Consider the following 143,691-nt stretch of genomic DNA (forward strand, 5'->3'; position numbering starts at 1 on the left):
AGCCTGGCCACAGTGTCCTCCCCCTAGGTGTGTTAGAGCTGCCTTGTTGCTGAGAACAGGGCACTGTCAGGGCAGAACGTGACTTCCATCCCAGCAGATGTCTTGATCACAAAGTGTCTAAGCAGAGGGAAGATCTTCAAACAGCAAGGACAACCACTGCAGCCAAAAACCTGAAGGCCACTTGGTGAAGTTGTCCATGGCAGGCCCTCCAGCCCTCACGAAACGAGCTGCTCTTCTGCGGCTCCTCTTCAGGTGACGCAGCCTGTCTCCTGCTACCTTGTTTCCCAAATACCTGCAAAGTTTTAGGATCAACAGAGATGTCCACTTTAGGTTTTCCCCTGTTGCCTCGTGGAATAGCAAAGAGTTAACCACAAAAAACAAGCAGATGTTGTTTAATGCCAGGTGAGAAAGGCAGGCTGGGACCTCACCGTGAACCCTCCCCCCACCCCACTGTTTGGCTCAGAACAAACGGAGGCTTCAAAAGATGCTGCCACCCCCCACGATGGTGGCAAGCCGCAAAAGTGTGGCTGTCCTTTTCGGACTCTATGGGGACTCACCGAGTCGCCACAGGGAGGGGCCAGCTCGAATTCTAATTTAATCTTGCCACCTAGTGTCAGGATCCTTGTTTCTCTGCGTTGGTGTTTCCTCCAAAAGCTGACTTCTGAGAACTCTGCTTCCCTAAGGCTCAGGAGCTGTTCCCTGTGCTAGGAGGTGGGGGTGGGGGTGGGGGTGGGTAGGTGAGAGGGTTTCAGGGGCAGAAGAAATGTAAAAGAAGAAAAGACTGTGAGGTCACAATCCAGAATCCTCTGCCTGTAAGACTGAGCATAGATTTCAGTAAGAAATGGAATTATCAGGAACCTTTTAATTAGAAAGTGGAAGTGGAAAACAGGCTGATTTAAATGCCTGTTTAGAAAACTGGAAATAAAAAGTTCCACGCGCAAGGGCTTAAACCTTGGGGGGAAAAAGACTTGCCCCAAATCTTTAACAAACCCCCCTCAGCATCAAGTATTTGTTAAATTGACACGGCACAGATTTCTCGATTACAGCGGCAAAGCGGAACTGAAAGGCGTCGTAAAATCCATCAGAATCCTGCCCAAAGCGTTCATTCTTTTCCAACTTAATTTATGCCACGCGATTCTGTATTGGGGAAATCAAGCAGAAAGCCCTTTTCTTCTCCTCCCTCTCCTTCCTCCTCCTCCTGTTCTTCTCCTTTTTCTTTTTCCTCCTCCTCCTCTTTCTCCTTCTCCACCTCCTTCCTCCTCCTCCTCCTCCTCCTTCTCCTCCTTCTTCCTCTCCCCCTTTTCTCTCCCCCCACCCCCAAATTGGTTCCTCTCTCCCTCTCTCTTTCAAAAGCTGTGCTGACGGGGAGACTGTTTAACTTCAGCGTTTCTATAGGAGCCTGTTGTAGTTTAACTCCTGCGCACCAGTAGCTGGGATGAACAAAGGAGAGACTCGAGGTCCAACTATTCATCCTTTCTTTGCACTTTAATTTTCATTGATTGGGAAGACAAGGGGAGCCCTTAGGGATTCGAGCTGGAGGGGACGACACGCCTTTAGACGCCGTCAGCCCCCTAGCCAGCCATCTGCTCCGAACCAAATGGCGTTTTTTCACTCCCTAAGTGCATGTCTCTATACTCCCACAACTAAGCACTCTGAACCCCCCAAATGCAGGAGGGAGCTTAAGCCAGGGTGTGTTAAATAGGCTGGCCTCAGTGTTGGCCCTAGCTGCTGGATTCCCTCCTCCCCACACTATAAATCCTCACCTTGCTCATTAGGAAAAAAACAGGAAACTTTCTTTTAAATACTTTTTGATGTCTCAGCAAATTTACTGCACAAAGTGAGGCTCATTAGGGCTTAGAAGGCACCCGATACATCAGACACAGAAGTGGAAGGAGGAATTTGCTGCCCGGTGGTGGTGTTTCTGTTTCGTTTTGTTTTCTGGGCAGCACGACCCCATGGGCCGAGTAACTCCAGCGTCCCAGGCTGTGTAATAATCAGAGCCGCAGCCACAGCAACCGCATCTGGAGTTCTCTGTTTGCTGGAGACCCTGATTATCTCCCCACCATTTTATGAGACCACCTGGGAATAAAAGCTTATGGCCATCCTCTTATCAAATTCCAACGTGGCCGTCCTCAGCCGTGTGTGTGCGTGACCTAATACCATGGTCACCCAATCCTAGTCCAACCCCGCTTTCCAAAGAAAGGTTCCATTCTCCAGGTTCGTGTGTGGTGGTGACTGTGGTGGGGGCAGGAGGGCCTGGACAGATTGCACTAAACAATGACCAGAATAGGCTCAGACTCTAGGCCAGCCACAGGTTCGGTTTTCTGTGTAAACAAGTCTGGAGACTTGAGTGGGGTTTGTGTTTTCTCAGACCAACTGAATACTGTATACCCAACAGAGAGGTTCTCTTATTCCTAAGAAGAATTAGGGTCCTTGTTCAGAACAACAAGATAAAAAACTTCCAGGCAGCAAATCTGGTGTTGACCAAACATGCCAGCTTACTTGAAATAAAGAAGAAGAAGCAGGGGACGTAGACCATGCTTGTTAATTAGTATTGCTATCACATCTGCACCAACCACCCTCTGCCCGTTCTCCATTCGTCAGGTTTGGAATCTGAAAGCAGTTAAAGTAGCAGAGGAATGGGCCTGCTTGCTGCCGCACGGGGAGCCCTCAGAGCGTCCGCGGGCGAAGCCTCTGTGTCGCGGAGCTGTCGTGGATACTTCCTTGCTGCTTGCTTCTTAAGGCTGTCTTTGGACACAGCAACAGAGACCGTGCCCACACACACACGCACTGGGCCAAGTCCCCTGCCAGCCACGGCCACCCAAATGAGTGCATCGATGTGTTGACACTCAGTCGCCGCGCGCGTGGACTTACAAGCCCACGAAGCCATCATTCCTCACAGCCCGGAAAGGGGAGGGAGCGTCTATCTGGTTTATCTTTGGACTTTGAGGCTCCCCCAACGCTGGCGCGCGCAGGAAGGAAGTGAGCGCCGCCCGCGTGCACGCGAGGCGCGCGGCCCCCAGGCAGCGGCGCTTGCAAAGCGAGCAGCGGGCCCAGGCGCAGCTCTGCGCGGGGGCGGGCGAGGGCAGGGGCGCGAGCGCAGCAGCCCGGGGTCGAAGGAGTCAGCCCCACAGCGGCTCCTGAGCCTCCCCGCCGGCCGCAGGCTGCGCGCTGGAGACCGGGCGAGTGGGTCCGGCGCCCTGACTTCTCCGAGCGAGGGGGACCCGGCGCCACGCGCCCTTCTCCTTTCTCCTGGGGTCGGCGGCCGTGCCGGGAAAAGGAAGGCGCGCTCCAGCCCCACTGGGCTCGTTTCGTGGGGTGGTTTGGGGGTGCGGGGAGTCTGCACCTCTCGCGTGCGTGGAGCCGGGGCGGAGGCCGGGCCCGCGGCGCGCAGCGAAGGCATGTGCTGATTTGCATGAGAACGGGCGGGTCGCGTGGCTCAGCTGGCGGCCCCGGCTCAGACGACGGCTCGGCCCTCGGCCCCCGCCCCCTCCCTGCGTCAGGGCTCCGTCCCCGGGAACCCGCGGATCACCTGCCGGGGCTGCCCCGCGCCCCATCTCCATGACAAAGCGCGTGTTTACCTGCGGCCGAGCACCGGCGGGCACGCCTTTGTCCCGGGATCAGATTACCGCGGCAGCTGCTCCGGGCCCGCCCCGTGCGAGCCCCGGCGCTGCCCCTCCGAACTTTGTGCGGACTGAAGGCGCGGGGATCCGGGACTGGGAGGCCGCGGGGGGTGGGGTGGGGTGGGGAGGGCTTTAGGTCGAGGCCGTGTTGCCCGGGAAGGGGCTGTTTTCAGTTCGATGATTGCTGGACGCTGAGACCCGCGACGGGGAGTGGGCGCTCCGGAGGGCTTCCTGGAGGTGGCGGCGGCGCTGGGCAGCATTAGGAGGGGCACCAGTGCGGGGCCCGGCGCGCGAGGGCAGAGGCGGCGGGGGCGTGCGGAGGGTCACCCCCGGGCCACTGGGAGGGCAGAGGGCGGCGCCAGGGCCCTCCCAGTGGACCCCAGTCGGCGTCGTGACGGCCCCACGCGGCCTCACGCCCGGCCGCCGTCTCGTGCGGGACTCGTGCACGGCCCGGGGCTGTGCGAGGCGAGGGGAGGCGGGGGCGCAAACCGAGGAACCCTGGGGGACCGGGGTCGGCGGGCGGGACCCGGGCGTGTCCTTTGTGCGCTCTTGGCGGAAACCGCGCGTTCCCGCAGGAGCGCGGCCGCCTGAGACCCCGGACCCGGACGCCAGGAGGTGCTGCAGGAGCCGTCGCGGGGTGGGCGTCTGCCGCGGCCAGGCCCCTCCGTGCGGGCCCCCTGCGGCCGCCACCCTCCGCCTCCGCGCGGCGGCTCCTTTCTGGCTCCATCCTGGAGGTCCAGGCGTCACACCTGGAAACCGCAGCCTGTGACTTTGTAAAAAAGTGAATGGAGAAGAAAAGGCGCTGAGAGGGGCGAGGGGCGGACGGGCCGTGCCCACTCCAGGGAGGTCGCGGCACCTGTCGATGCTGGTTCCCAGGGCGGCCTGTCAATCACCCACGCTGGCTCTGCTCGCCGGGAGCGGGGGCACGCAGGGGCTTCGAGGCCCAGCGCTCAGAGGCTCGCAAACGATAACCTCAGAAACGTGTCGCGCACCCGCAGGGACTGACACGGCCTCTGGGGTGGCCCCTGGGCCTCTCCAGGTGCAGGGTTGGTTGGCCGCGGGCGCGTGCGGCTCAGCGTTTCCTCTCCGTCCTCCCACGCATGTCCCCGCGGGACCCCGCGTCCCCCCAGGCTGGTCCGGAGGAGCCCGAGGGAGCGCGGCCGTGGAAGCTTTCGAACGCGCCGTCCTTGCCCGCCGCCCCCCGCCTCCCTTTCTGTGAGCATCTGCCGGGGAGAACAGATGTGGGCACCTGCGGTGACCGGCTGCGTGCGTTCCATCCCATTCACAGGCATTCAGACGTGGCCACAATGAGCGGCCTTTGTGTGCTCAGAGTCACTAAATATATTAATCTGTACTCCCCAGAGCACCGGGCTGTTTAATTTTTCACTAGCAATAACATCTGATCTAATCCTTAAATCGGCTCCCAAAGCCTTTCCTCCCGCCCACCCCGCTGCCCTCCCCCCCAAAAAACGTGTGAAGTTATTCAACTTTCCACCTGTTGCCTGCTGCACTGGGCGTGGGTTATTGCAACCTCCAATGTTGGTTCAGGCAGGGTGGAGGTTGGGGGCCGTGCTGGGGAGCTGTTGGCCCACATGGGCACAGGGAGGGCATGTTTATCAGATGGAAAATAAACACGAAGTGCGGAGTGTGGCTCCCCAAATGTTGTGCAAACAAAGAACAATAATTATTAAACAGCTTCCAGAGCAACCCAGCACACCCACCCCTTCTGTGTAAGGCCTTTAAAAATGTACATAAAGTTCCCATTTATCTTTTTGTTTATTAAACTCCAGCGGTTGTTATAAATACCGGTCAATAGGCCACACAGCCAAAAGGTAACATAAATCTCAGATGTGCGACTTACATTTTTTAAGCAATTTTGTTGCTTGACTCTTTTATCTTAGCATCCTTATTTTATTTTGATTTGTTTTCGGCCACAATGAGTCCTTTAGTGCCATTGTGGACTCACAATGCACACGGACATCAGGCTGTGAATGAAGACAGAGGCAGTTTAAACAAACCAAGCTCTTTCTTTCCTTTCCGTCCATTGTAATATGAATGGGCCTTCTGCATTCGGCTGCTAGGAAACCGGCTTTGCAAAGCCCTGCTCCAGTAAATGGGCTGGAGAGAAAGGGACCCCAATAAACAGCCCAAGTATCCAAGTATCAGAGCGAAAAAAAAGAAAACAAAATTTAGGCAAATATTTTCTCACTTTCAGATCGACATATTTCCTCATCTCAGAATGTAAAACAGTTTTTATCATTGCATTCCTTTCTTCCAGCGGTTTCCTTTCCTCTTGTCCCTGTAATTCCTGTTCCTTCCCTCCACCACCACCAATGAGGAAACGGAACAGGGATAGTTCTGGGTCACCATCAAGATATGTTTTCAAGATGCAATATTTTCTTTTTCTTTTTTTTTTCCTTTTAGGAAACTGAGAACTGGGGTGGCATATTCGTCAGTCATAATCACTAATAACTCATGATCATACAATGCCTTCAAAATCTATTCATTGGGGGATCAGTAGCAGCCTGGTTGGTGAGTTTGAATTTTTTTAGAACGATCACAAACTGTGATTTGCTTTTCTGATACTTGAGATTGTTCCTGTTCCTATTAGTAAGCTGATTGAGGCAAAATGTGAGGCTGTTTGCAGGTTGCCAAGGTCTCAGGCACTGGGTGTATTAGACAGGAACACCACCTGCCAGCCGCCACTCATCTCTCAGTGGCTAGAGCTCAGGCATCTGGGCACCAAGGAGCCAACCACTCTCCAGGCAGAGGGGAACCCACGCTGACTTAGGGCGGGTGTGCTAGGGCCAGACATGCAGGAAGTAGAAGGCCACTTCATTTCCTCACTGGCTCGTTCACTCCTGACTCGTCACAGGGGCTGAGGACCCAAAGTGGAAGCGGACCTGTCTCTGCCACCAGGTGAATTATACTTTCCTGCTTTTCCATTTTCTGAAAGTTGTGTAGGATTACGATTTCTTCCTTAAAAGTTTGGTAGAATTCACCAGTGAGGCTGTCAGCACTTGGCCTTTTCTTTGTGGAAAAGCTTTTTTTGTTTTGTTAACTAAATTCAACTTCTTTAATAAATAGAGGCTTACTCATCGTTTCTACTTCTTTGGTCAGGTTTGGTGATTTGCACGGTTCAAGGAATTTCTTATCTAAAGTTGTTCAAATGTTCTTTTATTCCTTAACTGCAGGTTGTTTCTGTGGTGATACCGTCTTCATTGCTGGGATGCACAATCTGTGTCTTCTCTCTTCTTGAGACTATGATCAGAGTATTATAGGCTTATCTGTTGTATCAATCTTATCAAAGAAGCAGTCTTTTGTGTCATTGATTCTTCCCTCTCTAGGCAGAGATGGGGCAGCCAGTGGGCTCACCCCATTTATTTTCCTCCTTTCAAGATTCTCCATCCTTTACTTCCCATTGTCTGTTGTCTGAAAACAGTAATTTTGTATTTTTGTCCAGTTTTCTGTTTAAAGTGGGAGGACCAGTTCTGTAGGAATTATTCCTTCCTGGATGGAAGCTACAACAGGATACTTTTGGTGTAACATTTGGATGTTTGGATGTAGTCAGGACATGCTGATTCGCTATCTGACCATGTATAAAGAAGAAACTGTCTCTTATATCAGTAAAGAAAGTGGTTTGAGTGCTGGCTGACGTAGTGGCTCTGCCACATCAAGGCCCAAGTGCTCTCTGTGTTTCTGCTCTGCCATCCATGGGCTGTCGGTCACTCCATCTCCCAACTTCATGATGTCTGCAGCAGTACCAGACATCTTCAACGTTGTAATGATCATTAGAAGAAGACGAACATTTTATTTCTATGTGATACCTTTTATCAGCAATAAAACACTTCAGCACCATTTAATGTGCGTTGCCCATGTAGAAATCAGTAGATTTTCATGGTTTTGGGTTTTTGTCTTTCCTAATTGGATGGTCAGTTTTACCTATATTGGTCTGTTGGCATGCTGCTAATGAAGACATACTGGAGACTGTGTAATTTATAAAGGAAAGAGGTTTAATTGATGCACAGTTCAGCATGGCTTGGGGAGCCCTCAGGAAACTTACAATCATGACAGAAGGGGAAGCAAACACATCTTTCTTCATATGGCAGCAACAAAGAGAAGTGCAGAGCGAAGGAGGAGAAAAGCCCCTTATAAAACCATCAGGTCTCATGAGAACTCACTCGCTATCACCAGAACAGCATGAGGGTATTGGTCGCCATGATTCAATTACGTCCCAGAAACTCCGTCTCACAACATGTAGGGATTATGGGAACTACAGTTCAAGATAAGATTTGGATGGGGATACAGCCAAACCATATAATTCCACTCCCGGTCCCTCCAAAATCTCATGTCCTCACATTTCAAAACCCAATCACGCCTCCCAACAGTCCCCCAAAGTCTTAACTCATTCCAGCATTAACTTGAAAGTTCAAGTCCAAAGTCTCATTGGAAACAAAGCAAGTCCCTTCTACCTATAAACCTGCAAAATCGCAAGCAAGTTAGTTACTTCCCAGATACAATGGGGATACAGGCGTTAGGTAAATACACCCATTCCAAATAGGAGAAATTGGCCAAATTAAAGGGGTCACAGGCCTCATGCAAGTACAAAATCCCATAGGGCAGTCATTAAACCTTAAAGATTCAAGATGGTATCTTCTGACTCCATGTTTTACACCCAGGTCACGCTGATGCAAGAGTTGGGCTCCCACAGCCTTGGGCAGCTCCACCTCTGTGGCTTTGCAAGGTACAGTCCTGCTCCTGGCTGCCTTCATGGGCTGGCATAGAGTGTCTGCAGCTTTTTCAGGTGCACCGTGCAAGCTGTTGGTGGATCTAACGTCATGGGGTCTGGAGGACAGCAGCCCTTTTCTCACAGCTCCATTAGATGGTGCGCCAGTGGGGACTCGACGTCGGGGATCTGACCCCACGTTTCCTTTCCACACTGCCCTAGCAGAGATTCTCCATGAGGGCTCTGCCCCTGCAGTGACCTCTGCGTGGACATCCAGGCATTTCCATACATCCTCTGAAATCGAGATGGAGGTTCCAAAACCTCTATTCTTGTCTTCTGTGCACCTGCAGGACCAATACCACATGGAATCTGCCTAGGCTTGGCACTTGCACCCTCTGAAGCCACAGCCTGATATGTACATTGGCCCCTTTTAACCATGGCTAGAGCAGCTGGGACACAGGGCACCAAGTTCCTATGCCACACACAGAAAGTGGGGCCCTGGGCCCTGCCCAGGAAACCGTTTTTCCCCTCCTAGGCCTCTAGATGTGTAATGGGAGGGGCTGCCGTGAAGCTCTCGGACATACCCTGGAGACATTTTCCCCACTGTCTTAGTGATTAATATTTGGTTCCTTGTTATTATGCAAATTTATCTTGCCAACTTGAATTTCTCCCCAGAAAATGGGTTTTTCTTTTCCACTGCATTGCCAACCTGCAAATTTTTCAAACTTTTATGCTCTGCTTCCTCTTGAATGCTTTACTGCTTAGAAATTTCTTCCACCAGATACCCTAAATCATCTCTCTCAAGTGCAAAGGTCCACAGCTCTCTAGGGCAAGAACAAAATGCCGTTCTCTTTGCTAAAGCATAGCAGGAGTGACCTTTACTCCAGTTCCCAGCAAGTTTCTCATCTCCATCTGAGACCATCTCAGCCTGGACTTCATTGTCCACGTCACTATCAGCATTTTGATCAAAGCCATTCAAGAAGTCTCTAGGAAGTTCCAAACTTTCCCACATTTTCTTATCTTCTTCTGATCCCTCCAAACTGTTCCAACTTCTGCCTGTTACCCCCATTCCAAAGTCACTTCTACAGTTTTGGGTATCTTTACATCAGCACCTCATTACCTGGTATGAATTTGCTGTATTAGTCCATTCTCACACTGCTAATAAAGACATACCTGAGACTGGGTAATTTATGAACGAAAGAGGTTTAACTGACTCACAGTTCATCATGGTTAGGGAGGACTCAGGAAACTTACAATCATGTCAGAAGGGGAAGCAAACATGTCCTTCTTCACATGGCGGCAGCAAGGAGACATGCCGAGTGAAGCGGGGAGAAAGGCCATTATAAAACCATCAGGTCTCATGGGAACTCAGTCACTATCAAGAGAACAGCATGGAGGTAACCACTCCCATGATTCAATTACTCCCAGCAGGTACTTCCCACGACATGTGGGGCTTATAGGAACTACAGTTCACGATGAGATTTGGGTGGGGACACAGCCAACCATATGATTACCCAAATAAAATCTTGAGCTCATGTGGTTATTGTATTCAAAGAAATTTAGTTCAGCATCCAAATACAAGTAAAACTGCAAATACATCTTGCAGTCTATTTAAAGGGTCAACTTGTTACCCAGAGAAACCCGTCTCAGGTGCCCCCGCCATTCATTTCTGGGTTTCTCTCTGACAAAGCTGACGTGATGTCTCTCGCTTTTGCTTTTTCCTCTGCATCAACCCCCAAATTCATCCTACAGTTTTTTTTTTTTTGTATTTCCCTTTCTTTTTCTCTGTTTCTCTTTTATGTAAACCTCCATCTCATTTTCAGATTCTTTCCCACGCTGATAAACTGGCTGTGCACAGCAGAGCGCAGGAAAGTGCTTGCCTAAGCTATGAAGCAGGATGTGGATAATCCTATGTAATTCTTCTTGCTCCTGTTACACTGATTTCTGCAACTTTTCTTCTAGTTTCCCAGGAAAGAGACCTTGAAGTAATCTTTGACTTTTCCTGCCCTTCATTATAGTGTATTGTAGTCATAACAATTTTTTAAAGCTTGAGAATTTACACAGGTTGGAATTTGTGTGACAGTCGTGCCACGTAACTACCACTTGTACTAGTAAATAACTTTTTAAAACTTAAAAATTTTTCCTTATATAAAATATGTATGATTTTAAAATTCAAATGGTATTTCTAGATTTGTAACAAAATTAATAGTTGCCCACACCACACATTCCCACTCCCAATTCCTTCTTCTACATTTATCTCTTAAATTCTTTTGTATGTGAGAGAATTTACTTTTTTTTTTTTTTTTTTTTTTTTGAGACAGGGTCCTACTCTGTCACCCAGGCTAGAGTGCAGTGGCACAATCCCAGCTCACTGCAGCTTTAACCTCCAGGGCTCATGTGATCCTTCCACCTCAGCCTCCTAAGTAGCTGGGACTACAGGTGCATGCCACCATGCCTGGCGAATTTTTAAAAATTTTCTGTAGAGACGAGGTCTCACCATGTTGCCCAGGCTGGTCTCCAACTCCTGGGCTCACACAGTCCTCTCACCTTGGACTCCCAAAGTGCTGGGATTATGGGCGTGAGCTGCTAGGGCTGGTCTTACACTCATATCTTCTAAGAAAGACTATTTAATGTTCTGGCCTTACTTTTTGGTTGTGCGTATGGCCCATGGACTTCCTAACTCTAGAAGACAATGATTTAACTCTCCCACCCTCACTTCCTAGACTCACACACACTCATATAAACACACATAAGATCACCTCCCTTTTTTCAAAAAGTTATAACATCCCTTTGGATTAAACTACCATTCAGTAATTATCTTCTTATAATTACATAGTTATTCACAGCCAAGACACGTGCTATGATGTCCTTTTTCGTACTTGTTTTTACTAGATTCAATAACAGCCTCATTTATTTCCTTATTCACTTTTTTTTTTTTTTTTGAAATGGAGTCTCGCACTGTCCCCCAGGATAGAGTGCAATGGCATAATCTTGGCTCACTGCAATCTCTGCCTTCTGGGTTCAAGTGACTCTCCTGCCTCAGCCTCCAGAGTAGCTGAGATTACAGATGCCCACCACCATACCCGGCTAATTTTTTGTATGTTTATGAGAGATGGGGTTTCACTACATTGGCCAGGCTGGTCTCAAACTCCTGACCTCGTGATCCACCCGCCTCGGCCTCCCAAAGTGCTGGGATTACAGGCGTAAGCCACCGTACCCAGCCTCTTTCCTATCTAGCTATTATCATCATCATCGAACTCTGAATATCCCCTTTTAAGATATTCAACCACATCAGGCATTCCATGGGATTCACTTCCTTCTGGAGACATGTCTCCTAGAGGCCTCTATCCCCTATTGTAGAAGTCCTAGCTTCTGTCCTGGTACTTCCCATCTCCTCTCTCCTAAGCTGGGACTTCCTGTTTTCCAGGTCCTAAATATTATCCTCTTTCTTATTTCTTCATTTTGTATAAGAATATCCTCCAGTAGCTTTCGGAGATAAGGATATCTGAAAACATCTATGTCCTACCCACAAACAGCTGATATAGTGAGAGTAGAAGTCTATGGTAGAATTATTTTCTTCAGAATTTTGAAGTTAATGCCCCTCTGTATTCCAGCTTCCTGGGATTCTGTGGAGAATTTCCATGCCATTCTGATTTCCAGTCCTTTAAATGTGACCTTTTCATTTTTCCTTCAGGAAACTATCCTTGGTGTTCTGAATGTTGTGGCAATGTACCTTGGCGTTGGTCTTTCTGCGTTTGTGGTGCTGGGCACCTGCTGAGCCCTTTGTATACGAGAATATATCTTCTAGACCTGGGAAGTTTTTCCTTCTCTTCATTTTCTCTATTTTTCTCTTTTGTTCCTGTTTTTCAGATGTCACACTTGTGTTTTCTCTCTCTCTCTTTTTTTTTTGTTCCATCTTCTGAGCAATACCATTGAATCCGTCCGGGAGGCCAATGAGCACTGGTCACCTGGTGGGGCCCCCTGCTCTACCTGGCTTCCATGGCCTCCCCAGTCCAGTTCTGCTTCCAGCTCCCCTCAGCATGAGCCTCCTGCACGTGAGAGTTTGGTCTCCTGAATTTTCCCTCAGTCTCTTTCCTAGGTTTCCTCCTTCTGCTTGGAGTCCTTCCTCTTCAAACCCTTTCTCAGATCCTACTTCTCCTTCCAGGCTCAGTTCACACATGTGCTCCTTGAAGCCTTTTCATGCCTGTCTTACACTGTTCAGACTGCTACAGCAAAGCTCTGGAGGCAGAGGTCTCAGCTCAGGTACCAGCATGGTTAGGTTCTGGTGAGGCCTCTCTTCTGGGTTGCAGGCCATCTTCTCATTGTGTCCTCCCATGATGGAAAGAGGGCAAGAGAGCTCTCTGACCTCATTATGGCACTATTCCTATTCATGAGGCTCCACCCTCATGATTTATTCACCTCCCAAAGGACCCACCTCCAGAGACCATCAGGCTGGGATTAATTTCAACCTATGATTTTTTTGCAGGGACACAAACATGACAACCCTTACTCCTTACAATATATTTCACTTGTGGCCTGGTATTTAAAGTATGTTAATTTATGTCCCCAACCACAATAAGCACTCCTTAAACCCATCAGGAAACGTAAGCCTTGTATGCTGGAGAGAGTCCTTCCCAAACCCTTTAATGCATACGTGGTGCCACTTTAATTTGGTAATGTTTTCTGAGTACCTGATCAAATGCTTTGCCAGATTCTGAAGAAAATCAACAGAACGTTTTTCCTGGAACAACATTTGACCATTTTATTTCCCCGATGGAAGACTCATTAGCTCACCAGGGCTTAGCAGCCCTGCTGAGACATACTGTGTGTAAGGATAGGTTTGGAGGTACGTCTTAAAAATTTTGATATTATTAAAAGTGGACATTTGTCAATAACTTACTTTTCAGCAAAACAAATCAGATTTCAAGGTCGTCACTCACACATGGCTGCCACAATGTTTGCTCGGTTGTAGAGACAAGGGTGGAACTGACGCTAGAGGGGTGGCGTTGCGCATCACTCGAGGCCCACCTGCCTCCCAGCCCAAGCGAGCGTGTCCTGAAGGTGAGTTCAGGAGACTCTGCACTAAGAAGGCTGAGACTGTGGCCTGCGGAGTCCAAACTCCTTCACATTCCGACACAGACCCGCGCGATCAGGTGGCACCTGCGCCTCTGTCCCCGCCACGTGTCCACAGGAGCCACCGGAATTCCGCCAGGCCTCACTGCCAGCGCCGCTGCCCTTCCCCTCTCCCCCCCACTCACTCCGGACTGGCAAACCTGCCCGGGACCACCTTCAGCCGAAGAACAGTTCAGAGACAACGGTGGCCGTGTGACGCCAGCCAAGGAGTGCTCGGCGCGGACTGGGGCCAGGCCGTCCGGAAACGGAGGCGAGGGTCGCACGCCAGGACGTCCCCGCTCCCTCCCCAGCGTCGCGGCGGGTCCGGAGGGCGCGAGCCCCCCGCCGTCCCCGTTTCCGGCCTGACGGCCGCCCGCCCGGGCCGCGCTCGCACGACTGCAGCCCGAGGCCCCGGGAGCCAGCGGTCCTTCGTGCCTTCGGCGGGACAGACGCCGACATCCTGAACAAAGAGGTTCAAGGGCGGCGCCCGCCGGGGCAGCCACGGGACTGCGCGACACGAGGCCCACGAGCACCCGCGCGGTTACTGTGGCGACGGGCCGAGGCGTCTCGCTCCGCCGGCGCCTGCGCGCCCCTCCCGCTCCCCTCTCCCCTCCCCTGCCCTCCCTCTCCCCCCCTGCCCCTCCCCCTCCCCCTCCCCTCTCCCCTCCCCCTCCACCTCCCCCTCCCCCTCCCCTCCCCACGACGCCTGCGCGCCTCACTCTCGCTGCGGTTACGCAGGCCCCGCCCCTGAGAGCAGGTCCCGAGCGGAAGCGCCTGGAGCGGAAGCGGAAGTCAGCGAGGCGGCGGTGGCGGCGGCGGCGGCGGCAGTTGAGGCGGCTGGGCCTGGGGTGCGGCGTCTGCGGCTGGTGCTGGCGTCCCTCTAGGTAGGGCCGCGCCCGAGGGCACCCGCGCGCCGTCCGGGCCTCTCCCGGCTTGCGTGACCGTCTGTTCCCCGCGTTCGACCCTCCCTCTGCCCGCTCCCGGATGCCATCCTGGCCGCGCGTCTGTCCTTGTCACCGCGGCTGCGACGTCGTGGGATCTTCGCGTCTCCGCTCCGGGGCCCACCGTCATCCCGGGCCCTGAGCAGAGCCCTCCCGCCGGGCCTGGTCCCCGTCGTCGCCGTGCCTGCTCCATCCTGAGGGCATCTCTGACCCCGACCCCCACTCTGTGTCCTTTTCGGGTCAGATCTGCAGTTCGTAGCTGCACGACTTTTCCGGTCGTCTCTAGAAAGACGGTCTCTGATCTCTTAACACTCTTCTCTCCTCCGCGGGCCGTCCCTGAGTCAGGGCCCCAGCTCCCTGTGGAGGGACAGACGTCGTTCCTGCCGGCAAGGAGTTTGCGGACCGGCGGGATAACGCTGACCGTCAAGCGGATCCCACGGCGCAGGAGGAAGAGGTTGCCTTAGCGGGTGAGTTGGCCAGGACGTTCCGTAAAGGGGGATTTGAGCAGTTTTGAGTGAGTAGGAGTTGGGAGATGAACGAGGGCTGAGAGCCTGTTCCGGGAAGTAAGAACATGAATGTTTAAGATACGAAGGTTTCAGACAGTCTGACTTATTCGGGGAACTGAGAGTTGCGCATTTGTGAGACAAGAAACGTTGGTTAGGGATGGAGAATGGCGGGAAGGAAGCTAAAGAGAATGTGGGGCAAGGAATTGACGTGATCGGATCTTAGCATTAAAGAGATCAAGTCGCAGGTACAGGGATGCGGGTCAGGGTGGCTGCAGGCAGGCAGGAGGCTTTCGTAGTCGTTCAGGAACTGGAAACCCCACAATGGCAGTGGAGACAACCTGCGGGTGGAGAAATGAGAGGGTGGGCTTTCTGATGGCTTGAGCCCTTGAGTAGAGAAGTGCAGAGAGGGAAAAGCCCAGAATGGGGGCCATGTCTGGAGCAGCAGCGTCCTAACCACCATCTCCCAAATATGTGAGAGCATCTTATCCGCAGCTTTCCTCCCGAGTCCCGTGTCTAGCGTCGTGCATTTGTTTTTCAGCTGTCTCTGGCCTCCCCTCCACGCAGGCTCTTTGACCTGCCCATCTTTGGACTTTGCCGTTAGGAGCCACCCTCTGCCACTACAGCCTTCACACACACTCTGTGTTCTGATGTCTTCCTCATCCTATTTCGGCCATCTCCCAGCTCCATCAATAGTGGGGTTTTCCCCAGACTTTACCATTCCTTTTGTTTTGGAACTCTAATTGAGCCTTCTTACCCTTGTATTCTTGAAAAACACCAACACCGTAGCTGGGTCAGGGTTCTCACTGCTCATCTTCATCCACACGCACCCCCCACACACACCCCATTTTGTGACTACCGTGACCTTACCTCCCAGTTTTTTTGTTTAGTTTCTAACCACCTAATCTTCCAGACACATTGAAATCTGATCACCTGTGGCCCACTGAGAAGACTACAGTAGGTGACATCTGTGGTAACGTAGTTTTTAGCATTCTGAGATTCTACCCCATCCATGAACTTGAATCTGCATATCATTTTTGGGGCAGATTTACTATAAAGCTAATGAAATTCAGGTTTCTGGGTCTGTCATTTACATGGGCCCTACCTAAGCACTGTGACTTCAGAGATCTTGTGTTTATAATTTGTATTCTTTTTTGAAAAGAGGGTTCCCAAACGGTATGTTTCAAGTCTTTCACAACTTAGATCCCTGCAAAACTGGCTGATTGTCATATCCCGCCTTGATATTTGCATTTTTGTCCCTCAGACACCTTCCCTTCCCTTCCCCACCTCCTACTCCTTCCCCTTCTAGTGTGTGCTTTTTATTTAGGCAGGGAGAAGAATATGTGAATGAATGGAACTGATCAAGTTCCTGCCATAACCTGACTTTATTTAGCTCTAGTGTCAGGAGGGAGATGTCAGGGCTTAGGAACTCAGCATGTTGGGCAGGATCTTTGTAACTTCTTTGTTGCAAGCTTAAATGCCTGTATTGTTAGATTTATTTCACTGCTGAGTTGCCACCCCCTTTAAGAAAAGGTTGATGCCAAGAAGGATAGTCCGCTTAATTGAAATCATTAAGAGCAGCTCTTAACTCCATGGAAACTAGGGTTACACGCTATGTAAATTCACACAGGAATTTATTGCAAGTTTTGATTTGTTACTTTAAAAATGCCACCAGTTATTTTTACAGAGCTTTATAATGGGTTTAAATAACTTTAATTTGTGTTCTGTTGGAAAATCTTCAGATTTAAAACATGTTTAAAGTTTAAATTATTTATGCAAATATAAGGTATTTCTAGGGAGTTTTTAGTAGTAGTTTTAAATCTCCCTAATATGAGAAGTAAATAATGATCTTATTTTTACAAATAGGGAAATCAGTGATATGCAAAAAGTTAAATTATTCGTCTTCAGCTGTACAGTAAATCAGGGCCTCCGCTAGCCAAAAAAGCCAGCTGTTGAGTACTATTTTCCTTGTAAACAAATATTAATAAAGGGTAATCTATTTTAGTCAGCTCTTAGCAAATTATGTCCTGAATATTAATGAGTCACAAGTGGGTCTACCCTTGATACGATGCTGTTGGAGAAAAACTACCGATGCGCCTGTGCTGTGACTCAGCAGCTTGTCTGAGATACTAAGGAAATGATCAGGGGTCTCTCAGAGATTTATATACAAGGATGCGTTTCATGTTCTTAGTTACGGCATATGCAGTATCCGGAATGACCCAGGTGTTCTCCAGTGGAGCTGAGAACCCTCGTGCACATGGTGCGTCTGTTGTACATGACGCTGTGGGAGAACACTAACACCACGAGTTGGGAATATATTTATAACAAATTAGTCACAAAAACAGATTATAAAAGTATGATCTCAGTTTTAGAAGCAGTGAATAGTAGAAAAAGGCTAGAAATATGTAAAATGTTGAAAAATATTTTCCTTTTTCTGAATTTTCTGCAAAAACGTGGTTAATTTTTTGATCAGAATTTTTTTTTTACAAATTAATATATTTCCCAATATTAAAAAGTAATTTAGCTTATAAAAATTTTGAATACGATAAAACCTTACTGAAATTTGTCTTTGTTTTAAATTTTTTGATAATTTAAGAATTTTGACACGTTGGGCTGATTTTCCTAAATTTTAAGCAATTGATAAATATGTTTGATAAGCAAATTTATAGTATAATTATAAATAAAATAGTACCACAACAATGTGTGGGGTAGATCTTATGACCCTCGTTTGCAGGTAAGGAAAATGGAAGTAATATGCTTAACTTTTCAGTAGCACTGTTACTAAGTGGCAGATAGAATCTGGACTATTGCATTTTATTCTGGAACTTTTTCTTTTATCAACAAAACTCTGCCTGTCATTCTCCCACCTACCCTGTGACATCTGCTGGCCCCAGTGGTCATGGCCAGACTGTTCTGAGATACCCTCCAGGGCACCCTGAGTCTAGACATCTATTCCTAGAAATTCTAAAGTACGTGATAGCTATAGGCTTTCTTTGAGGTGCCAGTGTTAAAATTCTGACATTTGTTCAAACAGTAGGAAGATTTTACTCAGCGCTGTGGAGGGGAGAGATCTGGCTCAACTCCGAATCAGTGAAGACAGCTGAGGATTTGCAGCCAAGGAGCAGAGTGAGGGGTGAGGGGATGGGACACTTCTAAGGCAAGATAACAGGGATAGGGAGATGCTTGCTATAGGCAGGCCAGCATGGTCAGGTATCAAAGGTGGGTTCTCTTTAAATTGACTTAGCAGGATTCTTGCTAAAAGCCCCAGATTGAGGCCTGGTAGAGAAGAGGGCTCATGGGCCCTAACAAAAGTGTGCTCAAGGTGAGAGTCTTTATCCATGGTTGGGAATTCTTGTAAAGCTCAGCAGTTTAATGAGCCCTGTAAGGAGAGCTTCTGAAGCATGAAGACCAACTTAACTGGCACCCATCCTTAGTTTATTTATTTACCTGGTTGTTTGTGCATTCATAAATAATAAACCTTCAGCAGATACTATACTGTGTGCTGGCAAGGGGTAAATATTAATCTCTTGGGATTTTCGGCCCCTGTTCTCACCCAACTGGTGTTTAAGGGGTCCTTGTGAGTTTCACTTTTTAGGTGGGGGAGGAGAGGAAAGAAGAAACAACAGACCTCAGATACTCCACGTCAAGCAATGGGGGAACATCACTGGGAGAGCCTGGGCCCAGGCCCAGCCAGAAGTTACCCTTGAAAGAAAAATTACTTCAGACTAGCAAAGAAAACGAGAGAAAAGAAGACTTCATGTTTTGTGCTGTTGTGCTGGGCCATTGTTTCAGACTCACCCAAGATTATTTAATTTTCTAACAGATTTACCTCTGTTTGACTTTGCTGCTTACTCTCCGTTAGAGTGCAAACATGGTGGCATTATATGCTGGTTTGTAGATTCGAGACACAAATCATTTCTGTGCAAAGATGATGGCTTTATTGTCTCCATCTTACCACCCTTGTTGCAGTGAACCCTTGCTAATGGACTCTGTCAGCTTGAGCTCCTCCAGTGCTCTGATCCAGCTTCCCTGTCTCTCTCACACCCTCGCTCGTTACTGCTTGTGTGAGTTAACGTCTTGTAGCTTTCGACAGTTACGCTTTGACATGGTTTGGATGCTGGGGGTGTGTTAAGGGGATTAAAGCAGCCAGGTATCGGTTGTCCTGCAGAGGCTGCTGTCTGTGTGGCAAGTTCCCTTGGGCTGTCTGTTAAGTCCCACGTCCTTGTGTCCAGAGTGACCCTAGACAAGTCGTCCTTACTGTGTGTGCATTCGTTTATGCTGAGCAAATCGCTCTTAACTTCCAGTGTTTGTAAGTTGAAAGATTACACCAAAGGAGTTTCTGGATTTCTCTTTCCTCTTTCCACTTCCTGCTTTACTGGTAACCCAGTACCCAGGACTGGTCTGGCTGTCAGAGAAGAATGAGCTGTGCCTCTAGCTGTACCTTCCACCTGCCGTGGCTACTGCCATTGCTTTGTTTCCCAGACCCTTTGTAAGCTGCTTGAGGGCAGTGATTAAAATTCACACTGCTTCTTTGACCATAATTGAAGTCTGTAACTTACTGATTCCTGATTTCTCTTTATACATTGTCCTTGGATTAATTCATTATTCATTCAAATACTGGGCCTGTCCCATGCAGATGTTGCGCTAGGCGCTGGGATAAGACAGGATGGTGAGGCCCACCTTCATGGGTGTGATTCCCAAAGGGTCCCAGGCTCTGTTTGGGGCAGTTAGACTCCTCCCTAATGAGAAATAACTTCTGTTTTCTTTCTAAACAACAGTTACCTAGATAATGAAAATTTCTTACATAATTTGCAGGTGGAATGAGTTTTATATACACATATTATTTTCCCCAGTCATCCTATATAACCACCTTTAGAGAGTGGAAAGCCTCCATATATGTTTTTACCAATGCAAGGCTTAAAAAAGAAACAATTAAAGCAATATCCACAGAATGTCTATCTTTTCGGACATTTTATTCCCTACCTCGTTAATTGCATTGATGAGTGGATGTTGTGAATGTTTAGCGCTTTGAAGATACTGAAATACCAGAAGGCATCCCCTAGTATCACAAGTTCCCAAAACCTTTGCTACCCCAATATTTCTTTGTAAATCCGATAGAAGAACACATTATAATGTCCTACTCCTGAAGTGACTCATGATTCAAAATGTGAGAAATTGGCAATATGAAAGGAAGAACCAGTAACTGCTTAATTAAAAGTGAACTTTTTACTACTGGGATGAAAAGAAGGAAAAACATTTTAATACAATCAGTGTCAAGGACTGAGCCTGACTTACTGTGAAATAGAATGTTTGGAGCAATTCATTGTTGTTAGTTGCAGTTTTAGTAGAAAATGCTTGAAATAAAAATCCCTTTTTATTGGTAAGGGAAGGGGCAGCTGCCCCAAATGTGGCAGAAGCCACTGTGCAAATGGGGCTTCGTCTTTCTGGAAGTGGAGGAAGAAGATTTGTTTGGCTCCCTTGCCCAGCTTTCTCTCCATGTGTGCCTTGGCTTCCTGTGTGTCTTGAACAGTCTAACCAGCAACTCTGGCAGCTGCCTGGCCTGAGAGCCCACTGGCTGCTGGCTTCTGACTGTAGTGGGCGTACAGTGGACCTTAGGGCCTGGCTTGCAGTCAGGTTCAGTCCTCTGCTTTGACTGTATTCAAATGCTCTTCCTTATTTTTCCTTCTTGCTGTCCAGGGTCTCTCCTGGGCCCACAGCAGCCAGCACAGGGCTCGGTGAAAGGAGTGAGGCCTTCCCTTACATCGTAGAAACCAAGTCACACTCCAGATTTGTGAGGCTTATCTTTGGCCAGCTCATCATCAGCAAACCATGCAAGACCTATTTAATTTAAAGCCAGGCATAGAGCAGTAGTCTAGAACTGGTGAAATCTAAGCCTTCTTTTAAAATCCGTTTTGACCAACCTTTTATGTTTTCTTGTATTCCCTTTCCAACACCTGCCCCCTGCCTACTATGTTGAAATAACAAATGAAAAAAATACCCTTTTTCAGTAGTAAGAGTGTAAACTTCCTGGACGTAGGATCCATGCCCAGGGATTCAAAATGTAGAACCACCTTATAGTTGAGATAATCACATTATGAAGCCCAGTTTCCACTTTAAAAACTCAAATACCTTGGCTGTGTTTCCAAGATAAACTCTTTACAAGGAACAATACTGTAGTGATTTGGTGTATATGTATTAATGTATCCCATTATATTTAATGACTTCATGAGCGAGCCTTCTCTAAATTTCAGCATAAAATATGTGCTATTTATGTTCACCCAATGTTTGCAAATTTTCATTATGTAATGAAAATCCCATTATTGTGGCTATTAAACGAATACCCTCATATTCTACTGTTAGGAGCTAGAGTCCATTAAAAATCAGTAAATTCTGGCTGGGCACAGTGGCTCATGTCTGTAATCCTATCACTCTGGGAGGCTGCGGCGAGAGGATCACTTAAGCTGAAGAGTTTGAGACCAGCCTGGACAATACAGCATAGTGAGATCTTGTCTTTACTAAAAAAAAAAAAAAAAATTAGCCAGGTGTGATGGCAGCTGAGGCAAGAGGATTGCTTGAGCCTGGTAGATTGAGGCTGCGGTGAACTGTGATGATACCACTGCACTCCAGACTAGGCAACAGAGTGAGACCTGGTCTCCAAAACAAAAAATCAGTAAATTCTTAGAAGATAGTCCTGTGAGGGTGCCTTTTCTCAACCTAGTATTTATTGTTTCTTCATTTGCAAGACAGAGCTGATAATATTTATATGTCAGCATCATCCTAAAGATTAGAATGTATATGAGAAGTGCCCACATCTGTCTGACAGCTGGGAAATACCCTAAACATGAGAGATACTCATATACTTAGTCATCTCATGACAGCTGCCTTCAGCCTGTCTAGGAGAGGCATCATTTGTTTTGTGTTGCTGTTTTGCATATTAAGAATTTTTTGTTGTGTTTTATCAAAGGCCATAAAGCTTGCATGACTCTTGAAGAAGACTATAGTCAAAAAAGCATAGATCATAAATATGTCAGCATGGAGTTTTTCTAACCGTTGACGCACATCATTGCCTACTTGAAGAGCGCCTTTTATCACGTCATGTACAATATTGTGCTCATACCTTTTCCAGATTCCAAATTCTAACTTTAAACTACTTTGTATCTGTTTTTAAATTTTCAAATGGGAGTTACTATGCAAAGTCAGTCAGTCACTATTTCAGATATTACGACATTTGGCATGGTGAATTTTCTGTGGCTTTCTTAACACCTCTATTCAGGTGTATGTGACACATGTTTACAGTATACAGTTTGGTAAGTTTTAACATACGCATATACTTGTAAAACCATGACCACTAAGTAGTGAATGTATCTGTCACCCCCAGAGGTGTCCCCTTGGTAATCCTTCCCCCCACTGTCTGTCCTCATCCCAGACGACCACTGATCTGCTTTCTGCCACTACAGGTGAGCTTAACTCTTAATGAACTAGAATTTTATATAAGTTGAATCATGGTGTATACTCTTTTTCTTTGGCTTCTTTTACTCAGACAAATTATCTTGAGAATCATCCATGTAGTGTGTTTTAATTTATGTTTTATATTTTAACAGTAACTTCAGTTCCTAGAGAGAAATACTACTACTTTGAAAATTTAACCTCTTTTTGAATGTTATCAAGAAATATCTTGATAAAATGAAAACATTGTCTTAGTGAAAAGACTGCTACACTCCCTTGTCCTTGTGCAAGTCCAACTCAAGTAATTAACTTATACTTAGGTAAATCTCCTCATATGCTTGAATTGAGAACTCTTCAGGCTCCTAACCAGCATATCATGTTACCTCGGAGACAAGAATCTTTTTGGAAACAGTGTGTTTGCTTTGAAAAGTGCCGTATGTCTAATGATAATGCCATAATTACTGATTAATTTATTTTTCTTTCCAGATCCTTTCCCAGAGTTATGGGCGTGAGAGGCTTGCAAGGATTTGTGGGAAGTACTTGCCCACATATATGTACGGTAGTAAATTTCAAAGAACTGGCAGAGCACCACCGAAGCAAGTATCCTGGATGTACCCCTACCATTGTGGTTGATGCCATGTGTTGTCTCAGATACTGGTATACTCCAGAATCTTGGATCTGCGGTGGCCAGTGGCGAGAATACTTTTCTGCTTTGCGAGATTTCGTTAAAAGTTTTACGGCAGTTGGGATCAAGTTGGTATTCTTCTTTGATGGCATGGTGGAGCAGGATAAGAGAGATGAATGGGTGAAACGAAGGCTTAAGAACAACAGGGAGATATCCAGGATTTTTCATTACATCAAGTCACACAAGGAGCAGCCAGGCAGGAACATGTTCTTCATCCCCTCGGGGCTGGCTGTGTTTACACGATTTGCTCTAAAAACACTGGGCCAGGAAACTTTGTGTTCCTTACAGGAGGCAGATTATGAGGTAGCTTCGTATGGTCTCCAGCATAACTGTCTTGGGATTCTTGGAGAAGACACTGATTACCTAATTTATGACACTTGTCCCTACTTTTCAATTAGTGAGCTCTGCCTGGAGAGCCTGGACACCATCATGCTCTGCAGAGAGAAGCTCTGTGAGAGTCTGGGCCTCTGTGTGGCAGACCTTCCTCTTTTGGCCTGCCTCCTTGGCAACGACATAATCCCAGAGGGCATGTTTGAAAACTTTAGATACAAATGCTTATCATCCTACACCTCTGTAAAAGAGAACTTTGACAAAAAAGGTAACATTATATTAGCTGTGTCAGACCATATATCGAAAGTTCTTCACTTGTATCAAGGTGAAAAAAAATTAGAAGAACTATTACCTCTGGGACCAAACAAAGCTCTTTTTTATAAAGGAATGGCATCGTATCTTTTACCAGGACAGAAATCTCCATGGTTATTCCAAAAATCCAAAAGTGTAATAACTTTGGACAAGCAAGTTATGAGTTCAGACCCTGGATCCAGGCAAGAAGTTCCCATGTGTACAGACCCTGAATCCAAGCAAGAAGTTCCCATGTGTACAGACCCTGAATCCAAGCAAGAAGTTCCCATGTGTACAGACCCTGAATCCAAGCAAGAAGTTCCCATGTGTACAGACCCTGAATCCAGGCAAGAAGTTCCCATGTGTACAGACCCTGAATCCGGGCAAGAAGTTCCCATGTGTACAGGCCCTGAATCCAGGCAAGAAGTTTTAATGTGGACAGACTCTGAATGTAGGCAAGAAATTATCATGTATACAGGCCATGAATCCAAACAGGAAGTTCCTGTATGTACGGATCCTATATCCAAGCAAGAAGATTCCATGTGTACACACCCTGAAATCAATCAAAAATTACCTGTAGCAACAGATTCTGAATTTAAGCTTATGTGTACAAATCCTGGAATTAAACAAGAAGACCCTGCCAACGTGGGGCTTGAAATAAAGCAACAAGTAACCATGGTTTCAGACACTGAAATCTTAAAGGTATGTGAATATGCCCAGCCAATATGCCATGATTGAAAATATATCCACTGATGGGTTTGTCAGGGAAGATCCATTACTGCCTTAGTGTTTGGGCGCTGTGAGAGGATGCACAACAGAAGTCTGTAAGTCTCGTTAGGAAGTGTGACGTGTGTGAAAACTCATAACTGATGTTTAATACTGTCACATGAATATTACAGAAAAGTGCCATAAGAATATGAGAGAGAAAGAGAACATTGTGGGTTAAAGTACAGGGAGAAGGCTGGGTGCGGTGGCTCACGCCTGTAATCCCAGCACCTTGGGAGGCCGAGGCAGGTAATCGCCTGAGGTCAGAAGTTCAAGACCAGCCCGACCAACATGGTGAAACGCCATCTCTACTAAAAATACAAAAATTAGTCAGGTGTGGTGGCACACACCTGTAATCTCAGCTACTCGGGAGGCTGAGGCAGGAGATTCTCCTGAACCTGGGAGGCAGAGGTTGCAGTGAGCTGAGATCATGCCGCTTGTGCTCCAGCCTGGGCCACAAGAGCAAAACTCCATCTCAAAAAATAAAAAAGTACAGGGAGGAGTTCCCCAAAGAGGTCGAACTGGAGCCAGACCTTAATGGTAGCCAAAATATGCATCGAAAAGGCTAAGACACTAAAGGTGTAGTGTTTTGAATCTGCATCACTGGGGGCACAGGGTGAAAGGTCAGGCTGGAGTGGGGTTTGCGGGAAGAAGTAGGAAAAAACAATGGGAAAAGGTAGACAATCATAGCCATACTGGGAAGGTTATTAAATGCCACAGGAGGAATTTGGACTTAGTTCTGAAAGTATTATAGAGTGAAGATTTTTTTTTGGAGGGGGGCACAACATATGAGGTTCTGTGCTAGGTACATTACATAACTTTTCTCATTAGATCCTCTCAACAGCTCTGTGAGATAGACTTATCCTTGTTTTACAGAAGAGATATGTGTCCACATAAATGTCTCAAAGGAACCTCAACAAGTTCTAAACCAAACTCAACCATCTTAACCACACACCTTTCCTTGTTCCCAGCACTGTGAGCGCCACCATCTTTCATCTAGTTGCAACTACATCGGTCTGTAAGGAAGCTCCTGCTCCTAGTCTGATGGAAAACTCAGGCCTGGACAGCAGCTGAGCAGCTGCGTGGTGAGGCCTGGAAAGCAGTGGTGGGAACATGCCAGCCAACCAGCCAGGGGCTTTCCTGGAACCCCATTGTCACCTCCCACCTCCGGACCCTCTCTGTGTGCTTGTTTTGATCTGGCCCCCTTCCACTTCCTGGCTCTTGCTGCCGTCCCTTATTTGTATATGGCCTTGAACGTGTCCTCTGTGGACTCGGGGTCTGTCTGAAGGCTGGTCTTCACAAACGCTGGCTTGTATGCACCCTGCTGATAGGACCCTCCCTTGGCCTTTCCAATTGAGTTAATATGCTGGATGCCCCACCCATATTCCGCTAGATTAGGTCAGACCACAGATGGCATCAGGTATATTATGGAATAATGTAGGACTTGATTTTCATACTCATTGAGGAGGCATTCAGTTTTTTTAAGCAGATATATTGATGTGATCAGATTTTTGATTTTTGAAACATTACACTGCAGAGAGTGGATTTAAAGTGGCCATTGCAGAAACTCAGGTAAAATACAAAAGAGCTAGAATTAGGAAAATGGTAGTGGAAATAGGAAGACAGAAATTCAAGAAATGGTCTCAGCAGTGAAACTAATAAATAAGTCTTGCTGTGGAGATGAAGTTCCCTTGAGCACCGGGGATGGTAGATGCTGTTATCTAAGGAAGAAGGAGGAAAGGTTTTTACAGGGAGAATTAACTGGGTTATATTTGAGTTGAGTAGATGGCACCTCTAACACATGTTCTAGTGAAATATGGGCCTAAAGTTCTATTACTGGCAGGAGACAGACATCTGGAAGTCATCGTATTTTATGTGTGAAGTAAAAGATTATGTGGGATGGAGACTTATTAAGAGAGAGTGCGCTGAGAGATCAGGAGTGAGCAGAGGAGAACAGAGAATAAGGAGAGACTAATTCCCGCAGAAGTCCAAGGAGACAGGTTTCAAGAATGAGAAAAGAAGTGGTCAGGAGTGTCAAATGCTACAAAGGTAAAGAAGCAGAATAGCACTAGGCATAGGCAGTTGGGTCAGCAACCGGGAGGTCTTGGCGACCTCAGGGAGTTACTGTAGCACAGGATTGAGAGTGGAGGCGAAGACTGCAGGGAGTTTGGCTGTGGAAGCGTCTTTGTTGGGGAAGGTGGGGTCAAGGAGAGTCCCCACAGGAGTTCCCTGGCAAAGTGGTGGGTTGAGTGTTGTTCACATGTATTGAACTTAATTGTATCTTTGAAAACAATTTTGAAGTTTCTCACATTGCCCTTGCATTTTCCCTATAAAAATGTTTTGCAATGTCATCTTCCAACCCTATCTAATAGGCAACTAAAATTCAAACGTGTGTTTTAACCATATGCACTCACCCTGGGAAAATGCTGTGGGCACCGCAGTTGCATTGAGCACACACACAACCACAGCTCTATATCTGTGTCTTCTGTGTGTCAGCATTTTGGAAGATCAGTTGAGTTTTTGTTTGTTTGTTTCTTTCTTAGACAGGGTCTCACTGTCATCCAGGTTGGAGTGCAGTGGCATAGTAGCCTCTGCCTCCCAGGTTCAAGTGATTCTCCCACCTCAGCCTCCTGAATAGGGAGGCAGAGGTTATTACAGATGCACGCCACCACGTGCAGCTAAGTTTTGTATTTAGTAGAGATGGGGTTTCACCATGTTGCCCAGGCTGGCCTCGAACTCCTTACCTCAAGTGGTCCGCCCACCTCCAGCTCCCAAAGTGCTGGAATTACAGGCATGAACCATTGCGCCCGGCTAGATAGTCTTAGAATAATCTTATAAAACATTCATTGGCAGTGAGCTGTGCCAGACCTCAGGACAAGTGCTTGTCTTATATTGACTCATTTAATCCTCACAATAGTCCTGTGAGCCTGGCACTTTGTTTTTTTAATTATTAAACCCATTTTCTTTAGGAAGAAAGTAAGGAACAGAAAGATTCAGACTCAAGCCTACCAATCGTGAATCAGCATAACTATGACCATTTATGTAAATGAGGCACACGCTCTTAGGAGTCAGAGGTTCTGGTGTTCCAGGTTATGCTAGCATCACATTTTAATGCCTTTAGTAGTAGACTATTTGGATTTAAATTTTGACTAGTAATCTCGATGAATTTATCTTACACTAATAAGAATATTCTTCACAGGAAGGTAAAACCTATATATTTAGGCTATGATAGACCTTCTGATCTTAACTACTTATTTAATGAGAAAGTGGAATTAGTTTAAATCCTGTGTCTTGATCACCTACCATGAGCCAGCACTGTCTTGACTTGACAGCGGAGAAGTGCCTGTGCCTGACACATGGTTTACACTCAATAAACAATTTCTGAATAAATGAGTGAGTGAATACAGTATGGTTTCTAACGCTAAGCAGCTTATAGTTCAATAAGGGAGGCAGACCAGACAGCTGTGCTACAGGGACTGGGTTATGAGCTTTATAAGGCGAGCTGGAGGTTGGTCCTGGCTAAGGGAGGAGGGGAGGGTGGCATGAGGTGAACCTTAAAGGGAAAAGAATCGTGAAGTGGGAGGCTGGGAAAGATTGGAAGAGAAAGACATTCTGGGTGGGGTAGGTGCTTACGGGGCACAAGTAAAGGTAGAAGCGGATTGAGTACTCTTGGGGAACAGTGCACATGTTCTGTTCAGACTGGATTATGGAAGTTTCTGTGAGGGTGAAATGGTGTTCAAGGCTAGAAAAAGGAGGTTGAGGCTTTATAGTGGGGCCTTGAAATGTTATGGCGAAGGATTGGTGGTAGCCATTCAGATGTTTTGAATAAGGTAGCAAAGTTTTCGAAGACAGTGTGGCAGTGGTGTGAAGGATGGGTTGGAAAGGGGAGAAACCGGGCTAGGGGATTAAGACCCCTTCATAGCAATACTGGTGAGAAGTAGTGGGCACCTGGGTACTGGGAGAGTATCAAGGAGACAGAACAGTGAGATACTGTGGAAGATTAGACGTTTGGAGAAAGGAGGAGGAGTAATAGAAAGTTTTGAAATTGGTAGTCCGCACATGGCTAGCCAGGTTTCCCAATACCATTTATTAAATGGAATCCTTTCCCTATTGCCTGTTTTTGTCTGCTTTGTCAAAGATCAGATGGTTGTAGATGTGTGGCCTTACTTCCGAGGCCTCTGTTCTGTTCCATTGTTCTGTATCTCTGTTTTGGTACCAGTATCATGCTGTTTTGATTACTGTAGCCTTGTAGTATAGTTTGAAGTCAGGTAGTGTGATGCCTCCATCTTTGTTCTTTTTGCTTAGGATTGCTTGGCTATGCGGGCTCTCTTTTGGTTCCATATGAAGTTTAAGATGGTTTTTTCCAGTTCTGCGAAGAAGGTCAATGGTAGTTTGATGGGGATAGCGTTGAATCTATAAATTACTTTGGGCAGTGTGGCCACTTTCATGATACTGCTTCTTCCTAACCATGAGCGTAGAATGTTTTTCCGTCTATTTGTGTCCTCTCTTATTTCCTTGAGCAGTGGTTTGTAGCTCTCCTTGAAGAGGTCCTTTACATCCTTTGTTAGTTGCATTCCTAGGTAGTTTATTCTCTTTGTAACAATTGTGAATGGGAGTTCGCTCTTGATTTGGTTCTCTGTTTGTCTATTACTGGTGTATAGAAATGCTTGTGATTTTTGCACATTGATTTTGTATCCTGAGACTTTGTTGAAGTTGCTTAACAGCTTAAGGAGATTTTGGGCTGAGACGTGGGGTCTTCTAAATATACAATCATGTCGTCTGCAAATAGAGACAATTCAACTTCCTCTATTCCTAATTGAATACCCTTTATTTCTTTCTCTTGCCTGTTTTGCTCTGGCTAGAACTTCCTATACTATGTTGAATAGGAGTGGTGAGAGAGGTCACCCTTGTCTACTGCCAGATTTCAAAGGGAATGCTTCCAGTTTTTGCCCATACAGTACGATATTGGCTGTTGGTTTGCCATAAATAGCTTTTATTATTTTGAGATACGTTCCATCGATACCTAGTTTATTGAGTTTTTAGCATAAACAGCTGTTGAATTTCGTCGAAGGCCTTTTCTGCATCTGTTGAGATAATCATGTGGTCTTTGTCTTTGGTTCTGTTTGTGTGATAGGTCACAGTTACAGATTTGCATCCCCGGGATGAAGCCGACTTGGTCGTGAGGGATAAGCCTTTTGATGTGCTGTCGCTTTTGGTTTGCCAGTATTTTATGGAAGATTTTTGCATGATGTTCATCATGGATATTGGCCTGAAATTTTCTTTTTTAGTTGTATCTCTGCCAGGTTTTGGTATCAGGATGGTGTTGGTCTCATAAAATGAGTTAGGGAAGATTCCCTCTTTTTGTATTGTTTGGAATAATTTCAGGAGGAATGGTACCAGTTCCTCTTTGTACATCTAGTAGAATGCGGCCGTGAACCCGTCTGGACCTGGACTGTTTTTGGGTGGTGGGCTATTAATTGCTGTCTCTACTTCAGCCCTTGTTATTGGTCTATTCAGGGAATCAGCTTCTTCCTGGTTTAGTCTTGGGAGGACGTAAGTGTCCAGGAATGTGTCCATTTCTTCTAGTTTTACTGGTTTATGTCCATAGAGTTGTTTGTAGTAATCTCTGATAGTAGTTTGTATTTCTGTGGAATTGGTGGTGATATCCCCTTTATCATTTTTTGTTGCAGCTATTCGATTCTTCTCTCTCTTCTTTTTTATTAATCTGACTAGTGGTCTGTCTATTTTGTTGATCTTTTCAAAACACTAGTTCCTAGATTTATTGATTTTTGTCTGAAGAGTTTTTTGTCTGAAGACACAAAAAAAACTATCTCCTTCAGTTCTCCTCTGATCTTAGTTATTTCTTGTCTTCTGCCAGCTGTTGAATTTGTTTGATCTTGCTCCTCTAGCTCTTTTAATTTTGATGATAGGGTGTCGATTTTAGATCTTTGCTTGCTTTTCATATGGGAGTTTATTGCTATAAATTTCCTTCTAGATACTGCTTTAAATGTGTCCCAGAAATTCTGGTACGTTGTGTCTTTGTTGTCATAGGTTTCAAAGAACATCTTTATTTCTGCCTTCATTTTATTGTTTATCCGGTAGTCATTCAGGAGCAGGTTGTTCAGTTTCCATGTAGTTGTGCGGTTTTCAGTGAATTCTCAATCCTGAGTTTTAATTTGACTGCACTGTTGTGGTCTGAGAGACTGTTTGTTATGATTTCCGTTCTTTTGCATTTGCTGAGGAGTGATTTACTTCCAATTATGTGGTCAATTTTAGAGTAGATGTGATGTGGTGCTGAGAAGAGTGTATATTCTGTGGATTCGGGGTGGAGCATTCTGTAAATGTCTATTAGGTCCACTTGGTCCAGGTCTGCATTCAAGTCCTGGATATCCTTGTTAATTTTCTGTCTCATTGATCTGTCTAGTATTGACAGTGGAGTGTTAAAGTCTCCCACTATTACTGTGTGGGAGTCTAAGTCTCTGTAGGTTGTTAAGAACTTGCTTTATGTATCTGGGTGCTCCTGTACTGGGTGCATATATATTTAGGATCGTTAGCTCTTCTTGTTGCATTGATCCTTTTACCATTATATAATGCCCTTCTTTGTCTCTTTTGGTCTTTGTTGGTTTAAAGTTTGTTGAATCTGGAAACCATCATTCTCAGCAAACTAACACAAGAAAAGAAAACCAAACACCGCATATGTTCTCACTCATAAGTGGGTGTTGAACAATGAGAACACATGGACACAGGAAGGGAAACATCACACACTGGGGTCTGTTGGTGGGTGGAGAGCTAGGGGAGGGATAGCAGGGGGTGGGGAGATTAGGGAGAGACAACATTAGGAGAAATACCTAATATAGGTGAAGGGGGGATGAAGGCAGCAAACCACCATGGCATGTGTATACCTATGTAACAATCCTGCAAGTTCTGCACATGTATCCCAGAACTTAAAGTAAAATTTAAAAAAAAAAAGAAAAGAAAAGAAATTGGTAGTCCAAAGGAAAGAAAACATGGCAACTTGATGTCATGAATTTGAGTGTCAATTATTGCATGTCTGAGGGCCTTAAAAACCTGGCATATGATGAAAGGCATTAACTTTTTCTATTTGAAGGTTTCTGTTTTGTTTTCAAGGAGAAATTCAGTTGTATTTAAATTTCAAACAGGTTGCTAGAACACATCACGTCCAAGCAGAAAGCTACCTGGTGTACAACATCATGAGCAGTGGAGAGATTGAGTGCAGCAACACCTTGGAAGACGAGCTGGACCAGGCCTTACCCAGCCAGGCCTTCATTTACCGACCCATCAGACAGCGTGTTTACTCACTCCTGTTGGAGAACTGTCAAGGTGAGAATGGTTGGTCCCTCTTAGTAATGCTTCTATTTGGAGTTGAATTCTGAGAAGCTGGCCAGATGAAATACGGTGCATTCTTTCAGGACATGGAGACAGTTAAATGGTTTTGTTTCCCTGTCAAATCTATAATTGAGAATAACACTGACATCTGTAAAAAATTAAGTATAAATGCCATGGGACATCTATATCTAATTAGCAGGCGGTTGATCAGTGTGCATTAAAAGAAGAATGCATCATTTCTATAAAATATCATATTTTTATGCCTTAAAAGGATTTAGGCTTTTTTTAAAAAATGTGAAAACTCTTTCCTCCCATAGGGGAGTGTATAGGGTATGCCTATTATTAGAAGAAAACAATGTCTACTTAGTCTTCCCTCAAAATGTGATTTTTATAAAATAATTTTACAAAATCTAGTACATCATATTTTTAAGTACAATTTTCCTCTAGAGTTTTTGTCATTAAATTTATGTTTTTTTCTCATCTATATTTCCATTATGTACTTAGCCAAACAGTGAAAATGAGAGGAATTTTAACACTAAGGAGAAAGTTAACTCACCATTCAAAATAGTTTTGGGGGAAATTAGGAGTGTGGAAGAACATTTCAAATTAGAAACCAGAGATGCTTAATGTATTTAGTGACCTTCTATTTAAGTAAGGCCTTGTTCTTTCTAGACAAAGATCTTAGACAGGGGCTTTATGGTGTGTTCTGAGAGTGTGTTGATAAGAAACATAGTCTACACACTATTAGCAGGATAAGAGATAGGAGGAGTAGGATGCCGGTGAAAGGAGATCTGTGGCCCATTTGCCTAAACATCGTGATTTCCAAACATGTCAGTATTAGTATTATTCTGTTGTTCCAGAAAGGGAACATTTACATGATCTAAAAGTGGTGACAGAATCATCTGATGAAAAAGTCATCATTATTATTTTTGGATGATGGAGCTCATGGGTAGTGGGGTTCTTTAAACCTAGTTCATTAGATTCTTGTAGTGCCACCCAGCATGCACTGCTTTCTCCCATACATACTGCGAGAGTTCGCCTCTGTGACCTAAGGAAGAAGACACGAGAAAGATGTTTAAGCTGATTCACAAACAGAAATAAAGGACCTGTGTAATAAACTCAGGAGCCAAATATTATTTAAATCATTTTTAAAATTTCCTTTTCTTATGGGCTCTCCACCCACATTCTTTGTTAACATGGATGTTTGCACATTGACTAATGATGGGAAGAAGAGATCTTCCTCGTGAAAACATTTTTACATTAATAATATTGGAATTATTTTCAGACTGTTTCATTAAATGAGATTAAACTATATAAAATTCACTAACCTAAATTTCATACTTTGTTTATGTAATGGATTTGCGGTCATACGGATAACTGTATTAGATAACCGCATAGGCAGGAAAAACCGTTCACACTGACTCTGTCTTCACAGTTGATCTTTAGTTTCTTTCTTTCTCCTTCAGATTTTTGGCTTTCTGCATGAAGTTTACGTTATTAAGATAGGAAATTAACATGCTGTTTCTGCTGATTTACATGATGATAATAACCAAGTGTTTTCTATGTTATTTGTTTGGCTTAGTTTATAATCCCATTTCTATTTGAAAGTGTTGTGTATTTTACAGTTGTTGAGTAGAGTGTTCTATAAATATTAGTGGTGTTAATAAGGTTATTCAAATCTTTTACTGATTTTCTGTCTACTTGTTCTTAGTTCCTGAGAGAAGAGGGTTAAAAACTCCAGCTCTTATTTGTTTATTCCTTCAGTGCCGTCAGTTTTTGCTCTAGGCATTTTGAAACTCTGTTGTTAAGTGCAAATGCATTGAGGACTGCTACGTGAATCCACCCTTTTCACAGGAGAGTTCGCTTTTAAAAACGTGCTGATGTGCCTTGTCCTAAAGTTGTCTGTTTTATAGTAATGTAGTCACGTCAGTACTCTTACTGTTAATGTTTGCATGATACGGTAGTTTTTTCTATCTTTTTACTTTTAAACTATTTCTTTACATCTCTTTTAAAAGCGGCACGTCACATGTCACAGTCTCTTTCTTTTACTTGGAATGTTCGCACTGAATGTAACTTTTGGCATAATTGGTGCTCAGTCTTCCATTTTGCTCTTTGTTCTTTTTTTCCCAACTTATTTTCTCATTTTCTTACTTCTTTTGGATTAGTTGAATAATTTTTCTTCTTTTTTTTTTTTTTTTAATTCAAATATCCTTAAGGCTTTAGATTTTATCTTAGCACAAGTCTAAGACTAAGTCATGACGAGCTAGAGACATGAGCTAAGTCAGAACTAAACCAGTGAGCTAATGCTCAGAGCTCAGGGCGACCACATCTAGAAGGGCTCGCTAAAGGGATTGAAGGTGGGAATGGAAGTACTTCTGGAGAAATGAGGAGAGTCAAGTGCATTACAGGAGGAGGACTGTGATGCCACAGTCTCTGAGTCATCTGACTTGCCAGCTGGTTGATGCCATTTAGGTTGCAGGCCAGCAGAGTTTGCTACTGAATTAATTTGACCCCTTGTTTTGAGAAACTGGGCAAACATGATGGGCAATATATGTAGTGAACTAAAGAAAAGGTGTTGGAAAAAAGAATGTGTTTGCCTAGGTGGAGGGATGTCTGGTAAAAATGGGCATAGAATTGGAGAAAACTATGCCTTTGCTCCTTCCATTTGGCCTTTCATTTTTTTTTTGGTGTGTCTTAAATAATGTGATAATTATGTAGCCTTATTCAGTGATTTTTTTTTTTTTTTGAAAGAAAGAAAGAAAAAGAATAAAGAAGAGGAGGAAAAAGGAAGAGAGAGAGAGAGAGAGAATGGGAGTATTGCTTTCTTGCCCAGGCTAGAATGCAGTTTAGTAATGGGTATTGAAAACCTCTTTTATACCAATAATTATACTTGATGTAAACAGAAAGGAATAAGGGAAGAAAATAACAAACGAGCAGCCAACCAATATTTCATTTAAACCTATGAAATGCTATGCGATTACTGAGGAGTGATTTACTTCCAATTATGTAGTCACTTATGGAATAGGTGTGAGGTGGTAATGTATGTTTTGTGTATTTGAAGTGGAGAGTTCTATAAATGTTTATTAAGTTTACTTGTTCCGGGTCTGAGTTCAAGTCCTGGATGTCCTTGTTAATTTTCTGTCTCGTTGATCTATAGAATCGTTAGCTCTTCTTGTTACATTGATCCTTTTGCCGTTATGTAATGTCCTTCTTTGCCTCTTTTGCTCTTTGTTACTTTAAAGTCTACTTTATCAGAGGCGAGAATTGCATCTCCTGCTTTTTATTTGTTTATTTTTACTCTCTGATTGGTTGGTAAATCTCCCTCCTTCTCTTTGTTTTGAGTCTTTGTGTATCATTGCATGTGAGATGGGTCTGGATGCAGCACACCAATGGGTTTTGGCTTTTTATCCGATTAGAATATATATAACTTTAATACTGGCATTTGATGCTAGCTGGCTGTTTTACCCATTAGTTGGTGTAAATTTTTCGTTGTGTTAATGTTCTTTTCTTTTTGACATATTTTTGGAAAGGCTGATATTGGTTGTTCCTTTATGTGTATAGTGCTTCTTTCAGAAGCTCTTGTAAAGCAGGCCTGGTGGTGGTGAACTCTCTAAGTACTTGTTTGTTCGCAAAGGATTTAATTTTTCCTTCGATTATAAAGCTTAGTTTGGCTGGATAGGAAATTCTGGGTTGAAAGTTCTTTTCTTTAAGGATGTTAAATATTGGTCCCCACTCTTTTCTGGCTTGTAGGGTTTCTGCTGAGAGATCGTGTTTTATGGCTGCATAGTATTCCATGGTGTATATGTGCCACATTTTCCTTGTCCAGTCTATCATCGATGGGCATTTGGGTTGGTTCCAGGTCTTTGCTATTGTAAACAGTGCTGCATTGAACATTCGTGTGCATGTGTCCTTATAGTAGAACGATTTGTAATCCTTTGGAATATACCCAGTAATGGGATTGCTGGGTCAAATGGAATTTCTATTTCTGGATCCTTGAGGAATTGCCACACTGTCTTCCACAATGGCTGAACAACAGTGTAAAAGTGTTCCTATTTCTCCACATCCTCTCCAGCATCTGTTGTCTCCACATTTTTTAATGATCGCTGTTCTAACTGGCGTGAGATGGTATCTCAATGTAGTTTTGATTTGCATTTCTCTAATGACCAGTGATGAGGAGCATTTTTTCATATGTTTGTTGGCCTCATGTATTTCTTCTTTTGTAAAGTGTCTGTTCATATCCATTGCCCACTTTTGAATGGGCCTGTTTGTTTTTTTCTTGTAAATCTGTTTTAGTTCTTTGTAGATTCTGGATATCAGCCCTTTGTCTGATGGGTAGATTGCAAATATTTTTTTCCCATTCTGTTGGTTGCCGATTCACTCTAATGATTGTTTCTTTTGCTGTGCAGAAACTCTGGAGTTTAATTCCCATTTGTCTATTTTGGCTTTTGTTGCCATTGCTTTTGGTGTTTTGATCATGAAGTCCTTGCCTATGCCTATGTCCTGAATGATTTTTCCTAGGTTTTCTTCTAGAGTTTTTATGGTGTTAGGTCTTATGTTTAAGTCTTTAATCCATCTGAAGTTAATTTTAGTGTGAGGTGTCAGGAAGGGGTCCAGTTTCTGCTTTCTGCACATGGCTAGCCAGTTTTCCCAACCCCATTTATTAAACAGAGAATCCTTTCCCCATTGCTTGTTTTTGTCAGGCTTGTCAAAGATCAGATGGTTGTAGATGTGTGGCATTGCCTCCGAGTCCTCTGTTCTGTTCCATTGGTCTATATCTCTGTTTTGGTACCAATACCATGCTGTTCTGATTACTGTAGCTTTATAGTATAGTTTGAAGTCCAGTAGCATGATGCCTCTAGCTGTGTTCTTTTTGCTTAGAATTGACTTGGTTATGTGGGCTCTCTTTTGGTTCCATATGAAGTTTAAGGTGGTTTTTTCCAGTTCTGTGAAGAAGGTCATTGGTAGCTTGATGGGGATAGCATTGAATCTATAAATTACTTTGGGCAGTATGGCCATTTTTATGGTATTGATTCTTCCTAACCATGAACATGGAATGTTTCTCCATCTGTTTGTGTCCTCTCTTCCGAAGCCTGATTCTGTCAATTCATCACACTCATTCTCCATCCAGCCTGTTCCCTTGCTGGTGAGGAGTCGTGATCCCCTGTAGGAGAGGCGTTCTGGTTTTGGGTGTTTTCATCCGTTTTCCGCTGCTTTCTTCCCATCTTTGTGGATTTATCCACCTGTCATCTTTGTAGTTACTGACTTTCTGTTTGGGTCTCTGAGTGGACGTCCAGTTTGTTGATGATGAAGTTATTTCTGTTTCTTAGTTTTCCTTCTAACATTCAGGCCCCTCTGCTGTAGGACTGCTGAGGTCCACTCCAGGCCCTGCTTGCCTGGGGATCACTTGCAGCAACTGTAAAACAGTAAGGGTTGCTGCCAGTTTCTTCTTCTGCTATCTGTGTCCCAGAAGGATACCCACCCAATGTCAGTCTGAGCTCTCCTTTATGAGGTGACTCTTTGGATATACGTGGGTCAGGGAGCTGCTTAAGGAGACAGTCTGTCCTTTATAGGAGCTCAACTGCTGAGCTGTGAGCTCCGTTGTTCATTCAGAGCTGCTGGGCAGGCACGTTTAAGTCTGCTGCAGCAGAATTCATAAACCACCCCCTTTTTTTTTTTCCCCAGGTGCTCTGTCCTGGGGAGTTAGGGCTTTAATTATGAGTTTCTGTTGTGCTGCTGGCTTTTTTCAGGGCTGCCCTGCCCAGCGAGGAGTCAGCCTAGTCACTGTCTGCCTGCAGAGGCTTTGCTGAGCTGCTGTGGGCTCCGCCCAGCTGTCGTGTGAACTTCCCTGCAGTCCTGTTTTACGGGTGTAGTTAGAGCTGCCTCGGCAATGGCGGCCCACCTCTATAATGGCGGACTCTCTCTGTAATGGTGGGCTGCCTCAGCAGTGGTGGACTGCCTCCATAGTTGTGGACTGTCTCGGTAATGGCAGATGCCCCTCCACCACAGAGCTGGACCGTCCGGGTTCAGCTGTGCTTGCTACGAAACTCTCAATCCAGAGCATTTCAGATTGCTGTTTTTTTGTGGGGGTGGGACCAGCTGAGCCTGATCACCTGGCTCACTGCCTCAGAACCCCCTTTTTTTTTTTTTAAGTTTAACAGTCGACTGTCTCCCACATGTTCCAGTTGCCTGTTGAAAAGGCGCCAGGATCTGTGTGATTTCCTGCGCGACAACCCACTGTGCCAGCTGAAACAGCCGTGCTGAGATCCGTGCCGGGAATCTCCTGGCCTGGCTCCCTGTTTCAGTCCCCTTTTTTATCAGTTGAATGGGCAACTCTGTCTCCCAGGAGCTCCAGTCGCCAGCTAAAATGGCACCCAGACCTGTGTATTTTGTATGGAGAACTGCCGTGCCTGGGCACAGGGCGAAACAGCCGCACTGGTGACCTGTGAGGCTCCTCCGCCTGGGAATCTCCTGGTCTGTGGGCAATAAAAATCCATCTGGAAATGCAGCATCCAGTCACCCTCTGTGCTTTTGCTGGGAGCTGCAATCCTGAGCTGCTCCTAATCGGCCATCTTTGATCTGTCTCCCTTATGGATTTTTGAAGGGTTTTTTGTGTCTCTATTTCCTTCAGTTCTGCTCTGATCTTAGGTGTTTCTTGTCTTCTGTTAGGTTTTGAGTTTTTTTGATCTTGCTTCCCTAGCTCTTTCAATTTTGACGATAGGGTGTCGATTTTAGATTTTTCCTTGCTTCTCAGTCTCAGCACCACACCACACCTACTCTAAAAGTGACCACATAATTGGAAGTTAATCACTCCTCAGCAAATGCAAAAGAATGGAAATCAAAACAAATGTCTCTCAGACCACAGTGCAATCAAGTTAGAACTCAGAACTGAGAAACTAACTCAGAACCGCACAGCTTCATGGAAACTGAACAACTGGCTCTTGAATGTTGACTGGCTAAGCGGTGAAATGAAGGCAGAAATAAAGATGTTCGTCAAAACCAACAATGACGAAGGCACAATGTACCAGAATCTCTAGGACACATTTAAAGCAGTGTCTTTTGGTTGTGTGCCAGAACATTTTGGATACTAAGAAGAGCGTTGAGTTTTTGTTCTGTCAGGCAGTTAATTTACCTGTTCCTTCCAACCGTTGCCTTTACAATTTATTGGGTGTGTCCATTGTAGCTTTTACTTTGCAGCTAGCACAGCCCTCCTCCTAAGACAGGTCCTTCTGGGCTATCACCAGAGTGCCCGAGGTGTAGGATGAGGCGTCTTGTTGTTTGCTGGTGGCAGAAACTCGACTGTCTTCAAGCCCAGTGGAAGCTCCGTTGGTTGGTCAGCCCCAGAACCTTGCCTGGCTTCTCTTGAGTCTTGCCCGATAGCTCTGTCTTCAGCCAGAGTCTAAAGGGCAGTTGCTGTCTGCACACGGCCTTGCTCTCTGGTGCCCTGTCCTGCAGATCCGAGCCTTAATAGTCTTGATCTCGTATCTCTGTCTCCTCATCTCAGGAACTATCTCCCTCACTGGGATACAGTCTGGGCAGTTCCCATTGTCCATCACATGAATGCAGTTGCTAGAACTGTTTCTTTAGTTCTAGCATTGACAGTAGGAAGGCTGGTAGTGGCTCTGCCCATTCACAAATGACCCCCCCCACTGTCCCATGGCCAATGGCTCTGCCCTATGATGAATGACCACTCCCACTGTCCCCTGCTCAGTGCTCTGCCCCATCACGACCACTCCCACTGTCCCGTGCTCAGTGCTCTGCCCCATCACGACCACTCCCACTGTCCCCTGCTCAGTGGCTCTGCCCCATCACGACCACTCCCACTGTCCCCTGCTCAGTGGCTCTGCCCCATCATGGCCACACCCACTGTCCCCTGCTCAGTGCTCTGCCCCATCACGACCACTCCCACTGTCCCTTGCTCAGTGCTCTGCCCCATCATGACCACACCCACTGTCCCCTGCTCAGTGGCTCTGCCCCATCACGACCACTCCCACTGTCCCCTGCTCAGTGGCTCTGCCCCATCATGGCCACACCCACTGTCCCCTGCTCAGTGCTCTGCCCCATCACGACCACTCCCACTGTCCCATGCTCAGTGCTCTGCCCCATCATGACCACACCCACTGTCCCCTGCTCAGTGCTCTGCCCCATCATGACCACTCCCACTGTCCCCTGCTCAGTGCTCTGCCCCATCACGACCAGTCCCACTGTCCCCTGCTCAGTGCTCTGCCCCATCATGGCCACACCCACTGTCCCCTGCTCAGTGCTCTGCCCCATCACGACCACTCCCACTGTCCCCTGCTCAGTGCTCTGCCCCATCATGACCACTCCCACTGTCCCCTGCTCAGTGCTCTGCCCCATCACGACCACTCCCACTGTCCCGTGCTCAGTGCTCTGCCCCATCACGACCACTCCCACTGTCCCCTGCTCAGTGGCTCTGCCCCATCACGACCACACCCACTGTCCCCTGCTCAGTGCTCTGCCCCATCACGGCCACACCCACTGTCCTGTGGCATCACAGGTCCTGATAATGCCGAGTGCAAAGTCGAGTGCTGGAGTGATTCATGTTCCTTCTTCGCTGACTTTTTTTTTTTCCTCTTAGAAGGCTTTGAGATGTTCTCTTTATCCTGTATTTAGCAAATTTCTTTTGTCTCTGTTTCTGCTAGAACTGCTGTGAAATACATGTGGGACTTCCTTGATTGATACTCCCTTTGTTCATCTTTTGATTCCTTTTTTGTCGTTTTGTTCTTCATTACTGGAACATCTCTCCTCTTTATTTCTCAGCTCTTTTATAGAAAAGTGCCCCCTCTTTCCTTCTCTTCATCAAAGCCTGCTTCCCCCATGCCCTGGATCAAGCCTGCTGCCTCTCTGCCCCTCATCGAAGCCCTCTGCCCAACTTCTCCAGCCATCTGACTGACAATCACATTTGTGCTGAAATGTTTGACATTTGGGGGATACGACTTCTTCTCTTCCCCTTTAGGCACCTGTTCTGTGTTGACCTCCTCGCTTCAGAGTTCCTCAGTTACACCCACACTGCCTTTACCTGGCCTTGCTTTAAAAAACTGTATCCATGTTAATTGCCAAATTCCAGCAGTTTTCTTTTAGTGTTTTCTAAACAGTGTGAGAGGGTAGGGAGGAAGGACATTGCAGCAGTCATTAACGCGGTAAACTCTCTCTGCCATATTATTGTTTACTTACCCAGATTATCCTGAGGATTTTGTCAGTTTCAGAGGTTATGGTTCTTGATAGAATGAACAGATTACCCTTATATTGGAGGATAATAAATTAATTGTTGGATAACTAAGGTTACTCAGTCACCTTGGACTTGAGAGCTCACATATTTATGGACTTTGAATTGGCCACCTGGGCAGAGCTGGGTCTGTGACACTGTGAGCCTAGTGCCCCATGCTCTCACACATCTACTGACCCAGCTGTCTTTCTTAGATGTCGCCAGCACCTGCCCGGCTGTCAAGGAGTGGTTTGTGTACCCTGGGAACCCACTGAGGCACCCGGACCTCGTCAGGCCGCTGCAGATGACCGTTCCAGGTACAGACAGCCTTTCTTTAAATGAACCTCAGATCTTTCCATTCTGTGATAAAACTCTAAGGATGGATCAGTTACGGAAAGCATGTTTAACGAGAACTGCACGAATACTAGTTTTTATTTAAACCTTTGGCCCATGATTAATGTATCCGTCTAATAGAGTCCTAAAATAATGGAAGGGTGACGCCGTGGCAGGTCACCCTGGACCATCTGCGGCGGGGCTCCGCCTCTTTCTCCATCCTCCCTGCTCCAGGTCCACAGCAGTGGAGAAAGAGAAGAGACGCAGGGTGGCCGTGGTCAGGGCCTGTTGCTGCCGCAGCCCCAGCGCCCGACATCTAGTCATTGCTCGGTAGATGTCCCTGAAGTTTAACAGGGTAGATTCTTGATATTCTGCTTGAATCAGCTATCTTGTTTTCTCCCCACTACTGAAAGTCTATTTTGATGAGTTCTGGAACCAGAAAGAGAAGATAAAGGAGGGTTATTTATCTGGAAAAAATGGTTATATTTTCATGGGTAGTATCTTAAAACTTAATGAGAGGTAAGGAAAAACAAAGTCCACCTACAGATTAGCTGAAGCACATGCAAAGAGCAGCCTTTCTCTCTCAGAGTTTGTAGTATCTGAAAACGGTCAGGAGGGTGCAGCTGTCGGGGCCGGTTCTACATACAGACAGTTAAGGAAGAGGAGGCTTCCGAGTCTATTTTACTGGCTCGTGTCGTTTCACAGAACAAATATTTTCCTACTATTTTGCTATTGCACTTTCACGTGCATTACGTTCTCTGATGTCACTGTTATTTTCCATCACGTGAACCTGTAATTTACCAAGTGTGGATCTGAGCACTACAAATGGTTTTTAAATAAATGTATTGAGAGAGAAGTTGAGAAAAGCTATTACAGGGAATGTTTCCCTGTTCTATTAATCCATCATAGACTAACCTTAAAAGTACTTATCACAGAAACATAATTAAAATGCATTGACATTTGTTTTTGCAGCAAGGATCATTTTTTAAAGGATAGCCAAAGTAATTTTCCCAAAGTGTTTTATTACATATGTGTCTTCATCTTATAGTATCTTCCCAAATATAATCTGGAAAATGACTATTATAGCTCTCTTCATTCTTTGAATTAAAGAGAATATTTGGCTATTTATCATTGTGTCAAGAGTTAATTTTAAAGGCCACTCTATATTATGTTTTGATAAATTCCAGAAATTGTATAAATATTAGAGAAACTACTTCTGAGCTTGTGAAAACATTCTCTGTTGCATTCCTGGAGTGGGAAAGCATGTGTGTGGCACCGTGGACCATATATTGGGTTCTGCTTCTGGAAGGAGCTCCAGAAGCTTGTGCCCCGCACAGAGGGCCAGTCTCAAACACATTCATTCCCACAGCTATTACTTTAGAAACAGGATGTGAACTTTTATTGAAGAATATTTCAGTGGGTGACTCCTTATTTACACTTGTATTGATGATAAATAAAAAGACAAGACTTTAAATTTTAAAAGCTTTCCAGTATCTATGAGGAATATTGCCAAATGATTTTAGATAAAAAGGAAAACAGAGCATCCAATTTCCTGTCACAAGTGTTCATGTGACTACAACATACAATTAAAAACAATGAGATCAGCTGGGCATGGTGACTCACACCTGTAATCCCAGCACCTTGGGAGGCTGAGGCAGGTGGGTCACCTGAGGTCAGAAGTTCAAGACCAGCCTGGCCAACATGGTGAAACCATGTCTCTACTAAAAATTCAAAAATTAGCCAGGTATGGTGGCAGGCGCCTGTAATCCCAGCTACTTGGGAGGCTGAGGCAGGAGAATTGCTGGAACCTGGGAGGTAGAGGTTGTAATAAGCCAACATCATACCATTGCACTCCAGCCCGGGCAACAAAGCGAGACTCCTTCTCAAAAAAAAAAAGTGAGATCCTGCTGATGGGCTCTCCCCTTCCACTTGTCAGGAAGACCTGCAGAAGGTTTCTGTTGCACCATTAGAGCTAGTTTTTCCCAAATGGCACCATACCTGATTTTCTTGAGGGTAATCTCATAAGTGCTGCATTTTCAGTGGCCCATGTTCTTCTGTTTTTTAAAGGCTTTTTCCTCTAACAGCACATGTGATTTAATGCTTGCTTTCCTGAATTGTAGAAATAAAAGAAATTACAAGTACTTTTCAACAAAGTGGAAGTAAGGCTGAAGGGTGCAGAAAAGAACTATAGAAATTAGGTAAAAATTAGGAAGGGGAAATAATTAAAATTAACCAGCCAAGGGAGCAGAAGAAGAAATCTCATTCTGGGTGCTGTGGTTTGAATGTTTGTACCCCCAGCATTCCTATGTTGAAAACGTAATCATGGATGTGATGGTATGAGGAGGCAGGGCCTTAGGTGGGGAGAGGTGATTAGATGGAATTCTCGCCTTATCAGAGAGACCCCTTCTCTGTGAGGGTGCCATGTGCCATCTGTGAACCAGCAAGTGGGGCCTCACCAGAAACCAGCCATGCTGGCGCCTTGACCTTGGACTTCCCAGCCTCCAGAAATTTTCTGCTGTTATACCTAATTTATGGTATTTTGCTATAATGTCTTAGATGGACCAAGACACTGGTCTGTTTTATTCAGGGAGCTCATTTACATGCATGCATTTCTATCTGTGGGCCCTATCTTTTTTTTTGAGACAGAGTCGCTCTGTCACCCAGGCTGGAGTGCAGTGGCACAATCTCAGCTCACACAATTTCTGCCTCCCGAGTAGCTAGGACTACAGGCACACGCCACCACGCTCAGCTGTTTTTTGTATTTTTAGTAGAGACTGGGTTTCTCCATGTTGGCCAGGCTGGTCTCAAACTCCTGGACTCAAGTGATCCACCCGCCTCTGCCTCCCAGAGTGCTGGGATTACAGCTATGAGCCACCCTGCAGTGTGTGGGCCCCATCTTTATGTGCATGCATATGGGAGCATGTCTATAGGACATATGTACACTACATTTCATTTCTTTTACAATATATCATGGAAGATGATGTTTCTGATAACATAGTTTAGCTTCCATTTCCCAAACCCAAGGACCGTAAATGTCCTTGATCTGTGCGCACGTCTTCACCCTTTTCTAGCGCGTGGCCTGCTCTTACTCCTCTTACTTTCCTGACAGTCTCCGTTCTTTGGGTGGGAGTCTTGGCCCACACCAAAGGCAAGCATTTGAAATTGCCTTTTCAGTCTCCAGAATTGGAGATTTGTAATTCTTCATTTTCAAAGTGCTGGTGGTTTTTTTTCTCTTCTAAGTGTTGTTTTTTTTTTTTTTTTTAGCTATTTTAGGCATATCCTTATTTTAGAAACCTAGGAAAACTAACACTATCTTGAAGGACTTTTTTAAAGTGTTGTTCATCAATCAGAAAGCTTGGTATTTCTTGGCTATATGCATTTGATTTACCTGAATTGCAGAATATCTTAGAAGACTGTTGTATAAAATAAAATGAGGGTAAGTCATATACTTCATGAAAAGAGGATAATGTATTTGCTTTAGTCTGTCATTTGCTATCAAACAATTGTAATGGCTAAGAAAGAAGTTTGCTCACCCTCACTTACACTGTTGAAGGTTTTCATCTGACCCTTGGTGCATACAGGTCAGTCAGGAAAGTCTCAACAAGTCTTGGAGGTTTCTGTGAGTGGTAAAGGAGGCTGGTCCGTACGTGTGTGTTCACGTGCACTTAAGGAAGCTGGTGTGTGGGTGTGCACGTGCCTGCCCTTGGAGAGGTTCTGCTCATGTGGCTGACAGGGTCTGAAACTGCCCCGACCATCACAGATCAGGATAAATTGGTTAAAATCTCAACAGTGTTTTTTCACCAGTTTGTAAAAGATAGTGTAAAGCTTTGTCAAATGTGTTAACAAATTCACATTACAGTCATAAGGGTTAAATTTTGCATTTACTACTTTTTTTTCTTTTTTTTTTTTTGAGACAGAGTCTTGATTTGTCACCAGGCACCAGGCTGGAGTGCAGTGGCACAATCTCGGCTCACTGCAATCTCCGCCTCCTGGGTTCAAGCAATTCTCCTGCCTCAGCCTCCCGAGTAGCTGGGACTACAGGTGTACGCCACTACACTCAGCTAATTTTTGATTTTTGATTTTTTTTTTTTTTTTAGTAGAGATGGGGTTTCACCATGTTGGCCAGGATGGTCTCGATCTCTTGACCTCGTGATTTGCCTGCCTCAGCCTCCCAAAATGCTGGGATTACAGGCGTGAGCCACCGCGCCCGGCCTGCACGTACTACTTTTTATAGCCACTTTCACTGTTGAATGGAGTGATGTAATGATGTCATTTTTGCAAGCATGAAATTAGAAAACTTATACCCATATAAGTACAGAGTTTGATATATTGAGATGTAAATGTATTCTACTTTGTTTATGAATGAATTTTTTTGCTTATTATAAATAGGCTACTGCAGTTTGTTCATCTGAAGATTCGCTTTGCATGTACATAGTCAGGGCTTTTTGAGTTTCTTTCTTTTTAATTTTGCTTTAAGTTCTGGGATACATGTGCAGAACGTGCAGGATTATTACATAGGTATACATGTGCCACGGTGGTTGGCTGCAGCTGTCAACCCATCATCTAGGTTTTAAGCCCTGCATGCATTAGGTATTTGTCCTAATGCTGTCCCTCCGCTTGACCCCAATCCCCCGATAGGCCCCAGTGTGTGATGTTCCCCTTCCTATGTCCATGTGTTCTCATTGTTCAACTGACACTTATGAGTGAGAACATGTGGTATTTGGTTTTCTGTTCCTGTGTTAGTTTACTGAGAATGATGGTTTCCAGCTTCATCCAAGTTTCTGCAAAAAAAATTCTTTTTTATGGCTGCATAGTATTCCATGGTATATATGTGCCACATTTTCTTTATCCAGTCTGTCATTGATGGGCATTTGGGTTGGTTTCAAGTCTTTGCTATTGCAAATAGTGCTGCAGTAAACATACATGTGCATGTGTCTTTATAGTAGAATTATTTATAATTCTTTGTGTATATACCTAGTAATGGGATTGCTGGGTCAAATGGTATTTCTGGTTCTAGATACCTGAGGAATCGCCACACTATCTTCCACAATGGTTGAACTAATTTACACTCCCACCAACAGTGTAAAAGTGTTTCTGTTTCTCCACATCCTCTCCAGCATCTGTTGTTTCCTGACTTTTTAATAATCGCCATTCAGACTAGTGCGAGATGGTATCTCATTGTGGTTTTGATTTGCACTTCTCTAGTGACCGATGAGCTTTTCTTCATATGTTCACTGGCTGCATAAATGTCTTCTTTTGGGAAGTATCTGTTCATATCCTTTGTCCGCTTTTTGATGGTTTTTTTTTTCTAGTAAATTTATTTAAGTTCCTTGTAGATTCTGGATAATTAGACCTTTGTCAGATGGCTAGATTGCAAAAATTTTCTCCCATTTTGTAGGTTGCCTGTCCACTCTGATGATAGTTTCTTTCGCTGTGCAGAAGCTGTTTAGTTTAATTAGATCCCGTTTTTCAATTTTGCCTTTTGTCACAATTGCTTTTGGTATTTTAGTCATGAAGTCTTTGCCCATGCCTATGTCCTGAATGGTATTGCCTAGGTTTTCTTCTAGGGTTTTTATGGTTTTAGGTTTTAGGTTTAAATATTTAATCCATCTTGAGTTAATTTTTGTATAAGGTGTAAGAAAGGGGTCCAGTTTCTGTTTTCTGTATATGGCTAGCCAATTTCCCCAGTACCATTTATTAAATAGGGAATCGTTTCCCTATTATTTGTTTTTGTCAGGTTTGTCAAAGATCAGATGGTTGCAGATGTGTGGTGTTATTTCTGAGGCCTCTGTTCCGTTTCATTGGTCAGTACCATGTTTTGGTTACTGTAGCCTTGTAGTCTAGTTTGAAGTCAGGTAGCCTGATTCCTCCAGCTTTGTTCTTTTTGCTTAGGATTGTCTTGGCTATATGAGATTTTTGGTTCCATATGAAATTTAAAGTAGTTTTTTCTAATTCTGTGGAGAAGGTCAGTGGTAGCTTGATGGGATAGCATTGAATCTATAAATTACTTTGGGCGGTATGGCCATTTTCACGATATTGATTCTTCCTATCCATGAGCATGGAATGTTTTTTCATTTGTTTGTGTTCTCTCTTATTTCCTTGAGCAGTGGACCTCTCCTTGAAGAGGTCCTTCACGTCCCTTGTAAGTTGTATTCCTAGGTATTGGATTCTCTGTGTAGCAATTGTGAATGGGAGTTCACTCATGATTTGTCTCTCTGTTTTGTCTGTTTTTGGTGTATAGGAATGCTTGTGATTTTTGCACATTGATTTTGTATCCTGAGACTGCTGAAGTTGCTTATCAGCTTAAGGAGCTTTTGGGCTGAGACGATGGGGTTTTCTAAATATACAGTCATGTCATCTGCAAACAGAGACAATTTCGTTTCTTCTCTGCATATTTGAATACCCTTTATTTCTTTTTCTTGCCTGATTGCCCTGGCCAGAACTTTGAATACTACATTGAAGAGGAGTGATTAGAGAGGGCATCCTTGTCTTGTGCCGATTTTCAAAGGGAATGCTTCTAGCTTTTGCCCATTCAGTGTGATATTGGCTATGGGTTTGTCATAAATAGCTCTTGTTACTTTGGGATATGTTCCATCAGTACCCAGGTTATTGAGAGTTTTTAGCATGAAGGGGTGTTGAATTTTATCGAAGGTCTTTTCTGCATCTATTGAGATAATCATGTGGTTTTTGTCATTGGTTCTGTTTATGTGATGGATTACATTTATTGATTTGCATATGTTGAGCCAGCCTTGCATCCCAGGGATGAAGCCAACTTGATTGTGGTGGATAAGCTTTTTAATGTGCTGCTAGATTTGGTTTGCCAGTATTTTATTGAGGATTTTCACGTTGATGTTCATCAGGGATATTGGCCTGAAATTTTTGTTTTTTGTTGCGTCTCTGCCAGGTTTTGGTATCAGGATGATGCTGGCCTCATAAAATGAATTAGGGAGGAGTCCTTCTTTTTCTATTGTTTGGAATAGTTTCAGAAGGAATGGTACCAGCTCCTCTTTGTACCTCTCATAGAATTCGGCTGTGAATCATGCGGTCCTGGGCCGTTGTTGGTTGGTAGGCTATTAATTACTGCCTCAATTTCACAACTTGTTATTGGTCTATTCAGGGATTCGACTTCTTCCTGGTTTAGTCTTGGGAGGATGTATATGTCCAGGAATTTATCCATTTTTTCTAGATTTTCTAACATAGAGCTGTTGATAGTATTCTCTGATAGTAGTCTGTATTTCTGTGGGATCAGTGGCTATGTCCCCTTTATCATTTTTTATTGTGTCTATTTGATTCTTCTCTCTTTTCTAATTTATTAGTCTGGCTAGTGGTCTGTTTTGTTAATCTTTTCAAAACACCAGCTCCTGGATTCATTGAGTTTTTGAAGGGTTTTTCATGTCTCTATCTCCTTCACTTCTGCTCTGATCTTAGTTACTTCTTGTCTTCTGCCAGCTTCTGAATTTCTTTGCTCTTGCTTCTCTCATTCTTTTAATTGTGACATTAAGAGTGTCAATTTCAGATCTTTTCTGATGTGGGCATTTAGTGCTATAAATTTCCCTCTTAACACTGCTTTAGCTGCGTCCCAGAGATTCTGGTGCATTATCTCTTTGTTCTCATTGGTTTCAAAGAACTTCTTTATTTCTGCCTTCATTTTGTTATTTACCCGGTAGTCATTCAGTAGCAGGCTGTTCGGTTTCCATGTAGTTATGTGGTTTTCAGTGAGTTTACTAATCCTGAGTTCTAACTTGATTGCACTGTGGTCTGAGAGACTATTTGTTATGATTTCCATTCTTTTGCACTTGCTGAGGATTGTTTTACTTCCAGTTAAGTGGTTGATTTTAGAGTAAGTGCTATATGGTACTGAGAAGAATGTATATTCTGTTGATTTGGAGTGGAGAGTTCTGTAGATGTCTATTAGGTTTGCTTGGTCCAGAGCTGAATTCAAGTTCCAAATATCCTTGTTAATTTTCTGTCTTGTTGATCTGTCTAATATTGACAATGGGTATTAAAGTCTCCCACTATTATTGTGTGGGAGTCTAAGTCTCTGTAGGTCTCTAAGAACTTGCTTTATGAATCTGGGTGCTCCTGTATTTGCTGCATATATATTTAGGATAGTTAGCTCTTCTCGTTGCGTTGTTCCCTTTACCACTGTGTAATACCCTTCTTTGTCTTTTTTGATCTTTGTTGGTTTAAAGTCTGTGTTATCAGAGACTAGGATTACAACCCCTGCCTTTTTTTGCTGTCTGTTTGCTTGGTAAATATTTCTCCATCCCTTTATTTTGAGCCTATGTGTGTCTTTGCATGTGAACTGGGTCTCCTGAATACAGCACACCAGTGAGTCTTGACTATTTATCCAGTTTACTAGTCTTTTAATTGGGGTATTTAGCCCATTTACATTTAAGGTTAATATTGTTATGTGCGAATTTGTTTCTGTCATCACGATGCTAGCTGCTTATTTTGCACATTAGTTGATGCAGTTTCTTCATAGTGGTGTTGGTCTGTGTACTTTGGTGTGTTTTGCAGTGGCTGGTACCGGTTTTTCCTTCCCTTATGTGGTGCTTCCTTCAGGAGCTCTCGTAGGGCAGGCCTGGTGGGACAGACTCCCTCAGCATCTGCTTGTCTGGAAAGGATTTTATTTCTCCTTCACGTATGAAGCCTAGTTTGGCTGGATATGAAATTCTGGGTTGAAAATTCTTTTCTTTAAGAATGTTGGATATTGGCCCCCCGACTCTCACTCTTTTTTGGCTTGTAGGGTTTCTGCAGAGAGATCCACCTTTGTTAGTCTGATGGGCTTCCCTTTGTGAGTAACCGGACCTTTCTCTCCGGCTGCCCTTAACATTTTTTCTTTCATTTCAGTCTCGGAGAATCTGACAATTACGTGTCTTCGGGTTGCTCTTCTTGAGGAGTATCTTAATGGTGTTCGCTGTATTTCCTGAATTTGAATGTTGGTCTGTCTGGCTGGTTGGGGAAGTTTTCCTGGATAACATCCTGAAGTGTGTTTTCCAACTTGGTTCTGTTCTCCCCATTTCTTTCAGGTACACCAGTCAATCATAGATTTGGTCTTTTCACATAGTCCCACATTTCTTGGAGGCTTTGTTCATTTCTTTTCATTCTTTTTTCTCTAATCTTGTCTTCACGCCTTATTTCAGTAAGTTGATCTTCAATCTCTGATATCCTTTCTTCTGTTTGATCGATTCAGCTATTGATACTTGTGTGTGCTTCATGAAGTTCTTGTGCTGTGTTTTTCAGCTCCATCAGGTCATTTATGTTCTTCTCTAAACTGGCTGTTCTAGTTAGCAGTTCCTGTAAACTTTTATCAAGGTTCTTAGCTTCCTTGCATTGGGTTAGAACATGCTGCTTTAGCTCAGAAGAGTTTGTTATTACCACCTTCTGAAGCCTGCTTCTGTCAGTTCAGGAAACTCATTCTTTCCATCCAGTTTTGTGCCCTTGCTGGAGAGGAGTTGTGATCATTTGGAGAAGAGGCATTCTGGTTTTTGCAATTTTCAGCATTTTTGCACTGGTTTTTCCTCATCTTTGTGGGTTTATCTACCTTTGCTATTTAAGGCTGATGACCTTTGGGTGGGGTTTTGATTTGGGGATCCTTTTTGTTGATATTGATGTTGTTGCTGTTTGTTGGTTTTCCTTCTAACAGGCCCCTCTTCTGCAGGTCTGCTGCAGTTTGCTGGAGGTTCACCCCACACCCTGCTTGCCCATGTATCACCAGCGAAGGCTGCAGAAAAGCAACTATTGCTGCCTGCTCCTTCTTCTGGAAGCTTCTTTCCAAAGGACATCAACCTGATGCCAGGCAGAGTTCTCCTCTATGAGGTGTCTGTCAACCCCTGCTGGGAGGTCAATCCCAGTCAGGAGACACGGGGGTCAGGGACCCACCTGAGTAGGCAGTCTGTCCCTTAGCAGAGCTCAGGCGCTGTGCTGGGAGAATCCTCCTTGCCAGGATTAGCTGCTCTCTGCAGAGCCGGCAGGCAGGGACGTTTAAATCCGCTGTAGCTGTGCCCACAGCTACCCCTTCCCCCAGGTGCTCTGTCCCAGGAAGATGGGAGTTTTATCTATAAGTCCCTGACTGGGGCTTCTGCCTTTCTTTCAGAGATGCCCTGCCCAGTGAGGGGGAATCTAGAGAGGCAGTCTGGAGTTCCTGCCAGTCCTAACTTTCTGGCCTCTTTAGCACTTCAGCACTGTCAGGGGAAAACCGCCTACTCAAGCCTCAGTAATGGTGGACGCCCCTCCCCCCATCAAGACTTGACGGTGGTCTTCCTTTGGGCTTCCCCTCCAGTGTCTTCCCACTGCACTTAGGACATTTCCCTTCCTTGAGCTTCCCCTTTGCCTCCCTCATCTTTATTTCTGCCCCTTCTTCAAATCTCAGCTCAGGTGTCTTCGCGTGATGCCTCTGCCCTGCAGCTGGAGCTCCCTGCTCCACACTTGGTAGTTGGACGTGAGTGTATCTGGTTAGTGTCTGTGTGACCCACTGATTGTAAAGGCTCCCGCAGGACAGACAGTGCGTCATTTCCCTGTATCTCCAGCACCTCCTGTGGTGCCCGGTGTGTGATTGGTTGGATTCTTTGATAGAGGGCAGGAAGGCTGGAAGGCTTTTCACTGTCTGTTGTTGTCTCCCTTCAATCCCAGAAGAAGTTGTGTTTGTAAGTGTCCTTTATCCAGCGAAGTCCAGCCCTATGTTCCCACCTGTCTCTTCCATGAAAATTTATTAGTGCCCTGTTACTCTCTTTCACCTTCAGAACTCTTCACAGTCCAGGCACGGGGGCTCATGCCTATAATCCCAGCTCTTTGGGAGGCCAAGGTGGGGGGATCACTTGAGGCCAGGTGTTCAAGACGAGCCTGGGCAGCATAGCGAGACCCTCTCTCCAAAAAAAGACAAAGAACTCATGTAATAAAACCTTTGCACTCCTCTAATATGTGCACAACCCTCTTTTGCAAGCTCTTCCAAGATAGCAACTGCTCATCTTTCATGTGGGGCCGCTGGACGTAGGAGAGCACCTAGAATTGTATGTATCACTGTATATGAATGGAGCTTCAGTTCTCGCCTTCATAGAAACTCTGTGACAGTACGGTAGGAAAAAGGTTGGTGAACAATTGATGGCTTTTGTGTTGCTTCCTTCCTTGTATTACACAGATACCTGGAAATCTCTTTCTCTGAGCCCATCTCGTGGAGTCTGAACCTGTAGGGAATGAATAACAGAGGTCACAAGTAAACAGTGTTCCTCATTGTGCCTTCAGAAGTCTCTCATGTATCACTTCCGCTAGACAGCACTGCATTGCTTAACCACAGTGATAAGTTCTGAGAAATGTATCGCCAGGCGATTCTCTTGTTGTGAGAATATCATAGAATGTACTTTCACAAACCTAAATGGTGTGGCTTATGGCTCCGGGCTGCAAACCTGTGAAGCATATGACTGCTGAATACCGTAGGCAGCTGTAGCACAGTGGCGAGCATTTGTGTATGTAAACATTCCTAAATATAGAAAAGGTAGAGGAAAAATACGGTATCGGCCGGGCGCGGTGGCTCACGCCTGTAATCCCAGCACTTTGGGAGGCCGAGACGGGCGGATCACGAGGTCAAGAGATCGAGACCATCCTGGCCAACATGGTGAAACCCCATCTCTACTAAAAATAGAAAAAAATTAGCTGGGCATGGTGGCACATGCCTGTAGTCCCAGCTACTCGGGAGGCTGAGGCAGGAGAATTGCTTGAACGCGGGAGGTGGAGGTTACAGTGAGCCGAGACTGTGCCACTGCACTCCAGCCTGGTGCCTGGCGACAGAGTGAGACTCTGTCTCAAAAAAAAAATATATAGTATCATGATCTTATGGGACCACCATTGTATATGAAATCTGTCATTGACCAAAATAATGTTATGTGGCACATGGCTATACTGGGTTCTACTAAATATATGTAATTAATCTTTTCTTTTTTTTTGGTATTAAGTTTTCATGTGTAAGCAGTGAAACACAGGTAACGTCTTTCCACTCTCCATCTCTGTGCACTCTGATGGGGACATGAACCTTTCAGCCATGTTCATAAATGTCTTATACACATTAAAAAAGGACTAGAAACTTTTATTTCAAAATATGGTTAGAGCTGGGTGGTAGGATTATAGATTGTTTTTATTTTCTTCTTTATGCTTTCCTATTTAAAAAATTTTACAATGTCTGAATTGTAGTAAAAAATGTTTTTCAAAATCTTTAGTGTATTTGAAATAACTGTGATAATAGAAGACTCATTATTTGCCTTAGATCAGAGGCCAGTAAACTTCTGTGAAGGGTAATGTAGAAAAGACTTCAGGCTTTGCTGCCTACATGGTCTCTCTTACTCAAGTCGGTCGTTAAAGCGGGAAAGGAGCCATGGACAATACTGACATGCACAAACGTGGTGGCGTTTCAAGAAAACCTCCGTCTCAGACACTGGAATTGGAATTGCCTGTGCTATTCTTGGATCATGAAATACCATTTTTACTTTGATTTTTTTTCAACCATTTAAAAATACGGAAGCCCTTCTTAGTTCGTTGGTTGCATAAAAAAACAGGAGGCGCTGGGTTTGTCCTGAGGTTGCGCACATTGCCTGCGTTGATTATTTTCCTCCAAGTATGTTTCTGAGAAGTAATCACTGATGCTTGTGAGTGTCTTGGACTCATCTGTATCTTAAGTACTAGCGCCCGTAGGGTTGTTTTGTTTATATTTAGCATTTTCTTTCTCTTAAGAGAAAAATGTTTTTTTTCTCTCTAAGATAAATAATGAAAGAGCTTTTCAGGTGGAGGGGAATACTTCAGCCATTTTGGAAATGCAAGTGACTTTTGTTGAGTTGTTTCACTTCTGATGGCGAGAAATATACCACAGTGAATAGTCAGTGCTGTTGTGGGAAGCGTAAGACAAGAAAGAGAAGAATTCCTTTTTTGGGTCATTTGACTCTGAGGCCATTTGGCTGGTAGGTTCTGTTTTCTTAGTAAACAAGAGGGACATCTAGATCCCAGCCAGCCTTGAGCTTTTAGCATATATTTTATAGCCAATTGGCCCTCATAGAAAATCACAGCTGTGGATAGCAAGGGAGGCCGTCGCCAGTCACAGATTAACAAGTCTGACCTTAGAAACGGCACCTTACTGTTAGAGCATGGAAGCAGAGCTGTGCCTGCATCTGCAGCTCCGTGTGAGTTTTCATCATTTGTCATGGTTTAAGTGCATGAGTAAGGGTTTTTTCCTTTTGATTTTAATAATTTAAACATATATAAAATGTGGACGTGAAACACTAAAAATTACATTTTAGCAATTTCTGTTTGTTTAATAGTTTTAGAAAAGTGCTTTCAAAACCTGGGGTCCACAGTCTTCTGAGTCTCCCGCATCCGAGTCTTCTGAGTTGTTAAAATGCAAACTTCTAGGCACCCATACCTGTCCAGTCAAATCAGAGTTTTTGCATATAGATCCCAGGAAAATGCATTTGTTTTAACAATCTCTATAGTTGATTCTTTTCCACACGAAAGGTTGAAAACCCTTAATTTGGAGAGTAAGAGCGCAAACTACAGGGGTAGGTGGATGGCGTTTTATTCAAGTGCTCCGTCATAGCTGCGATACAGCAGGCGACAGTGCCTCGTCACAGCCTCGAGACGGCGCATTTGAGAGATGTTCTGAAAGCATTCTTGACACAGAAAGTGCAGTATCCCTCAAAATTTAGCCATTAAAGAAGGAGTGTTTTCAATGAAATGCCTGTTTGCCAGCCCTTTAGGCTTGGGTTTTCTTTTTAAAACAGGAATCTCTGATGGTGTTTACTTTTTAGTCCCTTTTACACCGGGAAGGGAAGAGATTTGTTTTAGTGTATTTCTACAAGAAGCGTGTTATAACTCGCTGCTGCAAAGAACAATAGTTACCGGACTTTTTTTCTTAACTAGGAGGAACGCCCAGTTTGAAAATACTATGGCTGAACCAAGAGGCAGAAATACAGGTTCGGCGCTTGGACACACTCCTAGCTTGTTTCAACCTTTCCTCCTCAAGAGAAGAGCTGCAGGCCGTCGAAAGCCCGTTCCAGGCTTTGTGCTGCCTCTTGATCTACCTCTTTGTCCAGGTAATGTCCAGCTGCCCGTTCCAGTCACTGCAGCCTGCTCTTTATGAGAGGCAGCGTGTGGGATATTGCCATGGCTGGTGCCCAGATCGTGTTTTTCCAGTGTCTGTTCCATGGAACATTATTAGTTCTTTGAGGTGCTCTAAAAATAAAAAGAAGATTGTACGGTGAAACACACTGGAGAAACTCTGTCACCACATCAGCCGTAGAGATTGTACTGCACGTAGAAACCTGGCAGGTGACGGTGGCTGCTTTGGCTTTGACGAAGCATTCTCAGACTTTGTGGACCATGGTGTACCTCCCCTGTCCTTGTGCCATTGTTTGGCTGGTGGTTCTTGTTTCTGGGTTTTAGTGTCAAGGTGAGAAAGGACCTGGCTGGAAACCTAGATTCCCCTTTAGTAGCTCTTTGCCTCTGGGCAGATCACGTCAGCTTTTTCCTAAGTCAGTTTCATTCCATCATCCAGCAGATATTTATTGGTTATATGCCTTCATTTTCTAATCTGAAAATGAGATAATCACAGTAGCTGCTGCCAAGGGCTGTTGGGGCGATGCCAGCTGGCGGCGTCATGACCTTCATGATTTATGTCCTCCCATCCTGCTGGGCTAGGGATTGCAGTGCTAGTTCCTTCGTTTTAGGCTCACTCAACAAGGTGAACTTTTTTTTTTTTTGCATTAGCTTTATACCTAGTTTATATGTGAAAATCATAAAAGTCAGTTAAAAGATTCACCTTTTTAATAGTTTTCTACATTCATGGAAGTACTTGGACACCTTTAGTAAAATGAGGGTGGAGAATGTTCCCATTTCCCAGCTCCTCTTTCTCTGCATCGCTCCTCCCCACTTCCCTCCCTAGCTCCGCGATTCCAGATGATTTTCGCCCCACTGTTCACAAAGTGTACGTCTTCAGGCTGTCGAGATGCCTCATAAGCACCCTCCCTCCTTCAAGCCATCTTCTCAGCTCTGTGACCTCCCTGTATGGTAGGTCTGCATTGACAACGCCATTCAGTGTTTACTTACCTGGAATAGAGAATTATATAATTCTTTTTTTCAAACCTGAATTTACTTTACAAATTATCAATTGTCTTTAAGAAGTATACTCTTATCGTAGAATTACATCCCAAGGGAACCTTGGCTTGGTTTTTTCTTTCAAAGTGTCCTCTTGGCTCTGCCCATTCTGTAGCTTGCTCTACACTTTGCATTTCGTAAGCTGTGATACGGTTAAGTAGCGCGCAGAGGTTTCATTGCTTCGTTACTGGTTTCACAGGCACCTTACACGGTGTAAACCTTAGTTTTCACGTTACTGTTTGGAGTAGATTACTTCTTTATTTGCTCAAGACATAGCAGATTATAAATTAATATAGGATGGCAGGAATTATTTAATATGTAGGTATGAAAAGAGAGGAGATGAATCCAAGATGGTGACGAGATGCACCTGCGGTCCAAGGAATGAAGAGGGGCAAGTGAGTTCAGCACCTTGGACTGAAATACTCAGATTTTCGCATTGGGACTGACTAGGCAAACAACCCACAAAGAATGAAGAAAAGCAGGGGTCGGGGGCAATGCCCCACCTGGGAACAACATGGAGCCAAAGGAACCCCTACCCCCATCCAGGGGAAGCCATGAGTGATTGTACAACTCACCTGAGAAACCATGCTTCTCCCATGGATCTTTGCAACCCGTGTATCAGATCCCTTCATGAGCCCATGCCACCAGGGCCGTGGGTCCAAGACAGAGAGCTCTGTGGAGTCCCAGCAGGGCAACCACTCAGGCACACACAGACCCAAGAGTTTTACATACTCTAGCCCTGGGATCTCTGGCAAGACAAGAAATCTGTTTGTACATATTCCTAGGAAGGGGCTGAATTCAGGGACCCAAACAGCATCATTCTGTGGGCCCCACTTCCCTGGCACCTAACAAGCTAAGATCCACTGGCTTAGAATCCCAGCCAACCAGTGGCAGTGGGTTGGAGTCCACCTTAGATGGGTCCAAGTTCCCAGGAAGAGGGAAAGCCACCATCTCTGCAATTCAGTCAACACACCTGCTCCAGCCTGCCAGCTTTGGAGAATACAGGCATTCCGGACAAGGAAGGGTCCCCCCGCTCCAGGGCAGTACATCAGCTCTACCAGAAAGCAGCCAGACTGCTTCTTTGGGTGGGTCCCTGATCCCATTCCTCCTGACTAGGTGAGTCCTCCCAATAGGGGTCTCCAGCCACCTCCTACAGGTGAGTGTAGGCCAGCAACAGGTCAGTAACCCCATAGGATGGAGCTTCTAGAGGAAGGAGCTGGCTGCCATCTTTGCTGTTTCATAGTGTTCACTGGTGATACCTCCAAGTATGGGAGAAACTGAGGCAGCTGGCATCTAGAACGGACCCCCAGCAAACTGCAACAGCCCTACAGTAGAATGGCCTGATTGTTAAAAAGAAAAACAAAACAGCAACAGCGTCAACAAAAAAGAACCCACAAGAACCTCATTCAAAAGTTAGGGTTAGGGGTAGGGTTAGAGACCTGAAAGATCAAAGGTAGATAAGGCTACAAAGATGAGACGGAATCAATGCAAAAATGCTGAAAATTGAAAAAGCCAGAGTGCCTTTCCTCCTCCAAATGACTGCAACACCCCTCCGGCAAGGGCACAGAACTGGCTGAGGTTAAAATGCCTGAATTGCCAGAAGTTGGCTTCAGAAGGTGGGTAATAAGAACTTTGCTGAGCTAAGGAAGCATGTTGTAGTCTAATTCAAAGAAGCCAAGAAACATGATAAAACTACAGGAGCTGATAGCCATAATGGCCAGTTTAAAGAGGAACATCACCAACTTAATGGAGCTGAAAAACAACACGAGAACTTCATAGTGCAGTCACAAGTGTCAATAGCAGAACAGACCAAGCAGAGGAAAGAAACTGAGAGCTTGAAGACTGTCTTTCTGAATTGAGGTAGACAGACAAGAATAGACAAAAAAAAAAAAAAGAAAAGAATGAACAAAACCTCCAAGAAACATGGGATTTTGTAAAGAGACCAAACCTACAACTGATTGGGGTACCTGAAAGAGATGGGGAGAATGGAACAAAGTTGGAAAACATGCTTCAGGATATCATTCAGAAGAACTTTCTCAGCCTAGCAAGATAGGCCAACATTCAAATTCAGGAAATGCAATGAACCCTAGTAAGATACTCTGTGAGAAGATCAACCTCAAGACACATAATCACCAGATTCTCCAGGTTGAAATGAAAGAAAAAATGTTAAGGGCTGCCAGAGAGAAAGGCCAGGTCACCTACAAAGGGAAAACCCATGAGACTAACAGCAGACCTCTCAGCAGAAACCCTACAGGCCAGAAGAGATTGAGGGCCAATACTCAACATTCTTAAAGAAAATAATTTCCAACCCAGAATATTATATCCAGCCAAACTAAACTTTATAAGCGAAGGAGAAATAAGATTCTTTTCTGGCAAGCAAATGCTTAGGGAATTTGTCACCAACAGGCCTGCCTTGCAAGAGCTGTTGAAGGAAGCATTAAATATGGAAAGGCAAAACCATTACCAGCCTCTACAAAAACAATGAAATATGTTGATCAGTGATACTGTGAAGCAACCACATAAACAAGTCTGTAGAATAAACAGCTAGCATCATGATGACAGAATCAAATTCACACATAACAATACTAAACATAAATGGGCTAAATGCCCCAGTTAAGAGGCACAGAATGGGCCGGGCATGGTGGCTCACACCAGTAATCCAAGCACTTTGGGAGGCCGAGGTGGGAGCATCACCTGAGGTCAGGAGTTCATGACCAGCCTGGCTAACATGATGAAACCCTGTCTGTCTCTACTAAAAATACAAAAATTTAGTCAGGTGTGGTGGCGCATGCCTGTAATCCTGGTTACTCAGAAGGCTGAGGTGGGAGAATCACTTGAACCTGGGAGGCGGAAGTTGCAGTGAGCTGAGATTGTGCCATCACACTCCAGCTTGGGAAACAATAGCGAAACTCTGTCTAAAAAAAAAGGCACAGAATGGCAAGCTGAATAAAGAGCCAGGACCCATCCATATGCTGTCTTCAAGAGACCCATCTCGTGCAAAGACACACATGGGCTCAAAATAAAGGGTTGGAAGAAAATTTACCAAGCAAATGGAAAACAGAAAAAAGCAGGGGTTGCAATCCTAGTTTCTGACAAGAGACTTTAAACCAACAAAGATCAAAAAAGAAAGGGTATTACATAACGGTAGAGGGTTCAATTTAACAAGAAGAGCTAACTATCCTATGTAGATACGTACCCAGTACAGGAGCACCCAGATTCACAAAGCAAGTTCTTAGAGACCCACAAAGAGAGTCCCACACAATAATAGTGGGAGACTTTAACATCCCACTGACAATATTAGATCATCAAGACAGAAAATTAACGAAGATTCCTATCTATTCAGGACCTGAGCTCAGCTCTGGATCAAATGGACCTGCTAGATCTCTACAGAACTCTCCACCCAGATTCAACATAATATACATTCTTCTCATTGCCACTTGGCACTTACTCTAAAATTGAACACGTGATCGAAGTAAAACATTCCTCAACAAATGCAGAAGAACTGAAACTGTAACAGTCTGTCAGACCACAGAGCAGTCAAATTAGAACTCAAGATTGGGAAGTTCACTCAAAACCACACAACTACATGGAAATTGGACAACCTGCTCTTGAATGACTCTTGGGTAAATAATGAAACTAATGAGAACAAAGACAACATACCAGAATCTCTAGGATGCAGCTAAAGCAATGTTAAGAGGGAAATTTATAGCCCTAAATACAAGAAGGACCTCAAGTTAACAATCTAACATCTCTACTAAAAATACTAGAGAACCAGGAGCAAAAGAAAACCCCAAAGCCAGCAAAAGACAAGAAATAACCAAGATCAGAGCTGAACTGAAGGAGATAGAGACAAAAGAAAAACCCTTAAAAAAATCAACGAATCCAGGATCTTGATTTTTTGAAAAAAAATAAAAATTAATAAAATAAGCCACTAGCTAGATTAATAAAGAAGAGAGAAGAATCAAATACAATCAGAAATAAGGGGGTTATCACCACTCACCCCACAGAAATACAAGCAACCATCAGAGAATACTGTAAACACCTCCGTGCACATAAACTAGAAAATCTAGAAGAAATGGACAAATTCCTGTAAACATACACCTTCCCAAGATTGAACCAGGAAGAAATTGAATCTCTGAATAGACCAGTACTGAGTTCTGAAATTAAGGCTTTAATTAAATAGCCTTCCAAACCAAAAAAAAAAAAAAAAAAAATCCAAAACCAGATGGATTCACAGCTGAATTCTACCAGAGGTACAAAGAAAAGCTAGTACCATTTCTGCTGAAACTGCTCCAAAATATTGAAAAGGAAGGACTCCTTTCTAACTTGTTCTATGAAGCCAACATCATCCTGATACCAAAACCTGACAGACATAGAACAAAAAAAGAAAACTTCAGGCCAGTATCCTTGAGGAACATCGATGCAAAAATCCTCAACAAAATACCAGCAAACCAAATCCAGCAGCAGATCAAAAAGCTTATCCAACACGATCAAGTTGACTTTATCCCCGGGAGGCAACTTCCGCAAAGCCTTAGGATATAAAACGGCACGTGTTTACCTATGTAACAAGCCTGTACATCCTGCACATGTACCCCCATACTTAAACGTTGGAGGAAAAAAATGGAAAACGGTATTTATTTTGTTGTTATATATTAAATATGCATGCATGTACTATTGGTTAATATTTTCTATTGTCTAATAACCTACAGTTATTAGTAGTTGAGGTGTCTTTAGTTAAAGCTGAGTGACAGTGGGACTTGGGAAGTGGTGGGGAGCCAGTAAGCTGACTTTTCTCACCCTTAAAAATAACATGTGTTTTGTCCTTGTTACCATGTGTGTGCACAATGATGGGGGGCCGTTGTCGGCACGCCAGGAGGGACGTGCTGCCCGCTGCTCCGCATTCACTGTGCTTGCTGATCCTGCCTGTGGTCATGTGACGCAGCTCCGCCTTCTCAGTGACTGTGCAGGTGACTGTCAGTTATTTAAATTCACTTCAAGCAGAAAAAGCCCAGGACCCCAGAAAAGTAACTTCACATCCCTATTTTTATAAACCTGAGGCAAAACAAGCATCAGGAGGAAAATTTCCACTTTACATTTTTTCTATTAATAAAGACCTTTTAAATAAAATCTCTTTAGTGCAAATTGGCATGAGCAGACTTGGTAACTTGTCTTTAAATGAGATGTTTAAATTGGAACTTTTTAAAACTAGAAAACAACAAATTGACAAATCAGTGATACTCACTAGAGTATGAAGATCCTGTGTTATAACTAACGGATAATTAATAAGGCTAGAAAGATACATTTATAGAAATATTACAGTTTTACATAGTTTAGCCTAAATTAGATGTTTTGATGTGTAATATGGGGTAGAATTGCATCTGATTCAGTGCATGAACATGGCAGAGAAACTAAAGACATTGGTCTCTCCGTATATGTGGGGCATTGGTCGCAGGACACCCACGTGTGCCAAAATTCATGCATACTTAAGTCCTCAAGTCAGCCTGTGGAGCCCACGTACTTGAAAAGTCAGCCCTCTGTATATTTGGATTTTGTGGCCCGTGAATACTGTATTTTTCCATCTGCATTTGGTTGAAAAAAAAAATCCACATATAAGTGAACCCACGCAGTTCAAACCTATATTGTTCAGAGGTCAACTGTCCTCTCGTTTGGTCTGACCTTTCAGTTAACAACAGCCACAAACGATTTTATTAAAGACTCTTCTGAGAATATCCTCTGGAAAGGTAAGTTTACATCATAGAAATGGACATATTTTATGTTCCTTTTATTCCAAGGTAACGCCTACTTGGAATCAAAGTGGACTAGAATGGTGGCATGGTCAGTAAGAGCATCAGCAGGTCTCAGCGGCAGTCAGCACCCCCATCCCGGCAGAAGCAGATGCCGACATCCTCCAGGGGAGCACGGGAGTCTTTCTGAGTTACGGTGCAGTCGTTTTTATTGCAAATAGTCGTATTAGCCATTTTTACTATCCAAGAAGAATCAGTGAAATTGTAATTGATGGGTTCGCTGTTGGCTTTCCTGTTTCTTTTGCCGCAAGCCTTCACTTGCCACAGAAGGTGCTCTTCTGTGAGAAGCAGCTCTTGTGGTCTTAGGATGCTGTGGAATCGTTCAGTCAGCAGGCATGTTCTGCTTTTGTCTGGGCAGCAGAACTTGGTGACTCGGAGAGGAATGTCTCGACCTCATCACGGTGTCAGGCAGGCGAAGGGATGGCAAGCACCGTCTGCTGTTGATGAGACCTGGACCATCCACATCCTCCTCTTTCTTCATGCCCTCTCCTTATCTCCATCATCTACCCCACACACAGGATTCTCACTCTGTCCCTTGCTGTCTCTTGTTCCTCTGTACCTCCTTCCTCTTCTCACTTGTGTTGGGTCTTTTGATTCCACAGAGGATTGCTGGGGTCTCATATTGTGGGTTCTGATTTGCTGTCAACTGGGATTCGAGGACACAGGTTTCCTCTGGGTTGCCGAAAGTGGATGATGAGCCCAGCGCAGCCCAGCTGTGGATGCGCTCGCTCTCTCTCTCTGTCTCTCTCTGTCTCTCTGTCTCTCTCTCTCTCTCTCTCTCTCTCTCTCTCTCTCTCTCTCTCTCTCTCTCTCAAAACCTCTGTTTGCTCTGTGCAGTTTGTGCCAAACATGATCATCTGTCTGGCTCTAAGACTTGGTCTTGGTTGGCACCTCATGATTATTCCCAGATGTTCTGGAGAGTTCTACCTTCTTAGAGTCTAGCCCAACTAGAAATTCAGGCTCCCCTTCTAGCTAGGCTGTGAGTTGGGTGCACAACTGAGGACACCAGAGAGAGAACTTCACAGCCAGGAGCCAGGGATGGTGTGAAGAGGCTGTGCTCTTCCACCTGCCCACTGCCTGAGGTCCGATGCACCCTGCGCGCACCTGTGCGTGTGCCTGTGTGCGCACCTTTGTGTGTGCATGTGTGCCTGTGTGCCTGTGTTTGCATGCATGTCTGTGAGTCCCTCTGTGTGTGTGCTTGTGTGTCTGTGAGTCCACCTGTGCATGTGTCTGTGCACGTGTGTGCCCGTGTGTGCTTGTGCCTGTGTGTGCGCACCTGTGTGTGTGCCTTTGTGCACATGTGTGTGCCTGTGCGTGTGCCTGTACATGCCTGTGTATGCTTCTGTGTGAATGTTTGCACTGTACACACACCCGGATTTAGTAACTGAGATCAATTTGTAAGAAATGTTTTAAATTCTCCTGTAGCTTAACACTGGCCTTTCTCTGTCCTTTTCAGGTGGACACTCTTTGCCTAGAGGATTTGCATGCGTTTATTGCACAGGCCTTGTGCCTCCAAGGAAAATCCACCTCGCAGCTTGTTAATTTACAGGTAAAGACATGACCAGTCAGTTGTCACTGTCCGGAAGACAGCTGTGCAGTCCAGCCTTCTCTTCCCCAGTATGGTTGGGAGTTTCACAGAAAGGATCAGGAAGGCACTTTAGTCAGGATCTTTTCATGATGCAGTAGTTTGTCTTGTCTCTTTAAGGGCTGTGGGAGAAACAGCCAGATGAGATACTAATAGGCACTGCCTCAAGTCTTCTCAGTACTGCCTTTTAGTCTAATGATTTGGTGAGAATAGCTCATGTAGTTCCCTGTAAACATTATTCCTTTCTGGTATTAGCAGTCGGGCCCTCCCCTGGCCTGCCTCCCAGATGGCACCGTCCTGGATCCCCTCCTGGCGCCTTGCCGGTAGCAAGTGTTCGGTGAAGAACTTCTGTGAAGCAGAGGATGCACCTCACCTAGGAGATCTGCAGCCCCTATGGCTTGTATTCAGACGTGCCATCCAGGAGTGCTTCTTTCCTTAATTTCACAGAACGGTCCAATCACAGCTAAGTTCCGCAGCTCTTCTCTGCGGCTGCACGCTGTTGGATCTGGGCACTGGGTATTCTTTCCTGTTAGAAAATCCCAAGGTCAGGTCAGCTGTGGATGGAAGCTTAAGATTCTGCTTCCAGTGCCATCTGATCGTGATTATTGGTTTATCTGTGGCTGCAGTTTAGTTGCATTCACTTTTTCTTGTTTTTCTGATGGAAAAAAAATAAGTTTCATTTATAAATGACTTTTACCCAAACCTCACAAGTTAGGCCAGGCGTAGTGGCTCACGCCTGTAATCCCAGCACTTTGAGAGGCCAAGGTGGGTGGATCACCTGAGGTCAGGAATTCCAAACCATCCTGGACAACATGGTGAAACCTCATCTCTACTAAAAATACAAAAATTAGCTGGGCATGATGGTGCGCACCTGTAATCCCAGCTACTTGGGAGGCTGAGGTAATAGAATCGCTTGAAACCAGAAGGTGGAGGTTGCAGTGAGCCGAGATTGCACTATTGCACTCTATCCTGAGCAACAAGACTGAAACTCTGTCTCAAAAACAGCAACAAAAAATACCTCACAGTTTTTCTGTGTCTGTGTGATAAGGCTCACTCTGTTGCCCAGGCTGGAAGGCAATGGCTCTGCCACTGTTCACTGCAACCTCTGCCTCATAGGCTCAAATGAACCTCCACCTCAGCCTCCTAAGTAGCTGGGACCAGGCATGTGCCACCCGGGCTAGTTTGTGTGTGTATGTGCATGTGTGTGTGGAGATGACGTCTCATTATGTTGCCCAGGCTGGTCTCAGACTGGCCCTGGGCCCAAGCCATCCTCCCACCTTGGCCTCCCAAAGTGCTAGGATATTAAGTATCAGCCACCATACCTGGCCACAACTTTTATATACTAGGTTTAGCTCATAAACTAATTCTCATGGCACAGCAGTCCAACTAAATGAACAATGCCAGATTTTTTTTATATTAGAAATTTCATAACATCATTATCCAAAAATTGGCTTTTTTTCCTCCTCCATTGAGCAAAAACAGAATTTTAAAATGTTAATTTTAAGTTATCAGTAGGTTCATGTGCATTCTTCATGCTGAACTGCAGCCCTGGCCTCCCTCCTGGACCCTGGTTGTGGCTGCCATTGGCTGTGAGCGTCCGTAGCAGCTGCTGAGCCGTTTCCATTATAGTCTGGGAGCCTTACCTGCTTCCCTCTTCCCTGTCAGTAGAATTAAACAACGGGACAGAAGAATCATAGACAGGAACCCTAGGGTCCTGTTCTCTGGTCCTAGGCCCTGTGGGCAACACAGCGCTGGAGTCTGAATCACACAGATGAGGGAGCTGGGTCTGCCCCTCACCGGCTGTGGGGTCTTGAGCAGGTTCTTAAGGACACACAGCAAGTAACCAAACTTCTCTGTGCCTCAGTTTCCTCTCATTTGTAGAATGAAGAAACCAGGATTTAAATGCAGCAGCATGTGTCCTGTTCTTTGTCTTTGCAGGCATCTAGTGCGTTCGATCTTCATTTTTGCACGGCATGGACTTGCCCACACTTACCACGTCGTAATTGGCAAAGATGAAGTAGAACCAGGCTCTTGACACCTTGTCCAGGGTTCTTGTCATGTTGCTGTTTTCGATGAGAAAGACATTATTAAATAAAGATTAATGGCAGCCACAGCCAGGGCCCAGGAGGGAGGCCAGGGCTGCAGCTCAGCATGAAGAATGTTCGCACATGAACCTACTGATAGTTTAAAATTAACATTTTAAAATTCATTTTTGTTTAATAGACGGGGGATAAAGCCACGTTTTGGATAATGATGCTATGAAATATCTAATACAAAAAAAAATCTGGCATTGTTCATTTAGTAGGACTGCTATGCTATGAGAATTAGTTTATGAACTAAACATGGAGAAAAGCGTTGGCTTTAAAAGCACTCCCGTTAGTATACAGCCATCAACAGAGGCTGCGTCCCCTTAACCATCCACTCAGCAGCATTGCCGTATCCCAACGTAGCAGAGACTTGTTCCATGGTTCTGGTTCATTTCTGTTAAAAATGGGGTGTGCGTTATTATTAGCCATTGGCTCCTTCTGAGAATTGTGACTGGGCAGCTTGTGCTTCCAGTGATCCCTGAGGTCACTTAGGAAAATGTTTCTCACAAACCATGGCACTAAGAACAGAATGTGAGTTTCACTTGTCGCCTCACCAGCCAAGGACTGTCTTGACATCCTAGGTGGGGCAGGGTCACTACTCAGCAGCCCTTCTTGGCTCCCTCCTGTGGAAGGTGGAGATGTGGTTTGGGGAGGGGGTCGGGTCCAGCTGCAGCCTCCCCGTAGCCTCTGACTCTGTTCTGACTGTGAGAACGCGCTGCAGTGTGAGTTAGCTGTGGCTTGTCTCCATAAGGAGCTAATTGAGCCGCAGAGGTGTGTGCCCTGGTGTCACCAGCCACTGTTGGGTAGGTGGCTTTTTTAGCAGTGGTTGGGTCACTGTTGCTCATAGGGAGTTTTAAAACACCCTGTTAGCGTTTTTCTCAACATGACTTTGCTACTCAAATAGCTCAAATATAGCCTTGAAACTATATATATATATATAATGTATTAATTTAAGGGATTGGATTGTACGTGTAAAGGTGCATAGTACATATTTATGTGTACAGGCATTCATTTGCAGACATAGACATGCACTGTATATGAAATCAAGGAATACAGGAACCCTTAACCTGCAATAACTTTATAAGTAAAGAAAGAAGAAAGAAGGAAAGCAATATTCTTCACAGCTTAAGAAACCAAAGCATGACTTTTAAAAGTAATGGACAAAGGATAGTTGTGCACATGACAAGAGGTCAGGCCTGTGAGACAGAAATGATGGGCAGGAGGCTGGTATGTTCTGGATACAAGGTCAGGCCTGTGAGACAGAAATGATGGGCAGGAGGCTGGTATGTTCTGGATACAAGGTTAGGCCTGTGAGACAGAAATGACGAGCAGGAGGCTGGTATGTTCTGGATACAAGGTCAGGCCTGTGAGACAGAAATGACGGGCAGGAGGCTGGTATGTTCTGGATACAAGGTCAGGCCTGTGAGACAGAAATGACGGGCAGGAGGCTGGTATGTTCTGGATACAAGGTCAGGCCTGTGAGACAGAAATGATGGGCAGGAGGCTGGTATGTTCTGGATACAAGGTCAGGCCTGTGAGACAGAAATGACGGGCAGGAGGCTGGTATGTTCTGGATACAAGGTCAGGCCTGTGAGACAGAAATGACGGGCAGGAGGCTGGTATGTTCTGGATACAAGGTCAGGCCTGTGAGACAGAAATGACGGGCAGGAGGCTGGTATGTTCTGGATACAAGGTCAGGCCTGTGAGACAGAAATGACGAGCAGGAGGCTGGTATGTTCTGGATACAAGGTCAGGCCTGTGAGACAGAAATGACGAGCAGGAGGCTGGTATGTTCTGGATACAAGGTCAGGCCTGTGAGACAGAAATGACGAGCAGGAGGCTGGTATGTTCTGGATACAAGGTCAGGCCTGTGAGACAGAAATGACGAGCAGGAGGCTGGTATGTTCTGGATACAAGGTCAGGCCTGTGAGACAGAAATGACGGGCAGGAGGCTGGTATGTTCTGGATACAAGGTCAGGCCTGTGAGACAGAAATGACGGGCAGGAGGCTGGTATGTTCTGGATACAAGGTCAGGCCTGTGAGACAGAAATGACGGGCAGGAGGCTGGTATGTTCTGGATACAAGGTCAGGCCTGTGAGACAGAAATGACGGGCAGGAGGCTGGTATGTTCTGGATACAAGGTCAGGCCTGTGAGACAGAAATGACGGGCAGGAGGCTGGTATGTTCTGGATACAAGGTCAGGCCTGTGAGACAGAAATGACGGGCAGGAGGCTGGTATGTTCTGGATACAAGGTCAGGCCTGTGAGACAGAAATGATGGGCAGGAGGCTGGTATGTTCTGGATACAAGGTCAGGCCTGTGAGACAGAAATGACGGGCAGGAGGCTGGTATGTTCTGGATACAAGGTCAGGCCTGTGAGACAGAAATGACGGGCAGGAGGCTGGTATGTTCTGGATACAAGGTCAGCCTGTGAGACAGAAATGACGAGCAGGAGGCTGGTATGTTCTGGATACAAGGTCAGGCCTGTGAGACAGAAATGACGAGCAGGAGGCTGGTATGTTCTGGATACAAGGTCAGGCCTGTGAGACAGAAATGACGAGCAGGAGGCTGGTATGTTCTGGATACAAGGTCAGGCCTGTGAGACAGAAATGACGGGCAGGAGGCTGCTACGTTCTGGATACAAGGTCAGGCCTGTGAGACAGAAATGACGGGCAGGAGGCTGGTATGTTCTGGACACAAGGTCAGGCCTGTGAGACAGAAATGACGGGCAGGAGGCTGGTATGTTCTGGACACAAGGTCAGGCCTGTGAGACAGAAATGACGGGCAGGAGGCTGGTATGTTCTGGATACAAGGTCAGGCCTGTGAGACAGAAATGACGGGCAGGAGGCTGGTATGTTCTGGATACAAGGTCAGGCCTGTGAGACAGAAATGACGGGCAGGAGGCTGGTATGTTCTGGATACAAGGTCAGGCCTGTGAGACAGAAATGACGGGCAGGAGGCTGGTATGTTCTGGATACAAGGTCAGGCCTGTGAGACAGAAATGACGGGCAGGAGGCTGGTATGTTCTGGATACAAGGTCAGGCCTGTGAGACAGAAATGACGGGCAGGAGGCTGGTATGTTCTGGATACAAGGTCAGGCCTGTGAGACAGAAATGACGGGCAGGAGGCTGGTATGTTCTGGATACAAGGTCAGGCCTGTGAGACAGAAATGATGGGCAGGAGACTGGTATGTTCTGGATACAAGGTCAGGCCTGTGAGACAGAAATGACGGGCAGGAGGCTGGTATGTTCTGGATACAAGGTCAGGCCTGTGAGACAGAAATGATGGGCAGGAGGCTGGTATGTTCTGGATACAAGGTCAGGCCTGTGAGACAGAAATGACGGGCAGGAGGCTGGTATGTTCTGGATACAAGGTCAGGCCTGTGAGACAGAAATGACGGGCAGGAGGCTGGTATGTTCTGGATACAAGGTCAGGCCTGTGAGACAGAAATGATGGGCAGGAGGCTGGTATGTTCTGGATACAAGGTCAGGCCTGTGAGACAGAAATGACGGGCAGGAGGCTGGTACGTTCTGGATACAAGGTCAGGCCTGTGAGACAGAAATGACGGGCAGGAGGCTGGTATGTTCTGGATACAAGGTCTGGCCTGTGAGACAGAAATGACGGGCAGGAGGCTGGTATGTTCTGGATACAAGGTCAGGCCTGTGAGACAGAAATGACGGGCAGGAGGCTGGTATGTTCTGGATACAAGGTCAGGCCTGTGAGACAGAAATGACGGGCAGGAGGCTGGTATGTTCTGGATACAAGGTCAGGCCTGTGAGACAGAAATGATGGGCAGGAGGCTGGTATGTTCTGGATACAAGGTCAGGCCTGTGAGACAGAAATGACGGGCAGGAGGCTGGTATGTTCTGGATACAAGGTCAGGCCTGTGAGACAGAAATGACGGGCAGGAGGCTGGTATGTTCTGGATACAAGGTCAGGCCTGTGAGACAGAAATGACGGGCAGGAGGCTGGTATGTTCTGGATACAAGGTCAGGCCTGTGAGACAGAAATGATGGGCAGGAGGCTGGTATGTTCTGGATACAAGGTCAGGCCTGTGAGACAGAAATGACGGGCAGGAGGCTGGTACGTTCTGGATACAAGGTCAGGCCTGTGAGACAGAAATGACGGGCAGGAGGCTGGTATGTTCTGGATACAAGGTCTGGCCTGTGAGACAGAAATGACGAGCAGGAGGCTGGTATGTTCTGGATAGAAGGTCTGGCCTGTGAGACAGAAATGACGAGCAGGAGGCTGGTACGTTCTGGATACAAGGTCAGGCCTGTGAGACAGAAATGATGAGCAAGAGGCTGGTATGTTCTGGATACAAGGTCAGGCCTGTGAGACAGAAATGATGGGCAGGAGGCTAGTATGTTCTGGATACAAGGTCAGGCCTGTGAGACAGAAATGATGGCCGTTGTTTTTGCTTTGCAGTCATCTCTCTGAGTTATGTGTTTTCCAGTTTTCCTGTTCATGTCTGTAACTTTCAGTGTGAGCTTTTAGTATGTGGTTGTAGAGAACATGCCTGCTCAATTGAACATTGAATAGGACATGTGATCCTTCATATATAGTTTGTACAACCCGTGTGAACATACATACATGTATAGACAGATATAGGTGGGATTTAAGTAAGAATCTCTCTTTTTTTATTTTCTGAGGCAGAACCTTGCTCTGTTGCCCAGGCTGGAGAGTGGTGACACGATCTTGGCTCACTGCAACCTCCACCTCCTGGGTTCAAGTGATTGTCCTGCCTCAGCCTCCTGAGTAGTTGGAATTACAGGGAGACACCACCACACCCAGCTAATGTTTGTATTTTTAGTAGAGATGGGGTTTCACCATCTTGGCCAGGCTGGTCTCAAACTCCTCACCTCAAGTGATCTACTCACCTCAGCCTCCCAAAGTGCTAGGATTATAGGCATGAGCCACTGCATCTGGCCAGAATCGCTTTATAGTAAGGAAGTAAATTAAGCAATAGACTGAATTATATAATGGACAAGTAAATTGTGAGGTTTCCCTCTTTAAAACAAATGTAAGGAGGAAGGTAGAGACAGGGCAGAAGATGACATAAACTCTGGCGCCTTCCGCACCCTGTTTATTGATGTCGCAGGAGGAATGTTTCTGTGGACGCTGAAGGTTATGGATCACTCTCCTGTTACTGTCCAACTGGTGCCCTTGGGGGCCTGCAGTCCACAATCCTGGTTCAGGCTTCTGTCTGCAGTCAGTGGGCATCTAGGAATGTGAAAAGAGGTAGAATTACCTACCTGCCTCTCCCCTAGTGTTCTGTAAGAATCTGATACATGCCAAGATCGTTTTGTAAAGTCCTCTGTAGATCACAAGATGCTCTGCTTGTCTTTATTCTATCACTGAGCAGAGTGGAGTGTATACTAGGTGTACTCCCGTGGGGCCGGGCCCTGTGTGTGCACCCACGTAGTGTGCTTTCAAAAGTCATTTTGCTCTCATCCCAGGGTGCAATAATGATTTGTTTTCTTGGCGGTTTTTTTGTGTTTGTTTTATCTTGTTTTGAGACAAGGTCTGGCTCTGTTGCCCGGGCTGGAGTACAGTGGCTCACTGCAATCTCCACCTCCCAGGTGCAAGCCATCCTCCCACCTCAGCCTTCCTATTAGTTGGCACTACAGGCATGCATCACCATGCCTGGCTAATTTTTGTTTTTTTTTGTTTTTTTTTTTTGAAAGATGGGGTCTTGCTGTGTTGCCCAGGCTGGTCTCAAACTCCTGAACTCAAGCAGTTCTCCCGCCTCAGCCTCCCAAAGTGCTGGAATTTCAGGCAGGAACCACCACCCCAGCAATGATGATTTTGTAAATGAGCTCTTGCTCTCTTTTTGGAGAAAAAGCAGAGAAATTCCTCTACCTTTTTTTGCCCCATCAGTTTATCTTTGCCATGTCGGGGCTCTGAAACCCACAAAACCATCACCCCTCCTCCTGCAGGTTTTGTCTCCAACCTGGTCTCCAGGTGGAGACTCTGACTGTTGGGAAATTCTGGCTTCATCTCCTACACTCTGAGAGCTCCATGAGCTGGTGCCTCAACCACCTTTCCTGCTGCCTCACAGCTGCTCATTGGGAAGTTCTTGGTCATATTTTGGTTGGGAAATTAGAAGATGTGAGCTGATGAAAGAGAAAATTTTACTATAAAATTCAAGCCATTCCACATTAGAAAGTGGTCTGTGGTAGCATTGTATTCAATTCTGCAGGATGTGTTAAGATTCCCCTGCATGTGGCTGCTGTGTGCCCACTGCTGTCCCTTGTGTGTACAGCGAGTGCAGCAAGTCACATCTGTGTCAGCAGCATCGTGCCTGCCTTCCACAGCACAGCTTGGCCTGGGGCATGCTGGGGTACTCAGAAAACGGCAAGCTGTGTGTGCTGTGTTTGTTAACATCCGGCGTGATGACTGTTATCTATGCCAGTATCCGCTTTTAGTTAAAATACAGGCCCCAGGCAAGGGCCTGAAGCCCCAGTTTTTACTTTATTTTGATTACAGGATCATAACAGTAAAGTAATTCTGGGTCTCTGTTTTCTTGGTAATCACTGGGCTGTGATAGTGTGTGCACCAGCTAAACGTGGCGTTCCCACAGTGAGATTGTATCAAGAAAGCGCTTATTAAACGTAATGTTTTGTTTTGTTTGTTTTGTTTAGACAGAGTCTTACCCTGTCACCCAGGCTAAGAGTACAGTGGCCCGAACTCAGCTCAGTGCAACCTCAGCTTCTGATTCTCATGCCTCAGCCTCCTGAGTAGCTGGGATTACAGGCACGCACCACCACGCCCAGCTAATTTTTGTATTTTTAATAGAGATGGGGTTTTACCATTGTTGGCCAGGCTGGTCTGGAACTCCTGACCTTCAGTGATCAGACCACATTGGCCTCCCAAAGTGCTGAGATTATAGATGTGAGCGACCGTGCCCAGCTAAAACATAATTTTTTAAAAATGTGTTTTGCTGGGTCTCTATGATGTGAGTTAAAACATCTACCTTTTAATTTTAACTTCATGATTTTAATAGTCTGTAAATCTTCATAAACTCCTTGTGCTGCGTGTACATTTTAAACTTTTGTACTTTAATAATTGAAGTTGTAAAGATTCCAGGAATAATGTGGAAGATCACTTAAATGAGTCAACTGGACCATTCACTACATATTTACAGCGCCCTCTTAGCCCTGGGACTCCTGCCCCCACAGCTGCCTGGGGAGTTTATGGCTTGAATCACCCCTCCAGCTCTCCATCTTCTCTTCCTCCTCTCTCGCTTTAACTTCATTATTTTCACTGGCCCTGGCCCCTTGCTGAAAACCTCAGGTGTCTCCCAATTGGGGGGAAAAATTCTCTTACAGCAAGGTTTCCATTCCCTGTTTCCCTTCTGCAGTCCTCAGAGGCTGGCTCCAGGATGTGGCCGCATGCTGGTGATTTGTGCTCCATGTCCTCTTGTTCAGTCACTGAGAGACGCCTGCCCCTTCCATTGCGTGAAGTCACTGAAGCAAAGGCTGAAAAATGCCCGACTTCCACGTGCAGGGGCTCTGAGTCTCCTCCACCTTCTCCGGCCTCTCTCCTCCTTTGAGTCTGCGGCGTCCCTTTTATTGATCTTTGTCCAACAGCACCTTTCACACTGTGGGTCTTGTGAATCCACATGCCGAGTCACTACTCCAGAGAGTCCTGGCCAGGGTGGTCTCATCTGTGTTCTGAGAGGGACTCGTGGATGAGAAGCCAGAGTGTCCCACGTAGGGTTTTCGGTTTCCCTCCTGTCCTAGACTAAGCCTCCTTTGAGGAAAGGGGCAGTGTTCTTGCTCCACTTTATTTTCCAGTACCCAGCGTCCTGCCAACATTGATTAACTTGATTAAATTGATACCTGCAATTTAAAATATACATGAGCATTTGCTGAGACAGGTAGAGTCTGTCTGATTTAGCAAAGTGTTTGTGCAAATACAAAGCAGGTGTCTAGGCAAAGCCCCATCTTTGCAGAGCTCCCTCTGACACCTCTCTCTGGGGTTCCCTATGATTCTGGTTTCAAGAGCTGATGGGCAACTTAGGACAGGGATGCCTGGGGGCCCTTCAGAGGCTGGTCCTGCTGAAACACAGATGCTGGCATGCCTTTCCTTCCTCCCCACAATCATCCCCTTCAGATAACTGATGACGTTTTCATTTCTCACCGCTCTGTTACCTGGAAATGCTATGAGCTTATAGATTGCAATGGTGAGACCTACAGTTGATAATGCTAAAAGCCCTTTTGTACATGTGCATATAGATGACCCTGGAATGATTTTCCAATGCACTTGATTTCCTCCTCGGTTGAAAAGCAAAGCTAGGGCTCTGGAGTTGACAACATCAGAGTGAGGGGAGGAGAGGATGGGGCAGAGTACAGAAGAGGAAGGAGGAGAGGGTGTGGTGTACCTGGGCAGGTGCTCCTGCTGTAACCCCCATCAGGCTGAGCACCAGGCCATCTCCTGTCTCCTGTCTCCTGCGGCTCCCTCCTGGCACCTTACCCATGTTGAATTGAATATGTATTTGTGTGTGTAAAGCTGGTCAGACTTTTTATGGAGAAGCTATAAAACTCACCAGTAGACATGGAAAATAAAATAATTCTATGCCATTGAATCTCCAAATGATATTTTTATCTTGCTGCAAATTAAAGTTAATGAAACTTTAAATGATACTCTCACTTTCTCAAAAGCTTCAACCAGGGGTTATCAAACTACCACCCACAGGCCACATCCCACCAGCAGCGTGTAGTGGGGCCTGTGAGCTAAGAATGGTGTTTATGTTTCTAAATATTCCATGATGTGAAAATTACATGAAATGTAAATTTCTGTGTCCAAAATGGTTTTCTTGGCACATAGCCAGGCTCAGTCATTTACAGCTGCCTTTGCACTGCAGTAGCAGAGTTGAGTGACTGTGAGAGACACCATATGGCCCACAAAGCCAAAAGTGTTTCCATCCAGCTCTTTCCGGAAGAGCGTGCCCCCTCAGCTGGAGCCAGCAGGTCAGTCTGTGGGGACAGATCGCAGGACAGGGATCCCCATGCCTTTGTCTCCATGGCTGTCCTGCAGCCAGGTCTGCACACACAGTGACAGTAATAATCCCATGCATGAATGTAGCAGGTTGTAAAGAAATGACAGGGCTTCGGTAGTTTTCATGTCATTCCTTTGAGTTAATGGAGTCCTATCGTATTGTTAGAAAAATAAAGATATAAAGAATGACGTGTTTTGGCATGAAGTGAGGATGTAAAGTCCCTGGCTCTTGGCTCCACCTTCACCTAATTCTCCTACAGAGACCCTTGCCATGATACAGCCTGGATTTGACAGTCTGTAGGGGTCTCGGTGTGGCTGACACATGGATCTCCTGTCACCTGTTAGGATGCCTTACAAGCATCAGGTGCTTTTTTAAGATTAAGTAATGTTTTCAGTTGACACATAATAATTGTGCATATTTACGGGGTACAGTATGATGTTTCAATACGCATATATGTTGTGTGATTTAATATTGAAGTGGCATGTTGCCTATTGGTTCAGAGCAACAGTGGTACCTTAGAGACAGTTCAGTCAAGCACTTTGTCTTCTAGACCAGGATTTTAGGCTCAGATAAGTGGAAGAGTTTGTCGCAGGTCAAGGTACTAGTGCGTGTCCGGGCTGATCAGGAAGCCAGAGTCCCGAGTTCCACCAGGTACTCCCATTGCTCCTGTCTTCTCACTAGGCAGTAAGATGCCTCTAAAGTGATAAGCAGGTATGCCATGTGTCAGAAGCAGATTTGGAAACCTTCCCATAAAACATCTTTACTTGGTGCTGCTCTCGGTGAATTCTTACTTTCCAAATCAAACACTTTCTGTAGACAGAATCAAAATGCTTTGAAGACATAATGAGATCAAGACCTTAAAATGGTGCTTTACTGATTAAATCCCTAAGACAACCACAAAAACAAAGAATTGTGTAATGTGTTTTCCAGGAGATATTTATAAAAATGCTTTTACTTCCCTACACAAGTTCACAGAAGAAATACAATTTTTAAAGAAGGAAAAATGCTTTCATTATTAGGCACTCAATAAAAATTTAATGAATGAGTGAATAGCATTTTATTAGTCAGTTTGAGCTGCCATAACAAAATACCACAGGCTAGGTGGCCCAAAACCACAAACATTCCTTCCTCAGTGTTTTGGAAACTTGATGTTCAAAATTGAGGTGCCAGCAGCTCTGCTGTGTGGGGAGGGCTCCCTCCTGGTTTGCAAACAGCCCGTTTCTCGCTGTGTCCTCACAGAGAAGAGAGCAGGCTCACTCCTGTCTCATGAGAGGATGCATCCCCTTCCTTAGGGCCCCTCCCTCATGATCCAATCAGCTCTGATAGGCCCCACTACAGATACCATCCCACTGGTGATTTACCTTTCAGCTTAAGAAATTTTGGAAAAACATATTTGTCCATAGCAGTAGAAATAGGAATTTTTTGAATGTTTCACTGGACTTTTCAAAGTGAAATGTAAACTTTGGTGCCCCAGCCACCTCAGGGTTCATCACCCTTCCTCTGGGGGGTAAGGCAAAGGACCCCATTTCTTTCTTTCTTTTTTTTTTTTAATAAGATAGAACTCAACTGGCCATTTTATAAAATTCTTTTTTTTCTCCATAAAATTTTTTTTATTGCATTTTAAGTTTTGGGGTACATGTGAAGAACATGCAAGATTGTTGCATAGGTACACACATGGCAGTGTGATTTGCTGCCTTCCTTCCCATCACCTATATCTGGCATTTCTCCCCATGCTATCTCGCCCCAACTCCCTACCCCCTGCTGTCCCTCCCCTATTTCCCCCAACAGACCCCAGTGTATGATGCTCCCCTCCCTGTGTCCATGTGTTCTCATTGTCCAACACCCACCTATGAGTGAGAACATGTGGTGTTTGATTTTCTGTTCTTGTGTCAGTTTGCTGAGAATGATGGTTTCCAGGTTCATCCATGTCCCTACAAAGGACACAAACTCATCGTGTTTTATGGCTGCATAGTATTCCATGGTGTATATGTGCCACATTTTCCCTGCCCAGTCTGTCATCGATGGGCATTTGGGTTGGTCCCAGGTCTTTGCTATTGTAAACTGTGCTGCAATGAACATTCGTGTGCATGTGTCCTTATAGTAGAACGATTTATAATCCTTTGGATATATGCCCGGTAATGGGATTGCTGGGCCAAATGGAATTTCTATTTCTGGATCCTTGAGGAATTGCCACACTGTCTTCCACAATGGTTGAACTAATTTACACTCCCACCAACAGTGTAAAAGTGTTCCTATTTCTCCACATCCTCTCCAGCATCTGTTGTCTCCAGATTTTTTAATGATCGCCATTCTAACTGGCGTGAGATGGTATGTCAGTGTAGTTTTGATTTGCATTTCTCTAATGACCAGTGATGATGAGCATTTTTTCATATGTTTGTTGACCTCATGTATGTGTTCTTTTGTAAAGTGTCTGTTCATATCCTTTGCCCATTTTTGAGTGGACTTGTTTTTTTCTTGTAAATCTGTTTTAGTTCTTTGTAAATTCTGGATATCAGCCCTTTGTCAGATGGGTAGATTGCAAAAATTTTTTCCCATTCTGTTGGTTGCCGATTCACTCTAATAACTGTTTTTTTGCCGTGCAGAAGTTGTAGAGTTTGATTAGGTCCCATTTGTCTATTTTGGCTTTTGTTGCCAATGCTTTTGGTGTTTTGGTCATGAATTCCTTGCCTATGCCTATGTCCTGAATGGTTTTGCCTAGATTTTCTTCTACGGTTTTTGTGGTGTTAGGTCTTATGTGTAAGTCTTTAATCCATCTGGAGTTAATTTTAGTGTAAGGTGTCAGGAAGGTGTCCAGTTTCTGCTTTCTGCACGTGGCTAGCCAGTTTTCCCAACACCATTTATTAAACAGGGAATCCTTTCCCCATTGCTTGTTTTTTTCAGGTTTGTCAAAGATCAGATGGTTGTAGATGTGTTGTGTTGCCTCTGAGGCCTCTCTTCTGTTCCATTGGTCTATATCTCTGTGTTGGTACCAGTACCATGCTGTTTTGATTACTGTAGCCATGTAGTATAGTTTTAAGTCTGGTACTGTGATGCCTCCCGCTTTGTTCTTTTTGCTTAGAATTGACTTGGCTATGCGGGCTCTCTTTTGGTTCCATATGATGTTTAAGGTGGTTTTTTCCAGTTCTGTGAAGAAGGTTATTGGTAGCTTGATGGGGATAGTGTTGAATCTGTAAATTACTTTGGGCACTGTGGCCATTTTCACGATATTGATTCTTCCTAACCATGAATATGGAATGTTTCTCCATCTGTTTGTGTCCTCTCTTATTTTGTTGAGCAGTGGTTTGTAGTTCTCCTTGAAGAGATCCTTTACATCCTTTGTTAGTTGTATTCCTAGGTATTTTATTCTGTTTGTAGCAATTGTGAATGGCAGTTTATTCTTGATTTGGCTCTAAGTCTGTTATTGGTGTATAGGAATGCTTGTGATTTTTGCAAATTGATTTTGTATCCTGACACTTTGCTGAAGTTGCTTATCAGTTAAGGAGATTTTGGGCAGAGACGATGGGGTCTTCTAGATATACAATCATGTCGTCTGCAAATAGAGACAATTTGACTTCCTCCTTTCCTATTTGAATACCCTTTATTTCTTTTTCTTGCCTGATTGCTCTGGCTAGAACTTCCAGTACTATATTGAATAGGAGTGGTGAGACAGGGCATCCTTGTCTAGTGCCAGATTTCAAAGGGCATGCTTCCTGTTTTTGCCCATTCAGTATGATATTGGCTGTGGGTTTGTTGTAAATAGCTTTTATTATTTTGAGATGCGTTCCATCAATACCTAGTTTATTGAGAGTTTTTAGCATAAAGGGCTGTTGAATTTTGTCAAAGGCCTTCTCTGCATCTATTGAGATGATCATGTGTTTTTTGTCTTTGGTTCTGTTTATGTGGTGAATTACGTTTATAGACTTGCATATGTTGAAGCAGCCTTGCATCCCCGGGATGAATCCTGCTTGATCATGGTGGATAAGCTTTTTGATGTCCTGTTGTAATTGGTTTGCCAGTATTTTACTGAATATTTTTGCATCTATGTTCATCATGGATATCGGCCTGAAGTTTTCTTTTCTTGCTGTCTCTGCCGGGTTTTGGTATCAGGATGATGTCGATCTCATAAAATGATTTGGAAAGGAGTCCGTCTTTTTGGATTATTTGGAATAGTTTCAGAAGGAATGGTACCAGCTCCTCTTTGTATGTCTGATAGAATTCAGCTGTGAATCCATCTGGACCTGGGCTTTTTTTGGGTGGTAGACTCTTAATCGCTGCCTCAACTTCAGACCTTGTTTTTGGTCTATTCAGGGTTTTGACTTCTTCCTGGTTTAGGCTTGGGAGGATACAAGTGTCCAGAAATTTATCCATTTCTTCTAGGTTTACTATTTTGTGTGCATAGAGTTGTTTGTAATAATCTCTGATGATGGTTTATATTTCTGTGGAATCAGTGCTGATATCCCCTTTATCGTTTTTTATTGCATCTATTTGATTCTTCTCTCTTTTCCTTTTTATTAACCTGGCTAGTGGTCTGTCTATTTTGTTGATCTTTTCGAAAAACCAGCTCCTGGATTCACTGATTTTTTTGAAGGGTTTTCTGTGTCTCTGTGTCCTTCATTTCTGCTCTGATCTTAGTTACTATTTCTTGTCTTCTGCTAGGTTTTGAGTTTTTTTGATCTTGTTCCCTCTAGCTCTTTCAATTTTGATGATAGCGTGTTGATTGTAGATCTCTCCTTGCTTCTCCTGTGGGCATTTATTGCTATGTATTTTCCTCTAGACACTGCTTTAAATGTGTCCCACAGATTCTGGTATGTTGTGTCTTCGTTCTCTTTGGTTTCGAAGAACATCTTTATTTCTGCCTTCATTTCATTGTTTATCCAGTCAACATTCAAGAGCCAGTTGTTCAGTTTCCATGAAGCTGTGCGGTTCTGAGTTAGTTTCTGAATTCTGAGTTCTAACTTGATAGCACTGTGGTCTGAGAGACTGTTTGTTACGATTTCCGTTCTTCCGCATTTGCTGAGGAGTGATTTATTTCCAATTATGTGGTCAATTTTAGAGTAGGTGTGATGTGGTGCTGGGAAGAATGTATATTCTGTGGATTTGGGGTGGAGAGTTCTGTAAATGTCTATTAGGTTTGCTTGGTCCAGGTCTGAGATCAAGTCCTGGATATCCTTGTTAATTTTCTGTCTCATTGATCTGTCTAATATTAACAATGGGGTGTTAAATTCTCCCGCAGTTATTGTGTGGGAGTCTAAGTCTCTTTGTAAGTCATTAAGAACTTGCCTTATGTATCTGGGTGCTCCTGTATTGGGTGCGTATAGATTTAGGATCATTAGCTCTTCTTGTTGCATTGATCCTTTTACCGTTATGTAATGTCCTTCTTTGTCTCTTTTGATCTTTGTTGGTTTAAAGTCTATTTTATCAGAGATGAGAATTGCAACTCCTGCTTTTTTTTGCTCTCCATTTGCTTGGTAAATCTTTCTCCATCCCTTTATTTTGAGCCTTTGCGTATCCTTGCATGTGAGATGGGTTTCCTGGATACAGCACACTGATGGGTTTTGGCTTTTTATCCAATTTGCCAGTCTGTGTCTTTTGATTGGGGCATTTAGCCCATTTACATTTAGGGTTAATATTGTTATGTGTGAATTTGATCCTGTCATTTTGATGCTAGCTGGCTGTTTTGCCTATTAGTAGATATAGTTTCTTCATTGTGTTGATGCTTTTTACCATTTGGTATGTTTTTGGAGTGGCTGGTACTGGTCGTTCCTATCTATGTTTAGTGCCTCTTTCAGGAGCTCTAGTAAAGCCGGTCTGGTGTTGATGAAATCTCTGAGTACTTGCTTGTTCGCAAAGGATTTTATTTCTCCTTCACTTATGAAGCTTAGTTTGGCTGGATGTGAAATTCTGGGTTGAAAATTCTTTTGTTTAAGGATGTTGAATATTGGCCCCCACTCTCTTCTGGCTTGTAAGATTTCTGCTGAGAGATCTGCTGTGAGTCTGATGGGCTTCCCTTTGTGGGTAACCCGACCTTTCTCTCTGGCTGCCTTTAGCATTTTCTTCTTCATTTCAATCCTGGTGAATCTGACGATTATGTGCCTTGGGGTTGCTCTTCTAGAGGAATATCTCTGTGGTGTTCTCTGTATTTCCTAGACTTGAATATTGGCCTGCCTTGCTAGGTTGGGGATGTGTTCCTGGATAATATCCTAAAGAGTATTTTCCAGCTTGGATTCATTCTCTCCGTCACATTCAGGTACACCTATCAAATGTAGATTAGGTCTTTTCACATAGTCCCATATTTCTTGGAGACTTTTGTTCATTCCTTTTTCCCTTTTTTCTCTAATCTTGCCTTCTCATTTTATTTCACTGAGTTGATCTTCGACCTCTGATATCCTTTCTTCTGCTTGGTCAGTTTAGCTGTTGAAACTTGTATTCTTTGCGAAGTTCTCATGTTGTGTTTTTCAGCTCCATCAGTTCACTTGTATTCCTCTCTAAGTTGTTTATTCTCGTTAGCATTTCATCAAATCTTTTTTCAAGGTTCTTAAGTTTCTTTGCATTTGGTTAGAACATGTTCTTTTAGCTCACAGAAGTTTCTTATTACCCACCTTCTGAAGCCTGATTCTGTCAATTCATCACACTCATTCTCCATCCAGTCTTGTTCCCTTGCTGGTGAGGAGTTGTGATCCCTTGTAGGAGGAGAGGCGTTCTGGTTTTGGGTGTTTTCATCTTTTTTGCACCGGTTTCTTCCCATCTTTGTGGATTTATCCACCTGTCGACTTTGTAGTTGCTGACTTTCTGATTGGGTCTCTGAGTGGACGTCCAGTTTGTTGATGATGAAGTTATTTCTGTTTCTTATTTTTCCTTCTAACAGTCAGGCCTCTCTGCTGTAGGACTGCTGAGGTCCACTCCAGGCCCTGCTTGCCTGGGGATCACCTGCAGCGCTGCAGAACAGTAAGGGTTGCTGCCAGTTTCTTCTTCTGCTATCTGAAGGATACCTGCCAGATGTCAGTCTGAGCTCTCCTTTATGAGGTGACTCTTTGGATATACGGGGGTCAGGGAGCTGCTTGAGGATACAGTCTGTCCTTTATAGGAGCTCAAGTGCTGAGCTGTGAGCTCCGTTGTTCATTCAGAGCTGCTGGGCAGGCACGTTTAAGTCTGCTGCAGCAGAATTCATAAACCACCCCCTTTTTTCCCCCCCGGGTGCTCTGTCCTCAGGAGTTAGGGCTTTATTTATGAGTTTCTGTTGTGCTGCTGGCTTTTTTCAGGGCTGCCCTGCCCAGCAAGGAAGCAGCCTAGTCACTGTCTGCCTGCAGATGCTTTGCTGAGCTGCTGTGGGCTCCGCCCAGCTGTCGTGTGAACTTCCCTGCAGTCCTGTTTTACGGGTGTAGTTAGAACTGCCTCGGCAATGGCGGCCCACCTCTATAATGGCGGACTCTCTCTGTAATGGTGGGCTGCCTCAACAATGGCAGACTACCTCCGTAGTGGTGGACTGCCTCGGTAATGGCGGACGCCCCTCCCTCAGAGAGCTGGACCGTCCCAGGTTCAGCTGTGCTTGCTGTGAAACTCTCAATCCAGAGCGTTTCTGATTGCTGTTTTTTTGTGGAGGTGGGACAGCTGAGCCTGATCACCTGGCTCGCTGCCTCAGATCCCCCTTTTGTTTTTCTTTTTTTAGTTGAACAGTTGATTCTGTCTCCCAGGTGTTCCAGTCGCCTGTTGAAAAGGCGCCAGGATCTGTGTGATTTCCCGTGCGGCGACCCACTGCGCCGGCTGAAACAGCGACGCTGAGATTCGTGGCGCTTTTTTGCCCGGGAATCTCCTGGCCTGGCTCCCTGTTTCAGTCCCCTTTTTAATCAGATGAATGGGGGTCTCTGTCTCCCAGGAGCTCCAGCTAAAATGTTGCCCGGACCCATGTATTCTGTATGGAGAGCCGCTGTGCCGGGGCGCAGGCACCACAGCTGCGGGGGCCAAACCAGCCTCGCTGGCCACCCGTGAGGCTCCTCCGCCTGGGAATTTCCTGGTCTGTGGGCGGTAAAAATCCGTCTAGAAATGCGGCGTTCACTCACCCTCTGCGCTTTTGCTGGGAGCTGCAATCCTGAGCTGCTCCTTATTGGCCATCTTGGATCCCTCCCCCAGGACCCCATTTCTTTAGGGCTCCCAGTTTGTCTATGCCCCTGGCTTCCTCTCCCTCTTTCCTGGCTCCCGGAGCTGCTATCCAGTCGTGCTCTGACAGATCTGAGTTCTTTCAAGTTCTCCTGGGGGTTAAACCTAAACTAAGAAGCCAGAAGTTGGTAATGTTACCCTCTCCAGTTAGCCGTCTGATCTGTGCCTGTCTCTGTGGGATGTGCTAAGTGACTAAAGAGGGTGGGGCAAGGCAGTAAAGAGGAAGAACAGCAGAACTGCCGCCAGCAGCTCAGATACTGTCTCGCTGCGTTTCTTTGTAAGGACTTGTTTTCCTTAACATTCTTTGAAACTCGATTTCTTCCTGTAGCTTTACACTTAAAAATATAGTTATTTTTATTCATCATTAAATCGGGGTCTCAGGACGGTTGTGTGTCTCTAACAGATGAGAAGTGCTGCGGTAGTATTTGCAGTGCATAGCCCGTGTGCGGACAGGAGCGAGCGCTGAGCCACCACCACACGAAGCAAGAAGTGGTGTATGTGGACCTCAGTGGGGATGGACAGACAGACAGACATTATTTAGACAAATTCATATAAATTATGCAGTTCACCCATTTAAGGTGTACAATTTAATGGTTTTTAGTGCATTCATAGAGTTGTTCAGCCATCACTACAATCTCAAAAAGAAACCTCTACCTCCTGTGCCATCTCCCTCTTCCCAGCCCCAGCCCCACACTCCTCAGCCCATCTCCCACTTATCCATTTTCCGCCTCTGTCCGTTTCTTTGTTCTGGACATTTCATAAACGTGGCATCGCACAGTTTGTGGCTTTTCGTGCCTGGTGTCATTCTCTGAGCACTGTGTGTCCCAAGTTCTTAATGACTGAGTGTTGTGTGGATGGATGACATTTTGTCCATCATCAACTAAGAGACACTTGGTAGTTTCACTTTTTGGCCCCAATTAATGCTGCTATGAGCACTTATTTACAAGTGTTGGTGTGGACCTGCTTAAATATGTGGAATGACATCCCCCTCAGATGGTGGTAACTAAAGCTTTTCTGTTTTCTTGATATGTGCCTTTTGCCATGATATCATTGAATTCAGGAGTTTCAATAATTGTGCTTAAAAAACATTTTGAATAAAAACCTTCCACCTTAAAGATGCAAAAGGGAAAATAAGAAATTCTCCAGAAAGATTAAGCGAAGAGGGAAGAAGCATCTCACGGTCAGCACTTGTCAAGTGAGGCCTGGTGGTCAGAGCTGCCTCCGTGACTAGCACGTGAGTCTCCAGGAGTCGGGCCTTGAAGCGTGCGCGCCATTCGTTGTGAGACAGGAAGTGGGAGGTGATTGGCCAGGAGGCTGCTGCTGCGTGCCAGCTGTCACCCTCAGGCTTGGAGCAGAGAAGAGATGGAAGCCAAATAATAGAGGGCCTGGGTCAGGACCCTCACACTCAGTTTTCAAGAAATTCATCTTTTCTCACTGTTTTCCTTGTGTTGAGTCAGGAAACTGAAAAACGGGAAATAAGCATGAAAGTATGTAGTTGACGCTCACATTTATTCAGTTATTTTTAAGGAGTTTATCCTACTGATAGGAATGAAATGATTTATTAGGAATAATAAGAGCTTACTTTCTATCTAGACATACAGTGTCCGTTTCTGCCGTTTGATAAGAGTATGGCTCATGCACGCCTAGCAATTTGTTTCCTCTCAGTTGTAATTAAACTTGTGATTTTTTTTTAAAGAATTTTTTTTAATACTGGATTTAGTCTTAAAAGCTAAGAAAGCCTCAATTCAGGTACTGCTTATAGACATTATTTTAATTATATTAATGTTAAAAGAGTGATGAAATCTTTACTAGGAGTCACTGGGATTAGTACTTCAGAGACATCTAAGGAAAGCAGTTTGACTAATGTAAATTACTCTGGTATGACGGTAGCATCTACAGGGTGCGGGGGTTGAGTTCAGTTCAGCCTTGCCTGGTTCTGCTTCCTCTCTCATCTGGCTCTGTGATTCTTTGAAGTGTGAGCACGTTCTTACAGGAGAAGATATCTAATTTTATGAACTGACAGTTGTTACTCAGAGCTGTGCTGTTTCCTTAGGTAAATACTGTGTGTGTTGTAGACAGCTGTCAGATACAACATGGGAACCTCGAATGCAGTAGTTACACAGTGTTGCTGGGCTGCTGGGTTCTCCCTCGTGGAGCATCTTTAGCAGCATGGGAGGTTTTGGCTTCTCTTGCCGTTGCTCAAGGAGGCTGAGCAGTAGCTGGACGTGAGTAGAAGCTGGACCGGCGCCCGTCATGCACGTGCCACCAGAATGCCGGACCCATTGAGGTTTCAGAAAAAGACATGGTTATGAGTTACTCTGTAAGACTTCTAGAGAAGAGAAAGAACTTTAGTTATAAAACCAAACTAGGCCTTTTGGACCAAAGAAAATCAGTTTATTTTTGCTGTTTTGTTTGCTAATAACAATGTATTCATAATGTTCTCCCTCTTTAGGTGTCCACCGGCTTGTAGGACAGGCACCCCCATGAAGCAATATTTGAAACAAAATGGCAGTTTTGTTCATACAAGTATCATTTTACATAGCTGCCAATAAACCCTAGTAAATGAACCTTCCTTAGCATAGAAACACAAAAACAGTTGAGCTGTTTACTGTAAATATTGACTGCCAGGCTTTCGCAACTTTAAGAACTGGTTTTTCCAGTTTCCTGGTTCCCATCAGGTGCCCTGGGACCCTGGACTCCATGGCCTCAGCAGGAAGAGCTCAGCTTTCCTTCTCTTTTATTCCAGAGCTCCTTAGAGCCTATTTCCAAAATACAGGCTGCTTTTATTTACAAATTTTATTCCTTGGGTTGGACAAGCCAAAGGCCATACCTCTCAAGCATATTGAAGTGGTGATGTGAGCCTCAGGCCTGGGGCCAGGCCTCTGTCCTGCTGACTTGGGCCCCCAGGATGCTCCCTTGATTCCAGAGTTCTTCAGGGAAGGAGAGTCACCATGTGACTTTCTCTGTTGCTGAAAAGATAGCCTCAGATCCTCAGATTTTACTCCTGCAGCCTCTGAAAATGTTCTGTCCCCCCATGTAACCCCAGTTAACTAAAATTAGTCGGTTTTTCTTTCTGTTTGATTAGTAATTTGGAAATCGGTCTTTGTTACTAAGCTTTTCACAAATCCCAGGGTTACAGCACAGTGTTTTTGGTATGGACCTCGTAACAGATCTGCTGAGAAGAGGTATAATTTACTTTATAAACCTTACATTGTAATTAGAAAAATGAAAGCACAAGGCAAACAGGCCTGAGAAACACTTTTAAAGTATATTCTGGGAAATAAGAATTTAAAATTACTGTCTTCTGTCTCCCAGACCTCCAGAAGCACAGGGAAAGACCATAGGTGTGCTCGTTTCTGCCTGACAGAAATGCCTGGGCACTCAATCAATGAAATACGCAAGTCCAGCATCTCAGAGCTCTCAGTGTTAACACGGTGCAGCCAGACAGGAATGCCTGGGCACCCAGTCACAGAATACGCAAGCCCAGCGTCTCAGAACCCCCAGCGTTAACACGTTGCAGCCGGACAGGAATGCCTGGGCACCCAGTCACGGAATACGCAAGCCCAGCGTCTCAGAACCCCCAGCGTTAACACGTTGCAGCCGGACAGGAATGCCTGGGCACCCAGTCACAGAATACGCAAGCCCAGCGTCTCAGAACCCCCAGCGTTAACACGTTGCAGCCGGACAGGAATGCCTGGGCACCCAGTCACGGAATACGCAAGCCCAGCATCTCAGAACCCCCAGCGTTAACACGTTGCAGCCGGACAGGAATGCCTGGGCACCCAGTCTCGGAATACGCAAGCCTCAGAGCTCCCGGTGTTAACAGAGTGCTGCTGCCATACCAGATCATTCCTCAATTCTATCTGGTTTTTTTTACCCTCATTTCTGCTTAGAGTAGCGGGCAAAAGAAAGCCTTGTTTAGGAAACGGAATGTCTATACAAAGCGTCTTGGGTTAAATGTTCCCTCCCATCCTGATGCCACTCCCCACAGCAGGTGCTCTGACTTGGGAAGACCACATCTCGAATTGGGTCCTCCCAGCTCCTCGCCCCTCAAATCTTGCATTGCTTGTTTTGCCCATTTTGAATTTGATCATACGTTTAATATTTTGAGGTAAAGAAATAAAAGAGGTGAATTATTTGTGAATTATGAAATGGGAGCATGGTAAGTTTGGTTTGCTTTCAGCTTGAATGAACTTGGAAGAAGTTGGTGTATTTAGGAAGAACGGGGTGGGCTGGTGTGGCCACATGAGGTTCTGTTTCAGCCGTTTCCTCTGAGATCCCATTTCTTGATGCTCTTGCCCCAGGAGTTGGCAGGTTCTTGCTTGTAACAGAATTGTTTAATGTTTATTGTTGACTGGAGGCTTTATTTCACTGAAAAAATTACCCACACATAACACTTGTTCAGAGTACATTCTAACGTCGAACAGTGAACACGTCTGTTGGGGCTGATTAGTTTGAAGAGCAAACTTTACAGTTTTCAGTTTAAAAAGTAATAATCTTTCTTCTTCCCTTCACTCAGCATTAGTGCCATGAATGGGGCATTGTTGGTCTAGTGTCTGACCCAGGCTGGCATCTGTTAGATGAACCAGTGATGTCATTTTACATTTCCTAAGGAATTTCAGCCTGGCCTTGCTGTAGCGTGTCTCAGCCTTGTATTTCAGGCAGAGAAGAGCTTTACTTGTGAAGGGTCTTTAGAGGACATCAGTGGGTGAGAGCTTGGCGCCATCTGTCCTCATTTCCGTTATACTTTAATTTCTTGAGGATAGGACTTCACACATTTGCACCTGGTTCAGTAGTTGTCAGCTACTCATGACTGATGCGAACCAAATCCAGTTCTTCATGGCACAGAGGAGATCGCGGAGACCCACAGAAGTGGCATTACTTGCTTTCAGTCATGTGGCCGGGTTGTGAGAGAGGTGGGTTTCCAGTTCACGGCTCCTTCTGCTGTAACTCGAGGATGGCCCCTGAGGTGGGGGTAGTCATAAAAGTCTTCATATAATGTAGGTCCAATCTGTGACTGTTGCTATAATCAGCGTGCCAGCACAGAGTTCCACAATTTCAGTATCATTCTAAATAACCCACTGGGGAATGTTTATAACCACACAGCCCATAGGCAGCAGGAGCTTACAAAGCAAAAGCCTTGTGAACTCCATTCCTTCAAGGGTGGAAACTGACTGTTGGCAAAACACAGCTCTGAAGTTTTCTGTTGTTCTTAACAACAAGAGTGTCAGGTCAGAGTAGGCTTATTGCAGTTTGCTTTTGCCTACAAAGGATGTATGTTGAGTAAGAATCTTGGCCTATTACAGAGTAAATCAGTAATTGTGTCCTTGCAAATAAGCACTGCATTCTAAAACGGAATCAGCATATTTCCTTATAAAGACACCTCTGCTCATTCATTTATGGAGCAGCCCCAGTTAAGAGAATAAAGACATCATGTTCTGCTATCTAATCAGCAAGCTCATTTATTCAGTCCTGTGATGTGCTAGACTTGTGAGGAGGGGTACAGAGAAGATATGGTAAGTAGGCCCTTCGGAGAACTGCAGCGGGATGCCAGCGATGAGGGATGGCTCCTGTCTGGCATGGAAGGTGTCTCAGACTCCAAGGAGGAGGTGACTCCTGGGCTACATCTTTAAAGGGTGGGTAGGATTTAATGAGTCAGAGGTAAGAACAACGGAAGGAGGGGGCTGTTTCTGAGGAGAGAGCAAAGAAATTCCCTTGGGTGTTTGGGAGCCACAGGTGGTGGCTCTAAAAAGGCCAGAGGATTCCTCAAGGAGCCTTGCCCAGGTCCACGGCAGGGCTGTAATGAATTAACGGACAGCAGAACTGAAGGTGGAGATTAAGAGAGAGACGGCAGGTCATGTTGAGGAAGTAAAATTGCTAGGCCCTTATCATGTTTACAGAGTGAGATACAAGGAGGCCTTAGTGTGGTGACTGTTTCTCTGGTTTGGGTCTCTAAGGTAGGTTAACAGACAAGGGGAGGAGGTGGTGAAGTCAGCTTTGTGAGGACTATATGAGATCTGTCTCCAGACAGCTGGATATGCAAGTGCAAAGCTTGGAAGAGAGTTTGGCATTGAAGATTCGGGAAACATAAGACATAAGTGTTTGTAAATAGGTAAGAATGAGGTTCAACTGAGGGATGTGTGTATCGTGTGATAAGGACAGTAAGCCAAGGGGATTAACCATCATCTGAGGACCAGCAGAAAGAGAACACAGAGATCAGCTTGTGGAGGAGCATGAGGTTGGGCAGGGGGTAGGAGCGGGGCATCAGGATCATAGAGAGTGCTGGCATGCAGCAGAGAGGTGCGCAAGAAAAGACTGCTCAGTACGCGTTGGGCTGAGCCTCGGCCACTGCTCACCTTGTTGAGAATTCCAAGAGATTGGAGGAGTGGAGGCTGATTGGAGTGGTTTGGTATACAGATGAGTGGTGAGGCAGGAGAGACAGCGAGATCATCTTTTGAGATGTTTGAATGTGAACTGAAATTGACCATAGCCAGATGGGAACATGGAGAAGGAGGAGCGGCTGCTTGGTAAGAAATGTCAGTCTGAGTGCTTGGCACGGGTTTCGGTAACCTCCTAGAGAACAGCAGGAAGTGCCTGCTTCCATGTAGAGCAAGTGCAGAAAGCCACTTTGTGCTGTGCACATGCATTTCTGATCCCAGATGCCTGGGACAGCACCGCCTCACGCGCTCCGTGCTCTGCACACGTGTGTCTACTCAGATGCCTGGGACAGCACCGCCTCACGCTGCTCTGTGCTGTGCTCCGTGCGTCCCTAAGCCCAGAATCCTAGAGTAGCACTGTTCGTTCTGAATGACATAGAGACCCTTAGAATAGAACAGTTAACTGAAGAAGTTGAAACCAAAAGGGAAACGTTTATGTTTTGAGGGATGAGTTTATCAACACAGTCAGCCCTTTCAGGCTATGACCTTTTTAGCAGCTTAATGTATTTTGTTTGTTTCTTTAGAGTTTATATGTAATCCCTCATTGAGTTGCCATTGAAATGCTCATTCTGTCTGTGGAATTTTCCTTCTTTCATACACTCTGCAGACTTCCACCAGAGATCACCAGGTGTTGAAAGAACTCTCCTGCCATTTATTTATTTATTAGTCTTTGCCATACCCAGAATAGCTGTAGCACATCTGCTCTAAGTTTTCTTTCTGTGAGGATTCTTTAACCCCGAGCAGTTTCTAAGAGGAGCTCTTGGTCTGGACTTGACCTAGTGGACGCATGGCACACACCATGCCACCCACTAGGAGGATGTGTAACTCAGAGTCCTGTTCACCATCACCTCTCCCTGAGAACTTGTTCTCGTTCATGTCCCACAGTAAAGTTTCTTGTTAGTTCATTCTGCTTGTTTTAAAGAAAAAAAGATGTTGAGTGCCTATTCTGTGCCAGGCTGTGAAGAGAATGCGGTATCATGAGAGACGCCTGCCCTTGTCGGATCTGTATCCTCGCGGGGGAAACAGGAAGCAGGAAGCAGAACCAGTAAGTGGTCGGCTTAGACGGGCCTGCGAAGGGGCAGCCATCACCCTGGAAAGCTGCGAAGCAGAGCTGAGCTCTGAGCTTCCAAGTGTGGGCTGGATGGACTGTACCTTTATTTGGCCACATTAAAAAGGGGTTATTTTTGGGAGGCTGAGGCGAGTGGATCACGAGGTCAGCAGTTCGAGACCAGCCTGAGCAACATGGTGAAACCCCGTCTCTACTAAACATACAAAAAAATTAGCCGGGTATGGTGGCAGGCACCTGTAATCCCTGCTACTCGGGAGGCTGAGACAAGAGAACCGCTTGAACCCGGGAGGCGGAGGTTGAAGTGAGCTGAGACCATGCCATTGCACTCCAGCCTGGGTGACAAAGCAAGACTCTGTCTCAAAAAAACAAAACAAAACAAAAGGTGGCAGGGGTGGGGGGCTGTTTGAGCTAAGACTCAAAAAAATAAGAGAATTAATTATTCAGCTTTCTGGGAGAAGAGTGTACTAAGTAGATGGCCAGTGCCATGGGTGGGAGTGTGTCTGTGTCAGGAAAATCAGGAGGAGCAAGGGACAGGGCCAGAGCCACGGGCCCAAGCAGCCTGGTGAGGGGTTTCTCTAGTGTTTATTCTGAGGGAAATGGGGACCTTCCTCAAGACTTGGAGCAAAGGAATGACATGACTCAACTTACCTTTTGGAAGGATCAGCCTGGTGGCTCTGTTAAAACTAGGCTGTAGTACAGGGGTCCTTCAGTGGGGATCCGTGGTCTGAAACAGGAGAAGATACATCTTTGTTTTCACTAACTTCTAACTGAAATTTATCGTTTCCTTTATGATATAGTCAACAAATCGTAGTAATAATACAGCCCCTGTGATTTTGTTACCAATGGAAATCACAGATATTTTCATTACAGTTGGAGAAGTCCTTACATACTGTTTACTCTCATCATTTTCTCAAAACTGTGGTTATTAGGCCCACTGCTGGGTCTTACTTCAAGTTTATGTATGTTGAATACTTCTTAGCTAAAGTGCTTGGGACCAGAAGTGTTTCAGGTTTTTGAATATTTGCATTCTACTTACCAGTTGAGCATCTGTAATCCAAAAGTCTGAAATCCAAAATGCTCTGATGAGTGTTTTCCTTCAGTGTCATGTCAGTGTTCAAAAAGTTTTGGATTTGGGAATGTTTTAGATTTTGTATTTTCATAATAGGGATGCTCAACCTATATAAAAAGAAGGGTGAATTACTGTATCATACATTTGATTTTTATGTTATTTTGAAAGCTGTCTCATAATTAATTTCTTTATAAATCTGTGTATTTTGTTATACACATTAAATGTTGTTCTAAGAAAGTGTTCATAGGCTTCGTCAGACTTCCAGAAAGATTTGTGATACAAAAGAGATTTTGTTGGCTTTTCTTTTCCAAATTAACCTATCCATCACTTTCATAGTTACCTGTGTGTGTGCACGTGTGTGTGGAGGGGTGGGGGGTAAAAGCACCTACAATCTACTCTCTAGCTATTCAGCTTTCTGGGAGAAGAGCTCACTGAGCGGACGGCCACTCTCTGGCAGGTTTTTGGTTTACAGTACAGTGTTACTAACTAGTCCTCGTGCCGTGCATTACATCTCTAGACCCATTCATCCCATATAGCTGCACATCTGTACCTTTGACTCACTTCTTCCCATTTCCTCCCTGACCCAGTAGTTCCCGTTCTACTCTGTGTTAATATGTATTTGGCGTTTTTTTAGATTCCACCTGTAAGCGAGACTGTGCGGTGTTTGTCTGACTTTGCCTGACTGACTTCACTTCACACAGTGTTCTGTACTTCCATCCATGTTACAACATGAAAGGGTTTTTATTCTTTTTTCCTTTAATGGCTGAATAGTATTCCATTCTGTATATGTACTGTTTTCTTTATCCATTCATCGGTTGATAGATGCTTAGGTTGGTTTTGTGTTTCTGTGCTACAGAAAACATGGGGGTGCAGACAGCTCATCAACTTACTGATTTCAGTTGCTGTGGATATATACCTAGAAGTGGGATTGCTGGGTCATATGGTAGTTCTATTTTTAGGCTTTTGAGGAACCTCCATCCTGTTTTCTATAATGGTTGTACCAATTTACATGACCCCCAACAGCATACAGGGGTTCCCCTTTCTCCACATCTCACCAGCACTCATCTCTTGCCGTCTTACAATAGCCATCCCAGTATGTGGTGAGGTGATTGCACATGTAGGTTTGATTTGCGTCTCCCTGGTGATTAGTATGTTGAACACCTTTTTGTATGCCTATTGACCATTTGTGTATTGTCTTTAGAGAAATATCTATTCATGTCCTTTGCCTGTGTTTTAATCAGATTATTTGTTTTTTGCTGAGGGGTTGTGTGAGTTCCTTATGTATTTTGGATATTAGGCCCTTATTAGATACGTGGTTTGCAAATATTTTCTCCCAATCCGTAGACTGCCTTTTCATTTCATTCATTGTTTCCTTTGCTGCTCAGAAGCTTTGCCGTGTGAAGTAGTCCCACTTGTTTATTTTTGCTGTTGTTGCCTGAGCCTTGGGGGTCATACTCCAAAAATTAGCCATAGAGAGAAACAGTTTTGGAGCTGCCTCCAGGAATAGAAGACTGAGGTAATTTGGATTCATTCTCTGGTTGAAGACAAATAGAAGAGCTAGCAAAAAAAATTTTAATAAAGCGATTTGAAGGTATCAATGAACCAAAAAGTTTATAAAGAAGGGCTTTGTCAAGATCCTGTAGAAGACGGAGATCCGGGGAGGCCAGCTTGGCATTAGGAACCACTTTTGCTCTGATGTGTTTGCCTGTCAAGAAGTAAGAAAACACAAATTAGTACTTAATAGGGATAAGGAAGGGATATTGCTCTAGACCCTTCTGAATAAAAAGCTATCAGGAAGCACTGCAAACAACTCTACACACATACATTTAACAACTGAGATACAGTGGACCAAATCTCTCAAAAGGACAGATGACCACACCCCTCTAATATCAAATAGGTTATTTAAAGAACTCTATAACTGTTAAAGAAATTGCATCCATAGTTTGAAAACTCCCCCCAAAAGATGTCTCTAGCCTAGAGGTGTCACTGGGTAATTTACCATATCTTTAAAGTAGAATTAATGCCTGTTCTACAGTCTCTTTCAGAAAATACAAGAAAATAGACCACTCCCCAGTGAGGCCAGTATTACCCTGACACCCAAACCAGGCAAAAAAAAAATAGTGCAAAACAGAAAACTACAGGCCATTATCTCTTACAAACGTAGATACAAAAATCTTTAACAGAATTTGAGTGTATCAAATCGAGCAGTTAATCATACACCATGACCAAGTGTGTTTTTTATTGCAGGAATATATGGCTGGTGTAATACTTAAAAATCAGTCAGTGAAACCCTCCAAATTAATAGATTAAGGAAGAAAAGTCACATGATCATACAAATCATTCAAAAAAAGGATTTGACAAAATTCAGTGCCCATTCCTGGTAAAAACTCTTAGAAAAATGATAATAGAGGAGAGCTTTCTCATCTCAATAAAGAACATCTACAAAAAGCCCTACGGCCAATGTGACACATAATAGTAAAATACTAACTGCCTTTCCCCAGTGTCAGGGATATCGGGGACAAGGATGTCTGCCCCCACCGTTCTTATTCAGCATAGTGCTAGAAGTTCTAGCTAGTGCGGTGAGGAAAGAAAAGGAAATAAGAAGCATGCAGATAAAAAGAAGGAAACAAAACTGTCTCTATTTGCAAATGACATGATTCTCTAAATAGAAAATCCCAAGGAATCTCAAAAAAAAGAAAAACTAGAGCTAGGTTGGCTGTTGTGGCTCATGCCTGTAATCCCAGCACTTTCGGAGGCTGAGGTAGGAAGATTACTTAAGCCAAGAAGTTCAAGACCAGCCTGGGCAACATAGTAAGACCCCCATCTCTACAAAAAAATTGAAAAATTAGCTGGATGTGTTAGCTACCTGGGGAACTGAGGTGGGAGGGATTATTTGAGCCAGAGAGGTCAAGGCTGTAGTTGATTCATGATTGTACCACCATAGCCTGGCAACAGAGTGAGACCCTGTCTTTAAAAAAAAAAAAAAAAAAAAACCTAGAGCTAGTGAGAGTTCAGCAAGGCCTCAAGATACAAGATCTATATACCAAAAATCAGTTGCCTTTCTATATACTGTTAATGAACATATGGAAACCTTAATTTAAAAGATAGTACCACTTAACAGTTGTTTCACAAAAATGAATTACCTAGGCATAAATAAAATAAACATATACAGGGTCTATATGCTGAAACTTGCAACATGCTGATAAAAGAATCAAAGCAAACCTAAATAAGTGAAGAGACATATACCATGTTCATGGACCGAGAGGCTCAGCACAGTAGAGAGGTTGATTCCCTCCAAATTGATGTACAGGTTTGGTGCACTTGTAAAAATCCCAGCAAGGTATTTTTTGTAGATATGGCAAGATTATTCTAAACTTTATATGGAAGGGCAGTAGAACTAAAAATCATCAAAATCTTGAAAAAGAATAATAAAATGGGCAGAATCACTGTACTTGATAACATACCTTGCTATATAACTACAGTAATCAAGACAGTGTGGTATGGGTGAAGGGACAGACACAAAATCAATGGAACAGAATAGAGAACCCAGACGTAGACCCACACAAGTACTGCCAGCTGATCTTGACAGAATGCAAAAGCCACTCATTGGAGGAAGGCAGCCTATTTACCCAGTGTGCCCGGAGCATTGGATACCCATAAGCCAAAAGAACCTTGTCTTTGGCCTCATACTTTTTTTTTTTTTAACCATCACAAAGACTTTTTATTTGCCACTATTGTAAGTCTGAACTTTAAACAGATTCTTGGACTGCTGGTTCATATCCATCAGCTCGTTCAACTTTAGCACCTGTCTCATCCCCAGTGGCTTTTCCAGAACTACTGCCTTCACCATGAAGCTCCATGAGTTTTCCCAATTCAAACTTGGGCTTTTTCAGCATTTTTACTTTTCTAACGAAGACATCATGAAGAGGATAAATAGACTGGCAAGCCTTTTCTATGTCTTTTCCAATGCTGTCTGGAATCAATTTATTGACCACTTCTTTCAAGTCATTTGTCTGCACCTCTCGCGTCATGATTTCCATCATCTTCTTCCGGATTTGGCGGACCTGTTGGTGCTGAGCATAAGAGGTCTTCCGTATCTGATTGTTGCGTTTTTTAGTAAAACCAACACAGAACAGACGAAGCAAGTAACCATCGGTAGTCTTGACATCAACATGAGCTTCAATCATTGTCTGCCATTTTTTGACCATGGAACACATTTTGTCACGGGTAAGATCCATGCCATGGAAGTTAGTCAGGCAGTTTTTGCCCTGAACATCTTCAGTAATCAGCTTGAATTTCCTAAATGCAACTTCATCATTCTGCAAATCAGCAAGACTAACTTCAAACACTCGACCCTTGAGGCCATCAGATGCAATTTTGGTTCCTTGGGTCCTGGTGACTAGCGTCTTTCCAATATTTCTTGTATTGAACATAGCGGGTGCTTTCACATCATACCAATCTTTCTTAGAAAATGGATCAACCACTTTCTTCTTGGCTCCCTTTTGCCGCCTTTCGTAAGGCGCTTGTTCTTGCCAACCGCCATGGTGCTGCTCAGAGAGCCAAAAGCTGGCCTCATACTTTTTATGAAAATTAACTCAAATGGAATATGAAACTAAATGTAAAACATAAAACTGTTACACTTTTGGGGAAAAAAAATTAGAAGATCTTTAAGATCTAGGGTCAGGCAAAGAGTTCTTAGCCTTCATACCAAAAGCGTAATTTATAAAAGGAAAAATTGACAAATTGGAAACATTTTTAAGTCAAACATTTTAAATTCATTTTTAATTCAAAATTTAAAATGTTGCTCTGTTAGGATAAGGAAAAGACACGCTATTGCCTGGGACAAAATATTTGCGAACCACTTGTCTGACAGAGATCTTCTATCTAGAAAATATAAAGAATCTGAGAACTCAGCAGCAAAACCAATCCAGTTAGAAAGTAGGCAAAAAACACAGACATTTTACCAAAGACTTTCAGATTGTAAATAAGTACATGACAAGTTGTTCAACATAATTAACCATTAGGGAAATGCAAATTAAAACCACGGTGTGCTATCACTACACGTGGATTAGGGCAGCTAAAATTCAAAATAAAATAGTGACACCACCAAATTCTGGTGAGGATGCGATCCTCATACACTAGCCTCTTACATGGCTGGTGTCAGTCACTCTGGAAAACAGTTCGGCAGTTTCTTAAAAAACTAAAAATGCACTTACCATATGAACTAGCAATCACACTCCTGGGCATTTATCCCAGAGAAATGAAAACTTAGGTTCATTCAAAAACCTGTGCATGAATATTCATAGCAGCTGTATTAGTAGTGGCACAGGTTGGACACAACCCAGATGTCTTTAAATGGACGAGTGTTTAACAGGCTGGCACATCCATGCCATGGAACACAACTCTGCAATAAAGCGGGATGAGTGGCTGAGTGGATCTCATGGGAATTGCACAGAGTGAAAAAGCCAGTCCCAAAAGGTCACATACTACATGATTCTATTTGTGTTACATTCTCAAAATGACAGGATAAAGAGGTGGATAACAGATTACCAGTTGCTAGGATTAAGGACAGCACGAGGGAGATCTTATGTGAAGAGACAGTTTTGTGTCTTGATGGTAGTGGCAGGGGCGACACAAACCTACCAGGTTTTGAAACTGCCTAGAACCTGAATAAGGTTTGTGGATGGCATTGATGCTAGCTTCCTGGTTTGGATATTGTGCTATATTATGTCAGATGTTACCATCAGTGAAGGGTGCATAGTGCCCTCTATCCTATCTTTGTCAATTCCTGTGACTCTATAGTCATTTCAAAATAAAAAGTAAAAAAAAGCAAAAAGAATCACCAACCAGACAGATACCTAAGGTCTCAGGACAATGGGAAATTAAAAGTTTTAGGACAGAAGAAGCTGTTCCATGCAACTGCTAACCCAAAGAAACTGGTGTGCCTGCATCAGAAGTGGACTTCAGGTAGACACGGTCATGAGAGGAAGAAGGGACACTTGATAAGAAAGGTCAGCCCACCAGGTTTGTTTCAGGATTCCCTTCATCTGTAAGTTAGTATGCACAGCTTCCAAATACATCAGATGAAAACTGACAGAACTGAAAAATGAAACAGACACTCTGTAATCACTGTGGGACATGTGAGCACAGGGGTCCACAGAATGCTTTTGTGTGTGTCTGTGAGCTAAGAATGCTTTTTGGAGTTTTTAAAGAGTTGGTTTAAAAAACTACATCTAACCGAGACTGTACGGGGCCAGTGAAGCCTGCCCTCTGCAGAAGTCTTCTATGGAGGCTGCTTTAACGCCTCGCTCAAGAGCTGATAGGACAAACAGGCAGAAAGTTAATATGGATTTGAATTTTTGAACACAGTGAACAAACTCATTCTAATGGACATGTAGAATACTGTGCCCAAAAGCTACAGAGTAAACACTTTTCAAGTGCATATGGAAAATTTACCAAAATTGACTAGACTACAGATCATAAAGCAAATTTCAAACCACTGAAGTCATCCATCTTTTTTTCTGCCCACAGTAAGCGTAAGCTTCAGTAATAAGTAAAAATTCTCAGTTATTTGAAATTAAAATAGTATACTTCTAAATAATTCGCAGGGAAAAGGAGAAGCCACAATAGACCTTATAAAATATTTTTAATGATAGTGAAAATATTGTCCATAAAAATGTGTGGGATGAAGCTAAAAGCTATTCTTAGAAGGAAATGTGTAGAACTAAACAAATATGTTTGAAAAAAAAAGAAAGACTGAAAATCAATGATCTAATTTGTAATTTATCTCTATAAATTACAAATAAAAAATCAAACTCTGGGTGTGTGGTACATAGGAAGGAAATAGTAAGAGAGCAGGAATTAATGAAACAGGAAACATGGAGAATAGAAAAAGGCTGTGTGTTTGTTTGTTTGTTTTTTATTGTATTTGGGCTCTGGGGTACATGTGTATGTCCTACGTCCTGCAGGATTGTTGTGTAAGTACCCATGCCATGGTGGTTTGCAGTCTCCATCCCCACCCCCGCTGCCTACATCAGGCATTTCTCCCAGTGTTATCCCTCCCCATCCCCCCCACCCCCACTGTCCTTCCTCCCTTCCCTTCCACCCCCCAACCTAGACCTGTGAGTGTTGTTCCTTTCCCTGTGCCCAAGTGTTCTCATTGTTCATCACCTGCCTGTGAGTGAAAACATGTGGTGTTTGGTTTTCTGTTCTTGTGTCAGTTTGCTGAGAATGATGGTGTCTAGGTTCACCAACATCTCTACAAAGGACACAAACTCATCATTTTTTATGGCTGCATACTATTCTATGGTGTATATGTGCCACATTTTCTTTTGTCCAGTCTATCATCGATGGGTATTTGGGTTGGTTCCAGGTCTTTGCTATCGTAAACAGCACCACAGGGAACATGCATGTACATTGTCGGGGGCCGGTGAGAGCGGCACGTCTGCCGGGGTCTCTTGGCCTGCAAGAGGGTCCCAATACCTGGAAGAGAGAGTGCGTGGAAAAAAAGAAAAGACAGGACAGCTGGAGTCTGGAGGGCTGGCCCTAAAACCAGCAACTTTATTGTACACAAAATTAGTATATATATCTTTTTCTACCTCATTTTACAGGAACATTCTTTGCCCCTCCTCATTTACATAAGCATTCTTAGTCCCATCTCAATTATCAGAACAGATGCCATTATCTTAATAAAGGGAAGAGAGAGCCATCCGGCTACAAGCTTAGGCAGCGGAAAACACACAATGGGTACAATCAAGTCACACAATGGGTACAATCAGGTCATGGAGGTGGGTCTCATTATCAGGGTGAGGAAACCTATAGTTAAAATGTTAATGATCTATGCAAGTCATCAGAGAGGCGATAGACCCATTAACTTTGCAAATAGCAGTCACAGGAACAAGCACGGGACCCATCAATAGAGGGTAAACAAAGTCATAAAACTAGCCCAGAACAGGTACTTCAAGAAACAATGCCTAGTAAAACCACACAGCCTTCACCCAGCCTTTTAGGTCAGTGGACCAGAAATAGGCTTCTGCAAACTCAAACTTCTATTAAATCTCTTTTTCACTGGTCTCGACTGCTTCCAGGGGGTGAGAAACATGTCCGGGCTCAAGCTCCATTATGGCGGGGACACCGAGTGGTCTCAACGCTGGAGCGATCCCCACAGTACATGTGTCTTTATGATAGAATGATTTATAATCCTTTGGGTATATACCCAGTAATGGGATTGCTGGATCAAATGAAATTTATATTTCTAGATCTTTGAGGAATCCCCACACTGTCTTCCACAATGGTTGAACTAATTTACACTCCCACCAGCAGTGTAAAAGTGTTCCTATTTCTCCACATCCTCTCCAGCATCTGTTGTCTCCAGATTTTTTAATGATCGCCATTCTAACTGGCGTGAGATGGTATCTCAATGTAGTTTTGATTTGCGTTTCTCTAATGACCAGTGATGAGCATTTTTTCATATGTTTGTCGGCCACATGTTTGTCTTCTTTTGAAAAGTGTCTGTTCATATCCTTTGCCCACTTTTGAATGGGTTTGTTTGTTTTTTTCTTGTAAATCTGTTTTAGTTCTTTGTAGATATCAGCCCTTTGTCAGATGGGTAGCTTGCAAAAATTTTTTCTGATTCTTATGGTTACTGATTTACTCTAATGATTGTTTCTTTTGCTGTGCAGAAGCTCTTAAGTTTAATTAGGTCCTATTTGTCTATTTTAGCTTTTGTTGCCATTGCTTTTGGTGTTTTAGTCATGAAGTCCTTGCCTGTGCCTATGTTCTGAATGGTTTTGCCTAGGTTTTCTTCTAGGGTTTTTATGGTGTTAGTTCATACGTTTAAATCTTTAATCCATCGGGAGGTAATTTTTGTATAAGGTATAAGGAAGGGGTCCAGTTTCAGCTTCCTGCATATGGCTAGCCAGTTTTCCCAACACCATTTATTAAATAGGGAATCCCTTCCCCATTGCTTGTTTTTTTTTCAGGTTTGTCAAAGATCAGATGGTTGTAGGTGTGTGGCGTTGCTTCCGAGGCCTCTGTTCTGTTCCATTGGCCTATATCTCTGTTTTGGTACCAGTACCATGCTGTTTTGATGACTGTACCCTTGTAGTATAGTTTGAAGTCAGGTAGCGTGATGTCTCCAGCTTTGCCCTTTTTGCATAGGATTGTCTTGGCTATGTAGGCTCTCTTGGTTCCATATGAAGTTTAAGGTGGTTTTTTTTCCTTAAACCACCTCTGTGAAGAGGGTCATAGGTAGCTTGATAGGGATAGCATTGAATCTATAAATTACTTCGGGCAGTATGGCCATTTTCACAATATTGATTCTTCCTAACCATGAGCATGGAATGTTTTTCCATCTGTTTGTGTCCTCTCTTATTTCCTTGAGCAGTGGTTTGTAGTTCTCCTTGAGATCTTTTACCTCCTTTGTTGTATTCTTAGGTATTTTATTCTCTTTGTAGCAATTGTAAATGGGAGTTCACTTATGATTTGACTGCTTGTCTATTATTGGTGTATAGGAATGCTTGTGATTTCTGCACATTGATTTTGTATCCTGAGACTTTGCTGAAGTTGTTTATCAGCTTAAGGAGGTTTTGGGCTGAGACGATGGGGTCTTCTAAATATACAATCATGTCGTCTGCAAATAGGGACAATTCGACTTCTTCTTTATCTAAGTGAATGCCCTTTATTTCTTTTTCTTGCCTAATTTCTCTGGCTAGAACTTCCAATACTATATTGAATAGGAGTGGTGAGAGAGGGCATCCTTGTCTAGTGCCACATTTCAGAGGGCATGCTTCCAGTTTTTGCCCATTCAGTGTGATATTGGCTGTTGGTTTGTCGTAAATAGCTTTTGTTGTTTTGAGGTACGTTCCATTGATACTTAGTTTATTGAGAGTTTTTAGCATAAAGGGCTGTTGAATTTTGTCAAAGGCCTTCTCTGCATCTATTGAGATGATCATGTGTTTTTTGTCTTTGGTTCTGTTTATGTGGTGAATTACGTTTATAGACTTGCATATGTTGAAGCAGCCTTGCATCCCCGGTATGAAGCCTACTTGATCATGGTGGATAAGCTTTTTGATGTGCTGTTGGATTCAGTTTGTCATTATTTTATTGAAGATTTTTGCATCAATGTTCATCATGGATATTGGCCTATAGTTTCTTTTTAGTTGTGTCTCTGCCAGATTTTTGTATCAGGATGATGTTGGTCTCATAGAAATAGTTAGGGAGGTTTCTCTCTTTTTGTATTGTTTGGAATAGTTTCAGCAGGAATGGTACCAGCTCCTCTTTGTATGTCTGCTGGAATTCAGCTGTGAACCCGTCTGGACCTGGATGTTTTTTGGTTGGTAGGCTATTAATTGCTGTCTCAACTTCAGACCTTGTTATTGGTCTATTCAAGTTTCAGCTTCTTCTTGGCTTAGTCTTGGGAGTGTGCAAGTGTCCAGGAATTTATTCATTTCTTCCAGATTTACTGGTTTATGTGCATAGACTTGTTTGTAGTAATCTCCGATGGTAGTTTGTATTTCCGAGGAATCAGTGGTGATCTCCACTTTATTGTTTTTTATTTTTTTATTTATTTTATTTTATTTTATTTTGAGACGGAGTTTCGCTCTTGTTATTCAGGCTGGAGTGCAATGGCGCAATCTCGGCTCACCGCAACCTCCGCCTCCTGGGTTCAGGCAATTCTCCTGCCTCAGCCTCCTGAGTAGCTATTGTTTTTTATTGCATCTATTCTATTCTTCTCTCTTTTCGTTTTTATTAGTGTAGCTAGCGGTCTGTCTGTTTTGTTGATCTTTTCAAAGAACCAGCTCCTGGATTTATTGATTTTTTTGAAGGGTTTTTTGTGTCTCTTATCTTCTTCAGTTCTGCTCTGATCTTAGTTATTTCTTGTCTTCTGCTAGGTTTTGAGTTTTTTTGATCTTGCTCCTCTAGCTCTTTCAATTTTGATGAGAGGGTGTCAATTTTAGATCTTTCCTTGTTTCTCATGTAGGCATTTATTGCTATAAATTTCCCTCTAGACACTGCTTTAAATGTGTCCCATAGGATCTGGTACATTATGTCTTCATTTTCACTGGTTTCTAAAAAATTTTTATTTCTGCTTTCATTTCATTGTTTATTCATTTGTCATTCAGGAGCAAGTTGTTCAGTTTCCATGTGATTTTGCGGTTTTCAGTGCTTTTCTTAATCCTGAGTTCTAATTTGATCGTGCTATGGTCTGAGAGGGCGTTTGTTATGATTTCTGTTCTTTTGCATTTGTTGAGGAGTGATTTACTTCCAATTATGTGGTCAGTTTTGGACACTGCTTTAAATGTGTCCCATAGGATCTAGTACGTTGTGTCTTCATTCTTGTTGATTTCAAAGAACATTTTTATTTCTGCCTTCATTGTTTATTCATTCGTCATTCAGGAGCAAGTTGTTCAGTTTCCATGTGATTATGTGGTTTTCAGTGCTTTTCTTAATCCTGAGTTCTAATTTGATCATGCTATGGTTTGAGAGAGTGTTTGTTATGATTTCTGTTCTTTTGCATTTGCTAAGGAGTGATTTACTTCCAATTATGTGGTCTGTTTTGGAGTAAGTGCAGTGTGGTGCTGAGAAGAATGTATATTCTATGGATTTGGGGTGGAGTGTCCTGTAAATGACTATTAGGTCTGCTTGGTCCAAATCTTCATTCAAGTCCTGGATATCCTTGTTGCTTTCTGTCTCATTGATCTGTCCAGTATTGTCAGTGGAGTGTTAAAGTCTCCCACTATTATTGTGTGGGAGTCTTAAGTTTCTTTGTAGGTCTTTAAGAACTGGCTTTATGTATCTGGGTGCTCTTGCATTGGGTGCATAAATAGGATAGTTAACTCTTCTTGTTGCATTGATCCTTTTACCATTATATAATGCCCTTCTTTGTCGCTTTTGATCTTTGCTGGTTTAAAGTCCATTTTATCAGAGACTAGGATTGCTACCCCGGCTCTCTTTTTGCTCTCCATTTGCTTGTTAAATCTTCTTCCATCCCTTTATTTTGAGTCTGTGTGAGTCTTTGCATGTGAGATGGGTCTCCTGAATACAGCACACCGATGGGTCTTGACTTTTTATCCAGTTTGCCAGTCTGTGTCTTTTGATTGGAGCATTTAGGCCATTTACATTCAGTGTTAATATTGTTATGTTTGAATCTGAGCCTGCCATTTTGTTACTGGCTGCTTGTTTTGCCCATTAATTGACGTGGCACCTTCGTTGCGTTGTTACTCTTTACCATTCGGTATGTTTTTGCAGTGGCTGGAACTGGTTGTTCCTTTCCCTGTTGATTACTTCTTTCAGTAGTTCCTGTAAGGCAGGTCTTGTAGTGATGAAATATTTCATCAATTGCTTGTCCGTAAAAGATTTTATTTCTCCTTCACTTGCGAAGCTTAGTTTGGCTGGATATGAAATTCTGGGTTGAAAGTTCTTTTCTTTAAGGATGTTGAATATTGGCCCCCACTCTCTTCTGGTTTGTAGGGTTTCTGCTGAGAGATCTGCTGTGAGTCTGATGGTCTTTCCTTTGTGAGTGACTTGACCTTTCTCTCTGGCTGCCCTTAGGATTTTTTCCTTCATTTCAACCCTGGTGAATCTGATGATTATGTGCCTTTTGGTTGCTCTTCTTAAGGAATATCTTTTTGGTATTCTCTGTATTTCCTGGATTTGAATGTTGGCCTGCCTCGTTAGGTTGGGGAAGTTCTCTTGGATAATATCTTGAGTGTTTTCCAACTTGGATTCATTCTCTCCGTCACATTCAGGTATGCTGATCAAGCATAGATTAGGTTTTTTCACATAATCCCATAGTTCTTGGAGGCTTTGTTAATTTCTTTTCACTCTTTTTTCTCTAATCTTGCCTTCTCATTTTATTTCATTGATTTGATCTTCAATCTGTGATATCCTTTCTTCTGCTTGATCGATTTCGCTGTTGAAACTTGTGTATGCTTCACGAAGTTCTTGTGCTGTGTTTTTCAGCTCCATCAAGTCATTTATGTTCTTCTCTAAGCTGGTTATTTCTAGTTAGCATTTCGTCTAACCTTTTTTCAGGGTTCTTAGTTTCTTTGCATTGGGTTAGAACATGGTCTTTTAACTCAGAGAAGTGTATTACCCACCTTCTGAAGCCCACTTCTGTCAATTCGTTAGATTCATTCTCTTTTTTGTTCCCTTGATGGTGAGGAGTTGTGATCCCTGGGAGGAGAAGAGGGGTTCTGTTCTTTGTTGGTTTCATCCTTTTTGCACTGGTATTTTCCCATCTTCGTGGATTTATCTCCCTTTAATCTTTGAAGTTGGTGATTTCAGGAGGAGTCTCTGAGTGGATGTTTTTCTCTGTTGAGGTTGGAGCTGTATCTTTTTTGGCCTGTAGAGGGCGCCGCTGGGCTCTCTCGGGTCCGTCTGGTTGCTGGGTGGGCGGTCCTTCCCTGGGGTTTGTTTGCAGGTGAGATTGGCGCCGCCTTCCCAATGGCGTCTCTCCTCCCCCAGCTGGATCTTCCTGGTTGGGGTCAAACTGGTGTATTTGCTGCCAAGCTCTCTAGCAAGGGCTTCAGTTTGAGCTCTGTGCAGGTGGGGCCTCCCAGCCCTTATGGTCCGTCTGTCTCCCCGCTTTCACCTCTGCCTCCCTCTGTGGGAAGGTCCGTCCTGCTGGCGTTAGTCCAAACTCCGCCCAGGTCCCTGCGACAACTTGCCCAACCCGGCGTAGCTGCTGCTCCGATTTGCTTCGACTCCCCACGGCGCCCCAGGCCTGGCAGGGCTCCCGTGGACTGCGGGTTGCAGGAGGGACGAGGTAAGCCCAGGGTCCGAAACGGAGCACCGAGGGGGTTAAGTCCCCCGATCCTCCCAGCCGGCTGCACGTTTCAGGTGCGGACTTGATTTGACCCCCTGGGCGGGTCTCGCCCTGCGGCTCCTTCCCTGTCCCACGGAAACCAACCTGGCACCTCGTTTGGAATCGTGAGGTCCGCTAGCCCTCTCGGTCTCCTTCTGTGGGAGCTGCGTTCCGGTGCTGGCTTCTCTTGACCGGCGTGGCGCCCCCTCCTGTTCGTTTGTTTTTATGTCCTTTGCGGGAGTCCTGATGCAGAGCGGTGCAGCCACTCGGGATGGTCATGAGGCGGCTTCTTACAAAGCTAAACAGGTCTTAGCGTGCAGTCCAGTGCTGCACCCCTTGCTGTGGCCACAGCACAGCCTGTACATAGAGGTTTCAGCAGCCCTGTTCGTAATTACCAAAACTTGGAAGCGGCCAAGATGCCCTTCGGTGGATGACTAGATGAATGAAGTGGCCCATCTGGACAATGGAATGTTAAAAATAAGTCTGTCGAGCTGTGAAAAGACATGGAGGAAACTTAAATGCATGGGACTAAGTGAAGGAAGCCAATCTGAAGAAGCGGCCTACTCTCTGCTTCCAACAATAGGAAGTCTGGAAAAGGCTTGCCAGGGGCTTGGGGAGGGAGGGTGAGCAGCCAGGCAGGAGGGTCTCAGGGCAGTGCATCCGCTCTGTACGATGCTCGCATGGTGGGGCCAGGTCATTACACATTTGTCCAGACCCACAGAAGGTACACCGCCAGGAGTGAACCCTCATGTCAGCTGTGGCCTTGAGGGACATGTCAGTGTGGGTTCATCGATTATAACAGGTGTGTCCTCCAGGCTTTGGCGGGTGGAGGCATTGATCTGTGGAGAAGCAGAGGGTAGGTGGGGAATCTCCGTATCTTCCTCTCAATTTTGCTGTGACCTAAAACTGCTCTAAAAAAAAAGTCTTTTTTTCTAAGTTAATTATTTGAAAAGATGAATAAAACTGATAAACCTGTAACAAAATTAATCAAGAAAAGGAGAAGGCACAAACTGCCAGTATATGGCATGAAAAAGGGGCATCTGTACATATAGACGAGGCAGACTAAAGAGATGAGAGAACATTTATACCAATACATTTGAAACTTCAGGTAAAATGTATGCCATAAAGAGTAACAGTGAAAAAAAATGTTCAGGTAAAATGAGCATATTCCTTGAAAAATACAACCTAATAAGACTGAAGAATGAAGAAATAGAAAACTTGAATGGTTCAGTGTCTACTGAAGACATTGAATCTGAAGTAAAAACTCTTCCCACTAGGAATCCTCAAGGTTAGAGGGCTTCCCTGTGAGCTTTTCCAGACACCCAGGGAGGAAACAGCATCTGTGCTATACTCGTTCTAGAGAGCAGAACAAGAAAGAAGGCTTTCTAACTGTTTTTATAAGTCCAGCAAAATCCTGATACAAAAATCTGACAAAGACATCACAAGAAATAGAAATTTAGGCCATTTTGTTTCATGAAGATAAATTCAAAGCTGCCAAACAAAATATCAGCGAATCAAATCCAGCAATATACAGAAGTAATACTACATGGTGACCAAGTTGGGGTTATTTTTGGAATGCAGGGTCGATTTAATATTTGAAAACCATTGTAAAGAACAATAAATAAGAAAAAGCATATAATGGATGCTAAAAAAGATTTGATGAAATTCAGTCCTGGTTATGGCAGTCACCTTAAGGCTTCTGTAGGAAGCAGACATCTCACTAACCCATCTTGTTAGTCAGAATGCACTCAGCACTGTGTACCTGTATAATGGTTGCTCTTTGTAAAAATGAGTGTTGTTTTGGATAATTTTGTACAACAGAAAGTGTCATCAGCACCATTTTAGGATAAAGTCGTGCTGCGCAACAAAAATTGTTTTGATTAAACCTTAGATTAACTTTCGGTTAATCCCAGTTCATGATAAATTTCTTAAAATGGTTAGCAAGCTTCTTTTATTTTAATAAGTGAAGCCTTGACTTCTAAAGGGGCTAAAATATCTGTCACTTTTCTCCTAATTTATTTAAAACAGCTCTTGGTTAGTTTGAGCTTGTAGATAAACCAGACAGTGATGGATTCAGTTGCACTTACCTCATTTATGGACTCATTTGGACACTTGCTAGATATCAGTGTCACTTTGCATGGGGACAGCATAGGCCAGGAGGTAGAGAGTATCTCACGCAGCATTCTCGCTAAATGCAGGAACCCCTCTGTAGCATCTTAGGACAGCTTCCCTGTTTGAGAACAGTCAGAGTGTCGGACGTCCAGGAGAATTTGACAGGGAAAAGAAGTATTTCATATTGGTATGATCTTAATTTGCAAAGATTATCAGCCTACCAACCTAGTGAGATACGTAAGCCGTTTTATTCTTAAATGGTAAGTATTCATTTAAAATTAGATCTTTAATACCAAATACTCATAATTTACAACAATTACGATTTTTTAAATGCCATAAACTTAATAGTATCTAAAATGATACTCTCTTGGCTTCCCTGTTTGTCCCTTTGCCTTTGAAGAAAGTTGTTCAGGAAAGAATGCACCCAGAGTGAATGATCATGTGAGCTTTTTCCTAGTGGGCAGTTTTCACCATTTCTGTTCTCAGCGCAGTGGTTGCTAGGAGGCAGGAGACACCGTGCTCACTGCCTGTGTGTGTGGAGCAGGCTGAATAAGTGTCTGAGGTTTGAACGGATGGGTGGATGGATGAAGACACACTCATACTGAAGAGGCACCCTCATTTCTGTCAGCTGAGGTTGCTTCCAAGGCCTCTGTAATCAGTAGAGCTGGTGAAGCTCAGCTTTGCAGATACCACCGTGGTGATGCTGTCCAGTTACTGAGCGAGCATCCATTCTGAGCAGAGTAACTTCGCAGTGCCGAGATCCACACAGGTGTCTGTTTCTTGCATGTGTGACTCGTGTCTGACGTTGTGTGTGTTCTGGTCTCCACAGCCCGATTACATCAACCCCAGAGCCGTGCAGCTGGGCTCCCTTCTCGTCCGTGGCCTCACTACTCTGGTTCTAGTTAACAGCGCGTGTGGCTTCCCCTGGAAGACGAGTGACTTCATGCCTTGGAATGTATTTGACGGGAAGCTTTTTCATCAGAAGTACCTGCAGTCTGAGAAGGGTTACGCTGTGGAGGTTCTTTTAGAACAAAATGTGAGTTTGCAGATGGCTACCTTTCACCAGAAACATCCCTGTAGTTCCAGGCTACACAAATAATATGAGGTCGACTATTGCGTTTTTCAAATTTAATGCTTGCCAAGTAAAGGATTCCATTATTCCGTTAAACCAGAAACACGTGATTTGAAGCATTAGGCCTCAGTGTCAGCATAACTCATACAGGCTGAATACCCCTTCTCTGAAATACTTAGGACCAGAAGTGTTTTGGATTTTTGGAACGTTTGCATATACAGTTGACCCTTGAACAATGCCAGGATTAAGGGCTGCAAACCTTCGTGCAGTGGAAAGCCTCCATATAATTTTTGACTCCTCCAAAATTGTACTGCAAAGAGCCTACTGTTGACCAGAAGCCTTAACCAATAACATAACAGTCAATTAGCACCTCGTTTATGTTATATGTGTATTATATACTGTATTCTGACAGTAAAGTAAGCTGGAGAAAAGAAAATATGATTAAGAAAGTCGTAAGGGGAGGACTATATTTCCTGTTCATTAAATGGAGGTGATCACCACCACCTTGAGTGGGCTGAGGAGGAGGGTGGGCTTGCTGCCCCAGGTGTGGCAGAGGCCAAAGGAAATGCCCATGTTAGTGGATCTGTGCAATTCAAACCCATGTTGTTCAAGGGTCAGCTGGACAGACATCAAGAGATAGCTCAGGGATGAGACCCAAGTGTAAACGCAGAATTCATGTGTGTCTCATACACGCCTCATACGTGCAGCCTCAAGGTAATTTCATACTGTACTTTCGGTGACGTCGTGCATGGCACAGTGTTTTGCCTGCATCTGTCACGAGATCAGGTGTGGAATTTCCCATTTATGGCATCTTGTTGGTGCTCAAAAAGTTTTAGATTTTGGATTTTCAGATTAGGAGTGCTTAGCCTGTAGCTTCTGCCAAAATTCTTGAATAGGGTTCAGGACTTCCAAACTTAACGCTTAGGTGGGGCAAGCAGCATCACACCCAGTCTGACGCGTTTTTAATTTCTGAAGTGCTTTTTACTCTTCTCCCCATTACACACACACAGTACACATACTTTTTTTTTTGAGACAGGGTCTTGCTGTGTTGTCCAGCCTAGAGTGCAATGGTGCAATCTCTACTGACTGCAAACTTCCACCTCCAGCACTTGAGTGATCCTCCCTCCTCAGCCTTCTGAGTAGCTGGGACCGCAGATGCTCACCACCATGCCCAGCTAATTTTTGTATTTTCAATAGAGATGAGTTTTTTCCGTGTTGCCCGGGAACTCCTGGGCTCAAGTGATCTGCCTCCCTCAGCCTCCCAAAGTGCTGGGATTACAGGCGTGAGCCACCGTGACCAGCCCCTCTCCCTTTTTTAATGAAGAACTAACACTCCCTACAGAAGTGCCTCCACAGATATCAGACTCATCTGATAGGTGTAGTTACGGTTTATTCCTTGAAAATACTCCCCAAAGGCTGCCAGTTTAGCTGGGGACGCTGGCTGCTGTCCAGCTTTATAAATACAGTTGCTACGTGACTCCTGGAAGATTTCCAAATAAGGCATCAAGCCAAGCTCATTTGGAGCGTGTTTTAATACCCGCAGGGATGTGAAAAGCAGTGTGATCCGTGAGAGAGCACACTGGTCTGTCAGAGTAGAGCACTCCAAGCTTTCTTAGCAGAGAGAACACATTTGGTAATGTGTTGCCATCACTGTTTCTCACATACACACACATTCCAGAGTGGCAGAGGACTGTAAGTGTTTAGATCTTAGAAGCAGCCTGAATTTTGCAGAGAGCAAAAGCAGAATAAGGAGAAATACACTCCTAATAAGCCAATGAGTATTGGAAGGTAGACTGTAGAAATGAAAGCTCAAGTAGCCGTATTGGACCACAGCCCACAAATCATCCATCATGGATCTTTTCCTTTCTTTATTCAATTTCTTGACCAAGTTCCAAGTGATTATAGGTTCTAGTTTTTAAAAAAAAAACTTATAAGATAGAATATTCAGTGATAAAACAGGAAGCTTGAAGGAAAGGTTGAATGCTCCATGTTCCGTTTCTTGATCTGCTATTTTTTTGAGTTTTGTTGTTGTTGTTTGTGTTTTTTTGACCATGGCTTTTCTGCTGAATGTTCTAATAACTAAGAATGGAAAGATTAAGATCTATTAAATGCAAACACTTTTTAAAGGTAAGATTGTGTGGTAATCACCTAAATTGTCTTAATAGGACTTAAAGATTCTTCTTTAGAAATGATCGTTTCACCTACGGAAGCTGCTTGGTGTTATTTTTCTGGGGGGTGTGGGAGAATATGTTCTCTAAGAACCTCTTGTGACGTGATCATGCTGAAGGAGGACTGTACTGTGGTTCACGCCTGGGAGCAGGGTGCAGCTACCACCGCCGCCTAGCCTGGGAACAGCGTGGGAGGGTGTCCCGTAAGCTTCCGTTACATCTCATTTGCATCTGGTCTGTTTGCAGAGATCTCGGCTCACCAAATTCCACAACCTGAAGGCAGTCGTCTGCAAGGCCTGCATGAAAGAGAACAGACGCATCACTGGCCGAGTCCACTGGGGCTCGCACCATGCAGGTGGGAAAGGGCCGGGTGCTTTGAGACGCCCACAAGCGTAGACCCTAACTGCTTCCCATATTTTGTTGATAGATGAATTCTAAGAAGAGGCTGATACAGTTGGATGAAAAGAATAGAATTTAAATGATAGGGCTGAGTGTGGTGGCTTATGTCTGTAATACCAGCACTTTGGGAGGCCAAGGCAGGCGGATCACTTGAGATCAGGAGTTCAAGACCAGCCTGGACTACATGGTGAAACCCTGTCTCTACTAAAAATACAAAAATTAGTCGGGCATGGTGGTGCATGCCTGTAATCCGAGCTACTCAGTAGGCTGAGGAAGGAGGATCGCTTGAATCTGGGAGGTGGAGGTTTCAGTGAGCTGAGATCGTGCCCCTGCACCCCAGCTTGGGTGACATAGCAAGACTCTGTCTCAAAAAAAAAAAAAAAGAAAAGAAAAGAAAAAGAAAATGATAGATCTCTACACAGTGGTTTAAATTTTGGTCCCGATAGGAAAATTTCTCAGAAAAGACTCACTTATTAATTAAATAATTAAGAACTCTTTCTAAGTATGTAACCTCCTTTCTAGGATTCTCCAGAAGAGCGGCTGCTTAGGTAGTGTTTGTTTATTTGACAAGAGTTTAGGTTTATTTTTTCTTATAATAAAAGTATATTAGAAAAATTAAGTGTAAAGGAAATAATTAAAAAGGAAATGTAAGTGGCCTTTAATTCTGTCACATAAAGATAACAAGTGTGGACTTCTGCCAAGGTTTCTGTGTGTGGATCTCGTTCTGCGTTTATTCCACGCAGTCTGCTTTCCCACTTAGCACTTAACTTAGGGCACGAACACCACAGGATCTTCACCGCGAGACAGCTCGTTCTCTGTTTGGAACCTTCTTTGTGGAGCACCATGGACTATCACGATACCTTTAAAAAATCACAGGAATTTCTATTAGGGCTTCTCGTGGAGACAAACAGGACAAGGAATGAGGAACTGGGAAGTTACGGAAATTTTAAAGCACACAAAGTGTGTGTGGAGAATGGGGAGAAGCTTGCAAGTCCCAGAAGTGCTGCTTGATCCCTCGCCGAGGGCGCCGGAGGAATGGGCTTGGTCATGGGCGCCATGGCCTGTGTGGGTCCAGTGGGGTCCCAGGGAAGAGGAGCGGTTGGGCTGCTCAACTCTGTGTTTGCAGAGTTTGCCCTCTCACCACCAATGCCAGATTCTCCTGGGGTTAGAGTTTAATGCACAGATCTGTGACTCCACTCCTGGGGATGCAATCCTTAAATCTGCATTTTTTCATGAGCCCTCCTCACTTAAGTACAGGAGAACTGCTGGCCTGGTGCGACCTTGCCACACTCTGGCATGATGTGTCATTTGGGTTAAGACGTTTGAGAACTTGCTAATCCTCTGACCATGTGTTCCCACAGGGAGGTGGGGAAGACAGGGCTCCGGCTCCCACAGAACGGGCTCTGGGTATAGCCGCTCTGGTCAGGGACAGCCGTGGCGAGACCAGGGACCAGGTAAGAAGGCCGATGGTCACTCTGCTGGGCCACCTGCATGGCGCTGCCTCTCACCTTGTGCTTTTGCTGATAACTGCCTTCCTCTGTTTCAAAAAAAGGTTGTATATTTATTTATGGTAAATAAACATACCGCTGTATCTAACTTTTATCATTTAGTGAAATAAAGACAAATAATTTTCATGCTTGATGCTAGCCCTGTCTGCTCCTGGCCACTTTATTCATTTTCTATCAGTTCATTCTGCTCAAGATCCAGTTTTTGTAACTTACTCGCTAGAATGTACTTGTAAAATTTACATGTGGAAGGTCCATTGTTCTCATGAAAAAACGACAGGTTATGGTGTTTCGGCAATAGCTGTGTTCAGGGAGTAGCATTCTGGTATTTTCCATGGCTTGGACAGAGCCCCAACACTTTGTTTTTTACACATGTTGAAGGTATCTGTTTTAATGTGTGTATTATGTTGAATTTAAATACATAGAGAACATCACATCAGTATTTGAGCTCAAATTCCTTATAGTTTGAGATCCAAACTTCATACAGTTTGAAATTACCTAGTATTTATAATTTAATCCCTTAAAATCTAGATCAACCTTTAATTTCTGGTATTTGTGACTTTGGCAATGTCGAAAACGTGTGGAGACTTCCCAGGCTGCTCTCATTCCCCACAGCACGGCAGGTCTTCAGTGTGAATGCAGTTGACCTTTGGGGTCTGTCTCGGGTGCAGTTTGCTGGAGGCTGCAGGGCCACACGTCTCTTCAGTCCTGTGTCCTTCCATCAGCAGACGTTGCCAGTCCACTGTCTTGTTCAGTGTAGATCAGAATTTACGGTGCATATTTTTGAAATGCCGACTTTGAGAGAGAGCTTCATAAATTTAGATTTACATTTGCTCGAGATGTTTCCTTGAATGAGCTTAACCTGCAGAAACTCTACCCCAGCGAGTCGTGGACCCACCGTCATCTGGAGCTTCCTGATGGCCCCACGGGCCATGTACATCCGTCCTCTCATGCTACAGTGTCAACACGAGCAGTTCCACGCATCACTAACTAAACCATCCAGCAGAGATCAGGGCAAAAGACCTTCCATTTTTGCAAGGATATTTGAGATTGCTTTTCACTTAGACGGTACTGCAGTTTATTGGCGTAAACCATGACCAGAGCCCTCAGACGGACACCTCAAAGTGGAACACTTCAGAGAGAGACAGAAAGGTAGCACTCCGTCACTTACAGATGTCGCATCAAGAGCATGCCCAGCCCTGCCCTGACCCGAGAAGCGAGGTGGCATGGGGCCCGTTTGGCACTGACCCCTCTGGGATGGTCAGAGCTTCAGGCTTTTCACTACTTTCACTTTCCTCCTGCTGTCATAGCTTCAGACAGGCTGATTTGTCTGAAGCCCTGGTTTTGCCTCTTCCCAGTGGCCTGCCCAGAGGGGATCACGGGACCACTGGGCGGCTCCTGCCTCTGACGCAGTGTGGCCTGACCAGTTGCAGGTACAGCACCTCCACAGAGCCAGCATCCGGGCAGAGGTCACGGTGGCCACTTCCAAAATGAAGTATTTCTTTTCCTGGCATTAATTCTAACATTTCTCTTAACATGTATGTCAGACTGTTTTGTTAAATAGTCTTTTCTGTTAAAAATAAAGCAACGTCAATTCTCCCTCAATATCGCTGTTCTTACAGCACCAAAGCCTGCGGGTGCGGCCTGGCAGGTACGGCCTGGCAGGAGCGGAGCCATGTGCTTCTCTAAGCTGCCCCAGAGCACGGCCCTCAGGTCATGTGCCAGGAGAGGTGCTGTGCATATTGCTTCTTCCTGTCTTTAGCGTGATGACAGAGACCACACGAGCGTCTTTAAAGTAGACCAGGAGAACCCCCATCCTTGGATTGACAGGAAACAGGCTTCTTCCAATTCTGTTAGCAGAGAACAGCATCCAGAAATTTCTCCTCCTCATGCAAATGAAAACAGCAGAATGACTTTCCATAGGTAGAACCGAAGATAGTCATTGTCAGCCCTGGGTCCCTGCGGGACAGGGGGAATCTCAGTCTTGGAGTGTGTGTGTGCCTCCGCAGCAGATCCCTCAGCCAGCCGGTAACAGGCATCCCCCCAGTCACCCTTGGCCTTGCCAGAAGTCCAGATGCTGCCATGGTGTCCTCATCCTGCCTGGGTTGCAGCTCCTTGGGGCAGGCTGAGCTGAGCCCGAGGGATCTCTAAGTGGCATGCAGCTTCTGGTTGTGTGGGTGAGGAGACAGCCCTGAGATGGACACAGGTTTGGGGGTGACAGGACATGGGGGGCTGGCGAGAGACAGATAGAGGCAGTGTCCCACCAGGACTGAGCCGGAGAGGGAGGCAGTCCAGAAGCTGGTCAAAGAAGAGAGGCTCCGAGAACCGAAGCTGACAGAAAGGGCCAGCGAGCAGGGAGGGTGGGAGGGAGCAAGTGAAGGCCGTCCCCTGCAGGACCAGGACGGGCACCACTGGAATCTCCAGGGGCACTTGTTTCTTGTTCTTTCCTGCTTCTAATTGTGTAAGCTACTGATGGGAAGCAGGAAGTCCGTACAGGGTGAGCATCCTGTGTCTGAAATCCAGAATGCTCCAGAGTCCAGAACGTCTGCCCAACAGGACGCTCAAAGGAAATGCTCCTTGAAGCATTTTTTAATTTCAGATATGATTAGGGTTGCTGAACCTCAGTAAGTATAATGCAGATATTCCAAAATCTGAAAAAATCTGAAACCTGAAGCACTTCTGTTTCCAAGCATTTCGGAAAAAGGTTACTGTAGTAAGCAACCCGGTTGCCTCTGCAGCCTGGGTGTCTGTTTGGGTGTGGACGCATGAGTGGCCACAGTCCTCCCCAGGGACACACTCCTCTCTCTACCTGGAATATGCCAGCCTCCCTCAGGACTCCCTGTGCTCTGGGCTCTGCGGCCCCTGCACCCTTCACATCCCATGCTTCAATCCCTCATTTTCATCTTTGCCACGTTCGCGTTGCTGAGGGTGACGCACGCGTCCCAGGATGGAGGCGGGCTTGGCCGGCGGAGGCCCCTGGTGTGTGCGCCCTCTTGTCTTGATTGAACATTTACTTCCTGCAGATTCCTGAATCCCTGAGCTGGTCCACAAGGCTGCGGGGGTGGCAGAGACTCTCCCTAGACTCTTGGCCAGGCTTTCCATAGCATGCCTAGTAATTTGCTTTTAAATCCCATACACACATCTGTAAGTACCACTTTAGCACAAGTTTCCTTTCTGACATTTCTTTAGGATGTCATTGGCGAATATAAGTAAGATGCTGAGGAACCAAGTGAATTTGTCACTCTTCCTGGCCCAGAAAGGAGCACGGAGGAGATGTGGGCAGTGGCACAGGGGAATGGCGGGCACCACTGGCCCTGCTGAGTAAAGGGTGTGTGACCGGGAGAGCAGCTCTGCACCTGGCTCTCCCACCTCGTTCCGAAGTCACTGTGAAGTGAAGTGAGCTCTCCCAGGCTCTGCAGAGCCCACCTCGTCGGAGAAGCAGCTCTCCAGGAAGGAGGAGACAGTTGGGCTATGGGGCGGGAACTCCAGGTGCAGGGTTCCCTTGTCACCGCCCACAGGACCGCTTTGAATTTCGGGACCTGTTTGGAATTCTGAAGAATGTTTGTCAGTCCGGGTGCAAGGCCTAGAGGAGCATGTTTTACCACTTCTGTTCTGGTCACTTAGAAACAATAAAACCGTAATGGCCTCAGCAGCTGCAGCCTAACACACTTACAGGCTGTGCCCTAGTTTCATAAATAGGTCTTTGAAGAAGATCCCTACTTTGTTGCAGTAGGATCATAGCAGTAACACAGAAGTCTAAGAATGGTAATGTATGTGGGTTTGGGGCCGGAAAAGAGCTCTAGGAGACTCTCAGGTTAAAGGCAAAATTGCGATGTGAAACGCTGAGTTAGTGTCAGATTTCAGAGTTTAGGAATGAGGGGGAGAAAGGAAACGGTTTTTGCAAGACCTAAGCAAGGGTGGCGGGTTCCATTTGCGTTCTGCCTTACGGGTGGAAGCACTTACAAAAATGGTGTCGGTGGTGCCCGTGTGTATCTAACTTCAGAGATTCCAGTGTAAAGTGTGTGTGATACACACATGCACACGCTGCTCTCATCAGGACTGGAGTGTATTTTTCAGACCAGTTAACCCACTTTTTGGTTTTAATTACTGTGACTGAATTTGAGACAGCACATTTCTTGAGTTTTGCCTACCTTAAACTCCTCTTCTGGTTATTTCTCGGAGATATTAAAGTGGTTCAAATAGAAAGTTGTCACTATTTCCAGGGCAATTAATAGGTAAAATTCCTTGTGTTGGTAAAAAAAACTAAAAATGCCTCATAATCAAAGTATTCAGTCACTGCCAAAAGGTTGTCAAGTTTCTGGAGCCTGAGTGTGTGGACAGGTAGGGGGCTCCTGGGGAGCCTGGCCTGAACTCTCTGGCCCACTTCAAAGGCCTCAGAGCTCAGAGCAGGCAGCTGCCCCAGAACAAAGGCTGCGCAAGTGAGAAGGCTTTAACCTATTCCTTGCTGTTGCCCAGCCCAGCTGGCAAGAGATGATGTGTTAAATTCCACAGTCCATAGCTACAATTTGCCTGTGATTTTCCAGATTGTCACTTCTCCCTGGTGATTCTGTAGGAGGCCTGCTATAAAACTGCCTGTGATCATCTGTGGTAACAAGGGTGGGGACAGAGGTAACAGGGATCTAGAAACCTCACTCTCTGGCTGTAACCCTCTCTTTTCACACCTCCTGCCAGAGCCCACACTTTTGGGGCATGAGGGACTCAGGCTGCCCAGGGCAGGAGGGGCCAGAGGAGAGGTGTGGAGACCATCCATCCAGTCCCTGCAAGTGAAAGCCTTGTGCCATCATACACCAGAAGAAAACTCAGAGCAGGGAACATTGGAAGAAAAGTGTTATTTTTAAAGTGTGAAAAACTGTCACCCTTTTTACTGCTAGTAGGAGGGTTCAGCCCTGAGTCTTTTCTTCCCAACATTCCCCGTCTGTCAGAAAGGCAGAAAGTCGCCGCCCAGGCTGCGGCTGGGAAAGGGAAGCCCTGGGCCAGCCACAGAAAGAGCTGCACGTGAGCTTTTCTGTGCTTGGCAGAACATCCAGCGAGCCATCTGCATGTGAATTTCCATTTCCATAAGTCGTCAGCAGTAGTAAACGCCTGGAAATCACGCAGATGGATGGAGCTGGTGTGAAGAGGAACAACTTTGACATTGTTTCCTTCCACTAACCTCTTAATTAATTGCTTCCACTTTAATGGAATAATTATGGAACACAGTTTTAATGGCATGTGGCCACACTGTAAAGAGGAGAGAGCTCTGTCCTCCAAATGCAGCTCGGCATCTCTGTTCATACTTAGGAATGTTCAGTGTTCTCGTTTGTGTATCGAGGGATTTAATTCTTACTGTGGCTTTCGTGTCTCTGCACTGCAGGAAGCAGACAGTACGAGCATGACCAGTGGAGAAGATACTAGTTGTCGTCCTGGTAAGTTCATCACTTGCATCTCCAGAAGAAATCAGTTTCGTGTCTGTCTGTATAACGTAAATCTTCATATCAAGTACCAAAATGAACAGAACTCAGATATGGGATCCTGCTGACCTGCTGCTGAGTTAACTTGGTTTCAAGACACGTTTCCTTCCTCCAGGAAGAGTGTGGAGAGAAAAAGAGGTGCACATGGACGCAGAGCCCTGCCAGCACCCTCCTCTGCATTGTGGCTGCAAGGAGACCTTGCCTGTGGGAGCCGGGCCTCGCTTGTGTTAAGAAGGAAAGATGCCGTTTTCAGCGGCTTCTCCCTCCATCGTGCAGAAGAGCTTTTGTTGGCTTCTTTCCCGAGCTTGTGCCTGATTCTGTGGCCCAGAACAATCATTGTTCACATCTTCATGTATTTCGTTTTGATCTTTCATATATATGATGCCTAGCTAATTTCATTTTACAATAAATGGGAATCCATTGTATTCTGCTTTTTTTTTTAACAACAATAGATTACGAGGAGTCTCATGTTATTAAAAAGTCGGAAAATGCCATACAGTAGTCCTCCGTTACCTGCGGGGGATGAGTCCCAGGACCCTCAGTGGATGCCTGAGACTGTGGGTGGAATGGAACCCTGCGTACATATGCACATGGTTTTTTTTTTTTTTTCTCTCTACGTGTGTTCTATGGTAAAGTTTAATAAGGAACTATACAAGATTAACAGTAATCAATAACTAATAAAAATTATGTGAATGTGGTCTCTCTCAAAATGTTGTACTGTAATCATCCTTCTTGCTCTCTGATAACCAAGACCTAAATGACTAATGGGCAGAGAAGCTGGATGAGGGGCTGATTCACGTCTCCATGGGAGGCACGCAGTCTCCTTACGCTACTCAGAATGGCAAACAAGTTAAAACTTAACAAGTTGTTTCTGTGATTTCTTGTTTAATCTTTTTGGACTTCAGTTGACCACAAGTAACCAAAACCACAGAAAATGAAGCTGGGGATAAGGGGCACTGCTGTACAATATTTCAGAAATTGTTTTCTAATTAGAAATTCTAATCAAATGTAAGTTTCCAACTATTTGTTCTCTTGGTCCTTAGAAGTGTTTGAGCAGAAAAGTAACAACTATCTTCCCACCTTCTTAGTGGAACACTTAATTCTGCCTGGAGGGTTCTGCCTGGGAGAGATGATAGCATGTGTGTGACTCCTGCGTTTGTTTGTGTGGGGTCATCCTTCTCGTTTGATTTTGCCAGGGCCTGGCTCAGGACTTTTGACAGCAGTGCCTGTGAAGACAGGCCTGGCTCTCCATGCAGTCACACAGGAAACCCACAGAGAACATGCCTAGAACACGTGGTGGCTGGGCTGCCAGCAGGCCTGGTTTACGATGCCGCAAGTGAACGGCACTTTTTTCCTCTCTCTGTGAGCATTGAAAGAATTTTATTTAAAAGAAATTTTCTTTTTAAGTTCGGAGTAATCCTTTTCATGGAAGAATCTTAAGGTCATACAATAATTCAAAATTTTTTAAGTTTTTTATTTTTTATTGCACTTTAGGTTTTGGGATACATGTGCAGAACATGCAGGATTATTGCACAGGTACATACACGGCAACGTGGTTTGCTGCCTCCATCCCCCCATCACCTGTATCTGGCATTTCTCCCCATGTTATCCTTCCCCAACCTCCCTATCCCCCACTGTCCCTCCCCTGTTTCCCCCAACAGACCCCAGTGTGCGATGCTTCCCTCCCTGTGTCCATGTGTTCTCATTGTTCAACACCTGCCTATGAGTGAGAACATGCGGTGTTTGATTTTCTGTTCTTGTGTCAGTTTGCTGAGAATGATGGTTTCCAGGTTCATCCATGTCCCTACAAAGGACACGAACTCATCGTGTTTTATGGCTGCATAGTATTCCATGGTGTATATGTGCCACATTTCCTTTTCCAGTCTATCATCGATGGGCATTTGGGTTGGTTCCAGGTCTTTGCTATTGTAAACAGTGCTGCATTGAACATTCGTGTGCATGTGTCCTTATAGTAGAACGATTCAAATCCTTTGGATATATACCCAGTAATGGGATTGCTGGGTCAAATGAAATTTCTATTTCTAGGTTCTTGAGGAATCCCCACACTGTCTTCCACAATGGTTGAACTAATTTACACTCCCACCACCAGTGTAAAAGTGTTCCTATTTCTCCACATCCTCTCCAGCATCTGTTGTCTCCAGATTTTTTAATGATCGCCATTCTAACTGGTGTGAGATGGTATCTCAATGTGGTTTTGATTTGCATTTCTCTAATGACCAGTGATGAGGAGCATTTTTTCATATGTTTGTTGGCCTCATAAATGTCTTCTTTTGAAAAATGTCTGTTCATATCCTTCACCCACTTTTGAATGGGTTCGTTTTTTCTTGTAAATCTGTTTTAGTTCTTTGCAGATTCTGGATATCAGCCCTTTGTCAGATGGGTAGATTGCAAAAACTTTTTCCCATTCTGTTGGTTGCTGGTTCACTCTAACGATTGTTTCTTTTGCTGTACAGAAGCTCTGGAGTTTAATTAGATCCCATTTGTCTATTTTGGCTTTTGTGGCCAATGCTTTTGGTGTTTTGGTCATGAAGTCCTTGCCTATGCCTACGTCCTGAATGGTTTTGCCTAGGTTTTCTTCTAGGTTTTTTATGGTGTTAGGTCTTATGTTTAAATCTTTAATCCATCTGGAGTTAATTTTAGTGTAAGGTGTCAGGAAGGGGTCCAGTTTCTGCTTTCTGCACATGGCTAGTCAGTTTTCCCAACACCATTTATTAAACAGGAAATTCTTTCCCCATTGCTTGTTTTTGTCAGGGTTGTCAAAGATCAGATGGTTGTACATGTGTGGCATTGCTTCTGAGGCCTCTGTTCTGTTCCATTGGTCTATATCTCTGTTTTGGTACCAGTACCATGCTGTTTTGATGACTGTAGCCTTGTAGTATAGTTTGAAGTCCAGTAGCATGATGCCTCCAGCTTTGTTCTTTTTCCTTAGGATTGTCTTGGCTATGCAGGCTCTCTTTTGGTTCCATATGGGCTTTAAGGTGTTTTTTTCCTTAAACTACCTCTGTGAAGAGGGTCATAGGTAGCTTGATAGGGACAGCATTGAATCTATAAATTACTTTGGGCAGTATGGCCATTTTCACAATATTGGTTCTTCCTAACTACAAGCATGGAATGTTTCTCCATCTGTTTGTGTCCTCTCTTATTTCTTTGAGCAGTGGTTTGTAGTTCTCCTTGAAGAGGTCCTTTACATCCTTTGTTAGTTGTATTCCTAGGTATTTTATTCTCTTTGTAGCAATTGTGAATGGGAGTTCGTTCTTGATTTGGCTCTCTTTAAGTCTGTTATTGGTGTATAGGAATGCTTGTGATTTTTGCACATTGATTTTATATCTTGAGACTTTGCTGAAGTTGCTTATCAGTTTCAGGAGATTTTGGGCTGAGACGATGGGGTCTTCTAAAATATACAATCATGTCATCTGCAAATAGAGACAATTTGACTTCCTCCTTTCCTAATTGAATACCCTTTATTTCTTTTTCTTGCCTGATTGCTCTGGCTAGAACTTCCAGTACTATATTGAATAGGAGTGGTGAGAGAGGGCATCCTTGTCTAGTGCCAGATTTCAAAGGGAATGCTTCCAGTTTTTGCCCATTCAGTATGATACTGGCTGTGGGTTTGTCATAAATAGCTTTTATTATTTTGAGATACTTTCCGTCAATACCTAGTTTATTGAGGGTTTTTAGCATAAAGGGCTGTTGAATTTTGTCAAAGCCCTTCTCTGCACATTGAGATAATCATGTGGTTTTTGTGTTTGGTTCTGTTTATGTGGTGAAATTTGTTTATAGACTTGCATATGTTGAACCAGCCTTGCATCCCCAGGATGAAGCCTACTTGATCACGGTGGATAAGCTTTTTAATGTACTGTTGCAGTCGGTTTGCCAGTATTTTATTGAAGATTTTTGCATCTATGTTCATCATGGATATTGGCCTGAAATTTTCTTTTTCAGTTGTATCTCTGCGAGGTTTTGGTATCAGGATGATGTTGATCTCATAAAATGATTTGGGAAGGATTCCCTCTTTTTGGATTATTTGGAATAGTTTCAGAAGCAGTGGTACCAGCTCCTCTTTGTATGTCTGGTAGAATTTGGCTGTGAACCCATCTGGACCTGGTCCTTTTTTTGGTTGGTAGGCTATTAATTTCTGCCTCTACTTCAGCCCTTGTTATTGGTGTATTACAGGGTTTTGACTTCTTCCTGGTTTAGGCTTGGGAGGGTGCAAGTGTCCAGGAATTTATCCATTTCTTCCAGGTTTACTGGTTTATGTGCATAGAGTTGTTTGTAGTAATCTCTGATGGTAGTTTGTATTTCTGTGGAATCGGTGGTGATATCCCCCTTTATCTTTTTTTATTGCATCTATTTGATTCTTCTTGTTTCTTTTTTATTAATCTGGGTAGTGGTCTATTTTGTTGATCTTTTCAGAAAAGCAGCTCCTGGATTTATTGATTTTTTGAAGGGGTTTTTTCTTTCTCTGTCTCCTTCAGTTCTGTTCTGATCTTAGTCATTTCTTGTCTTCTGCTAGGTTTTGAGTTTTTTTGATCTTGCTTCTCTAGCTCTTTCAATTTTGACAATAGGGTGTCAATTTTAGATCTTTCCTTGCTTCTCATGTGGACATTTATTGCTATAAGTTTTCCTCTAGACACTGCTTTAAATGTGTCACAGAGATTCTGGTACATTATGTCTTTGTTCTCGTTGGTTTCGAAGAACATCTTTATTTCCGCCTTCATTTCATTGTTTATCCAGTCAACATTTAAGAGCCAGTTGTTCCGTTTCCATGAAGCTGTGTGGTACTGAGTTAGTTTCTTAATCCTGAGTTCTAATTTGATTGCACTGTGGTCTGAGAAACTGTTATGGTTTCTGTTCTTTTGCATTTGCTGAGGAGTGATTTACTTCCAATTATGTGGTCAGTTTTAGAGTAGGTGTGATGTGGTGCTGAGAAGAATGTATATTCTGTGGGTTTGGGATGGAGAGTTCTGTCTATTAGGTTTGCTTGGTCCAGATCTGAGTTCAAGTCCTGAATATCCTTGTTAATTTTCTGTCCCGATCTGTCTAATATTGACAATGGAGTGTTAAAGTCTCCCACTATTATTGTGTGGGAGTCTAAGTCTCTTTTTAAGTCGTTAAGAACTTGCTTTATGTACCTGGGTGCTCCTGTATTGGGTGCTTATATATTTAGGATCATTAGCTCTCTTTGTTGCATTGATCCTTTTACTGTTATGTAATGTCCTTCTTTGTCTCTTTTAATGTTTGTTGGTTTAAAGTCTATTTTATCAGAGACTAGGATTTCAACTCCTGCTTTTATTTGCTCTCCATTTGCTTGGTAAATCTTTCTCCATCCCTTTATTTTGAGCCTTTGTGTATCCTTGCATGTGAGATGGGTTTCCTGGATACAACACACCAGTGGTTTTTGACTTTTTATCCAATTTGCCAGTCTGTGTCTTTTGATTGGGGCATTTTAGCCCATTTACATTTAAGGTTAATATTGTTATGTGTGAATTTGATCCTGCCATTTTGATGCTAGCTGGCTGTTTTGCCCATTAGTTAACGCAGTTTCTTCATTGTGTTGATGCTTTTTACCATTTGGTATGTTTTTGGAGTGACTGGTACTGGTTGTTCCTTTCTATGTTTAGTGCCTCTTTCAGGAGCTCTAGTAAGGCACAGCTGGTGGTGATGAAATCTCTGAGCAATTGCTTCTTTGTAAAAGATTTTATTTCTCCTTTGCTTATGAAGCTTAGTTTGGCTGGATATGAAATTCTAGGTTGAATGTTTTTTTCTTTAAGGATGTTTAATATTGGCTGCCACTCTCTTCTGGCTTGTAGGGTTTCTGCCAAGAGAGCCACTGTGAGTCTGATGGGCTTCCCTTTGTGGGTAACCTGACCTTTCTCTCTGGCTGCCCTTAGGATTTTCTCTTTCATTTCAGCCCTGGTGAATCTGACGATTATGTGCCTTGGGGTTGCTCTTCTTGAGGAATATCTTTGTGGTGGTCTCTGTATTACCTGGTCTTGAATATTGGCCTGCCTTGCTAGGTTGGGGAAGTTCTGGATAATATCCTGTAGAGTGTTTTCCAGCTTGGATTCATTCTCTCCATCACATTCAGGTACACCTATCAAACATAGATTAGGTCTTTTCACATAATCCCATATTTCTTGGAGTCTCTGTTCATTTCTTTTCACTCTTTTTTCTCTAATTGTGCCTTCTCATTTTATTTTATTGAGTTGATCTTCAGTCTCTGATACCCTTTATTCTGCCTGGTTGATTCGGCCATCGAAACTTGTGTATGCTTCACAGAGTTCTCGTGTTGTGTCTTTCAGCTCCGTCAGGTCATTTATATTCTTCTCTAAGCTGTTTGTTCTCCTTAGCATTTCATCAAACCTTTTTTCAAGGTTCTTAGTTTCTTTACATTGGGTTAGAACATGTTCTTTTAGCTCAGAGGATTTTGTTATTACCCACTTTCTGAAGCCTGTTTCTGTCAATTCATCAGACTCATTCTCCATCCAGCCTTATTCTCTTGCTGGTGAGGGGTTGTGATCCCTTGGAGGAGGAGAAGCGTTCTGGTTTCAGGTGTTTTCATCCTTTTTGCACTGGTTTCTTCCCATCTTTGTGGATTTATCTACCTGTGGTCTTTGTAGTTGGTGACTTTCAGATGGGGTCTCTGAGTGGACATTATTTTTGTTGATGATGAAGTTATTTCTTTCTGTTTTTTTTTTTAGTTTTCCTTCTAATAGTCAGACCCCTCTGCTGTAGGACTGCTAGAGGTCTACTCCAGACCCTGCTTACCTGGGGATCACCTGCAGTGGCTGCAGAACAGTAAGGGTTTCTGCCAGTTTCTTCTGTTATCTTAGTCCCAGAAGGATACCCACCAAATGTCAGCCTGAGCTTTTCTTTATGAGGTGTCTCTTTGGATATACGGGGGTCAGGGAGCTGCTTGAGGAGACAGTCTGACCCTTATAGGAGCTCAAGTGCTGAGCTGTGAGCTCCGTTGTTCTGCTCAGAGCTGCCAGGCAGGCACGTTTAAGTCTGCTGCAGTGGAACTTGTAACCGCCTTTTTTCCCAGGTGCTCTGTCCTGGGAAGGTGGGGCTTTATTTACAAGTTCCTGACATGCTGCTGCCTTTTTGCAGAGATGCCCTGCCCAGCTAGGAAGTAGCCTAGTCACAGTCTGCCAGCAGAGGCGTTGCTGAGCTCCCGTGGGCTCTGCCCAGCTGCTGTGTGAACATCCTTGCAGTTTTGTCTATAGAACTATAGTTAGAACTGCTTCTGTAACGGCGGTCTGCCTCAGTAATGGCAGACTGCTTCAGTAATGACGAATTGCCTCGGTAATGGCGGACTGCCTCCGTAATGGCGGACTGCCTCGGTAATGGCAGACTGCTTCAGTAATGACGAATTGCCTCGGTAATGGCGAACTGCCTCCGTAATGGCGGACTGCCTCCGTAATGGCAAATTGCTTCGGTAATGGCGGACTGCCTCCGTAATGGTGGATGCCCTTCCCCCCACAGAGCTGGACCATTCCAGGTCCAGCTGCACTTGCTATGAAACTCAATCTAGAGCATTTCAGATTGCTGGTCTTTGTAGGGGTGGGACCCACCGAGCCAGATCACCTGGCTCCCTGTTTCAGCCCTTTTTTCACTTGAATGGGTGGCTCTGTCTCCCACACGTTCCAGGTACCAGTTGAAACAGCCACTCATATTTTTGTGAGTTTTTGTACAGAGACCCACTGCGCCAGGTGAAACAGCCGTGCTGGAAACTCATGGTGCTTTTCAGCCCATGAATCTCCTGGTCTGTGGGCAGTAATAACTCATTTGGAAATGTAGGGATCACTCACCCTCTGCGTTGTTCTCGCTGGGAACTGCACTCCAGAGCTGTCCCTTTTCGGCCATCTTGGATCTTGGTAAGAATTGAAATTTTAAGCCCCAGATTGTACTGAGCTGTTCCTATGGGGAGAGGAATGGCCAGGGTATTAACGATGGAAAGAATTCAGGTGAGGAGTTAGGAAGGAAGTCTTCCGCAGGCAGCTGTCTTACAGAAACCTCACACTCACATCTTTCTCCACCGGAGAAAGGAGAAGCTGCTGGTGACCCTGGGTCCTGCTGGGCCATGCCTTGGCTCTGAAGATGGCCAGTGTTTCTAGGAGGTGCTCACTCCTGTCACCTAAAGACATTTCCTAGTGGTTGTTGCTCTTTAGAAACAAAATAAACCCCTGAACGTGCTCACAGGCCAGTTTGTGTGCCTGCACTTGACGAATTACGTTGACCCACAGGCCAAAGGCACAGGGCTCCTTTCCTTAAAATCCTGTCTAGTGTTTACTAAAAAGGGACACGGTCTCTAGATATTTTATTACATTTGAAATACCCTGACCACTCCCTTCAGTTTCTTCTTAAGGACATTTACATATCTAATTATTTTTCATACAAGTTTTGTAGGACCCACATTTATTCCTAGCTTTGGAAGTAGAATTTTTTTCATTCCTCTTACGTGCATTTCCTTATGTAAACGTTAACTTTCTATTTCTTCCATTTTTGCTCACTTGAAACCTCTGCTGCTTCTAGATCTATTTCTTTGTCACTTATATAACTTTGAAATAAATTCCTCATCCCTTTGACTAAGAGAGTGGGCATCTGTGAAAACGAGCCACGGTAAACGCCCCAAAACTTGTTTCCTCCACCCTCCATGGAAGAGAAGCTGCAACTTTCACAGGCCCTCAGGACTTCCTGCCACACTACCTCCCTCCGCAGCATCCGTTTCAGGAGTAGAGAGAGAGCCGTGATGCCTCCACCCACATTGTTGTCCAGATGTCCAGAGTGAGTGCAACTGGGGTGGGGGAGGCTCTGAGAGAGAACGATACCGATCTGGGAATCGGACATTGCAGTGGAATGCGCGTGCCACAGTAGATGATGTGCACATCCAGGGGAGTCAGAGAAGACAAAGGTTTTTAAAGGAAAAATGAGGGTGTATAGCAAGGGAGATGACAGGTCAGTGCTGGACAGATGGCCGTGTGGAATTATTTCTGTGTGATGTTGCAGTCTTTCTGAGTCTTCTGCAGTTGTTCTTGTTACCAGGCAATGACACGACCACCCTCCCTTTACGGTCTTTCCCAGCTCGATTTGCCAGAGCATTTTTTAACACAAGTGACTCCATTTTGATTCTGACAATTTTCACATTTCCCACTTTGGGTCAAGGTCTTTCTCCAAAAGTGTCACTGATCAATCCCCCTGTAGTTAATTCTGATGTCCCCTGGTGCCAAGATGGACCTGCCTGGGTTGCTGGTCTGGCCCCACACTAGGGGTAGTGATTGGTGAGTAGGAGTTGTTGTGAAAACCCTTTTAGCCACATTTGAGCAACAAGGGAGGTTTGAAAGGAGTGGCTGTCGGGCTAAGTCTACCTAGAGTCTAGTATTAAGTTCAATTTTGTCTTTTTCCATAGTCTTCTGTTATCATCTCAAAATGCTAGGCCAGCATTATTCTGCTAGGAGTTGTACTTCTACAAAAATTTAACAAGTAACAAATACAAAGTTTAAAAAGTGGAAATTTGAAGTAGAATTATTAGTAATGTGACTATCCTACTCTGCATAATGGTTTTGAGCCATGAACCTAGGCTTAAAGGCAACCAACTAGATAAATCAATTGGCCGTTATCCCATCAAGTGAAAAAGGTGGGCTTTAAGAGGGGTAAAAGTCTTATTATGACACAGAGTTTTGTTCCAGGGTCTTGGGAAAAGCTGTCTACAGCATGGAAACATCAACTTCTCATCCTGGTTTGTGGTTTGAATGTCTCTGGTTACAGATGGCATTGAGTGTTTTGGTAAATTGGGTGTTGCCCAAACATCAGATATAGACTTGTTCCTTAAAATTTATATAGTTTCCGCTTATAGGGCCTCAGGAAGAGAGCAGTGTATTCAATTTTAGTAACCATGGAAGAGAGCTGGAGGAATGTGGATGATTCAAGGCTGGTCTGTAGGTACATAACCCGAGCTTGGAAACAATACACAGAGCTACACTCTAGTAATAGGTGTATTAGGACTTTTCTTCAGAAACATTTTTTCTGTATATTTGTTGCACGGAAATCTCAGATTTAAAAACTTCTGGAGGCTAGGAAGCCAAACCAAGGCAGACTTTAGATTTTACTTACAGTCTTAAGGTTCCTGGGGCTTCCAGGAAGTGACAATTTTTATCTACCCACTGTAAATCTGGGAACCCTTGACAGGCATTCTATGCACATTCACAAGTATGACATTTCAGTCAAAGTCTTGGTAACAAACAATTTTTTAAATCATATTCTGTTGTAAAGAGAGAGCCGATTTTTATTGAACTTAGCAAGTAACCTTACTGCCACAAAAATACGAGTGATTTTCAAAATTTGGAGGACTCGAGAAGGGAGAAAAAACAAATGCTTCCACCTCTGCTCGCAAAAGCGCACTTTACCAAATCATTGTAACTTACAGGGAGTTTAAGAGAAAATATCCTTAAAACTGGAAAGCAAAACATTTAAGTGAAGAACTCATAATGTTTTAAATAAAAATAATAAAAACATCAGTTATTTAATCTCATGTGATTAATCTTTGTTCTGCTTGACCTTGATAAGCAGTTTCATGAGCTCATAATTTTGAAGATATTTCTAGTTTTATCAATGATTTTTAAACCAGTTTATTTATCAAAGATCTACTTAGATCACATGAAATAAAAGACATTTAGATCAATGGCTACCTATATGAGCACTCACTTAAGTAAATGTGAATAGAATTTCTTAAGGGATTTCTGGCCCACTGCCAGATTTTACTATGTAGATACAATGTACCACGTAGCACATGTACACGTGCATAAACACACCTAAATAGATGTATATACACAAAGATCTTACAGCTTTCATTTCAGAATTTTAGTCATGAGACAGTAAAATATACAGACTCACTGGTTTATAAGATGGTTAGATCCAAATTACATTTCTGGCACAATGGGAACTGTTAATGTGGCCAAAACTGTTTGCCCTGATAGAGGGTCTAATGCAAGCTGTGGACCGAATGTCGGGTTGAGCAGTTTGGTTTTAAAAGACATTTTGTTTGTTTGTTTCAAATGAGTGTAGTATTAAATTTTTTATGTTTACATTTTAGCTTGAACTAGCCAAATTGTATAAGAAGAAACAAATGTCCGAGTAGCCTTGAATTAGTAAAACATCTTTTGTTTGCAGTCTGGTTTCCTTGACTAGTCAGTGCAGGTGGGGAAACATTTTAGCAGGTTTTGGGGGCTTTTTTCCCTTGGCTCCTGCATGACAGAAAAAGCAATGTTGATGCCAGTTATATAAAAAATTAAAGTACTGCTCTGAGCTCAAGATTGTGACCTGTTTGATCTCAGAGCCTAACTTTTATAAACATTTGCCTAGGTCTTTCCTTTTAGACGATCAGTCCTTCAGTTAACTGTTCCATCACCCTAAGAAACTGTTAGGCAAATCTAAATTTACATTTTCAAAAAGTGTCTAGGTTGTTGGCTACAATGAAGCTATTATATGTAAAACCAGTCATTTGAAAGCCCTTTATGACTTTTTTTTTTTTTTTTGGTGGAGTTTCGCTCTGTCCCCAGGCTGGAGTATAGGGGCACGATCTTGGCTCACTGCAACCCACTTCCTGGGTTCCAGCAATTCTCCTGCCTCAGCCTCCCAAGTAGCTGGGACTACAGGTGTGCGCCACCATGCCCAGTTAATTTTTGTATTTTAGTTGAGATGGGGTTTCACCATGTTGGCCAGGATGGTCTCAAACTCCTGACCTTGTGATTCGCCACCCTCAGCTTCCCAAAGTGCTGGGATTATAGGCATGAGTGTTGCACCTGGTCGCCCTTTAAGACTTTTTTTTTAAAAAAGGATCTTGGCTGGAATATCATAAGCAGTGAGTTTTATCTCAGTACCAGCAGAAGGGTCAGCAAATTGGACATAGGCAAAAAAAAAAAAAAAAAAAAGAATAGAGGACTTAGAATGCTAAGTTCATAGTTGCAGGGCTTTTTAGAAAGTGCAGATAATGACCACTGAGCTCTGAATTTTCCCTGATGTAATTTGCCCATCAGTTTAAAAACGTTCATGAGAACGGGCCAGCTGGAGCCCCAGGATACCTGGCTTGCCTTCATGTTTGAGAATCCCATTCTGTTTCTTACTAATCTCTTGAGAGCAAAGAAAATCCTGCAAATCCTGTCAGAGAATGTCAGGAGTTTGGACCAGTGTTTTAGATGGTGGCAACCATTCTAGTGGCTTTTAACGAGCCGTCCTGTGTCCAAGAATGCTTATGTTTGCTCTTAGAAGATTTCCAGAAACAAATGAGAAAAGAGCTGCATCAAATAAAATATTAAATTAGGTGCACAGAAAGAACCAAAAGCAAATTCACTAGAAAAGACGTGCCTCAGAGATGGAATGGAAATTCTACAGGAACCAGACACTTGTCTTTATACCAGAAAGAACTTGCTGGAAAAGACAAAAAGTCTTTTATCGTCCCAGCTGGGACGTAAGATTCTTTATTAAAGGTGGCCTTATAACCAAAACAAATTCCTATGAAATCAAAAAGCCTCTACCAAAAAAGAGTGCACCTCAGCCTGAGAGAAGGCCCACCAGGGTAGAAAGGAAAGCCGCAGAGGCAGAGCGCTCAGAGGGCTCCAGTGAGAACTACACGCCAGGTCTAAGAATCACCAGTTCCTTCCCACTGCAATCTTTGTCCAGGTTCTGCTCTAGACACCACTTATGTAACCCTAAATAACAGAGACAGGCTCCCTAACAGAAAGTGGTATTTATTTGGGAGTAGGCATTGCAATGGGAATCCATGTGCCATGGTAGACTGTGGACATATTCAGGGATGACTTCCCACCCAAATCTCATCTTAAATTGTAATTCCCAAGTGTTGAGGGAGAGACCTGCTGGAAGGTGAGTGGACCATGGGGCAGTTTCTCCCATGCTGTTGTCATGGTAGTGAGTGAGTGCGTGTGAGATCTGAGGGTTTTGTGCCTGGCATTTCTCCTGCAGGACTCCTCTCCCCTGACACCATGTAAAGAAGGTCCCTGCTTCCCCTTCACCCCCTGCCATGATCGTAAGTTTCCTGAGGCCTCCCCAGCCACGTGGAACTGTGAGTTAATTAAACCTCTTTCCTTTATAAATTATCCAGCCTCGGGTATTATCTTTATAGCTATCTGAGAACTAATACAAGGACAAATGTTTTTAGAGGGAAAATTTGAAAGAGGATTACATCGTTTTCGGGATAATTATTTTTGGCTGTATGAATCAATAACAAGGGTGGCACCAGTCTGAGGTCGGACAGACCAGTGGGCAGCTGTCCTTGCGGAAGTGTTTTTTGCGTAAGGGTGCAATGGCCTTGTCTAAGGTTGTGGGTTTTGCAGTCTTTTGTGACAATTCCTGTTATCAGACATTTGTGCAGGAGAACCCTCTCTTCATGGTCTTCCGGAACTTCCTCTGTTTGTCAGAGCTTTAACTCAAGCAGCTCAATCTTGATTCTGACAGTGTTCACAAGGGTGAACAGAATCTGGTCTTGAGGAGTGAGAACGGGCTCCCTGAGTGGAATGACCAAGCCTTGGGTCCCATGCCTGTGTCCTGTTTCTCTTGAGGATTCCCAGATGGTTGTGCAGCTCAGCCGGTGCTGAAGCTGCATTACACGGTTGAGGTGCCCAACCGTGACACACACCCCAGCAGTGCTTGGCATTTGAGACGCTCAGCTGCGAAATGCCCCACGCCTAGAAGCCGGCAGCAAAGCTATGGTAGACACAGGCCAGAGTGCCGTCTCCACATCCCTCCTCCAGCAGGACGAGAGCAGCAAAGGCTGAAGACAGAGAAAAATGAGAAAATAATTCATTCACATATATACCAGGAAATCATTACCTCTTCCTGTAAAATTCTCAGGGCCTACAAGGTTGACTCCAAATTGATGTGACACCCCAGTGCTGACAGCTTGCCACTAGCCAGGGAAGGGAATGGCCACTCGCCCCCAACAACAGGAAGCCGATTCCTAAGGTGCCATTCACACCAAGGGGACGACAGCAGCAGGGGCTCAGGCCAGGTGTGCAGAGGCACTGGCCATGTGGGATATCCAGGCCTACTTTCCACTCACTGAGCACTCAGCCTTCTTGGGCACTCAAAAACTGCAGAGGAGCTGGCCCTCCAGGGCCCCATGAGGGTGATGGCTGTTGATAGGTGAAGTCCTCTTCCCTCCCTATCCCACTCACTGAGCAGCACGAGGGCTGTGACAAGGGCCTGGCCCACCGGGTGTGGTCCCAGTTCTTTGCTACTCGCTGTCCATGGTATCATCCCCATTTTCTTTGCCACTGGTTGCCAAGCTCTGCCTGTCTCTATGGCACACACAGCTCAGAGCATGGCAGGCTCCTGGGGCAGGTGGTGGGGCCTGGCGCTGTCCCCACCAGACTGGGGTCTGCAAAGGGACTCTGCAAGTGTGGTTAAGTTGAGGCTCTTGGATCAGATGGTCCTGGATTATCCGGATGGGCCCTGCATGCATCTGGGGTCCTCATAAGAGGAAGGCAGGAGGGCCAGACAGAAACAGAGGTTGGGGTGATGCAGCCATGAGCCAACGAGTGCGGGCTGCCTCTAGAAGCTGGAGAAGACAGGAACGCTTCTCTCGCCTGGAGACTCACAAACACCTTGAATTTTAGCCTCGTGAGACCCATTTTGGACTCCTGACCTCCAGAACTGTAAGATAATAAACTTGTGTTGCCTTAAGCTATGAGCTCTGTAGTTACATATCACAGCAGCCATAGGAAAAACACTGTCCAACAGGGTCCAGAAATCGCAGGTGGCTGCAGAGACCAGATGAGTGGCCCCTCTGCAGGTAGACAGTGCACCTCTCTGCAGACGCTCCCCTTGTCTTGATTCTGGTTTCAGACCCTGAGTGAGGAATTGGGCTTCCCTTTCTTAGCCACTCAGCCTGATACGCTGGTCCTGGACCTCAGCTGATGGAGAGCTCGGGCTACAGCGGGGAGGAGATGAGCATGCTCTGTTCTCGCACGCTCAGGTCTGGGGAAACAGACAAGGGTGTCTGGACTGGAAGTCCATGTCAACCAGAGCCGGGCGGAGCTGGCACCCCAGCTGTTGGCAAGGTCTGTGGGTGCTGCCGAAGGTCTTCCCACAGCGTCCTCTCTCCCCACCACCCTTCAGGTCCCGACTTTGTTCTTGCAACCATTGGCCACTGCTGCCCCCCGTCCTGTGGCGGACGACCCGTGGATGCCTGGGCTACTCGCTCTGGAGTCATGAACTGCAGGTGACACCTGTCGATCGTTGCTTCGGAATTCAGGATTGAGGTGGGCAGGGCCAAATTTAGCCTCTGCATTCCCACACGGCCACCTCATCAGGTTCCCAAAGCTTCTAGAAGCTCCAGGTTGAGCCTCCTGAAAGGCAGCACAGCTCGGGAGACTGTACGGGGGCCATGTCAGTGAGGGAAGGCTGGGGTTCACTTCAGACAGCACTTTGCAGGGCGGGGGCGGGCCACAGTGACGCTGCACCGCGACCTTGACTGCCTATTTGGCCGTGTGGGTCCCCAGAAGAAGTGCTTTCTCTGGGGACCAGGAGGACTTCGGAGTCCTCTGGAGAAACCCACGGCCTCACAGCAGCCCCGCCATTCCCTCCACCTGAGGCGGATCCGTGCGACGAAGACCGGGCAGGTCCCGAGAACCAAACTCCAGTAGTCAGTCCCGCAGCTGGGAACCCACCGCAACGCACCCGGAGTGCGGAAGCACAGGCCCCGCAGTGGGCAGAACTCAACACAGGGCAGCAGGGGATTGTTTTGCTCATTTTTGTCCCCACAAGGCTTGGGACAGTGACTTCCACATAGTGGGTCTCGGACAAATATGTGATTGGGTTTTGTGAGATTCCCGTTCCCAAAATGCATCATTCTGAAAGAGTTTTTAAATGTTTTTTTTTTTTCCTTTTATAGATTTGGCCCAACTGAAATGAGTCTGTGTGTGGCTCTATTTGCCTAAACAAAGGGAAAAATATGTGTCTGGTGATGAGATCACAGAGCCCAGTGGACCCCAGAGGGCACCTTACTCATTCATCTGACACCCAGTTCCCCCTCAGGGTGGCTGCTGCCTGAGGAAAGCAGAAGTGACTCCCAGGCCCCCTCCAAGCACCCAATCCCGACAGCACAGGAACACCCATCTTCTTCAGAGGCCTGTGCAGCCCAAGAGCCAACCCTGTTGATGGCTCTTGGGCTGGAGCTGGTGGAAGCCACACAACAGAGGCTTGGAGGGTGAGGGTGGCACCCAGGAAAGGTGTGGGTTGACCCAGGGGAGAGGATGGGCCCAGCTGGTCCTGCTACAGGCATTCGCTGTGACAGAAGCAAGCAGCACTCACCTCCCAAGAGCCTCAGTGTGTGGAATTACAGCGGAGAGTAATGAATACCTGAATGTATGACAGAGAAACATGGAAAATTGTCTCTGTTTAAGAAGGCAGAAAAACCTCTTTACTGTTGATACCAAGTGTATTGAGGTATAATGTACATCCAGCAAAATTTTGCATGTTTTACAAATGGAAATAGCCGTGTAACTCACAATCAATACTCAGGTTTCTGTCCAAACAGCTGCCTCGAGCCTGAGCCCGGGCCGCAGACGACGACATCCGTAGGGTCTGTCGTGAGGACCCTCCTCCGTTCCTGATCTCGCTCACATGTGCCGTCGCTGCTCTCGGTCCCTCTTGGTCCCTCTAGGCTGCAGTTTATCAAGTTTTCCAATCTTTTTTTCCTCTGTCGTCTGCTCCTTATTCATTGATTTCTGTTCTTTATTTTTTGTTGACACATTTTTGTGTTAATTTTGCTTGTCTATTTCTAGCATTTTAAGGTGGAACTTTGGTTCATTGATTTTAAGCATTTCTTCTTTTGTAGATAGGCATTTAGAGCTATACATTTCCCACTAAACAAGTGTTTTTCTAAATGCTTAACTGGAGTGATTACAATTGACTCAGATTCGCACATTTCCTTGAAGTGTCCTTGGCATAGCACTGGGCCACGTGGCATGCTTAGGGCCACCCTGGCTTTGTCCTGCTGGCTGTTTCTCTTGGCTTTGGGGAGCTGTGGCCCAGGTGTTGCTGGCCCTGGGCTCACCCAGGGATGATGACAGGAAGATGGACGTCTTAAGAGAAAACGCACACTAATCTTTTTCTCTTGGGTGTGCAGCGTCGGTAAACCAAGTCAAGCAGAAAGGATGTGGGAGGAAATTCCTGGCTTTCCTGGCAGCTCTCGTCCGACTGGGCACAGTCACGAGTAGTTTGTTTGCTGAGACCAGTGGACCTGGCAGGCCCCCTTCATGCAAACACTGTTGCTGCCCCAGGCTCCCTGCAAAGCCAGGGCATCTGTTTTTATACAAACGGAGTTTATCCCTCTGGTCAGTCAAGGCTGCTCCTTCAGATTGTAACTGATCTGTATGGAGAGGAGAACTGTCACATGACTGCCCCTGCTGGCCTCTTCCTAATAACTTCTGAGCTTGCAGATGGATTTCTACTGCATTTGACCTAGAGACAGAATATTGGCGGCCTTTCCACAAGGCTCTCTGGCAGAGTCCTGCTCAGCACTGGAACACATCCAGCCAAGCAGAAATCTGCTATGGACATTCCTGGGGTAGGATAGGATCCGACTGAAGACTGTTAGAGGGTCAGATCTGTGCTGGTGTTGGGTACCAGTGAGTAGTGAATTCGTGAGGCCTGTGAACCAGGCAGATGCGTATAGAGCACAGACAGGCCTGAGAAGAAAGACCAGAGATAGAATGGGAGCTGGGACGCTGTGTCCACTCTGGACAGAGATGCACCCAGGACCAGCAGACACTGAAGAGAGGAGCCCGGGGCTTCTCTGAAGGTGATGAGACTGTCCACGGGAGAAAGGGTGCCTGGCTTCTCGTAGCCACAGCAGAGCCCCAGGGAAGACACAGCTAGGCCTGCCCCGTGGCCTGTGACCACAAGACCACCTTCCTGGAGCCCAGCTGGGCCTGGACCTCAGAGCCAGCTGGACACCTTTGCTGGGCAGCAGAGATGGGATCTCAGAGGTGTATCCAGGGTGTGGACTTAGCAGACGTTCAGTGAAAGGCAATTGCTGTGATAATGCCGGCAGTCAACGGCGTCTTCACCAAGATCCTTTCTCCCTGAGCCATCCTCATGCTGGTGATGGTGGAGAGATTGGGGACCTCACTTTGAGGGTCAAACTAAATGCAGGGAATAGAAGGCCTGAGAGGTGAATCATGTGTCATGCTAGCCGGTGGCCAGGGCACGTGAACCTGTGTATACTGACTTCGATCGGCTTTGAGACCGCACCCTCTGGGACCCCACCTCCACCCCTGAAAGGCATTTAATTCTCCTTTGATCCTGTGCAGGGCAGTTCGATTTCTCCTGTAAAGATCCACAGAAGCCAGAGGCCTGAGACAGTGACACAGGAAGGTGGGCAAGCTGCTAACGAGGACTCCTGGCCGCGATTCAGCCTCGGCACGCAGCTCTGTGTGCCTGGCTGTTGTTAACGGTGCTGCGCTCTGGTTAAGCGAGGCTGGGAGGCACCGGCCTGTTAGTAATCTGCACTCACCAGCACACGCGGGCTCCTTGGCCTCTGTGCCTCCCGGCAGGGCCGCACCCATGGGAAGGGGGAGAGCCTCCCGCCCACCCTCCATCTGTGCCCGTGTCAGGGCTTACAGGAACATATGCTGCCTGTTGCTCACTGACCATCTGTTCACAGAGCTGATGAAGTGTCCCGGTTACCCTGGCAACGAAGCCCTTGATTGGCGGCGGCTCCACAAACATTTGCCGCTCAGGTTTCACTTTTATCTGTGCTCTGGAATGGGGCTGGGTGGGGGTGCTGAGGCCTGGGGGCTGGAGGGGGTCAAGCAGGCTGAGGGGGGTCAGCAGGCTGGGGGGTGGTCTAGGGATCTGGGGGGTCAGAAAGCTGTGGGATGGTCGGGCTGGGGGAGCAGGTTATGGGGGGCGGGCTGGGACTGAGGGTTCTGCAGCTGGAAGGCCAGGCTCCTCTCTGCCTTTTCCTTTCTCACCTCTCTCCCACCTCCTGTCCCCAGCACTCATCCACCTCCAGTCTGGCCCTTCTCCCCACAGTTCAGGGCAGGTATAGCTGGGAATATGGCTGACCAGTCTGAGAGCTGGGTGGGGGCTTATTCTTGTTCGCCTGGCGCCAGTGCCTTTCCCAAACTTCAGGCTGGAGTCTAAGGGCCGAGGACTCTCAGCTTCCCAGCCCAGGGCAGTTGCTGCCCAGAAGCCACCCCATGGCAGTGGACAGCTGCGCCCCGTGCCATATGGGCTGCTGTTAGCTGTCAGCAGGGCCGGCCGTGGACCACAGTCCGAGGAAGATGTTCTGCTCAGTTGCTCCAGAAGGCACCCAGGGTGCACTGCAATCCTGGAGGGGCAGGTGCTGCTGATCCTAGCCCCCAGAGGGAGTTCCTGAGTTTTAGCTTGAGTTGCGGGGCTGCTAATGGAGGCTGTGGCAGCCAGTTCATAGTAGTCCCCAAGAGGCAAACCACCTCTTCTCTGCTGAGGACAGCCAAGTGCTGAGGCCAAAGCCCTGCAGACGAACCCCAGCATGAGATGGAGAGGCTGAGGCACCACACCAGGGCCAAACTGAGGCTGTGTTCTTTTCTTTAGCTAGACCTGGGAATTGATTGTCACAAAGCCTAGATTCTATTTATTCCCCGTCGCACAGTCTGGTAGCAAATGTCTGTGGGGAGCCCTCCTCACTCCTGTCTGAGCTTGGAATCCTGGGCCTAAGAATAGCAGTGTGGCCCTGCTCTGCAAAGGCGGCATGAGTGCCAGGACGCTGGGTCTCAGGGCACACAGACTGCACATTCATGGCATGTGGAGGCCACGCGGGGTCTCAGGCAGCACAGGCGAGGGTTTATCACAAGGGACACGGCACACCAGTGTCTTCCCTCCCAGGAAGAGAGGCCCCGGGCTGTCTGCTGTTGGCTGAGGTGACTGAGCCACCTGCAGCACAGCTGGGGTCAGAGACTGAGGCCAAGCTCTGTTTCGGGCTCTCTGGGGCCTTCTTGTTGCTGGATGCTGAGCAGAAGAAGGGTGACACAGAATGCCTGCATCCCACAAACTCCCTGGGAAGCCAGTGTCTCTGAGAGATTCCATCTGGGACAAAGAAAAGTTGTGACTTGGTTAAAGTCAGCCCAACCCGGCTCTGCCTGGAATTGAGAAGGCCAGGGCCCAGGTATCACCACTCTCTCTGCTCATGGCCCCCAGAATTTTGCAAAATCTGTTTTAAAAGTTTCTTTGTAAAAGTGACCTGTCCTCTGACAGGGGCCTGGGTCTCACTGGCCATTTTAAGAGTGCAGCCTTCTGAGCTCAACAGAGCCCCTCCATCACGGTGAATGCTGGTGGCCCCTTCCCGACTGTCGTCCCCCTTCCTGGTTCCTCCCAGGCCACACGACCCCTCCTGACTTTGATACTCCCACTGGCTCCTCCAAGAGCACTGCATGGTCACCACAGGCTTGTCCAGGGCGTGGTGAGGCCACAAGACCCCTTATTTGATAGGACACTACGCTCCCTAAAACAGGGACTTCGTATCATTCATTATTCAGCTTGTAAACGTAAATAGTGTGGCTTAAAAAAGATTACAATCTGGCCTTCAAACAACAACTTTTGAATTAACCAACAAATATATGTTGGTCACCAAATGGATTTAAGGGCAAGTCTACCTTGGAATTCAGCAAACTCCTGCTCTTGGACTGAAATAAAATAGAAATTTCTTCATAATGTCTGACTTATATTTTAATTTCCAACAGACATACATAAAAAGGCCCATTTCAAGCTTACTTGGATAAAGAGTGGAAAACGTCCATTTTCAGCTGTGCCATTTCCCTATCAATTTCAACAGTATTTAAGCTATTCAAACCAAAATAGACAGAAAGCTTCCACATTATTTTGTGAAGCCAGCATGACATTGACACCAAAGAGACCAGTTTAAAACAAACCCAAACCACTGACCAACCTAATGTACCAACAGCAATGTAAAAAGCCCAGATAGAGAGAGATCCAAGATGGCTGACCACTAGCAGCTCGGGCTCGTAGCTCCCAGTGAAGGCGCAGAGAACGAGAGGACCCCACACTTTCAGACGAATTTTTGTTGCTCATGGACTAAGAGATTCCCAGTGGAGGAGCCCCACGGGTCGCCAGGGCGACTCTTCTGGCCGGCACGGTGGCTTTGCTGGTGCCTCAGCGCGGCAGTTCTTGGTGCAGAGTACGGAGATTCCCGGGCAGAAAAGCACCATCAATCTTAACACCGCTGTTTTGGCCGGCACAGTGGACTGCTCAGATTTCTGCGCTGGGAATCAACCAGTTGGACGTCTACTCAGAGACCTAGTTAGAAAGTTGATAATTACAAAGACGACAGAGGGATAAATATATAATGAAGGGAAGAAACCAGCCTAAAAAGGCAGAGAATACTCAAAATCAGAATGCCTCTCCCTCTACAGGGGATCGCAGTTCCTCATCAGCAACGGAACAAGGCTTAATGGAGAAGGAGTTTGTTCCATTAACAGAAGCAGGTTTCAAAAGGTGGGTGATAAGAAACTTCTGTGAATTAAAAGAACTTGTTCTAACCCAATGCAAAGAAACTAAGAACCTTGAAAAAAGGTTTGATGAAATGCTAACGAGAATGGATAATTTAGAGAGGAATATAAGTGAATTGATGGAGCTAAAAAACACAACACGAGAACTTCGCGAAGTATGCACAAGTTTAAACAGTCGAATTGATCAAGCAGAAGAAAGGATATCAGATCTCGAGGACCAGCTCAGTGAAATGAAACGAGAAGACAAGATTGGAGAAAAAAGGATGAAAAGGAATGAGCAAAGTCTCCAGGAAATATGGGACTATGTGAAAAGACCTAATTTACGTTTGATAGGTGTACCTGAATGTGACGAAGAGAATGAATCCAAGTTGGAAAATACTCTTCAGGAGATTATTTAGGAAAACTTTCCCAACCTAGCAAGGCAGGGTAATATTCAACTCCAGGTAATACAGAGAACACCACAAAGATATTCTTCAAGAAGACCAACCCCAAGACACATAATCCAGATTTATTAGGGTTGAAATGAAGGAGAAAATACTAAGAGCAGCTAGAGAGAAAGGTCAGGTTGCCCATAAAGGGAAACCTATCAGACTTACAGCAGCTCTCTCAGCAGAAACCCTACAAGCCAGAAAAGAGTGGGGACCAATATTCAACATCCTTAAAGAAAAGAACTTTCAACCCAGAATTTCATATCCAGCCAAACTAAGCTTTATAAGCGAAGGAAAAATTAAATCTTTTGTGAACAAGTAAGTACTTAGAGAGTTCACCACCACCAGGCCTGCTTTACAAGAGCTTCTGAAAGAAGCACTATACATATAAAGGAACAACCAATATCAGCCTATCCAAAAATATATCAAAAAGCAAAGAGCATCAACACAATGAAAAATTTACACCAACTAATGGGTAAAACAGCCAGCTAGCATCAAATGGCAGTGTTAAACTCATATATATTCAAATTGGATAAAAAGCCAAAACCCATCGGTATGCTGCATCCAGACCCATCTCACATGCAACGATACACAAAGACTCAAAACAAAGAGAAGGAGGAAGATTTACCAACCAAACAGAGAGTAAAAATAAACAAATAAATAAAAAGCAGGAGATGCAATTCTCGCCTCTGATAAAATAGATTTTAAAGCAACAAAGATCAAAAGAGGCAAAGAAGGACATTACATAATGGCAAATGGATCAATGTAACAAGAAGTGCTAACGATTCTATAGATCAACGAGATAGAAAATTAACAAGGACATCCAGGACTTGAACTCAGACCCGGAACAAGTAAACTTAATAAACATTTATAGAACTCTCCACTTCAAATACACAAAACATACATTACCACCTCACACCTATTCCAAAGGTGGCTACATAATTGGAAGTAAATCACTCCTCAGTAATCGCATAGCATTTCATAGGTTTAAATGAAATATTGGTTGGCTGTTTGTTTGTTATTTTCTTCCCTTATTCCTTCCTGTCTATATAAAGTATAATTATTGGTATAAAAGAGGTTTTCAATACCCATTACTAAACTGCATTCTAGCCTGGGCAAGAAAGCAATACTCCCGTTCTCTCTCTCTCTTTCTCTCTTCCTTTTTCTTCCTCCTCTTCATTCTTTTCTTTCTTTCTTTCTTCCTTTTTTTTTCTTTCTTTTTTTTGTTCCTTTAAAAAAAAAAAAGCCCAGATAAAATAGGAGCAAACGGAGCACAGCAGTGCCTGGGGAGCCATACACCATGACTGTGTGCGTTGTTCTGGGTTCTGCCCAGCCCAAGTAGCAATGGCTCAATAGTGGGTCTATTAATATAAATCACCATTTAAGAGAGCAAAAGAGAAAAATAGCATGACCAGCCCTAGGAACGCCAACAAACAGTGGATGGAAGTCAACATCCATTCTCTATGCTTTGAAATACAGACTGAAATCTTGCTAATGAAATAGAAAGTGGTGAATTGTTCTTTTACATGATAGTGACCTCTGTCTCATCCTGGCCATTCCCTCCGGCCATGAAGAGCAAGACACTCGCGTGTCCAGGGTGCATTCTCACACTGCTTTGGAGGCACATCCCGTGCAATCAGGGCAAAGAAACCGGAAGTGTAAAAACGAGAAAGGGGAAGACAAAGTGGTGATTATAGATTATTTCATTGTCCATCTGACAACCCTTAAGGAGCAACTGACAAAAATGTGCAAAAATATAGTTCAACAAGGTTAGCAAGAAATGTGAAACACGTACACCAGGACAACTCTGCCCTGCCTCGGAGGGAAGTACACAGACGGGCAGAAGCCAAGCAGGCATAAAGACGGCAACTTTCACAAAGTTAGTCTGCACATATAATGCAATCTGGCTAAAAGGCTGACTTTTTAAAAATCAGACACACTAAATCTAAATTTGTGTGAGAAAAGATTTAAGAAAAGACAAACCTAAAAGAAGAAACAAGTAATGAGAAAGTATTACTATCAGATATTAAGACATGTTACAAAATTCCATTTAAAACTATATGTTACTGGGAAACAAAGAATTAGAAATTATAGAAATAGACCTCAAAATACTGCAAATTAGGTGATAAAGACATTCAAATCCTGAGGGGAAACAGGATATTCATGTAATGATGCTAACTAGGTAGTCTCCTAGAAAAACTATAAAGTTGGTTCTATACTTCACCAAAATTAATTCCAGATGGAGCAAAGGTGTAACTGCCACAAAGAAAAAAAAGGAAGAAAAGCAGCAAAGAAGAGACCAGGGGAGAAATTTTGATGACGTTGAAGTATGGAAGATCCAAATACAAAACAAACCCAGAAGCTGTAATAACGTGAAGAAATATGATTGCACAGATTGCACAAAAGTAAAAAACTTCTGTCTAGGAGGAAACACCACCAGGAGCCAATCAAAAGATAATAACAAGTTGAAAAAGAATTTGCTGTTAATACCAGAAACACTCATTTCCAAATATCTGAATCAATAAGAAAGAGATCAGTGAGTCAGTAAGTAGAAAGAAGCAAAGGATTTCAAGCGAGTTCACAGCAAAGAAAGTATGAGGCACTCTTGGCTACATGAAAAAATGCTCGACTTGCTCTGCTCACAAAGCCCTGCCCAGGGCCGGGGCGTAGGCAGTCTGTGTCTTGTGAGTTGTGAAGGCTACATAAAGCCCGTCACTTCCCAAGAGCAGAGAACTGGCCATATCCGCAGGAGTGGCAGATGCACGTGACAGCTCGCTGAGCAATTCTATCAGTATGAATTCATTCTACAGATGCGACTGTGCAGGTGTGAAACAACAGGTGTGGTTACTTGCAGAGGCAGAGCCACATAAGCTTGGAAGTGGCCGTCGACAGTAAACCAGGTCTAGAATTTGGTAAAGGCTCACACAGCACATGGCCATCAGCTGGCTTGTGATTCCCTCATCATTCACCTGCCAAAGTCGTTTCTCATTAGGCACTGGCTGTGTGCTCAGCTTCTCTCTCATGAGTTCAGAGCTCCTCACACTGACTCTGCCCTTAAGAATCTGACTCCCAGGGCCACCACCCAGGGATGCCATTCTCAGGGGCTGCTAAGCTGGTGCTGGCCAGGACAGAGTGGAGGAACAGGCTTGGGCAGGTGTGGCCTCCAGAGTTTTTAGAGGCGTTTCCAGCTCCACGAGTGGCTTTAGCCCTGAATCATAGCAAGCTGCCCCCTCTGACTACAGACCATCCTGGAGTGCTACCGTGAAAATAGGAGAGCCCAGAGAACAGGGATATACTGAGGGAATTTCTGTTCCTGTCTTCAGGACATTCTGCCAGGGCACAGTCCCCCGCCCCAAGTGTACATCCCCCTCACAGTCACCTTAGTACACCCCAGTGGAGCCAGGAGAAAACTACCACCAAGCTAGTGCAGTCCCTGGGAAGTGGTTGTCACTAGGCCTATGCCGTGGGAGGAGGGCTCCTGGGCTTCCTCTGGGCCCCATGGCCAGGTATGAA

At 44.7% G+C, this 143,691-nt stretch overlaps 1 protein-coding gene and 1 pseudogene across 5 annotated transcripts; one reads left to right on the forward strand and one right to left on the reverse strand.

The window, feature by feature from the left end:
* Positions 1-14,534: 14,534 nt before the first annotated feature.
* Positions 14,535-118,627, forward strand: FAM120B (family with sequence similarity 120 member B). 5 transcript variants are annotated; one of them, XM_021670672.2, is made up of 11 exons: positions 14,536-14,869; positions 22,838-24,359; positions 31,583-31,763; positions 41,208-41,309; positions 55,228-55,400; positions 63,721-63,813; positions 108,417-108,623; positions 111,074-111,182; positions 112,588-112,680; positions 118,106-118,157; positions 118,322-118,627. In XM_021670672.2, the coding sequence occupies exons 2-10, from the start codon at positions 22,854-22,856 to the stop codon at positions 118,144-118,146; spliced, it is 2,505 nt and encodes an 834-aa protein (XP_021526347.2). In that variant the 5' UTR covers positions 14,536-14,869; positions 22,838-22,853; the 3' UTR covers positions 118,147-118,157; positions 118,322-118,627. The 5 variants fall into 5 exon arrangements, 4 of the variants coding, with proteins under 4 accessions (XP_064240160.1, XP_021526347.2, XP_021526346.2 ...); XM_021670671.2 differs by having other exon boundaries at positions 14,537-14,869; positions 118,318-118,627; XM_064384089.1 differs by having other exon boundaries at positions 14,537-14,869; positions 118,106-118,627.
* Positions 95,403-96,211, reverse strand: LOC110568245 (small ribosomal subunit protein eS1-like; annotated as a pseudogene).
* Positions 118,628-143,691: the final 25,064 nt, after the last annotated feature.

This window comes from Aotus nancymaae, unplaced genomic scaffold (assembly GCF_030222135.1).
Source record: "Aotus nancymaae isolate 86718 unplaced genomic scaffold, 86718_ANA_hifiasm-v0.15.2.pri h1tg000034l, whole genome shotgun sequence".
In the NCBI taxonomy this organism is placed as follows: Eukaryota; Metazoa; Chordata; class Mammalia; order Primates; family Aotidae; genus Aotus; species Aotus nancymaae.

Bases quoted from the DNA above. Each gene is read 5' to 3' on its own strand.
- FAM120B (XM_021670672.2), top strand. From the start codon at position 22,854: ATGGGCGTGAGAGGCTTGCAAGGATTTGTGGGAAGTACTTGCCCACAT. The intron at 55,401-63,720 runs GTAATGTCCAGC...TGTCCTTTTCAG, and splicing joins TGATCTACCTCTTTGTCCAG to GTGGACACTCTTTGCCTAGA. The intron at 63,814-108,416 runs GTAAAGACATGA...TGGTCTCCACAG, and splicing joins CGCAGCTTGTTAATTTACAG to CCCGATTACATCAACCCCAG.